Source organism: Panthera tigris, chromosome F3 (genome assembly GCF_018350195.1).
Source record: "Panthera tigris isolate Pti1 chromosome F3, P.tigris_Pti1_mat1.1, whole genome shotgun sequence".
NCBI lineage: Eukaryota > Metazoa > Chordata > Mammalia > Carnivora > Felidae > Panthera > Panthera tigris.
Genome location: NC_056678.1, coordinates 1,642,202 through 1,765,243, shown reverse-complemented (window position 1 = coordinate 1,765,243; position 123,042 = coordinate 1,642,202). Strand labels below are relative to the sequence as shown.

The window sequence follows — 123,042 nt, the reverse complement described above, 5'->3', positions numbered from 1 at the left end:
TTTCTAATCACACAGAGAATTTCAATGAAAGGAGATCACTGCAACGCCGGCTGTCAGCTCCAGCGTGGCCCCATAATTATCACCTTGTCAGACCTTGAAACCTTCCCACACGCTATGTCGTGGTTCCGAGTTCATCCGAATTTATGAATTATTTGTGAAGATAATGGAACCTATCAGATTACCTTTTAACTCCATTTGAAAGAAATGAACTGGCAAGACCGTAACGACTTAGGAGAGGACTTTCATGTCCTTAAAACAGCCGACTGACGTCCTCTCCCCTCCGCCCTCAGCCCTCCCTCCCCTCCTGGTCTCCTGCCTCTTCCTTTTCCTTCTCACCAGGGGCTTAGAAGGACAGGGGACCCGAGGGACTGATCTTGAGAAAAAGCGTGTGTGAGTGTGTGCGTGCACATATGTGAGTGTGTATGTGTGAGTGCACATGTGAGAGTATGGGGGTGTGTGTGTATATGTGTATGGTGTGTGAGTGTGAGTGAAGGTGTGTATATGAGGTGTGTGTGTGGTGTGTGTAAGAGTGTGGTATGTGCTGTGAGAGTCTGTGAGCATATGTGTGAGTGTGTAAAGGTGTGGGTGAATACGTCAGAATGTGTATGTGACATAAGAGCACGTCTGTGTGTACATGTGTGAGAGTGTAAACGTGTGTGTGTGGTGTGGGTGTCCGTGTGTGTGAGCGTGTGTACACATGCGTGAGTGTGTAGGGCTGTGTGAGTGTGATATATGCTATGAGAGTTTGTGTGGATGTGTGTGGGTGTGCGACGTGAGAGCGTGTGAATGTGTGTGTGTGTGTGTGAGTGGGGGTGTGTGTGAGTGTGGTGTGTGATGTAAGAGCATTTGCATGTGTGTGCATGTATATGTGTGTGAGCATATGTGTGAATGTGACTGCATATGTGTGTGGTATGTGTAAGTGCGGGTGAATGTAGAAGACTGTGAGGGGGTGTATGAGGGTGTGTGTGCATGTGAGTGTGTGTGGGTAGGCGGTGTGTGATGTGAGTGTATGCCTGTGTGTAAGTGTGGTACCTGATGTGAGAGTGTATGGATGTGAGTGCGTGTAGGTGTGTGGGGTGAATGTGTGAGAGTGTGCATGAGTGTGCGTGTGGGCATGCACATGTGTGTGTGAGCGTGCACACACGAGTGTGTGGGTGTGTGCACGTGGGTGCGAGCACATGTGGGTGTGTGGGGTGAATGTGTGAGAGTGTGCATGAGTGTGCGTGTGGGCATGCACATGTGGGTGTGAGCGTGCACACACGAGTGTGTGGGTGTGTGCACGTGAGTGCGAGCACATGTGGGTGTGTGGGGTGAATGTGTGAGAGTGTGCATGAGTGTGCGTGTGGGCATGCACACGTGTGTGTGAGCGTGCACACACGAGTGTGTGGGTGTGTGCACGTGAGTGCGAGCACATGTGGGTGTGTGGGGTGAATGTGTGAGAGTGTGCATGAGTGAGTGTGAGCACGTGTGCACGTGTATGAGTGAGCGCAAGCACATGCGGGCACACGCATGAGTGTGTGTGAGCACATGTGGGTATGTGGGTGAGTGTGTGAGAGTGTGAGCACGTGTGCACGTGTATGAGTGACTGTAAGCACATGTATGCACATGTATGTGTGTGAGCACATGTGGGTGTGGGGGGTTAATGTGTGAGAGCGTGCACGAGTATGTGTGAGCACGTGTGAGTGTGTATATGAGTGTGTGTGAGCACATGTAGGTATGTGGGTGAGTGTGTGTGTGTGCACGTGTATGTGAGTAAGCACATGTATGCACGTGTATGTGTGTGAGCACATGTGAGTGTGGGGGGGTGAATGTGTGAGAGCATGTGTGAGTGTGAGCACATGTGTGTACATGTACGAGTGTGTGAGCACATGTGAGTGTGTGGAGAGTGTGTGTGTGTGTGAGTGAGCACACGTGAGTGTGCGTGGGTGTGGGTGAGTGGACAAACTGCGGGGTCCAATTCAAAGGGGACGGGACCCCATATCTTCCTGCCCCCCGACAACACCCCGCTGCCACCAGCGAGGCTCTGGAAGGCAGTCCTCAAGGATGAAAATCAGCCAGAAAGGATATTACGGAGAAAAGTACCGCCTTCTCCCTCTTTGTCCAGAAGGTCAATTACAAACGTGCGGCACTAGCCCGGAGCTTTCTCTCCTCTAACCCCTCCCTCCATGACCCACTGATGGTGTCGCTCACCGAACCACGGGCTGCACGGCGCCTTCCGTGCGGCCGGTGAGCCCCGGGCCACGGACAGTGAGGACAGTGTGCACGGCTCGCACCTGCCCCCTCACAGGCCTGTGGTGCGACTGTCCCTGCCCCCGCCGGTCTGTGCACAGCACCGTCAAGCCCAAGGGCCTTGGACGGGTGGGGCCTGGGGATGGAAGGGCCCAGCCTCCAAGGGGCTCACGGAAGGCCCCCTGCCAGCAGCGTCTCCCGGGGACCGTGACGCGGGCCGCTGACCAGCCTCCGTTGCATCCAGGGTCTACCTGTCACCACGGGTCTTGCTCGCCCTGGAATGGGGACTGCACCAACCCCCACTCAAAACGCGACTCGGATGTTGGGCCTGATGGTGCATGCGCTCCAAGAGGAAGGCGGAGTCTAATCACTGACAGGATGGGTCTCTCGGGGGAGCGGAGCAGGCCCCCAACAGGAGGGTGTGAGAGTGACGAGGGGGCGGCCCCGGCTTCTATTGTGATCAGCGGTGGGGCTCGGCAAGGGGTCCGTCGCACAGGCCGGCTTGTGTGTGGCTGGATCTCCCCACCGGCATCGAGGCGGGGAGCACACAGGCCGTCTCATCCGCGGGCCCAGATGTGGGCAAATGCATGGAAGATGGAGTCAGGCTCATGGTGACCCCACGCCCGGAGCCACAAGACCCCCAGGGCCCGGCTGCACCCTGCCCACTGCCCCGGTCTCCCTGGGACCAGGCCCACCGGCCCCAAAGCTGGGCCCGCACCGTGGGTGATGTTGCGGAAGTAGTCGGGGTTAAAGTCATTCCCCCACCTTCCTCCCAGGACGCCGGCTCCTAACACCCCGAGCAGCTCTCTCTGCTTCCCGCTGATTCCACAAGTGATCCTCGTTCCATTCGACATCTACTTGCTGCGTCCTAATACGAACTAACCCCAGGTCTGGAGCTTCCTAAGGCAAACCTGTCCTCCAAGAGCTTACGGGGCGCCCGGGGGCTCCGTCGGGTAAGCATCTGACTCTTGGTTTCCGCTCAGGTCACGATCTCACGGTTCGTGGGACTGAGCCCGCGTCGGGCTCCGTGCTGCCAGTGCGGAGTCCGCCTGGGATTCTCTCTCCCTCTCTCTCTCTCTGCTGCTCCCGCACTCTTTCTCAAAATAAATAGGTAAACTTAAAAAAAAGAGAGAGTTTATAATCCATGGGATCCTGAATCGAGCCCTTCCTGCCTTTATCTGCATTTGAATTCTGTGGATTAATTATTATGCTGTTGTCCAATTTGGGGCAAGCCCACTTTCTCACACTAATTCCGATCCTTAGTTCCCCTCGTGGACCCATCCCACCCCCTCCGACGTGCTCGTCTGTCAGGCCACCCTCGACCCCACGGCTCTGCCCCACTCCTCCCCACGGCTGCAGTTCACAGCCAGTGCCCTGCAAGCCTTCCCCCTGTGACGCCGTGACCAGAGTTCCCTGCACAGGTAGGTTGGGGACAGTCTGCAGGGCGCGTGGCCCTGCCCTTCCTACAGGTGTGCGAGCACAGAGCTCCAATTCCACCTGCGGCATCTCCAGAACCGCCCTGGAAGGAGGGGCAGGGTATTTCCACCCCGGCCCTGCCCTCCGCCCTCGTGGCACCTTGGATTCTTTGTAGACAGTCTTCTTGAAGCTTCTCTGCCCGGCCTACAAAAGGGACTCTGGACGCCCTGCTCCGGGCACATGCGATTTCCCGGCATCCCTCGTAAAGCACGCGGCCGCAAGCTGAACAGTGCCCCTCGGGATTGCTGGTGGCGGCCGAGGACGCTGGGGACCCACCCTCGCTTTCCACAAAGGGGCCTCACAAGCTGACCCTGCCTCAGCTCAGCGCCAGGACCCACTGCCCACCAGACGCCCTGGGCTCCTCGCCCCGCCTGGATTTTCCTGCTTTTTCGGAGCCTCATCTCCTATTCTGAGCCTGTCCTGATGGAATCCTGTTCAGCTTTGTGTCCTCCTGGGATGGATCGGTGGCCTTCACGTGAGAGTCACGGATGCTACTAACCATTGAACGGGACAGGGCTCAGTGCCAGGCCCTCGCGCCCCATCCGGACGACCTTCCAGTGTCCAGGATGCCGCTGCCCGAGGAACCAGCGCTCATGGGGCCCCTGTGTCTCCCTAGGAAGTCCCATCATCCCACTGCCCTGACCACCTGGGTCTGGCATGGGTTGGCTCCCCAACTGCGAGCTTCCCCAGACCTCGGACGGGCGTCTCCCAGTAATGCAGCCCTAAGTGACACGTGTCTCATTTTCTCGTTTCGGACGTGGCCGCTGCTGGACATGCGGCTGTGTCCTTACTGCTTCCCTGGGAGGCAAGCGCTAAGTTGTCTTCATCCAATCGTGAAATGTTCCTTCGGCACAAAGAGTTGCTGGTTTTGGAGACCAGTTGCCCAGGGTGCAGGGTGCAGGCCGTCCCTGGGGTCTGGGCATGACGCGGGGCCCCTGGTCCCCTCTGTGGAGAGGGCTCTCGGCAGCCCGCGGAGCCCAGAAGTCCACCCCAAAGCAAACTTACTCTCCATGGAAGTGCGGGAAAATCAGAACAGCATCACAGGACCTGTGCTCTGATGCCATTAACCGGCCACCCTTCCCTGGAAGCTTCCAGCTCCGCCCCTGCTGTCCCCATTGCTGCGGAGAACAGACTGTGCCCAGCCCTGGGGCCTGATGGAGGTGTCTCATCATAACTTCACACGGGGACTGGTGTTTATCCAGCTCTCATTTTCCCTACCTCCCCTGCCCTCGAATGAGGAATATATTCCTACGGGGAAGGTGGTGCTGTTTCTCTGAGGTACCAGGTGTCTCTGAAAGAGACAGGGTTGGCCGCTCAGAGCCCCATCACGGCGTTTGGGACGGAAACGCCGTGGTGGTATGTAAGTCACCCTCTAGGAGCCAAACAGCCTCCTGGTGCTGGTGCATCTCTAAACCAAAAGCTGTGTGCCCCTGGGGTGCCTGGTCCACGGAGGAGCCTGGCTTTCCTGGGGGACAGGTGCATGCTGGAACGGCAGGACGCCCGCACTCAACAGGCTGCAATGCCCGGCAAGGAAGGAGCTGTGCTCACCGAGCCGATTCTGTGTGCAAAGCTCAGCCAAGCCCCGAGACACCTGGGGCCCCTGGTGAGACCGCCCGTGGGGTGGATAATGTGGCCGAGTACGGTCGGTCCTCACCCCAGCATCCACCTAAGATGCGTGGGTCCAGCTGTGGGAGGACGTGGGAGCCCCTGGGAAGGGACGCCCCCCTCACAGGACAGTGGTCCCCAAGGGAACTCAAGGGCGTGGGGTCAGGGTCCAAGCACAAAACCATGTTCGCGCTCAGCGGAGGATTTCACTTATGTCACGCCCAAGCCCAGGCCCTCATGACGCGCCAGTGAAAAGTCTCCTTTCCTGTCATCTCTCGGGGACACAAAGCACATGGAGTGACAGCCACTGGTGCCAATGCTGGGGAGGGTGCAGGTCCGGCCCTGAGGGTCTTGGACACTGGGTTCCGGTGCTCAGGGCCCCCACGTCCCCGTCGGTGTCCTGGAGCCGGGCTTACCGTCTGTGGGTAAACGTGGGCCCCGTGCTAGTAAACGTCTGACGGCGAGCGCGAGGGGTGTAGCGGGGAGCAGGGGACGTGATCCGCAGCTTTGCCCATGTCTGTGTCGCAAACACTCCTGCCACGGCCCATCGCGAGGCACCAGCGGCCCCGAATAGGGTGAGGCGTCCTGTCCCTGCCGAGTAACATTTCCGCGTGGGCACCACAGTCGCGCCCTCAGGAGCACAGATAACAGGAAAACGTACTGAAATAATCAGGAGGTGGGGAGTTGTGACTACGCGTCACCTTTGTTTTGAATATAATTTATTTAATCGTAAGCTTACATAAGCGGTTTTAGTAAGGGCCGTGCACGGACGGCAGATTAGCAAACTCCCGACAAAATGTATCGACCGGCTCGCACAAGCCTAGCACTCGGCCAGCTGGGAAGGAGGAACGTGCGGGCATCACGTGGCGTCCAAGGGGTCAAGTTCAGCACACGAAGACACTCCTGGGCACCCAGGAGCTTAACGGGAGCAGATAGGACTTGGCCACGTGGGGGAGACCTGGGAGGCTCTGCTTCGTGGCCTGTCACCCTGCACGGCTCCCGGGCACAGGGACAGCGGGAACGCAACCCAGGGAACGCCATGGGGGCCTCGTCCAGCACCCAGGGTGACCGCAGCCCTCCGCCCAAGCCTGGGGGCAGGGGTGGCCCGGCACGTCCAGTTTGCACAGCCCGCCCTGACATCCGGACTGCTCTCCCCAGCGCCCAGTTTGGAAAGGAGCAAGCCCACGTCCCAGGAAGGGAAAGGTGGAGACGAGGGTGTGTGCAGGGACACAGCGTGAGCACGAGTGATCGTCCTCGAAGCATGTGCTGGCTGTACTCATCTCTTTCGCGGGAGAACAAAACTGTCTTAACAGCGACAACTTTATTGCGATTCCCACACCTGAAAACAGGAAGCAAGGGGAAGATCCTGTTGAGAGGGTTGAGCGGTTACCCGGGTCGCGTGCCTGGGACAGCAGGCCCAGGATGGGCGGGAAGAAGGCAGCTAAGGTTCACTAGCCGTGCCGTGGGCGTGACCCACGAGGGGAAGTGCTCTGTTGTTCTAGTAAAGGCTCCTTTCAAGTCTGCGGGGGCGCAAAGGGGAGCTGAGTGCGGAGGACCACGGTTTGTGGAGTGCTCGTTACAAGAACGGGCCCCTGGTTGTCACAAGCACACCAGCCAGGGAGGTATTACTGCCCCACTTTACAGATGAGAAGGCTGAGCCGCAGGGAGGCCGGGAAGCTTGCCCAAGACCGATCACGAAGTCATTTACGCTGAGCAGACAGGAGGTATGCCAGGAGCCACCCTCCTGGGACAGCCACTCCCGTTCTCCCTCCTCCAGCCGTGGCCCTCCCCGAGGTGGTGCCTCCGGAACGAGGCACCGGGAGGACAGCTGGTCCAGGTGACCTCCCTCCCTCCGGGGCCCCCGCCCTGCCTGGGCGCAGGGCACAGGGCACAGGGCACAGTGAGGACACCGCCTCCTGTGGAGTGGGGGCCTCTTACCGAACTTACCGCACGCAGGGCCCTGACCACTTCGGATCTTTATAACGAGTGAGTGCGGCGGGTGCCGTTACAAACTTCCCTCACCACCGTGAAAATGAAGCTGAAGTGACCCCCCCCCCCTTGGGGGCTGCGCTCCCCCTTCGGGCGCGGCCATCAGGCCTGCAGCACTGCCTCTCTGAGGAGGCAGGAGCCAGTCACAACAGCGCCCTCCCAATGTCTGTGTCCCCAAGAAGCTCTCTCTTGGGTGCCCAGGCCCGGGCCGGGGAGGGAGAGCCGTCCATCAGCCACTTTGGGATTCACCCAGAGCACTGCCCCTGCCCCACTCTCCTCCCTCCTTAGGTCACTTCTGCGGGATGAACAGTGATGGCAAAGGTACCCAGTGGGCAGCTGTGCCCGCCCAGCAAGTGTGGTTCTTAGCTGGCCACCGGGCACAGCACCGAGACCTGTCTGCTGGCTCCTTCACTGGGGGGGCAGCCGCACTGGCCAGAGCCTCCCTGGCTTCCTGGTGGGTAACGTGGGGTCGCCGTGTGTCAGGGGTCGTAGCCCAGAGCCCGGCACCCAGCACGGCTCCAGCAGGGTGCCCACTGCTCTCAGCCCTGTGGTCACCGTCCGCTTCTCCCAGGAACTGAAAATCGGCTCGAGCTCCGGACAGACCGGTGGACTTGGGTCCCAGCCACAGCTCAGGGGAGGGAAGTACTCGGATGTCCCTCTTTCAGAAGCGTAAGACCCTCCCAGGGCGTGCTGGCAGCTTTTAAAGCTTTCAAGGGACCCCCTTCGGGAAGAACCTGACACAGTAAAGCAAGCCTGAGGCTGGGGCCCAAGGAAAAGAAAACCAGCCACTTTTTCTCCCGCTCTGTCTTTAAATCTCCTTTTCTCAGAAAGTTTATGCTAACTGAACCTTGTCAGGAGCCCAAGCTACTTTGCTGGCTTTCAGGTGATGGAAAAGACATGGGGTTTTCGAAGTCAGACAATCTGGGTTTAAAGACAGGTCTGTGGCTGCTGCGTGACTACAGGTCAGTCACTTACCCTCTCTGAGCCTTTCCTTCCTCACTTGGGAAATGGGGGAAATGGGGGACACCTGGGTGTCTCAGTCAGTTAAGTGCCCGACTTCGGCTCAGGTCGTGATCTCAGTTCGTGGGTTCGAGCCCCACGTCGGGCTCTGTGCTGACAGCTCAGAGCCTGGAGCCGGCTTCCGAGTCTGTGTTTCCCTCTTTCTGTGCCCCTCCCCGACTTGTGTTCTGTTTCTCAAAAAATAAAAACATTTTAAAAATAAAAAAAGAAAGAAAACGGGGAAAAGAATCGTGTCAACCCCACAGGATGGCGAGGAGATCAAAGGAACGAAACCCATCTGTGGACGATGAAGCCCCAGGCAAACGTGAGCCGCCACGATTTGCTGCGAAGAAATGCTCACCTGCAGGAAGCAGAACCTCGGGGAAGGCGTGTGTGTGAATCCCCTCCCTCCATTCTAGCGGTCTCTGTGTCCCTGTGTCTGCCATCACGAGCCACTTGTCACCTTTTGGGAAGGAGGCAAAGTACAAAAACGAAGGAGACCGCTCCAGGGAGAGACATGTGGGGGCGAGGGTCACGTGCAGGTGGCCTTCTCAGGCTCGGGCTCAGAGGCGAGGCCCAGCAGCCCCGAAGGCCGCTCTCCCCCGGCCTCCGTTATGCAGCCGGCACGGTGCGCCCTGGACAGAGGGGAGTCTGCTCCCCAAAATGCCCCCTGGAATCCCCCGGTTTTATACCTTCAGCCTCAGAGCGGAAGCCTGAGTTTTGTTCCCTACAGAATTTTTAGAAACAGAACAGCTTTTTGAAACTTTTCCTCCCTACCTACCAGTTCACCGCCCGTACGGAGAGGCAGCCAGCCTGTGAGGGGTTTAAATGAGGTGGCCGGGTAGGTGTGGCGCACAAGCTGTCGCTGCGTTTTAAACATAGCTCACGACGCGCGGCACAGACACCATTCACAAACCTGAGTCACCGGTTCCAACGGGAGCTGCGCACGTGTATAAATAGCCTGTGTGTGTGTCACACAGAAGAGAGGGAAGTGTGGGGAATAAGGTAGAAATCATCGTGCCCAATTTAAACATAAAAACCTCAGCCTTGTCATTATTTACAACCCCAAGGACACCTCCTACCCAAACAGGAGAGGACGTCAGAGGGAAAATTCTAAATAAGCCAAAGTCCTCGAGTGGCACTAACAGAACGAATGACGTAGCATCACAAAAGGAGGCTGTAATTGCGCCGTCTCGCCTCCTGGCCGCCCGATGCACACAGCACAGAGCAGGTGCAGGGCGTTTCCCGGGCGCCGCTGTTTGGGGTCCTTAAGAGAAGACAGGCGTTGACGACGTCGACCGGTCGATTTGCCTTCGTTGATTCTGCGACGGTTTTGGACCGACAGCGGGAGAACACAGTTTGTGGTGGCAAAGAACACTTTGAACGTGAAAATGCTTTAAAAAATCATTCTTCCCTCCGATTCCCGCCTCCCCTGTGACTTTGGACATAATTCATGGCCAGCAGCCCGAGCCCCAGCTCCCAGTGTCGCCGGGCCGACTCCCACAAAGCAGAGCGCGAAAACAGGCCTCCCGCGGGCTCGGGGCCGGTGGGAGCCAATGGCGAATCCGCGCCCCCGCCGACCCTCCCGCGGAAGCGCAGGGCGCGGCGGGGCTCCGAGGACACACAGAGGGCTCCGGTAGCCCGCGACACCCTGGAGGCCTCGGCAGGTCCTGGGTCATTCTGTTCCTGGGCAGGCAGTTTGTGGCCTGCCAGCCGCGCACCCCCCGCCCGCGGTCCCGGGCTCACTGCGGACCGCACGGGGTGCTCAGAGGGGGGGGGGTGGTCACTCAGGCAGCAACAGTCCTTGCTCAGGAGAGGTCCCGTGGCCCAGACGGGATCGCCACCTGGGTGCGGGCTGGGCAGCGACCCCCACGCTCCGTGACCTCGGTCCCCGCTGCCGCAGGAATCCGCCGTCCGCAGGTGTCTCTCACGCACCCCAGTCCGGGCCCTTCTCCAACCGCCAGCCAGTCGCGAGGACTCCGCCTCGAGCCTCTCCCGTCCCAGTCTCTGATGACCTGTGCGGCCCGGGTTAAGAGCTCACTAGAGTGTAGATCATGCTGAATGCAGAAAGAAGAGGAAGAGAAGGAGTGAGTGGGAGCCCAGGAAGGACTCAGACCCTCACAACAGGGTCCTTCCTGAAGCCGGAGCCCTTGGCTCCCTTCCCGTCCTGGCACCGGAGCCAGGTCCCCCCGCGGTCCACATCATTTCCCACCACGTCAGACCAAACACCTGCTGTGAGCGCGCATTGTGTCCCCTGGTGAGAGACGGGATCGCTGCGTGCCTGTTATTCTCACCCGCACGGCTATGATGGCGGCCGTCCCCTTTCCTGAGACTGTAAGGCGGTCCCCGGGGTAGGGGTGCAGCGGATTCTTTCCCAGCAGCTGCCTCGTGCTGACGTGATGGCTGCGTCCGGGGCTCCCAGATTATGCCGCACCACATCTCACCATCGCCACCACAATGACCATCATCGCTCTTCCGAGGTCCGAGGGGCACACAAACTACGTGATCTCTTACGGGGCATCTCCCTGGCCCTCCTGTTTCTAACAGAATCCAGACATTAAATGTGCATTAAGAGCACGTGTGCCAAGGTGGTGCCCAACCCTGCCAGCGAGGGGTAAGGAACCCTGTGCTTTTAGAAAGGGCTGCAGGCTAATTCTGCAAGACCGAGGAACGTTCCACACCAAAATACACCACATACACGTATCTACACGTATACCAAAATAGACGGCACCAAGAAAAGCGACCATTTTTTCACATTATAGAGAGAAAAATGGATAATCTAAGGAAGAAAACCACATGAAAGAAACCGCAGGGTTTTACTTCAATCCCTATCCGGGATCGAAGCTCAGGAACGCCTCGGGACGGCTGGTACACCTCGTGGGCACAGAGCATCCCTGGCCGGGCCCCAGCTGGAGGGCCCACCGCACCCCTGCCTTTGGGAAACCTCACAGGCTTAACGGCTCGACAACGGGGGCTTCAGGGGTGAGGCCGCCCTCTGGCGGGTGCTCAGCCTCTTCCGTCACCGGGCTCCGGGCGCCCCGGCCGCAGTCGCGGGCCTGTGCCCAGAGGCCGCCCTGCCCCTCCTGGAAGCCAGCAGGGCGAGAGCACGCCTCCCCTCAGTGCCTGCAAATGGTGGTGTTTCAGACACTGCCTGTCTGTCCTTCAGTTTGTCTCTGCCTCCACGCTGCATTCGCTAATTTCTTTGTTTCTAGAACAAAATTGGAACCACCGCTCTGCCTGGCCGGCACCCTGGGCGTCCCTTCCTCGTCGAACCTGGTGCCTCACTGCTCTGCGGAGCTCCTCAGAGACCCCGTCTCTCCGGCCCCAGAACCCCCAGCCCCTTCGATGCAGGCCTTGAGGGGCGCACAGGACCGTCAGCCCCGGCCGCTCTCAGGGGGGAAGGGGGTCCACGTGCACACGGAGAGTTGTGTCCAAGCTGAGCGCGGTGACAGACTGAAGTGACAGCTGCTGGGACCCCAGTAAAGCCGGGGCTGGCACCTCGTTCCCGAGGACCTCACAGACGTTAAGAAATGTGTCCGAGGCCCTAGCTGGCAGCCGAGTGTCTGGCCCGGAGCCTGGGATCCTCTCAGCAGTGTGTGCTGACCACCCCAGCACCCCCCCTCGGGTGGCCTTGGGGCCAGGAGACATTTGCAGGTTCCTGGGACGCGTCCGAGTGGATGCCACATGGCCATCTTCTCAAGCCAAGAGAGCTGAGGCGGTACAGCGTCCTGCCCGGTTACCCTGGGTCATGCGGCCTCCCTCGTGCTCACCCCTCCCTTTACTGCTGGCCCGATGGCAGACACCCCCCTCCCCCTGACGGCTGGCCCGATGGCAGACATCCCTCCCCCCACGGCTGACCCGACGGCAGACACCCTGTCTGACTCACTGGCCTGTGTGTCTACAGTGCGCACAGTAGGACTCACGTGCTCCTTGCTCTGACCCTGTGCCCGCCTAGGGCAGGCGTCAAGCCGCACGCTCAGCACGGTCTCCCAAGAAGGGCGCCTGGCATGTAGGAGGTGCTCAATAAATGCTGCGTGAGTGAGTGACCGAGAGCGAGGAGGGCAGGTGAAGGGTGTCTGTGACGTCACTTGCTGTCATCACGGAGAGGGCGCGGGCTTTGGCAGAGGGATGTGCCTCCTCGCCTTGACCTCCGTGGCTCCGGGGCCCTGAGCGATCCGCTCCTCACGGGACCCCCGACTCTGTGGCAGGGGCACCCGGAGCCCCACAACAGGAGAGGCTGGGCACACGCCAGTGAGCAGCCTCACTCATGCTAGCCCCCCGCTGTCGAGCCGTTAAGCCTGTGAAGCTTCCCAAGGCAGGAACTAGTCTGAACAAACTTTAGTTGCTAGAAAGTTCTGATTTGGAGTCAGACCCGGGCAAATCTGCCGGGCACCCTGGGACTCTCCAGGGACACTTCAGAGACCCTCGGGCTCCTTGTACGTTGAAGCAGGCAATGACCCAGGACCCTCCGTACGGAAGGAGGGGAGAGGGGTCACCCTGAGCCTGGACTGACCCTCCACCCCAAGAAGAATGTGGTAGAATAACTCTGAATCCCCCGCCCCTCCGGGGCTGATTTACCCCAGAGGAAGTTATACCCCAAGGACCTCTGGGTCTTCTGGACTCTGGGATGTACTGGGGAGACAGGCAGGTCTTACCCCTGGGGGGACGCCCAGCCCCGAAATCCTGAGTCAGCAGATCCAAACCCAGGAATCTGCATCTTTAAGAAACTCACCTTCCTCACCCTGATTCTGATGCGAAAGAAAGACCAGACTTTGTTAAGACTTTTCTAGAGCTTTCCCATGACAGCCAGCAGTTGGGAGCTTCGTGTTTGGGACCGAACTTGAGATGTACCTGCAGCTGTGACCACGGGAAAACATGTGACGTCTAGGGACGTGGTCTCACTGCTAACGTGTGGGCAGTGACGGCATGTGGCCCCCAGACTGAGCGACGTATACCAAGCTCTTGGCCCCAAGCAGGGCTCGTGTGTAAATGTGGATAAGTGTGGCCGCCCCGTGGCCGGCCCAGCCTGCCCCCTGCCTGAGGCGGCCTTGTTAACACCCCCTCCCTCCTCTTCCTCACCCAGCTACCGTCCACAGACCAGTTTGGAGGCAGCACTGGGATGCTGGCAGGTTTCGTGGCTGCAGGTAACCACAAGGTGGCAAGGTGGCAAGGTGACAGGTGAGGTCCCCAGAGACGAGCCCAAAGAGGAACCAGAGAGGGACGCTTTAAGAAAGGGCACCCCCCCACCAAAGGCATCCTGTTTACGCCATCTGTTGGGTAAGACACTCTACCCAAGGCGGGGGGAGGCTCCTGAACAATCGCAAAGTCAGCAAAGTCAGTTTTACCTGATTAGCACGAGGTTACAGACCATCAGGAGAATTGTGAGCACGCGCATGTAATGACCCAGCGTGCCCCTTCCGGGAGCGTGACTGCCACGCAGAGTCTCTGTTCTGGTTCCCTGGATGCTTACATGTGGACTGGGGGCCACAAGGCTAGGCCCGAATGGCCGAGCTGTGGAGGGAGCCCTGTGGGGAAGGAGTGGCGGCCACACGTCCCCAACCGCCTCCTCAGAGGTGCACGGTGTGGCCCTAAGGACGCGCTCGCCTGCAGGCGAGGACCTCTGCCTTTGGGCACGAGCCCTCGCCCCCGACCCAGAGTGAGGTGGCTGGCGTCATACCCGCCAGGCTGTGACCCCCACGCTCACGGCCCCCCCCCAAAAAAAAAACCTGCCTCCTTTGCTGCAGGAGTGAAAGCGTCAGGAGGGGCAGAAACTCACCAGTAGAGGTAATAGAAAAAGGACAGCAGGTAGAAGGCCAGCTTGCACCAGGCCTCCTTCTGACAGTAACTCAGGGTGTCTGCGTTCATGACCGCGGGCGGGTCGTAGGCCAGCTCGGAACTGTCTGCCGGACAGTGAAAGTACCTGCGGAGAAGAGGACACGGCACCCTTGGCCCCGAGGCTGGGCAGGGACGTGAGGGCGTCCGGGGAAGCCCCCCTGACGCAGGACTGTGTCCGGGGGCCTCCGCCGAGCAGGCGTCTGCCTTCGCCGACTGGAGTCACCGCCCGGCCCGGCCCGTGGCTGCTCCCGGACGCCGAGGTCCCCCGGCATCACAAGGATTCCACCCACGTACACAACAGAAGGAGGACGTGTCACCTGGTGCCTGGAGACAGCGAGAAGAGTCTCCTTCCTCCAGGTGAGGGGGGTCCACAGCACACGTGTGGGGGGGGGCGGTCCACAGCACAGGGGTGTGGGGGGGTCCACAGTGCACACCCACATGGGCATCCACACAGGTACGGGGTGCTACGCACAGAGAGAGCCGCAATGCCACCGACCACACTCGCTTAACTACCACTGGCTGTTTTCACACCGTCCTCCCCCCAGACCCTCTTTCAAAATCCTGAATTCCGGGGGCGCCTGGGTGGGTCCGTCGGTTAAGCACCCGACTCTGGCTCAGGTCACGATCTCACGGTTCGTGGGTTCGAGCCCCGCGTCGGGCCCTGTGCTGACAGCACAGAGCCTGCCTGGGATTCTCGCTCTCCACCCCCCCTCGAAATAAATAAAAACTTTAAGAAAACAATAAAATAGACCTGAACACTACAGGAGGGACGTCATGTCCTCACTGGAGTGGGAATGGTTCACATCACTTGTCTTCTTGCTGGAAGGACCCAGAGCAGCCAGAGAACACTGGCCATGGTGGGGGGAGAGCAGTGAGGGAGCCGGGAACCAGGGAAGGGAAAGCACAGGGAATAGATGGGGCGGGGGTGGGGGGGAGCGTTAAAGCTAACTTTGTCTACCTGGAAACACCACAGGCCTCGTTCACGGGAGGTGGGGACTCCGGTGTGGGAGGCTGGGTGGGGGGTGGGGGCCACCGGGGGGGCCGACCTCTGGCCTCTCAGGCAGATGCTGTGTGTCCAGGCGGGGAGAGGGGCTCAGAAGAACACCTTCTAACCAGCACTGTGGGGGCTGGGGTTCCAGCCCCCCCTCACCCCCGTCAGAGGACAGTGACGGTGTCAGTCACCACCGTGTGCCGGGAGGACGCCGCAGGCTACGCTCCTTGCCTCCCTGGGGGCAGATCCAAAACCTACGGACCTTGGTGGAGAATGTTCTAGGCGACCTCGCCCAGTGGACGCAGGACGGCTCAGTGGGGAGAGCCAGGCTCTGGGGCTCACAGGCCACCAGACCGACCTTCCTCCAGTCGGCCACTGACCTCTCCGAGCCTCAGCTTTGTCATGTGTAAAATGGGGGTGAAAGTGCCCACTCCACGGGCTCCTGGGACCACCGTGGGGGACGCTGGACACAACAGCCTGCAAGCAGGTGGCAGATGCAGGTGCTGAGGCCGCTTTCTGTAAAGCGCTCTGAGAGCGAGCACAGGAGGGGCTGAGCTCAGGAGAACGTCCTGGCCCCGGGCCTGGGGGCCGTCGAGGACCCCTTCTCTGGCTCGGCCTCCCACTTTGGGAGGAGCGATAGCCCTGAGGATACGACTTTGGGAGTCCACAATAATGACTTTGGCGCCTGGAGAGACACCTCATTACTGCAAGGGTCCCAGGGTGATTCCTCTCACAGGCAGAGGACTTCACAAGGAGCAGGACAGGTGACAAGGACATAGACTGTGACCCGCACAGAGGCGGGGCTGAACAGGCCCTGGGCAACTCTGGGCGGGGTCCCAGAAAATCCAGCCCATCTGACACATGCTTGTCTTTTATTAGCATGATTCCCAGGGGCGCCCGGGGGTCTGTCAGTTAAGCGGCCAACTTTGACTCAGGTCATGATCTCATGGCTCGTGGGTTCGAGCTCTGCGTCCGGCTCCGTGCTGACAGCTCGGAGCCTGGAGCCTGCATCAGTATCTGTGTCTCCCTCTCTCTCTGCCCCCGCCCTACTAATGCTCTGTCTCTTGCTCTCAAAAACGAGGATACATATTTTTTACAAATTTGAAAAAAAAAAAGACATAATTCACATACCAAAAACTTCACCTTTTTAAAATACACGGTTCAGGGATGTTTAGCATGTTCAGCGAGTGGCCCGGCTGTCACCAGGATCGAATTTCAGGACACTCTCACGCCCGAAGAAGAAAGCCCTGTACCTATCGATGGTCCCCCGCCCTCTGTCCCAGCCCCCAACCTTCCTCCCTTCTCTTCAGAGCTGCCCGTTCTGGACGTGTCACAGAAATGGCCTTTTATGACTCGCTTCTTTGACTTGCATTTTCGAGGTCCGGCCATGTTACAGCGCGTATCAACGCATCGCTGCCTTTTACCACCAAGGAACACGCCATTGCAAGGACGTGCCGAGTTTTGTGTGTCCGTTAATCCACGCAAAGCGGATCTCTCCACTTTGGGACTTCTGTGGAAACGCTACAGCTGCTTGTAACGGGGATGTGTGAGGTTCGAGGCCGCGGCGAGCCGACCAGGGAAGAAGAAGGGCCTTCCCTTACGAGGCTGCCGTGCGGGAGGAACTCCAAAAGAAGGCTGCGGAGAACGGGTCCCCAAACGGAAGAGAGGAAGGCATGAGGTGGCTGGGGCCTCCGGGGCCACGGTCTCTGGAGGGCAGGCCGTCCAGGCAGAGAAGAGGAAGCACACACCCGTCCCCGGCAGACTTACCTCCAGAAGTGATAGAAAAGCAGGGGGACGTTCAGCCCCAGGGTGAGCCACTCCTGCGCACACAGGAACATGATACAGAAGAGGCTGTGGATGGAGTATTCCGGCAGCACCAGCTGAAGGGGGAGCAGAGGCAGAGGCCCGCGTTAGACGGAGGGAAGTCACTGCTGCCCGACGGGTCGCCAGCGTGCTCACGACCCAGTCACCGCCCCAAGACTACGCTCCGTTTCTGCTACGCTTTCCTCTTAGCGGTCCCAGAGCCACGCTTCCCACCCAAGTCCGGTGGACCCGGGCTCTCAGCGCCCTACGTACCAGGCGAGAGCGCTTGCTGCCGGGGGTCACGGAAGGCGGGAGGACGGCCCGGGAAGAGACGCGCCGATACAGGTTCCAGTGAATCTGCAACCGCCCGGCTCCTGCTCTCCGAGCCCTGTGCGCCCTCCCGTGCGAACCCGTACGCCACGTAAACACGCGTATTTATGTCCAACCTGGGAGGGCTGGGAAAGCCCTGAGAAACAGCATTTTTCCTGGTGGCGGCTGGACCAGGGGGAGCCCGAGAGAAAGAACGCGTAGTGACGATGAAGGCAGGGAGGCCAGCCTCCGCAAGATGGAGGCCAGCCCGGACCAAGAAGGGTCAGATGCTGGGACCAGCAGAAGGCCAAGCTCCCCGGCCCCAGCGTGCCCACGCGGGTGTAAATGCCACAAGGTTTATCAACTCCCCAGCGTGCGTACATCTTAGCGTTAGTCAAAGTTGGGACGGTGACCAAAGTGACGGCACGGGAGAAAGTGGGTCTCCAGGCCGGAGACGGAGCTGGAAACGCACCACCATCCCCGTCACGTAGGAGCGCGTGCTGTGCCTCGGTGCCTCAGTGGGGCACGAGCGCCTCGGGGCCCTGGGACACTCCTCCCCACCACCCCGGCCGGAAGGCTCACCACAAATGCCGCTTCCTAACAGAAGCCTCGCCCAGCCCACCCCTCCTCACCCCGCGCCACCCTGCAGCCCCAGGCCCACAGCGTCGGCACCCCCTCCGGCCCCCAACACACATGCACCTGCCCCCCCCCACCAGCGCTGTCTTTGCTCATCTGTTCGCAGGTGCTATTGGGACTCAGTAGGGACCGAACAAGCACACGTGTCTGCAGCATGGCCGCCTGGCGCTGGGGACGCAGCCCGCGGTCACCCACCAGGCTTCCTCCGGGCAGGAAACAAACCGCCTCCGGCCGCCCCATCCGGGTACGGGACTCGCCTGCGGGCCCCTCCCCTCGGGCCACGGTGTTAACCGCCCCACGTGACAATGCAGAGGAGACACGTGCCAGGCACGCGTGTAAGAAATGCACTTTGTACCCACGTGGCGTGTCCCCGACTCACGCGTCCACCGGCCCACACCCGGGAGCCCTGGAGTCGAGCTCAAAGGGCCACTTTCCAGAGTAGGGGACTCGGTGGGTGAACCTCACCTGCCCGGGTCCCTCACCGTCCTCCCCCTCGGGCCCCTCACCGCCTGGACCCCTCCCCCCCCCCCCCCCCCCCCAGGGCCCTCGCCCGCTCAGGCTCAGCCAGCTTCCAAATCCTGCCATTTCTCTTCCACGGCCGCTTGTGGCCACTCTTCCCTTCTTTCTCCTGCCTCTACGGGTCCGGCCCCCGCACCTGCCCCAGGCCAGGCAAGAACTTTCCTTCCTTCCACACATGCCACCCCCCCACCCCCGCCACTAGGGTGGTTTGACTGCATTTCTGCACCGCCCCTCTCCTTGGTGTATCCACACACCCCCGGCCGTAGCCCACCCGTGGTCTGCCGACTGGTAACCTGACTTGTTACAGGAGCGGGTAGTGAGGCAGCACCTAGGTCACCGCCGAGGGATGGGACGCTCTCCCAGGCCCCACGGAGGGGGTGTGAAGGAGAGGAAGGACGGGATCCCCTGGGACTGGGGGAGGGGAAGGTGGTGAGAAGGCGCCCCCACCTGCAGACCCGCCCCGTCTCCCACCACATGTCCCGGGACCGAACATACTGAGAGCCACACCACGCCACCAGGAAGGTCCCAGGGCCGGGTGCAGCTTGCAGGGCGCGTGGGTGAGACCCAGTCTCCGTGGACTCACATCAGGTTTTCAGCCGTGACCGCATCGGGCTAAAAATATTAGCCCGCTGTCTCACAGTGTTACGTAAGTCCCGACACTTACATAATGATCCCGTGTGGCACCGAGAACGCGGCTAACCAGGCAGTGTCTATTTCCCTCACCTGTAAACGCCAGCATTTACGACCTACCGATGGGGCCGCTGTGAGGACACAGCCTGTCCCGCGGATGAGGCCGCTCTCGGGTGAAGGAGCATCGTAAAGGAAGAGGCGCTGTCCCTATTATTATCGCTAACAATCGCGTACCAGCCAGTCCCCAAGTAGGGAACTCGTCACTCTTGCCCAGAACCTCTGCCAAATGGCCCAGAGCCAACTGGGGTTTCCTGAGTCTCCTCTGACCTGCACCCGCCCTGTCTACACAGAGCCCCCAGCTCCCCCAAGCGGGGAGAGAAACCCAAGTATGTAAGACAAGGGCGTGAGACAAGCCTGCCTCTCCAACCGTGAAAACCCAGGCCTTGACTGTTCTTGGCGCAGACGGACATCCAGCCCCCCTCGTCTATATGCCCGCGGGCCCCTGGGTGTGAAAGAAAAGGATGATGTCCTTGCATCCGATTCCCCAGCCGGAGCTAAACAGGTCCTAAAACAGGGGCCCTCGTGGGCTGGGCGGGGTGGAGGCAATTTCCTCATAAGCATCCAGAGTGGAGGTACCACCGTCTCTGCCTGTCTCCGGGTAAACAGGTGCACGAGGGGCAGCGGGAAGGAGGCAGGCAGGTTCGGAGGCGGGGAACCTGGGACCGCTGGGCTGGAAGGCTGCGGGGAAAACCCAGCACGGGCGGGAAACCTTCTGAGTCCCTCTGCCCAAAAGAGGCCATTTTCTCTGGGGTCGCTCTGAACAGAGCAATCCCGGAGGGCAGCCTGGCAGGAGCCCACAGCAGCTGGGGCGGGGGCAGGGCCTGGGCTCCCAGGCCTGTGATCCCCTCGTGCTGGAGACGGGCGCCCCAGCCTCAGGTCCGTGATCAGCAGGGAGACCCCGACAGCTAGGCTTGGGGCCAGGCTGAGCTGAGTGCCGGCCAGTTAACGTTCCGCCCTAGCGGAATTCGCACGGATGTTCGCCAGATACTCCCAGGGGTGAGCGGGAGACTCTGGGTCGTACTGGGTCGTAATCACTGGGTGTGGAACCGTAACGTGACAATCCACCACAAATCGGTCTGACGTGTGTGGATTCGTGTCCCTGGAACCGTGGGCCTGGCTCTGAAGCCTGTGCGGCCAGCAGCTGTGCGGGGCACTTGGGCCAAGTGTGGCCACCTTGGGTCAGGGTCAGGGTCACACCCACACAGCTGATCCCAGGGACCAGGCCAGGCCTCGAGAAAAGCCAGTCCCCTATCGCTTTCCCTGTGGGCCGGTTCCCATCATACACCAGGAGTCCGGGGGGGCATCGGAGGGAGACAGTGAGAGGAGTTCCCTGCTTGGGTCCCAGCAGCACGTGAGGACACCTGGGGGGTCGGGGGGGGGCAGAGCACAGAGGTGGGGCCTGGAGCTGAGGAGTGTGGTCTCCAGCCCCCACTTCCCAGCCCCGTGGGGTCCTCTGGTTTCCACCCACCCTCTCCTTCACCCTCCCTCCCTGAGCACGTTTAATCCAAACCTGGGGACTTTCTGCTGCTTTCCAGCCGTGTGGACTCACTTCTCTGCAGCAGAGGCCCAGGGAGAAGGTGGGGAGCGAACCCACACCCCTCTACCCACCGCTCCTGGGCACCCAGCATGTGAACGGCCCAGTCGCAGCTCAGCCCAGAGGCCCCAGCCGGGACCTGGCTGTGCACTGACAAATCCGTGCCACCTGTCACACGTGCCCCGGACACTGGCACTCTGGCTCCCCCACGCCCTGTCCCGAGCCCCCAGAGCCGCCTGCTCCTCCCTGACCTGACCGCTCCTCGGGACCAGCTCCCAGCCTGACGCCCTCCGGCCCCACCGCCACTGCCCAGGGACCCTCACCACTGGCTGCACCGTGTGCTGGGGACACCAGCCGACTGGGGACCCCCCCCCCGCCTTGATCCAGGAGGAAATGCCTTCATGCCCAACACCCACGGGGAGGAAGGTTTCTTCCATCCGAAGTCCGAGGATCCTCAGCTCTGTCTCTGGGGGAGGGGAAACTGGGGACAGAGGGAACAGAATGGGCTTTGCCGTGAGCTCTACTTCCCCGACACTCCTACCCACCTCCTCCCCCAGCCGGCTTCCTTCAGCCTCACGGTAATCTAGCGGTACGTCTTGAGCCTCATGGCGCTCCCGAATCCGATGGGGGTGCTGCTAACACACAGACGGCCGGGCCCACCCCCAGATTGTGTAGGTGTGCGTGGGCCTTTCCCAACCAGTTACCAGGAACCCACCGAGAACCGCACTCCTCAAACCGTGGTCCCGGGACCGGCGTCACCAGCATCACCTGGGAGCTTGAGAGAAATGGGAACCTTGGCTGCACTCCAGACCTGCTGAGTCAGAACCTGCAGGTTAACAAGATCCCCGGGGGACTTACAAGCAAGTCTGTGAAATGACTGCTCAGCACTGATTCCCAAAATAGGGTCCACCAGCCAGCTGCAACAGGGTCGCCTGGGGCACGTATGCTAAAGTGCAGATTTCTGGAGGCGCCGGGGGGCTCAGGCGGTTGAGCTTCTGACTTCGGCTCAGATCATGATCTCACGGTCTGTGAGTTTGAGCCCCCCGTCGGGCTCTGCGCTGACAGCTCAGAGCCTAGAGCCTGCTTCGGATTCTGTGTCTCCCTCTCTGCCTCTCCCCTGCGATCGCTCTCTCTCTCTCTCTCAAAAATAAACACAAAAAAAATTTTTTTTGCAGATATCTGTGTTCTACACCTGTCTACCAAGATAGACTCCACGGGCTGGGAATCTGTATCTTTCAGAAGCATCCCAAATGATTTTATGAAGTATCTTAGCTAAGATTCGTAGGCCAAGGGCTTGAAGAGAACACAGAGCAGAGGCTTCCTTTCTGAAGACCCTGGGTCTCAGTCCTCAACCCCAACCCCCAGCGGGGCCATGACCGTCCTGCGCGCAGGTAGCCTCCACGGGTTAAGAGCAGCGTGGCCTGCTCCCCCGCCACCACCACGCGGGAGAACCCCTGCAGAAGAACCCAGAGGCTTGGCCATGAACTCTTCTGGGGCGGAGCCATGTCCCCCAGCATCCTTCACCCCCTGAGCCCCGAGCCTCCCGTCCCACCCACTCTGCCTGCTCTCGGCAGGCTAACTCTCCCCCCGTCACCGGCTCCCTCCTTCTGTCCCAGGGGGCTTTCTAGATCTGGGTGGTGGGCGGTTCCTTTTAGGACCAAACTTTTGGGTTCCGGCTCTGCCCGGCCCACACCTCCCAACCTGCCTTTGTCCCTGTTCTCCCGCAGCTTGAATTCCTCACACTATCACCAACAACCTAGGGGACCCGTTGGGGAGGAGGTGACAATAATGCCATATTTTCAAAGGAACAGAATTCTCTTACGACTCGCGGGAACCCAGAGAGATCTTAAGTTACACTTGTAGCTACCCACTCTCTTCCTCCTTCCCTTTAAGGTGGGGGTGCCGAGGGTAGGAACCGCGGTCAGGATGCAGGGGAGTGATTGGCCAACTGCTCAGACGGTCTAGGGGGAGAGGCATGAACAGGAGGGAACGTTCTAGAAGGAGAAGGGCAGAGGGGTGCGGGGTTCACAAGCCTGCCTGCTGGGGCCGAAGAGCCCACGTTCGCACTCGGCAGGTGGGTGCCGGGAGCGCCCAGCGGTCTGGCGAGCGGAGGCCGCGGTGCAAGTGCACACGCAATGCGTGGAGTCTGTCTCGCCAGGAAACGGGCGCCGAAGTACGGAGGGCAGCGCGCAAGACCCTCGCTGCGGGAAGAGCGAAGACAGAAGCACTCGTCTGAATGAGGGAATGACGGCACGTTCCTCAGAGGGAACCCGGCTGAGGTCCAGTGCGCGGAGTGTCCGGGCGCAGGGCATCCCCGAGGGGCATCGGGCGTGGTTTGACACAGTCACGTTTTCCTCCCTGGCCCGGAATGACACGACTTAACACAACTCCCACAGAAGTGACCCGGAGCCCCCAAATCCTTGGTACCGGCTTCTTAAGGCGTCGAGACTCCAGGGAGCATCCGTGGAGACTTCTCCGGACCACAGAAGCCACAGGACAGCAAGGAAGCTTCCGCCTTCACTCTGCCCACGGCCGGCGTGGAAATCCGTGCGCACGGCGGGGACGGTGAGTCTCGGGGCCTCTGCGCTCGGTCCTCCCCGCCGCCCTCCAGGTCCGGCGTGAAGGCTGGGAGGCCCAGCTCCCGTTGGGACCATCGAGGGCGCACCTTCTGGGGTCCCGTCCTCTCCACGAGGCTCTGTTGCTACACCTTTTATGGAGCGGGGACCCCCCACGCACACACACCATCTCACATAGCCCCACAGGCAGTCTGTTAATAGAGCGAGGCTCGGAGCAGCCTGGGTCTTGAGTATGAGCTCCCAAAGGAGAGCCTTTCCCAGGTTAAAAACAGGATCACCCTACTTCACAGCCATTAAGTGGTGTTAATTACCCATTACCTGCAGCTCTTGGAGACGTTTTGCTCCAAACGAGCTTAAGAGAGTGAATGGAAGGAGAGAGGAGTCTCAGCACCTGGGGGAGGAGAGCAAATCGTCGGCACCACCTTCAGTTAGCATTTGTTCAGAGCCCACAGGCAGGTACACGGACAGACGGCCGGACGGCGGGCAGACGGTGGGCTAACCGCCCCGGCCCCGAGCCTACAGCAAAGCCAAGAGCAGCGGACCCCCTCTAGAGCACCCTGGCACACGCGACCCCTGCAAACCGGGGACGGAACTGCACAGGCACCCTTACACGCACACATTCGACGGCACAGGCTGGAGGTTTTCTCCACTCACTTTACCGCAAGAACACAGGATATGAAATCTGACGGATTTCAACCGCGGGGAGGGTTGGCGCCCCAACCCCCTGCGTTGTTCAAGGGTCGACTATGCACACGAGTGTGCTTTCCAGAGTCGGGCAAAGGCGACTATTAGAGGGACTGTGCCACGCTTTACCAGGAATTTGTACAAGCTAACATTCTGGGGGAAAAGCAATATAATATTGCAACTTTTGCTTTCAGGAAGGGCTGGAGGGGCAGTGTCCCGGTGAAAACAGTTTTAGATTAGGGAGCAAGAGACCCGGGCTCCAGACCTGCCTGTCGAGCGCCAGATGCGCTGCGTAATCCCAATGGGCTCAGTTTCTTCATCTCTAAGATGGGGATATAATGACATCCACTTCACGGGACTGTAATGAGTGTTGAGTTAATACGTGAGAAGCTCTTAAAATCATGTCTGGCTCATAGTGAGACCGCACAGATGACATCTGAGCCGCGTGCTCCGATGGTCCCTGCCCTTGTCAGCTCACGTACTGTGGGAAAAGCAGCACTTAAGCTCTCTTGAGAGTTAAACCGATGTATCTTCCCTTTCCCTTCTCCAGTCTATTTCTAGCGCTTGCAAATTTTCAAAGTCCCCTCCCACCGTTCACTTCTGTCCCCAGAAATGCCATGTGCTCTGGGGTGTCCGAGCACTTTGTGTCAACGCTAACCGTGGGAGCTCCCACGTTCCTCCTGAGCCATGCACGCGTCTGCACCGTCCGTTTGTCCGTGTGTCTTTGTGGGTCTGTCTCCATACAGCGCCTACAAGTGTGAGCGAAACCGCCGTTTATTCACGCGCAGAGCCTCCCGTGAGGCGCCAGATGCCGTGACGGGCCCTGGAGGTGCCGATCCGTGGGCACCGTGCCGCTGCTGCCCCCCAGGCTGGCGGGAGGGACCCTGGCTGAACAGGCAGTGGGGAAACCGAGGCAGGCGCACCCCCCAGCAGGCAGCCACGGGAAACACCGTGACCGGCGCTGGCCTCCGTCACCCGTCACGGGAATGATGGCAGCCTCCTGACCACGGGCCCTCTCCCGCCCCAGCCCTGCTCCTGGCCTGCCTTCACCAGCAGCCACAGAGAACATGCCACGTCTCTGCTCTACCCTGCACCGCCTCCCTGTGGCTTCTAGAACAAGACCCGACTCCTTACAATGACCTCCAGGCCCTCCTGACCCTGCACCCCAGGTCGCTCCCACTCAGCCACTGCTGTTCCTCAACCCCAGCCTGTCTGTCGCCACCTCGGGGCCTTGGCACGTGCCGTCACCCCTGACCAGGGAGCCCCTCCCCAGACCCCCTCATGTTCCATTCTATCTGCTCGAAGTGGACACTTATCATCATGACCTGAAAACATCACACATCTGTTTGCTCATTTATAGCCTGTGTCCCACACCCACAATGAATGCTCACAGCTGCACCCGCGGGGCCCGGAACAGTGGCCGGAACGCGGTGCCACGTCGTGTCGTGTGTGCCTGTAAATGTCACAATCACCATCCCAGAGCGAATTCCTCGGTATGAGAAACGCAAACGGCCGTCGCGGGCTAAAGCAGGGTGCGGGCTCAGCAATAAGCTGGTGAGCCCGGGGTCGCTGGTCTGACCCCCACCCACGGATGGGAGCCCCAGCCCCGGCCGGTCCCTCACAACGTCCGCCACTGCTCCCCAAGGGCTTGAGTGAAGAAGGCTCAACGGCCTGAGCTCGGAGCGTCCAGGGCGGCGGGTCAGCAAGGAGGCACAGCGAGAGACCAGGAGAGGTGAGCGGGGCGCACTGGGGACCGTTAACCCCACACAGGGAGAACAGGAGCGCGAGGCCAGCGGGCAGGAAGGAGGAAGGAGGCCGCTCAGCCATCACTGCCCCTCGCTAACACGTGCGGTGCTATGGACGGGACGTCTGTGTCCCCCAGAGTCACACACTGAAGCGAGGTCGCCAGCCCGGTGGTGTTGGAGGTGCGGCCCCTGGGTGGTCGGGTCACGAGGCTGGAGCCCCATGATGGGATGAGCGCCCTCAGAAGGACACGGGACAATGGCCTCTCTGCCCGGCTGCCAAGGTCACTCAGCACCTTCACGGCTGGCGAGGGTCCAGGGAGAGGAGAGTGCTGGAAGAGGGGGCCTTCTGGGGAGACAGCAGTGTCTGTAGGATGGCTGGGGGCAGGGTCAGTCCTCACAAGAGGGACCGGGGCGGGGGGGGGGGGGCGGCGAGGAAACACGAATGGTGAACGAAATTCAGACAGACCGCCTGGCGGGAAGGTGCGAGCAGACAAGATGTACAAAGTCGAGTACCGGGTCCTGGGTCCCCAACACGCCGGGATGAGGAGAGAAGGAAGGGCCCAGGACGCTGAGAAAGGGCACGCGAGGCAGGAGGCGGCGGAGGCTGGTGTCGGGACAGGCACGTTAAAGACGGGAGAGACGGCAGCGGCACGCAGAGGAGGGAGGCGACGTGGGGAGGAACCGCCACTGGCCTGGGGCACTGACATCCCTGCCACGTCCCACCACGTCCCGCCACGTCCCCGGCTGCTGAGACAGTGTGTCTGTGATGAGCAGACCTTGGAAGGCGCAGGGACAAGGGGCTCTTCTCCGGGTTTTGTGAGGCGCAGGCCGACGCGGTGACAGACTGGTTCTGCGGCCACGGTGACCCTGCCACCCCCCACACCAGGTGACGTGACTCTGGACTGGTGGGACACTGGGCGCCAGCCGTGGCCTTCCGGCTGGATCTTCAGAATGCAGACCGACCCGTGCTCTCGGGGGGGCGGGGTGTCAGGTGACCCTGAGTCGGCACGGATGGTAACTAGTCCCCCCAGTGTGGGCGAGATGCCCTGAGGTCGGGTCATCACCTCCCCACGGCCAGCGCCCCTCTCTATCCACATGTCCAGGGGACACGGTTCGCGGCCCTCCCCCGGTAGCACAGTGCAGCTACTCCCCCGGGACTGTGGGGGCCCAAGTGGCCCAGGGGTGCGGCCCCCGCGCTCCATCACGCCACCATCACCCTCCCGCGAGGCGAGGGTGCTTGGAGAATGGGACGCCAGCAGCACAAGCCTCCTGCCCCAGAACCTTCCTGTTATCCCCGGGGGCCCATGGGAGTCTGCCACACAAGGCGACTCGGGAGTGGGGGTCAGAGGTACACGCTCTCGTGGAGCGCTTGTGATGGAACATCCCGGAAGAGCGCGACAGGACGGCAAGGCTCCCGGCGCCGTCCCGCCTGCCCCCCCCCGCCCCCCAAGCTGGTTTCCGGACACGGCCGTGACTTCGAGGGGCCCAGCCTCGCAGACGCTGCTCGGAAGCTACACGACGTGAACGCTGTGTGCCGCAGACCAACGAAAAGTCGCGCTGGAAGGGGAGGCGCAAGCTCGGGTCAGACCCCACACAGCAGATTTCCTCGTGGGAGCAAACCTCACCCCTTCCTTCCGGAAGGCCCGGCCGCACACGTCCACGTGGGATGACGGGAATTTCTGCCGAGGAGGAGGTGAAGGTCAGAGAGGCACCAGCGACCGGCCCCCCGCTCCAAACAGCCCCTCGGAGAGTCAGGGGGCTGCGACCCTGCCCCCCCCAGAACCGCGCCCGGCGCCAGCAGGACGAGGCGGGAGCCGGGACGTCAGTGGCACCGCGGACCCGGCCCAAGACTGGCCTGCGATCAGCAGCGGCACACGTGCCTCCCGCAGCGACGCGGTCCGTCCTGTGTTTGGCTTTTCGGTAAAAGCAGAGACACGTTCTGGAAGCCAGCGCGCAGTGACTAGGTTCCTCGTAAGCTCCCGGCTGCAGAGGAAGGCGTGTGTCTCGCTGGCCCACAGGCTGCTGGAGACGCGGCTCGGGCTGGAGCGTGGCGCCAGGGATGGTGAAGGAAGGTGCTGGATGGTCCCTGCAGGCAAGCAGGAGAGCTCGGCGCTCACTGAGGACCCGTCGGCGGTCGCCTCTCCGCCAAGGTCCGGCCACGAAGCGGGGCGGCAGCTGGAAATCGCAAGGGGTCTGGAGACGGGACGAACTTTTCCGGAGTTTTCAAGGTTGTTGCCAGAGCAACCACATTCTGGAAGAGCTGAAACGTTCTCTTTTAAAAATACCCAGTTGATCATCAGAACGCCAGAAGGGAAACAACCAAATAATAAGGTACACGTTGGAAAGCCTGATAAAGGGGAGCTTTTCTCGCGCCTGGAAATAATTCACTCTAGGAGGAATATTTTGACCCTGGAAGAAAACAGATTTCAAAGTGACTCCCCAGAGGCCTGATCACCGCCTGCGTTTTGCACAGAATAGTGATATCTCTCTCACCCGGGTCTTCTCTCAAGTCCTGGGTACGTCACACGTTCCCCCCGCCCCTCACCTCCTTGAAGAACCCCCCCACCACCACCCGCGTGCATGCAACACGCTCTTGTGCAGTGACTGTCACATAAACGTGAGCCGTGTCCTGTCCGGTGCTCTGAAGGCTGGACGACTTGAGGACGCTGTTCTGCCTTCGGGAGGAGAATGATCCAGAAGGAAGACAGATACACACTCGCAACCCAAGGCAGTGGGAGATCCCATCCTGACCCGAGGGTCCCAAAAGTCGCTTGTTCCCAAAACTGCTGTGCATCAGAATCCTTCGGTAGATCTTTAGTAACATGCAGATTTTGGGGCGCCTGGGTGGCTCAGTCGGTTAACCTCCGACTCTTGGTTTTGGCTCAGGTCATGATCTCATGGTTCATGAGATCGAGCCCAACGCCGGACTCTGTGCTGACAGTACAGAGCCTGCTTGGGATTCTCTCTCTCTCCTTCTCTCTCTGCTCCCCCCATCACTCTCAAAATAAATAAACTTTAAAATAAGTAAATAAATAAAATGTCAATTTCCAAGCACCACGTCAGAATTTCCAGACGGCGGGGGCCCATGATCTCTAGTTCAAATGCTGTGCTCATGATTCTGATGAGGAACCGGGTGAGGAAGAGCTGGCCCGGGTGACGGGACAGGTACAAGTGTCAGAGGCGGCTGCATGAAGCCCGTGGAGTTTGGGGGAATCGTGGCTCCAAAATGTGGGAGCGCTACCTGGCTGTCCTGGGAGAAGCAGGACTCACACACCTGGGACAGGCCCCTGGGGGGGGGGGGGGGTGGCCGGGAAGGCGGGCAGAGGACGCGAGACCTGGCTCCCCAGGCGACAGGACACGGGTCCCGGGATGCACAGCGGCGTCGGCAGAAATGGCTCAGTGGGGTCACGATGCTGGGTCAGCACCTGTCGGCATCTAGTTTCAGAGCGATCGCTAAGCACGCCTCTGGTCCTCAAGAGGAAAGACATAAAACCCTAAGTCACAGCGGGAAGGAAAAGCAAGAGATGAAGAGACGCTATTTAACATTTTTATACGCGGCTTTATTTCAGAATGGATTGTGGGCGGCTCACAAATGTGTTAATTAATCGTGACATGTTTGTCTCTGCACGGCTATATTTAGCAATACCTAGGATCATGTGTAACTCACTCATGGTTTTAAACACCTTCCTCTGGCTTTGTTCCATTTCCTACTTTGGAGAAAAAGCCATTTTCTAACCACTCATCAGCAGAGTGCCCCGTGTACGAGGACGGTGCAACGGGACACGCGGGTCCCAAGACCAGCCGGGTCCGGAAGTCAAGTGCGTGCACCAGGCTTCACCATCGGGCCACCTGAGAACCCAGCAGGACAGGGAAGGCACAGGGTATTTCTCGTCTTGTGGACAAGAGAGAGAAATCTTCGCGGAAGGCACAACATCCGAGCTGGGACTACAGGATAATAGTTTAGCCGAAAGAGAACATTCCAGGCAAATAAAATAGCGTACGAAAAGGCACAAAGAAAGGAAATCACAGAGCAGCCTCACACACCTCTGTTGACAGTATTTGGCACAGTCCTGGCACACAGTAGGCACTCAATAAGTGCTGGGAGAGCAAATAAGTGTTTGGAAGGAAGCAGATTCTAATAGGGTGGTGAGAAATCAGAGAGAGCCTTAGAAGCAGCATGGAATAGTCATTTGTGCTGCAAATCTGGGACCCAGATTCGCTCTGGGGTAAGGCAGTTTTATAAGATCAAGGTCTGCTTCAGTCACTCCAACAGTGTCACGCAGGGTGAACCTGGGAGGACTGGAAAACAGACCAAAGGCCAGGAGGAGCCCGGCTAGTAAGCTACTGCAATAGTCCAGGCAAAAGAAGAGAGTCTGAGCTCTGACAGAAGTGACGTGGGGGAGGAGGGCTGCAATTCACGAGGCCCGTGGGAAACGGAACCCACAGACCAAGGACGGACGTGGTGTTAAACCTGAGTGAGGTGGGGGGGTGCCTGGGTGGCTCAGTCGGTTGGGCGTCCGACTTCGACTCAGGTCGCGATCTCACTGTTCCCGAGTTCGAGCCCCGCGTCAGGCTCTGGGCTGACAGCTCAGAGCCTGGAGCCTGCTTCGGATTCTGTGTCTCCCTCTCTCTCTGCCCCTCCCCCGCTCGTGCTGTTTCTCTCTCCAAAATAAATAAACATGAAAAAAAAATTAAATAAAACCTGAGTGACGCGGAAGACGGTGACCCAAGTAACCGAGACAGAAAGAGGAAACAGCACCTGAAAGAACAGGTGTGAGTAAGCGGCTGAAGGGAGACCTCCGAGCCCAAGGTCGCGCTCTGTGCTCCTGCTTCAGCCGATAAAATGGGAATCCCCACCAGCCACTTCCACACCGTGGGGAAGCGTTAGGGAGGAGGCCTGCGGCCTGGCTTCTCGTGCTCTGGGACCTGCCTGTCCCTGAACTGCATGCAGTCTCTCCCCACTCCTGCAAGCTCGCGGCAGGTGCCCAGGTCAGGGTCTAAAGCCTGCCTCCGCGGCAGCACAAGCCCGCAGCCCTCCCCTCTCTGGCACCTGCTGTGTGTCTGTCTGTCCCTGTGTCTCTGTCTCTGTATGTCTCTGTCTCTCTCCCTCTCTTTGTGCCTGTGTCTGTCCATCTGTGTGTGTGTGTGTCTGTCTCTCCATTTCTGTGTCTCTCTGAGTGTCTCTGTCTCTCTCTCTGTCTCTGTGTGTATCTATCTCTGTGTGTGTCTGTCTCACTGACTCTGTGTGTCTGTCTCTATCTCTGCGTGTGTGTCTGTCTCTGTGTGCGTCTGTATGTCTCTGTCTCCAATTCTCTGTCTCTGTCCCTCTCTGTCTCTGTGTGTATCTATCTCTGTGTGTGTCTGTCTCACTGACTCTGTGTGTCTGTCTCTATCTCTGCGTGTGTGTCTGTCTCTGTGTGCGTCTGTATGTCTCTGTCTCCAATTCTCTGTCTCTGTCCCTCTCTGTCTATGTGTCTCTCTGTCTCTGTGTGTCTGTGTCTGTTTGTCTCTCTCTCTCAGACTCGGAGGTCCCGGAGTCCCACCACGACTGTCCACGCAGCTGGCCGGACCAGACGCTGTATTTTAATCCTCATCTAGACTCTTGCGTCTGTTCTCCACGGGCTGAGACCCAGAGAAGGGGCCGAGTACGGGTGTTCGGCACGTCTGACCCCAATTCTGAGCTTGAGGTACAACAAGGACAGGTGAAGGTGCGACCGCTTGCCTGGAATTCGAGAGAGCGAGCAGGAGACCAGGGACGGTTCGGGGGCCGCTGTGAGGGCAGTGAAGACAGCAGCCCCTGTACTAGGGGAGGTGAGCCGAGTGGGGCGAGAGGAGGTCTCGGGCTGGGAGGGGCCTGAGACAGGACAGAGACAGGAGGGCGCCGGGCAGCGCAGGACAAAGACAGGGAGCCCAGTGCCCCACTTACTCACGAGCACACGGGGTCACTGCTGGCAAACTGCGCAGGAAGTAGGGGCGGCGAGCAATGGGGCCGCGGGGGCTGCAGGGCCGTCAGAGGCCAGTGTTAGATGTACGCAGGACGGGGCAGCCCAGGCCGCTTCCCCTCTGCACAGAAACATTCACACGGGAAACAGGACGTGAGGTCCTCAGGCCTGCTCTTCACACGCCGTGGGGACGCTGAAAAACCACCCAAATCAGGGATTCCGCAGAAAGGCCAGCGTCCTGAGCAAAGCGCTAACGAAGACTGTTCTAGACTGAAAGAGATTGTGCGAAACATGACGACTGAATAGAATGTGTCAAACTTGGCTGGATCCCGAATTCTTTTCCCAAAGAACAAAACAAAACCAACCCATAAAGCACTTTAACAGGGAGAAGGGAGATGACCGTAAAGATGTCGTTGTCATGACAGCGTCCTTGGTGCGGCCACGCGTTGCGGTCATGCCAGCGAATGCATTTGGGGTGAAGAACCGTAACGTGTGCGACCAAATGGTCCCACAAAACAAGCGTGTGCTCCCGGCGCCGGGGAGGGAGGGGCAGACGAGGCCCATGCGGCCACGAGGAGTCATTCAGCACGCTGACCTCTGACGTCCTTCCCTGCCAAGAAACTCAAGAAACGTCCTTCCCTGGGGCTAGAGCCGCAGCGTTTCAGGAACCCGCCGCCGGGGCCCCACCGTGCAGGTAGGAGAGAAGACCACTTCCTGTTCCTCGACCTCTGGCTCTGAAACGCTACCTGTCCTGGGGGGCCGGCAAAAGCTTCTTCTGCCTGCTGGAGGTGCCAGCAGATTCAGAGAGCTAACGATGGGGTCCCTCGCGCCCCACGCAGTCCTGCCCTGGGCAGGAAGGGCAGGGCCATGGTGGACCGGCCACCAGACCAGCCGAGCCCCAGCAGCCGGGCCACCAAGGCGGCTGAAATGCGTCAGAGAACCTGAATGACGGAACCTGCTTAGCAAAGGGTCTCCAACCAGGCTGCACGTCAGAGTTACCCCGGGGAAGTTTTAAAAGTCCTGATGCCCAGGATTTATTCCAAACCAATTAAGTCAGAACCTCTGGGGATCGAACGATATTTCCTAAAACCTCCCAAGGGATTCCGACGTGCAGCTGAGTGTGAAAAACAGTGCCCCGAGGAGCACTCTGCACATGTTAGTTATCACAGTCAGTAACTATGTGGGCCGGGCGAGGACCATGGCCAGCTACTGATTTCTGCTGTCGTTGGGGTCTTCACCTGCCCAGATACCTCTTTCAAGTATCCCTAAGCCAGTTCTTGAGCTAAAAATAAAGGTTCTTTTTTTTTTCATGTTTATTTTTGAGAAACAGACAGAGCATGAGTAGGGGGGCGGGGGGCAGAGACAGAGGGAGACATGGAATCCGAAGCAGGCTCCAGGCTCCGAGCTATCAGCGCAGAGCCCGACATGGGGCTCGAACCCACACACCGTGAGATCATGACCTGAGCGGAAGTCGGACGCTTAACCGACTGAGTCCCCGAGGCAGCCCGAGAATAGAGGTTCTGATGCGATATGTTTCTTGAGAGACAGGAGCTCATCTACTCCCACGAAGCATAAACGTTCCTGTATTTTTCTGCACCTGCAACACCTCCTGATTCTGCAGGACTCTGCGAGGTCTCCCCCCAGCCACCGGCTGGGGCAGCGTGGCACACGGCAGTATCCAGGCGGAATGAGGGAGCACCTGCATATCTCCTCCACCCCAACACACGCACACGCACACACGTGCACACGCAGGCACACTCACAGGCGCACACACTCACACACACCTGCTGCAAAGAACAACACCAGCATTGCCGCTGGTCCGTAGGCTTCCTGCCGCTCTGACGGGTGTGGCTGGATGGCAATGAACCGCAGGGCACCCACGGTGTCACGAAGGAGACCAGGACTTGACCCTCTGGCGCCCTGGACTCCCCGTACAGTTGAGAGGGCTGCCATTCGAGGCAGCTGTGTGCATCACACGAGCGCACGCTGCACGGAGGGGGCGGGGTGCGGCTGGGGGACACCAACCGGAAGATCTAAGCGGCATCGCCCGTGCAGCAGCAGGAACCCGCTGGAACTTCCACGCGTTCCTGGTCGTGAAATAGGACCTGCGTGCACACCCTCTTCTCCCCTGGAAAGCGTGCTGCAAACGGGCTGGGAGAGAAGGTTCTCTCAAGGGCAGTGGGGTCCTGCAGGGGCCTCAAGGCTCTGAGAGCCAGCCAGGGGCCTTGTGCAAAGGCTGACGTGGGGTCTGACCAGCCAAGTGCTTCTGCAGAACCTGGCCAGGGAGCTGAGGCTGCCGGCTGAGGGAAAACACCTGGAGCTGCCAGCACAGTCCCCGCTGCCCGCCCAGGAGCGGCTCTCCTGCAGGCCAAGCCGTCCCCAACAGCGTCTTGACGCTGAGAAGATGCCTTTGGTCCAAAGCGCCCAGACTGCACTTGACGTGGAGGCCGAGAACAAGCTGAGAAGGGCCATCAGACCAGAGGAGCCCCGAGCGCAGGGGTGAATGTCACGCAAAGGGCCCCCGAGAGCAGGGGTGAATGTCACGGCTGGCCTCCGGGCATCTCTGCTAACCACAAAGGCATGGGGCTGTCCTGGGAAACGTGGATGCGGAAACACGAGGACTTCTGGAGGGCAGGAGGCTGGGAGTCAGAGATGGGTGTGACCCCACACCGGCCGCCCCAGGGACAGGGACAGAGGAGGGGCCCCGAGGCCGCCAGCAAAGCGCTCCGGGTCGCGCACCACGCCAGGGAGAACTGGGCACCCAGACCCGCCCGCACCCCCCCAGCAGCTCAGGGAAGAAAGCCCACGCTTCGGGAAGCACCTCACCTCTGACTGTCCCTGTCCCCCCCACGCAGCCTTCCTCTTAAAGTCCCAACTGTCTGAGCTTGAAATACTTGATCGATAATGTCAGACAAACCAATGTCCACGTGGCAGCGGGCATCACCGCTATCACAAACCATGATGGCGCGGTGTGGCATGTGTGACAGTCTAGCTCACCCAGGGAGGGTGACACGGCCCCTCTGTCATCGTGGGTCCCACTGAGGTAATCTGAGCACATCCCCCGAGAGCAGGAACCTTGCTAAGCGGCTCCTTTATCTGCTTCCTACCAGGACACCGGGACCCGGCCGGCGCCTTGAGCCACGAGGGGCGGTGATCTCAGCGCTCAAAGGCCACGGTGCCAGAGCCGTTGCCACCGTGAGTCCCTGCCCACCTCCTGGGCTGTAATCCGTGGTCGCTGTCCTCCAGGATTTCATCATAGCCGCGACCCTTTGGCAGAGACAAAAAGGGAACTGGACGTCTCTCTGTCCCTTTACAACAAAGGCACTTTGCATTTGTATAGGGCACTTGATGCATTCGCTGCGTCCTTGTCGACTGCCTCGTCTTACCCCGATGACACAAAACTCCATGTGTTTCTAACCGTGCCATGGAGACCGCTCAGGCATCAGAGCCAGTGAGACTGTGCTGGACGAGGACCGGCGCCCCAAACCGCCTCAAGAGTAACAAATCCCACATAAGCAGCAAATGGATCCGGCATGACAACGTGGCAGCTGACCGCGGGGAGAAGATGCATCCGGAGCGTGTGCGCGGGTCCAGCAGGGAACCCCGGGGAGGCCCAGCCGAGCCACGGGGGTCGGTACAGGCCGGTGCCGGAGGTGGACTTCAAGGAGGCAGAGACTAGGGGGCCCTACAGCCCTAACGAGAGGCCGTTAGAATTCGGCACATCTTGTGGCCTAGAAACACGACCCAGAAATGTTTCTTACTCTTCGGGCAATGAGGAAAAGGGCAGGAATGGATACCCGGAAGGGTGGGCCCTGGAAGTGGGGGGGAGGGGCGGGGGGGGTGGGGAGTGAAAAACACAAGTCTTTACTCTTCATCACGTTGTGGAAAAGGGAGCTTCTGGAAGCAAAGCTGGACCAGGAAAAACAAGGTTTCTGCAGATTACGGGCAGAGTCCTCCCCCTGAGTCCACCCTGTCCTCAGAAATGGGAAGTCGGGGGGCGCCTGGGTGGCTCAGTCGGTTAAGCGGCCGACTTCAGCTCAGGTCACGATCTCGCGGTCCGTGAGTTCGAGCCCCGCGTCGGGCTCTGGGCTGATGGCTCGGAGCCTGGAGCCTGCTTCCGATTCTGTGTCTCCCTCTCTCTCTGCCCCTCCCCCGTTCATGCTCTATCTCTCTCTGTCCCAAAAATAAATAAAAAACGTTGAAAAAAAAAAAAGAAAAAAGAAATGGGAAGTCGGGCACTCACTCCTTCGGTCCGCTTGGGCGCCCACTGGCAAATTGCTGCTTTTACCCTGGTGCCATCTAGGAAATGATGGCTCTCTAAATCATCCCCCGGGGCTGAGACTGAGCCACCTCCCGCCTGCTCTGCCACAGGCTGGCTCGTCCTGCAGCTCCGGGATCTGCACCCCACCCGGGGGGAGGGGCGCTCCCCAAACCCCGACGCCCAGGCCACATCCCGCGGGGACTCTGGGGCGGGACCCCCGGAGCAGCATGCTTTAGGCCCCCCAGGCAACGCCAACGTGCCGTGAGGTTGAGAACCAGCGCTCTGAGCCCGTCCGTGACCTCGCTCACCCGCCGGGCAGGGAGGGACGCTCTGATGAGACAAAGCACGTCACACCTGCCACTGGCCTCTCCTTGGTCACCTCACTTGCCGTAATTACTCGGCAGGAGAACTCTGCCACGCACAGCATGGAAATAACGGTGGCTGCCAGGCTCACGTTCCCTAGTCCATTTAGCTAATTAACGCGAAGCAGACACCTCGTCGGGCAGTGCGGTGGGTACCAAAATCAGGAGGGCAAGATCCCTTCAAAAATACCAACGTGTAAGGTATGTGTACGAGCGACTATAACATAAGGTGTCGTGTAGGGGGGGCTCTGAGAGACTGTGAGGCAGGAATTCAGGGGGAAAAAAAACGAGATCCCTTTTAGCTGGACTGAGCCCGTCTTCACAGCGCGCGCACACACACACACACACACACACACACACACACACACATCCCCGTCAGCACCCGACACAGCACCACGTGCACAGCAAAACGAATTCCACTCAAATGACCGAATCAAGTCAGGCCGGTGCCCACCCGAACCCACCGAGGCCAGTGTCCAAGATGTCCTGGCTCCCCTGCCCAGCCCCACGATGCCCAGGCTTCTCCGGGTACCGCCGAGCCCCACCGCGACCTCTGACGCCTGGTCTGCCCCCCACCACGCGGCCCGTGGAGTCCCAGGTGCACAGCCGTGGCCGTGTGCCCCGTGGGGCGGCTCTGCAGACCGATTCCTCCCTGAGGCCACGATCTGCCCCATCCCCCAGTGTTCACTGCCCTCTTCTCTCCGGAATAAAATCCCTCATCTTTGGCTGAGCATACAGCCCCCAAAATAAGACCAGCTGTGCCCATCTGCCTAAGATCCGGCCAATGAGTTAAGGGGAAGAGGTCTGTGCACCTTCGGGGACACGTCCCCGCAGAAACCACCCTCTCCCTCTTCCCCCTCCCCCCTGGGCTCAAAGGGACATCGTGGTATGACACCTGTAGACTGTGGACGGGGCAGGAGTGTGTGCGGGTCCCCAGGTGGCCCCTGGGGGCACCGTCCTCCTGACCACACCCCATTGCGGATGGGCTCCCTGCGTCCGTCCCCGGCAGCGGAACCCATGCTCATCACCCTTTCCTGCCTCCCAAACCCACAGCACCCGGAGTCTCTTTTCACACTCACGAGAGAAGAAAGGGTTACAGAAAAGATCATTTCTATGACAATGGCCAGTGGTCTGGGGACTTCCCACCGAGTCCACAAACCCACCTAGAAGGTCAGCTGTGAGAACGCGCTTTGCTGACGAACGCAGTGAGTCAACTGGCCTCCTTTTCTGGTCCACGCGCTCTGTGGAGACCACAGGGGAAACCAAGTGTCGTCACTCTCGGTTGGGGGCCTGCAGACACAGGCCCCTGGTGAACGGCATGGAAAGTCAGCATCTCGCACGGACGGAAGCACATGGAAACAGTAAGAAAGAGAGTGAGCGTGGGCTCCGGGGCCCCAGACCCGGGAGCAGGTGACCTCGAGCAAGGGGTCTACCGTCTGCCGGAGGCCATCGCTTCGCCACCTCACTGGACGCTCGGCCACACCCCCGCCCCAGGGCCCCTCCACAAACCCCCCGGAGCCTGAACTTCCCAGGATGGGGGTGTCGGTGAGAGTTCTCCAGAGAAGCAGAGCCGACAGGGTGTGTGCATGTACGTGAGTGTGCGTGGCGTGTGTGAGGTGTGGTGTATGTGCACACATGTGTATGTAAGAGCACATGTGTGCACGTGTGAGTGTGCATGGTGTGCGGGCATGTGTGTGAGCCTAATCAGCTGCCCACTCCCTCATCGCAACATGGCTTGGTCGCATGCAAGTATATGGTACACACAGAGAGAGAGAGAGAGATTTTGAGGGGCTGGCTCATGTACTTGCAGTGGTTTGGGAAGTCCCAATTCTGCAGCGTGGGCCACCAGACTGGAGATCCGGGAAGGCCCGATGCTGCAGCTGAAGTCTGAAGGCGTCTGCTGCAGAACCGCCTCTTACTTGGGGAGGTCAGTTTTTGTTCTCTGAGACCTTCAACTGATTGGATGAGGCCCACCCACATCAGGGAGGGCAATCTGCTTTATTCAAAGTCCACCAATCTCAATATTAATCTCACCCCAAAATACCCTCCCAGAGACATCGAGAGTAATAAATTAACCACCACAGGGGGTGGCCATTCAGGAATCCGTATCTTCAATAACCTCTCCAAGTGTGATGTGAGGCACAGCCAGCTTTGGGGACCACTCTCGGGCATCCACCCCAAGGTCACTGGTGGCTCCAGGGTTTCTCTCTCCATCTCCACGAGGGTTCCTGGACTTCCTTTGTGAGGGGGAACCGGTCTTCCTCATGATATGGAGCAGGAAGGCGTTCCCTCGGCACGCAGCAGGGACACAGCAGACGACGGACGCTCCTCAAGCCTGTGCTGCCCGCCTCCTGCCCCTCCCCCACCTCCCGCAGCCGATACAACTCTCCAGACCCCGGGCAGCCACCGGGGAGCTGCCTGCGAATCACCAGGACACCCGCCAAATCACCGTATACCTCTCACTGGGTTCCTCCGTCGTGGCCGCCCGTGAGACGCACACAGGGCGTCTTCAAATACGGGTAACCGGACCTTCCCGAGCAGTGCGCCCGGAGGCCCCACAGACCTGTCTCCTGCTTCAACAATGTTGGGACAGAACGGACCCAGGGACACCCTTCCACCAGCCTCCGACCACTTTTAACCGTTTTTCCAGCCATGACCTTTGGAGCCATCTTCTCGGCCACCCTCTGCCTCCGGGACCGGACGACACCCTCTTCTGAACTCAGCTCCTCATTACCGATCAACCATGAGCTCCCAGGTTCGTCAGAATTATCCCACTGAGGTGGAGGCCGCCGTCAACGTCCTGGTCCACGCGCACCCGAGGGCCTCCTACCCCTCCCTCTCTCTGGGCTCCTATTTCCACCGGGAGGATGTGGCTCTGGAGGGTGTGGACCGCTTCTCCCACGAGTTGGCTAAGGAGAAGCGGGAGGGTGCTGAGCGTCTCTTGAAGGTGCAAAACCAGCACAGCAGCCGCGCCCTCTTCCGAGACGTGCGGAAGAGGTGCCAGGATGGGGGGGTGAGAGCCTGGATGCCACGGAAGCCGCCCTGGTCTGGACCAGGCCCGTTTGGATCTACACGCCCTGGGTCTGGCCCGCGCAGACCCCCAGCGCCGTGACTTCCAGGAGAAGCACTTCCTAGACCGAGGTGAAACTCATCAGGAAGATGGGCGACCCCCTGACTCACCTCCGCAGGCCGGCTGCCCCCCTCCCCAGGCTGGGCGAGGCCGGCATCTCTTGGAAAGGCTCACCCCCCAGCATGACTCGGGGTCTCTGGAGCCCAGCGGCCCGTGAAGGGCCCCTCTGGCAGCCCCCGGATGCCAGGGCTGGTGCCCGAGCCTCTCTCTGTGGCCACCAGGCAGCTTTGCAACACCCTGGAGCCTGCTCCCGAGCCAGGACCAAATGGAAACAGGAAAGCTTTTTGCATCAGGAAAAGCAACAACAACAACAAAAGCCGGCCCCTCCCAAGATGCACGTTAGATCTCCAGGGGGGATTCTGATCCGCAAAACGGTCAGGACCCACCAGCTCCACTAATGACAAACACAACAAAACAGTGGACTCTACCATTTATCACTTCCCCATACGGCACTCGCACCCGATTTTGCACAACACGGGCAGCGAGGTTTCACGGCGAGTGCTAAGTGCCTCCTGCAGGCAATTCTGAAATTCCCGGCTGTTGGATACCGAGCGGAGAAGAGCAAAGCTGTGATGCAGCGTTGTGACGGTGCTGGGCACTGGCTGGGCTCACTCACTAGCTAAGTGACACGTTTGCGCCCCTGGCCTAGAAGGTGTAGGACTCAGATTTGTGCTTCGGATCTATTGCCCCACCATCTATTGCCGATTCTGCACGTGGCTGACCTTCAGAGCTGCTCCCAAACAGAACAGGGAAGGAGAAGTCCTTGAACCCCCGTGGTCCTAACGAGGCCACCCCTTTGATGGAAGCGGGCTGAGATCTCCACACAGTCGTCACGACGGGAAGAATACGTAGACGCTTCTGTGCCGCTGTCCTCGCACCTGTGGGTCCCTGGATCTACACGGAAAGACCACTTTTCACCGGAGAAGAGCTTATTTTGAAATAACCAAGGGTCTTTTCCACGCCTTTTGCCAAGGATATAACAGCATGACGCCTCCTTCTTAGGTCTATCCGTGCCATGTTGGTGAGTGGTTGACCCCCCCAATTCATATGTAGTAAACGCTACACACGGTGAAATGGCCACTGACACGGCGTAGGGATGCCAGAAATTTCATCACTTACTGATTCCTGCGCTCTGAGCTCGGCTCTGGGGATGCCCCTGCGAGCAGGCCAGGTGTGGTCCCTGCCCCAGAGAGCTCACAGATCAGTCCGGTTCTGTCCAGCTTCAGTGACCTCAGACACTCCACGTAGCCGAGCGGCCCAGACACACTGGCTGTGATGTCATCCCACCACTGAGCCCTCAGGTCTCAGTTTCCCCATCTGAAAATGAGGGGTCCGATCAGATGACCCAGAAGGTCCAGATTTAGCATCTCATCTCCTGGTCACGTGCTGACCGCCAGGATTGGGTCCCACATCGTGCTAAAGTCTGGGGACTCAAGGAAGACCAAGACACCGGTGTCCACACCACATCTTTGTCCACTCATCCACCGACGGACGCTTGGGTTGTCTCCCCGTCTCGGTTACTATAACTAAGGCCACTGGGTACGCGGGGGTGGCACGTCTCTTCGGCTGGGTGTTTTCATTTCCTCTGGATCGATAACCAGAGGTAGAACTGCTGGGTCACAGAGAAGCTCTACTTTTAACTTTCGAGGCTCCGCCATACTGTTTTCAGTAGCGGCTGCACCAACTTGCGTTCTCACCGACAGGGCACGAGGGTCGCTTTTCTCCACATCCTCACCGAACTTTGCTATCTCTTGTCTTCCTGATGCCTGTTCTAACAGGAGTAAGGTGGTGTCTCATTGTCCCGATCCCTGAATCTTAACCCCCTTCCTACTGAGGTGGTAGACGGCCAGCACTTATGGTACCCACAAATGGCCTCGCCACAGCCACACCTTTGCCTGTGACTCCGTAGTCCCTCCCAGTCCTACTCCGTGTTGGCGGAGGTCACCAAGAAGACACGACCAATGGGTGCCCGGTGACGTGGACCCTGGTGCCCAGAGCTCCTCACCCACTCTCCTACCTTTGGGATGCGGGTTCCACCTGCCCTCCCCGCTCCCGGGACCTGCCCCCAGGACAGCCCTGAGATGGTGACGTGGTGTTGGGACCACGTGACAGATGTGACTGAACCCCATGAAGGCCTCTTTATAAGCTTCTAAAACGGGTGGGGAGGGGTGCAGAAATCTACCCGCCCTGTGGCTGCCCGAGACAAGCCTCCTGCGTAGGTTCCCTGACTCACCCACCTGCCACCTGGCACGGCCTGCCCCCTGCACAAACCTGGGGAGCTTCTGAACCCACACCGTGGGCTCGGCCATGTCACTCGCGCCAGCCCACAGGGCACTAGTAGGTCTGATGCAAACCAAAGCTTGAAAAAGCGCCCGCGCGTTTCCACTTGTTCTCCGGCTTCTCTGTGACGCAGTGAGCAGAGCCTGGGCGAGTCGCTGGAGGACGAGATGCGGAGCGGGTCCAACTGCCCCCGTGGAGGCCATCCTAGGCCAGCTAATGGCCTGTGTCCAGAGACATGCATGAGCCTCAGGCAAGAGCAAGTGACACCCCTTCTCCCTGTAAGCCCAGCCAGGATCAGGGGACCAACCAGTGACCCACGGACCCACGAGAAATAGATGCCGTAGCTGTTGTTGACTGGCCTGACCCTCTATGATGGTGGTGACGAAGAAGCAGGGAGGATCCGGCCAAGCAGCCACAGGCAACGGGGAGCCAGAGCTGTTGTAGGGTCCGCTGCCTGTCCTGCCGCGGCCTTGGGGGCGAGCGAGGTGAGGACAGAGCCCCCGCTGCCCCCACCACCCGGCTTCCGGTTCAGCAACCCTGGGACAGCACCGCTGCTCACGCGGCGAGCAAAATGTTCCATCCTTCCCTGTAACGAGGACTTTGCCGCAGAAAGCGATGGAAAATACATTATACATGAGACACAGTTTCTGAACTAGTTGCAAGCGTTGTTCTAGGATATTTTTACTTTTCTTCAAACATTCCCTCGAGGGGTGAACTATCCTACCAAGGAGTTAAACGGAAATAGAAAAGAGCCTTAAAGGAATCCACTCGGCCCCATCATGGTGAGCCAAGCATATTACAGGGTCCCTGTGGCTTTGGGGATTCCTGCCTTCCCTTTAAATAGCTGAGCGATATTACCATCGTGGTGGTCCATAAACAGCAGGTGTCAGAGAAGCAACAACTTCCCCTATTTTGTGATTAAAAATGTTGACTTCAGATCCACCGACTTGAGAAACATGAGACCCCAGAACAGTAAATCTCTCTACACCCCCGACTTCCTCGTCTATTAATCATTAGTGCTTCATAGTGTCGTAATGAGGATTAAGAGTTAATTCTTTTAGGGGCGCCTGGGTGGCTCGGTCGATAAAGTGTCCAACTTGGGCTCAGGTCATGATCTCACGGTTCGTGGGTTTGAGCCCCGCGTCGGGCTCTGTGCTGACAGCTTGGAGCCCGGAGCCTGCTTCGGATTCTGTGTCTCCTTCTCTCTCTGCCCCTCCCCCGCTTGTGCTCTGTCTCTCAAAAATGAATAAACATTAAAATATATATATATATAAAAGAGCTAATTCTTTAAAAAAAATTTTAATGTTTATTTATTTTTGAGAGAGAGAGAGAGAGAGACAGAGCACGAGTGGGGGAGGAGCAGACAGAGAGGGAGACGCAAAATCCGAAACAGGCTCCAGGCTCCAAGCTGTCAGCACAGAGCCCAACATGGGGCTAGAACTCACAAACCGCGAGATCATGACCTGAGCCGAAGCCGGACGCTCAACCGACTGAGCCACCCAGGCACCCCAAAAGAGCTAATTCTTTTAAAGGCGGGCAGTGGTCACTCTAAAAACAGAAACAGCTCCTGTCCCCAGCACATTTTAGAAATCTGCCAGCCAACACAGACTTCCATTCTGGAAAATTCCTGAGCCAAGGATGGTCTCTCTAAGGCATTCCATGCAACTGCCTCTGAGTTTATGTGTCCCTTTTCAACTGTATCGTGTCCCTCAATTAAACACACCGTTCTCTCCAGAGCCCAAAGGAAGAACAGTGCCAGCGGCTAAAAAGACTGGCAATCAAGTCAGTTCATTGTGGCAGGAGTGCTGGGAATTATGGAAAAGGCACCGTCTTCGCTATTCTTCCAGGTAGCTAATGCCGGACAAATGACGTGATCCAAAGTGATGTGGGTCTTTCTCTAGGCTCGGGTACATGAATGCATTTAGCAGCCTCCTCTGAGGTCAAAGAAATTGGGACAGAGTTTGAAACGGTCTATTTATAAATGTACAGAGTCAGCAAACAGCTGATGTGTGGCACAGGATACAATCAGGTTTTTAAAAAAAAGACTCCCCCTTATGTAAGCAGCACAAGCTTGCAGTATCGGTCAGTCATCGCTGTAACAATGCCGCATAACAAATCATTCCAGCATTCAGCGCCTCGCAACAATAATCATTTTTACTTGCTCGCACAGCTGAAGGTTGACTGGGGGGGAGGGGTCACTGGATCTAGCGGGCTTGGTTCTGAGCTACAGCTGGGCTGGGGTCTGCACCCCAGGCCCCCGGGCTCCTTGCAGTGGGTTGGCCCCAGTGACGTCAGAAGCTCAGGAGAGCAGGCACTCCCAGAACTCGGAAGACCTGGCAGAGCCCAGCGTGCGTGCAGAGGAGAGGGTCCCCACCATCCCTGGCTTCGGGGAGGTCATGGCTTCAGGGACGTGACCCCACGGATACAGAGGGTGAAGAGTCGGGAACAGCAGTGTGGTCTTCCTGCTCGACCACTGCCCACCTCCGCCAGCTCCGCCTGTGGGACCACATCGTGGAGTGTCTGCGGCGGGTGCCGGTTTCACACCGTTCAGCTGTACTTCCCGCCTCGACCCCTCCCCCGAAGCAGGTGTGGCTCGGGTAAGCACGAAGGGGGAGGGGCACAGGCGGTCAGGGTGGTAACTCCTGTGGCCTTATCACCACCCCGTTCTTTCCAGAATAAAACCTGGTGCACCTGCCGCCTCCCACCTGGTTACGCGGCCCCAAAGGACGCAACACCCTCCGCCCGTCCTCCTCTTCCACAGCCCTGGAGGGAGGGAAAATCATCCATCCCCCGGGGCTCTCTGCAGCCACAGAGGTCAGAAAACCGACAGTGAGACTGGACACAAGCTTGCGGAAGTTGGGGAAAAAGGAGAACCGCAGCTCCGTCAAGCCACACGGCGCGCTGGGTCCTGCCACGCACGCAGGCTCCGGCGAACGCGAGACCATCAGTGACGCACGACCAACTTGGCCCAAGGGAAGTGACACTTGACACGTCCCAGGACAACCAAATCCAGGGTGTGACGACCACAGCTCGCAAGGAACGCTTCTCCCCGAGCTCATGCCGACCCTGGGCTCTCACTGAACTTCCTTTCCTGAACTTGGAGAGGCAGCAGGGGCCCCTCGTCAGACGCTTCCTGCTCCCACCCCGCCCTTCTCCGTGACCCACGGAGCCGACATCCTGCTCCGGTGGGAGAGCGGCTCACAGAGTGGTCCTGCCCTAGAACGTGAATCATACGCACACGTCAACACAAGAACCCTGCAGTTCAGACAATTACCCGAAGAACACATTTCCTGATAATTACAGAGCTTGAAATGGATCCACTTGAAAATCCCTTCCTTCCTCCCGAGAAAGCTGAGGAGGTGGTTTAACAACAATCAGCTGCTGAAATGCATCACATTCTGGGTGTTAGGAGACAAGTTCCAAGGAATTTCTTGGAAGGTACAGTTCCCAGAAGGTGGTGGTGCTAACCAGACCCACTCAGCCTCCCCCTGTGCCCGGCACGGGCTCAGACTCTGGCAGGAGGACCAGAGCTGGAGCCTGGGGGAGGCCGCCGGCCATGGGCCACCGCACCTGCACCCGCCTCGGCACGGAAGGCATGCCCCGGGGGCGTTCACAGAGGTTTTGGCAGCCACCGAGAGGCAGGACGACAGCGGTAACATGTGACGGTGTCAGCCGTTCTGAGCTGCGCACACCTGTGTCCTCCCCGCTAATTCCCCAGCAGCCTCCCAGGGGAGGCGTTGTGCTCACTGAGCCCAGGGTTAGAGTCGCACTGAGGGCCTCGTGGATCACCGGGGCAGGGGGCAGGACGGGGAAGCAGCAGAAGCCTGTATACATTACCCCCGGTTCCCCAAGGGGCCTTCTGTGTAGACGGCGAGCACGACAGAGTTACATGTGATATGAAAATACACATCTGATGTAAGTAGTAAGTGTAGTAAGAGAGACACGTTCCCGGCTAGGTTCTCGCCCAGCCGGTGGCGGGGCCGAGGCCGTGAGGCTGCAGGATGAGTGATCAGTGATCGAGCACGGCTCTCACACCTGCAGACTTGAAGTCAGTGTGCCCTGTCCTCTGCTGTCTACTGGAACTCTCCTCCCTGTCCTCTGCTGTCCACTGGAACTTTCCTTGCTGTCCTCTGCTGTCTACCGGAACTCTCCTCCCTGTCCTCTGCTGTCCACTGGAACTCTCCTCGATGTCCCCTGTGTCTACTGGAACTTTCCCCCCTGGTGTCGCCTGCTAACATTGAACGAAACATGCCTTCACGGGAGCAGTGGAGGCTGCAGCAAGGTGGGGTTAGGTGGGGGGGGATGAGGGGACGGAGCCCATGAAAAGGAAAAAAACAGAAAAAGGCCCTTGGAATATGTTTCCTAGAGCAAAACGCCTCATCTACTGCATACAGTTCTAGAAAGTGTATGCAAACTCTATGTAAATTTGCAAATGGTAATGCTGATTCTTGCTCAGCCCCTTTTCTTTCACACCCTTGGCTTTGACCTTCAGGCTGTAAGGCAGGACTCTGGCAGACACGGCCAGGCCACTGGTCCCTGTCCCACCAGAGTCAGTGGTCAAGCAGTCAGAAGGGTGAGCAAGCCTGATGTGAAGGATGTGGATTACTGCCTTGCCAGAGAGTCCGGGGTGGGGGGCTGGGGTACATTCAGGATGGGGGAAAGGGATGTGACAGACACTGTCAGTCGGAAAGCACCAGCCAAAGACCGGAAGTCACAGCCGAAGGCATCACTGGTGCCCAAGATATTACCTGGGAAAGTAATTCACAGATTCATGAACTGCCCTTAATACCAAATGACACGTGCTGTTCTCTTAAATCCTTCTTTACTCTTGGATCACTCGTGTTTTCATATGCTTCTCATCATCTGACCATACTTCCCTGCTGCCTCATCCAAGACGTGAAACTCTAACACACTGAGTGTCTAAGAAAACGTCAACGGGCAAGTAACTGGCAGGAAAAATAATTAACTTTTGATTAAGCTTGCTCTTCCAATGGGAAGGCATCATTATTGAAATCTAGAAAAGTTTCAAAAGCTCGCACGATGATTTTCCTTCTGTCGATGCTGGCAAGGTATCTGTTTCTCTCCTACTCACAGGAGGCTCAAAAACTCCTTTCGGGTTGACGGGTGGCTTTACGGTGTCCCGTAGCCCACCCGCTCGGAACAGAGATGGGGGTGTCCTCTGGCTCTCGGCTGCGGGTACCGCTTCCTCCTACCTGCAAGTTGCTGGTCTCTATACTTCGCTGCTCTCTGCACACACTTTCCTGCTGGACGGTGACGTCCCTCTGCCATCGGGCTTCCCCAGCTATGTCTCGGAGAGCACACGCACCCATGAATGTGCATGCACACGTGTGTTCCGGAGGCGCCCGGCGGCCGTGACCTCTGCCCACCCATTCAGAACAACTCTCCGAACGCAGGCTCCCCTTCATCACGCGTCCTGTCCCAGCCCTGACACGCTCCCCGTGACGCTGTCAATCAATCTGCGAGGCTAAGTGGCAGCTGAAACCTCAAAGGAAAGCCAGCAGCTAGTTAAAAGCTTCCTGGAGCCGGGCAGGTGCATCCCCAGCGCCAGCCAGGAACAAAGGCCGCAGGGGCGGCATCAGGTGCAAATGCCACCCATCATCACGCAAAGATAGAGGGCCTCCCGATCCAACCAGAGGCACCTGCAAGGGTCCAGCGCCACCACTCTGGTGATGGCCACCACTCTAATCAGCTCCTTTCATCTCTGGAGGTTTCCACACGCTCCCACCTCCCCCGCCCCTGCCATTTGCCTTCGGGGGAGACGGGGCTGGAGCAGGCATGAGCCTCGCTGGCCCCTTTTACCGTGTGACCGGCCACGACCCCGTGGCCGTCCACCCTCGGTGTGGCGTTCCTGCACTGACCTTTCTCAGGAGGAAGCAGATGCGTTCAATGTTCCTCAGCCGTTCCCTCTTCAGGACGCAAAAGAGAGGAAAAGAGGGGAGGTTGGAGGTTAGATGTTCTGCTGCGAGAACCTGAGAAGCCCCCACATTCAGCCCCCAGCACAGGAGGCGGAACCCACCAGAGACCCCTCCCGGCCACGTGGCCTGCATGCTCCCACCCAGCGCCTCCTAACGAGAGTTTCTGCTCATAGAACTCACTAGCAAAAAAACAAATCATCCAATTGTGAATGGGCAGAGGATCTGAATAGATATTTTCCCAAAGAAGACATACAGACGGCCCATGGGTATGTGAAAAGGTGCTCATCACCCATCATCAGGGAAATGCAAATCAAAGCCACGGTGGGGTACCGCCTCACACCTGTCAGGATGGCCCAAATCAACAACACAGGAAACTACAGTGTCAGCGAGGATGATGCGGAGAGAGGAGAACCCCTCGTGCACTGCTGGTGGGAATGCAAACTGGTGCAGACACTGTGGAGAACAGTATGGGGGGTCCTCAAAAAGTTAAAAATAGAACTACCCTACAATCCAATAATTCTACTTCTGAATATCTGCCTGGAAGAAATGAAATCACTGCCTGGAAAAGATATCTGCACCTCTGTGCTCACTGCAGCGTGAGTAGTATTTCCAATAGCCACGACACGGAGTCTACCTAAGTGTCCCTGGATAGATGAATGGAAGAAGAAAATGTCACACACACACACATACATACGTACACAGCATATATATACTATTATATAGTATGATATACACACATATACATACACAGCATATGTATAGTATATTATATAGTATGAGACACATGCACATATACACACACAGCATATATACAGTATACTATTACATAGCATGATACATGCACACACACGCACACCACACACACAAACACTGGAATATTACTCAGCCATAAAAAAGGAACCCCCTGCCGTTTGTAACAACGTGGACGGAGGAGAGGGCATTATGCCGAGTGAAATAAGCCAGACAGAGAAAGACAAATCCCGTGCGATCTCACTTATGTTTGTGGAATCTACAAATGTACAACAACAACAAAGCAAACTCCTAGAAAAGGAGATCAGAAGTGTGGTCATCAGAGACAGGGAGTGGGGGAGGGGTGAAAAGGCACAAACTTGTGGTTATAAGACAAGTACCAGGGACATCCTTCCGGGCGCCCACAATCAGCCCTCCTGGGAAGACCGCTTGGGCCCACTTGGGTCTCTGGAGCACGGGTGTCCTGATTTGTGTCCAAGGTAGGGTGGATCCCCACCATTGGTTTTATTTTCTAAAGTGAGTATATTTAGGGGAAGGTCATCATCCCACTATGCCCCCAGGCTAAGACTTCTGCAAATGTCGAGGTCCCTGTCTGGAGCCTGGCTCACTGCTGGGGACAGGTGCCTAATGGCTGGGCAGGTGATGACGGTCACGTCACACACCGTGTGTTGCCTCCCCTTTCCCGCAATGACTTTCTTGTTTTCTGGAGCCACTGTGAGCACGGCTGCGGCATCCGCCGGCGCTCTGTTACCGAGGCAATGTGGTGGCCGTGGATGTGACGGTAATGAAATTCCTCGCGGATCTGGAGGAGACAGGTGGCTGGGACACTTCTATTTCCCTAACTGACTCATACAGTGATTCCTGGGCGCCCTTTAAGAGCCCACATCAGGACAGATTAGCGCCCACGTGGCAAGGAAGGCGGACCACGCGTGTGCGCGCCCACACAAACCCCCATGCAGCTGGGCATCGTGGCTGCCTACGTGGAGAATAAGGAAAGGTGTGCAGAACCAGGCACAGAGAGGGTGCCGTGGGACACACGGGCTGGTCCTCAGGGGACAACAGCTCCCTCGCTCCGTGGCGACAGGGAAGGCCCCATTGGGAAGAGGAAGGGAAGGGCTAAATGAGATGCTAGAGTAACACGGGGGCCCCCTCCTCCTCCTGGAAGGGGGTCTGCCCCGAGGGCCCAGCAAGTCTGTGCTTTAGGGGATCTTCCTAGAGCAACTGCTTATAAGCTGAGTCCACCCGGAGCTGGCGTCACGGCCCAGGGAGGCAACTGTTCCGAGCCTCCTGAGGCTGAGCTGCCTCCACGGAGGCCGAGATCGCTCCAACACAGTTAATGAGGCATCTAAAGCGCTTAACTTCCTGCCAGGGAGTAAATCCTAAGAACCAAGAAAATGTGCCTAATATTCTTCCATGTAGGGTTTTAACAGATTTTTTTTTTAAATCCCAGATAAGAGGGACGCCTGGGGGGCTCAGTCGGTTGAGCATCCGAGTTCGGCTCAGGTCATGATCTCATAGTTCGTGAGTTTGAGCCCCGAGTCAGGCTCTGTGCTGACAGCTCAGAGCCTGATTCTGTGTCTCCCTCGCTCTCTGCCCCTCCCCCACTCATGCTCATTCACGCACTCGCTCTCTCTTTCTCTCTGCTCCTCCCCCATGTCCTTCCGATGCTCGCTCCCTCTTTCTCAAAATAAATAAACTTTCAAAATCCCAGACAAGACTCCTTTCCCTGGGCCTTCAGTCTGTCTACAAGTTTGGCCAGCAGGGTCCAGGCTCCTTAATTACATCACAACCTGTTGGAAGCGTGGCTCTAATGACAGGAGTAAAGAGCTGAGACCCAGCCTGCAGGCTCACCTCACCCTGCAGGATTCACTTTCATCAACAACAGTTGAGCTCCTACTGTATGCAGGCTCCGTTCTTGCTCGGACCCTCAGCAGAGGCCGCCTCGGCCCCCGTGTGGGTCCTGTTTCCTCCGTCCCATCTGAACTAAGAAAACTGCCTGCTCCGTGACGTTTGTCCGTGGGTCGGATTTGCAGGACGGAGCTGAGTGGAGGACACATTTCTGTACTCGCGTGACCCTGGGGTCATTTCAGAAAGCCCTGGGTGTTCTAAGTGAGCTGCGTCCTGATTTGAGCCCGGACAGCTAGGAGGACGCAACGCAGGCAGCTGACCCCCCGGGACGCGCCCTCTCGAGCTGAGCAGCTCTGTGCCCTTGGCGGGTGCAGACGAACCACTGCCAAACAAACGAAACATCCAGAAAGAAGTGAGGCCTTTCAGGCCCTGTGGAGCCAGGTTAGCCGGGGGCGGGGGGGACACCGGCCGATGGAAACAAGATAGATTTTAATGCAAGTTTCATAAAACTAAGGAGTTTCCAAGTGCCTCTGAGGGAGTCTTTCAACTTGTAACAAAATTCTGCTTCCCACAGTCGACTTTGAAAGGGTTTGGCTCTACGCCATGGAACCAAAGCATGGGTGCCAAAGGGATTCTGAAATCAGGCTTTAGAAAATCAGATCTCCGAAAGAGACAACACAGAGGAGGAGGTAAGAACACAGACGGCACACCTCGAATCCTGACCTCACCGCCTGCGAGCCGCGGGCCCCTGCGCAAGTCTGTACTCACGGTAAACGATGCCGGCGTGGGAGAGGCTCATACGCTACACACGAGGTTCCCGCAGGCGGAAAAGACTACCAAAACCTGGCGACCCCAGTGAAAACCCTGCACTTCACGGAGGCGACCCTGAAGCCTAGTCCCCTGGTCTTGTGGTTCCTCCAGGGAGCTTAACTTTCCCCAAGAACGGACCCCTGTGTCCCTGTCACTAGAGAGTGATGCCGCGAGCCTTCCAGGTTAAGACAGCATCACACTAGTAAATCCTGCTGTTCAGTCTACAGCCTCTAAATAAAAATATCATCAGGGCGCCTGAGTGGCTCAGTCAGTTGAGCGTCTGACTCCTGAGTTCGGCTCAGGTCATGATCTCGTGGTTTGCGTGATCGAGCCCCACGTCGGGCTCTGTCCTGACAGCCCGGAGCCAGGAGCCTGCTTCAGGTTCTGTGTCTCCCTCTCTCTCTGCCCCTCTCCTGCTTACATTCTCTGTCTCTCTGTCCCCCCCCCCTCAAAAATAAACATTAAAAAATTTTTTTAAAACAAGTATCAACAGAGCTACTCAAACCAACACTTGCTTCCATGCTGGAAGGGCCTGGGAGGACCTTCATCGGTGCTTGGGCCCCGTGAGTTCAGACGGAGAGATGCCCCCCGAGTGACCCGTGTGCACCCCATCCTCTGAGCCCAGCAGTGCTGGTCTGGAATGAGTGTGGACAAGGCCCTGTCCACGTGCGTGGCCGGTCCCCGGCTCCGGGAAGTAGGCTGCACTGACCAGAGAAGCAGAGACCCCACCCACCCCTTCCCCACGGGCGCCCCTGTCCGTCTCCTGCACCAAGGCCGCTCTCTACGCCCACCTCCGTATGGGAGCAGCTGACAACTGAGAGGGAGTGGTAAGACCCGGAGCGGCGACCTGGGGCAGAGGGGCTGTCACCGCACCGACGACCAGACTGAGTCGGGTTCCCCAGCGGGAAGTGAGTCGGCCTGGGCCCACGGAGCCTCTCGAGGTGGGCGTCTCCTGGGCGGTGGTGTGGGGTCAGGCGCCCCGAACACCCACTCTGCACGTGTCCCACTGAGACGCTGGCCAGTGCCGAGCACGAACGACCACTAAGGAGGCTCCCGTCCCCCACAACATGCTGGTTCAAGGACGAATAACCACAAGACAGCACGAGGCCTCAGCACGGCAGACCCCCCCCCCCACCTGGGTGACTGGGGTGCTCACACTTGTGAGTTAAGTGGAGACGTCCGACCTCGGGCTCGAGATGTGTCCTCAACAGCCCGGAGCCAGGCACTCAGGGCTGGTATGTCCTTCACCCGCCCCACCCGTATCAGAACCTCCCTCCTCCACAGGCCCGTCACCACCCTGCCCTCCGCCACCCTGCCCTCTGCCACCCTACCCACCACCCCCCTGCCCTCCACCACGCCCCTGCCCTCCACCACCCTGCCCCCTGCCACCCTGCCCTCCTGAACCCTGCCCGCCACCAGCTCCCACCACTTACCGCGTGAACAGGGTTGCACTGGTCTATGGGGCTCTTAAAATCTGTCCTTAACTCATCGAAGGCAATTATCTGAAACGAATACGCAGAGTCGAGATGTTAGTGCCAACGTGAGCCAATGCACCAGGCCACGAGCTCCCTGTAGGTCTGCTGCAAATGATAGCGGGGGCGGGGAGGTCAAGGACAGGAGGCTGGGTGGCTGTCGGAGCTGGCGACACGCGCCTGGGGCTGACTGGGCTCCTCTGCCATGTTCCGCGTCCGCTTAAAAGTCCCCCAAATAGGGAACAGGCCAGGTGCTGCATTAGGCCTCATCCTTGTGGCCGGCAGACAAACAAGGCCCACAGACCTCATACGCAGCCTGGTGAGGACAGACGACAGAACCGTCCTCTCAAAGCTAAACTCACTCACAAACTGGCCCTAGAGGAGGTCAGAGGCCAGGGCCTCAGGTGCACGGAGCTGGCGGGTCAGGAGAGGCAGGGCCAGGCCAGGGGGGTCTGCAGAGAAGTCAGGAAGGGAAGGAGAACTCAGTGGGAAGCTGTTTCTTTTTTCAAATTTATTTATATATTTTGAGAGAGAAACAAGAGAGAGTGAGCACACTAGCAGGGGAGGGGCAAAGAGATGTGGACAGAGGATCCAGAGAGGTCTCTGTGCTGACAGCACAGAGCCTGACGTGGGGCTTGATCTCACGAACCGCGAGGTCATGACCTGAGCCGAAGTCGGACGCTTAACCAGCTAAGCCATCCAGAAGCCCCACATCAAAGTACTTTTCAAGGTTCCCCCCTTTTATATGAGCCAGCAACACTTTTTTTTTAAAGTCTGTTTATTTTGAGAGAGAGAGGAGAGAGAGAGCGTGCACAAGCAGGAGAAGGGCAGAGAGAGAGAGGGAGAGAGAGAACCTCAAGCAGGCTCCACGCCGTCAGCACAGAGCCCTACACGGGGCTTCATTTCACGAACCACGAGATCATGACCTGAGCCAAGATCAAGACTCGGACGCTTGACCGACAGAGCCCCCCGGGAGCCCCCATGTGTGAAGCTGTGTCTGTGAGCTTGAGCCCTGTCTGTGCCACCATTAAGCCGAAGCTAACTCATCACAGAGGTCCTGCCCCAGACTCTCCAGCCTCTCCCCGGCCCCAACCGCCACAGGGTCACAGAGCAACGACTCACTGGCCAAATGGAGTCCCCGCGAGGGGCCCCACCAGGGCTAGCGATGCCCCCTCCCCACAGCAACATCAGCAGACTCTCAGGCGGGGAGCAGCCTGGACCCATCTCAAGAGGCGGGGAGTTGTATCTCAAGGAGCTCTCCTTCTTTAGGCCAACAGCATTTATAATCAGGGGATTAAAAATCACCTTGCTTGTCTACAAGTTATTTTGCTAAAAATAATAGCGCTGTACTGTGGCAAACCCTTCCTGGAAGAGTGAGAAGTGGCTGAAATCCCAACCCGCTATAGGTAATGAGTCCCCAGGGCTGCCCCACTGAGGGCTGAGCATTTAGGAGACGCCTCTTTTCTCTGGAATGTTCTCTCCCGGCAGTGCCCTCTGGCTTCCGCAAGCCCCTCGCTGGGTGAGCCCTCACGATCTCGAGTCTGCATCGCGTGATCTTACTGCTCGCGCACTGGGCGCACGGGGTGGGGCGCCGGCCCGGCGTCCGGTTCGGGGAGCCGAGCCCCAGGCACCGTGCTCGGATGACGGGGTCTCCGGGCTCGGACAGCGAGCACCGTGCCCCAGGTCCGGAATCCAGGATCAGCTGTGTGCCTTGCAACACAGCGTCGCTTCTCTGGGATCGAAAGGGCAGAAAGGAAGTGCGAGGTTACTAAAGACGCCGGAAGACTCTCCGCCCTGTTCGTAGCTTCGGGACACAACGGTGAGCGGGAAGACACGGCCCTGTCGTCACAGAGCTTACCACAGGGACTGGGTGGGGGTGATACGAAGAAACAGAATTGGGGGGAGGTCCGAGAGGTCTCTGGGGAGGTGCCCCCTCACCTGAGAGACCTGAATGACCAGGAGCCAGACATGGAAAGTTCCAGAAGGAAGTTAGGCTGCAGAGGCCCCGAAGGGGAAGCAAGGTCTGAAGGAGGGAGATGCAGAAGGGCCACAGAGGCCGAAGCCCCCCGATGGAGACACCACGGGAGACGAGGCCGGGAGCAGGGACCGGCCAGAACCCCACCCGTGCAGGGCTCCCGTGGCTCCACCAGCTAGGCCTCTGTGGTCCCCGGTGCTGTGGCCTCCGGGGGACTTGCAGAGCTGAGCACGTCTGCTGCTCGCAATCTGACAAAGGGAACCAACCGCCTGGACGTGACCGAGTGGCCATCGGCGACACACCGGTGCTGGTGAACCCAGCGCCGACCGCGCACGCCGGGGAGGTGCTGGCGAGCAGATCAGGTCTTTCGGCAAGGCCGCGAGTTCACCCAGCGGAAAATCAGTGCCCAGAGAGTGGGGGACAGAAGGAGGGGCATCCTGGCGCATCGGACCGGGGAAGCCAGGTGGCAGCTGGGCGTTGGGAAAAGCAGTCCGTCGTTTTCTAATGGGGGGGGCTCGTGGCCCGAGCCCGGAATTTCTGCCTCCGGGCCCACCTGGAGAGGGACGGCTCCCTCACCCGGGTCTGTGCTCAGACTCCCACACGGAGTCCAGCGGGGCCAACCCCTCTCCTCGTTTCTCCGTGTCGTGGGCCGAATAACGTCCCCGGGTTCTCATCCTCCCGGAACCTCAGAACGTGACCCTATTTGGAAGTAGGGTCTCTGCAGATATAATCACTCAAAATGACACGACGGACCCGAAATCCAGCGACAGCGTCCCCGTAGAGAAAAGGACACGGGAGACTGCAGTGCTGTGGCTACAAACCAGGAGAACCGCGGATCGTCAGCAGCCACCGCAAGCCAGGAGCCTCCCCAGAGCCTCCCGAGAGAGCAGTCTCGACTGCGGACTTCGGCCTACAGACGTGGGAGGGAAAAACACCTGTGATTTCAAGCCACCTAGTCAGTGGTGGCCGTGAAGGCAGTCATGGGAAAACCAATACACTCCATGCACAGAGTGTCTGAAATTGCCACTGCTGGGACCTGAGACATCTGCGGGAAGACATGGCTCTGGTGACAAACAGGAGCATTTCTGGCCCAAAATAAATACCACCCGCCCCCCATGGAAGCAGGCTTTTACCTGCACCCTGAGCCTTCCCGTAAGTCCTCCAAAGCCACACTCAGGATGCACTTGTAGGGGCACCTGGGTGGCTCAGTTCAGCGTCCGACTTCGGCTCAGGTCATGATCTCACAGTTCTTGAGTTCGAGTCCCACATCAGGCTCTGCGCTGACGGCCTGTCAGTGCAGAGTCCGCTTCAGATCCGCTGTCCCTCTCTCTCTGCCCCTCCCCCACTCACGGTCTCCCAACAATAAATATTAAAAAAATAGTAAGACACTTGTAATTTAGAAAGAAGGGGGTTTTTATGACCTCACCATGTCTTTTCCCTATTCCCTATCACACCATTTCCACAACACGCAGCCCAAGCCCACTCTGGGACGGGAGAGGGACGGCTGATGGGAACAAGTTTACTGCTGGGGACCCACGTGTGGCGTGACATTTGGTCCCGGTTCTATGTCTGACCCTGGTGCGGCCATGAGTCCTAGCATCTCTGTTCCCTGACCCTAACCCGCTCCAGGCCAGGGTCTGCTAAGCCACCTCTCAGCCCCTCGGAAGAAAGCTCCGCACTCACGGACACCAGCCGCTCCTTCGGGTCCTGGCTCAGCTCCTGTCGCCGCGCCGCATGCAGAGACCCAGGGTCTCTGACACGCAATTTACTGCCCACCTCCTTTCCTAAAACCGTGCAAGGCCCAGAGGTCACGGGTACTTTAAACTTCCCTAAGTATTTTCACGTGTTTTATTTTGTGTTCGTTTTCCATAACATCCCAAATTGGGGTGCCGTCCGCTTTCCCAGTGAACAATCGAGGAGAATGACGGGTCATCGGGAATGCCCGAGGTCACCCAGCAGAAGGGGGACTAAAACCGTCCCTCCCTCCGATGCTCCTCCTTGTGCTGTTTGCACGGGGCCGCACAGCCTCACCGCTCTTCCTGGGGGAGTGAGAAATGTTTACTAAGCCCCCACCGGTACAGGGTGCCATACTGGGCAGGACACAACGGGCTGAGCACCGATAGCCCTGTCTTCTAAGGACTCCCAGTCAAGGAAATTGCTTAACGCTACCCGGCCAAGAGCTTAGAAAAGAAAACTATTTCAGACCGGCACAGGGCGTCTGAGTCTCCCCCTAACCTCACCCCGATTTCACCTCCGTATCAGTCAGCGTTCTGGAGAGAACTGGCTCATGCAGTTCCAAAGGCTGGCAAGTCCCAAACCTGCGGGGCGGGCCGGCAGCCCGGAGACACAGGCGAAGTCGATGCTGCAGGAACAGTCTGAAAGCCACCTGCTGCAGAATTCCCTCTGGCTCGCGGGAGGCCAGTCTTCTCTTCTATTCGGGGCTTTGGCTGATTAGATGAGGCCCACCCACATTAGGGAGGACAATCTGCTTGTGCTCAAAGTCACTGATTCATTTCCATTTTATTTTTTAGTTATCTTTCTAAAATCCAGTACAGTTAACGTACAGTGTTACGTCGAACACTTCTGTGCACGACTCAGTGCTCATCATGAGAAGTGTAGTCTTAATCCCTTTCACCTAGTTCACCCATCGCTCCCCCACCCTCTGCTCTGGGGACCATCAGCTTGTTCTCCAGAGTTGAGAGTCTGTTTCTTGGTTAGTCTGTTTCTTTGTTTTGTTTCTTAAGTTCCTCATATGGGTGAGATCGTATGGTCTTTGTCTTTCTCGGACTTACTTCACTTAGCATTGTACCCTCTACGAGCAATCCACATTATCGCAAATGGCAAGACTTCATTCTTTTTTATGGCTAATATTCCGTTCTTTTTCATCATCAGTCCATGGACACTCGGGCTGCTTCCACAGCTTGGCGATTGTAAATAATGCTGCTGTAAACACAGGGGTGCATGTATGCTTTCGAGTTGGTGTTTTCATATTCTTTGGGTAAATACTCAGCAGAGGAATTACTGATCATATGGTAATTTTAATTTCCTGAGGAACCCCCCACACTGTTTCCCACAGTGGCTGTACCAGTTTGCATTCCCGCCAACAGTGCACGAGGGGTCCCTTTTCTCCACGTCCTCCCCAGCACCTGTTGTTTCCTGTGTTGTTGATTCTGGCCATTCTGACCGGTGTGAGGTGATATCTCGTTGTGGTTTTGATTTGTATTTCTCTGATCATCAGTGATGTTGAACATCTTTTCATGTGTCTGTTTACCATCTGGATGTCTTCTTTGGAGAAAGGTCTATGTCTTCTATTTTTTAATCGGATTATTTGGTTTTTTTGGATGTTGAGTTGTGTAAGTTCTTCATATATTTTGGATACTAGCCCTTTACATCATGTGCAAATATCTTCTCTCATTCCATAGGTTCCCTTTTAGTTTTGTTAATTGTTTCCTTCACTGTGCAGAAGCATTTTGATATAATGACATTTTTTTTTTTTTGCATTTATTTCCCTTAGGAGACATATCTAGAAAACTTGCTATGGCTGATGTCAGAGAGACTGTGCTCTCTTCTAGGATTTCTACGGTTTCAGGTCTCACATTTGTCTTCAATCCAATTTTTTTTTTATTTCTTTTTAAGTTTATTTATTTTCGACAGAGACAGAGTGCGAGCATGAGCTGGGGAGGGGCAGAGAGAGAGGGAGACACAGAATCTGAAGCAGGCTCCAGGCTCCAAGCTGTTAGCACAGAGCCCGACGCGGGGCTCAAACTCACAAACTGTGAGACCATGACTTGGGCCGAAGTCGGACGCTTAACCGACTGAGCCAGCCAGGCACCCCTGTCTTCAATCCAATTTGAGTTTAGTTTTGTATGTGGTGTGAGAAAGTGGTCAAGGTTCGTTCTTTTGCATGTAGGTGCCCAGTTTTACTAGCATCATTTCTTGAAGAGACTGTCTTTCCCCCCTTGTATATTCTTGCCTCATTCTTGAAGGTCAATTGACCATATCATCGTGTATTTATTTCTGGGCTCTGTATACTTTTATATTGACCTATGTGTCTATTTCCGTGCCAGTCCCATAGTATTTTAATTACTACAGCTTTGTACTATAACTTGAAATCTGTTATTGTGATGCCTCACAAAGAAGCTTTGCTCTTCTTTTTCAAGATCGCTTTGGGTACTCAGGGCCTTTTGTGGTTCCATACAAATTTTAGGATTGTGTTTTCTAGTTCTGTGAAAAATACTGTAGGTATTTTGATAGGGATTGCATTTAAAGTGTGGATTGCTTCGGGCAGTACAGAAATTTTAACAATACTTGTTCTTCCAACCCAGAAGCATGGAATGTTCCTCTATTTCTTTGTGTTATCTTCACTTTCTTTCCTCAGTGTTTTACAGTTTTCAGAGTACAGGTCTTTCATCTTTTTGGTTAGGTTTATTCCTAGGTATTTTGTTATTTTTGATGCAATTTTTGGTGACGTTACTGAATTAATTATCAGTTCTAGTAACTTTTTGGTGGAGTCTTTAGGGTTTTATATATATAGTATCATGTCATCTGCAAGTAGTGAAAGTTTTACTTCTTACTTACCAATTTGGATGCCTTTTATTCCTTTTTCTTATCTGATTGCTGTGGCTAGTTCTTCGAGTACTTTGTTGAATAAAAGTGATGAGGGTGGAGGGGTGTCTGACTTTGGCTAAGGTTATGATCTTGCAGTTCATGAGTTTGAGCCCCACATCAGGCTCTGTGCTGACAGCTCAGAGCCTGGAGCCTGCTTCAGATTTTGTGTCTCCCTCTCTCTCTCTCTGCCCCCCCCCCACTCATGCTCTCTCTCTCTCTCTCAAAAATAAAAATTGAAAAAATTAAAACTAAAAGTGGTGAGAGTGGACATCCTTGTCTTGTTCCTGACCTTAGGAGAAAAGTTCTGTTTTCCCCATTAGAAATGATGTTTACCGTGGGTTTTTCATATGTGGCCCTTATGTTGAGGTATGCTCCCTCTAAACCTACTTTGTTGACGGTTTTTATCATGAATGAATGTTATACTTTGTCAAATGCTTTTCCTGCATCTACTGAAAGGATCATTACGGTTTTTATCCTTTCTCTTGTTGATGTGATGTATCATGTTGACTGATTTGAAAGCATTGAACCTTCCTTGCATCCCAGGAATGAATCCCACTTGATCATGGTGAATGATTTTTTAAATATATTGCTGGATTCCATTTGCTAATATTTTCTTGAGAATTTTTGCACCTGTGTTCATCAGGGATATTGGCCTGTAGTTCTCTTTTCTCTCTCTCTTTTTTGTTTTGTGATGTCTTTATCTTTTTGGTATCAGGGTAATGCTAGCTTCATAGAATGAATTTGGAAGCTTTTCTTCCTCTTCTATTCTTTTGAATAGTTTGAGAAGAATAGGTATCAACTCTTAAGTGTTTGGTAGAATTTCCCTATGAAGGCATCTGGTCCTGGACTTTTGTTTGCTGGGAGGTTTTTTTTTTTTTTATTACTGATTCAATTTCATTGCTGGCATCCAGTCTGCTCAAATTTTCTATTTCTTCCTGGTTCAGTTTTGGGAGGTTGTATGTTTCTAGGAATGTATCCATTTCTTTTAGGTTGTCCGATTTGTTGGCACATTTTTTCATAATATTCTCTTATAATCCTTTGTATTTCTGTGGTGTTTCTGATTTTGAGTCACCCCGCCTTTTTTTGTGAGTCTGGCTAAAGGCTTACCAATTTTGTTGATCTTTTCAAAGAACCAGCTCCTGTTTTCATTGATCTGTTCTTTCTTTCTTTCTTTCTTTCTTTCTTTCTTTCTTTCTTTCTTTCTTTCTTTCACTTCTGTTTTGTTTATTTCTGTTCTTATCTTTATTATTTCCTTCACTCTACTGGTGTTGGGTTTTGTTTTACTTTAGCTCCTTTACATGTCAGATTAGATTGTTTGAGATTGTTCTTGCTCTTTGAGGTAGGCCTATATTGCTATAAACTTCCCTCCTAGAACCACTTTTGCTGCATCCCAAAGATCTGGGATCATTTGTGTTTTCACTTTTCATTTGTCTCCATGTATTTTTTAATTGCCTCTTCAATTTCCTGGTTGACCCATTCATTGTTTAATAGCATGTATTTAACCTCCATGTATTTGTGTTCTTTTCAGATTTTTCTTCTTGTGGTTGCATAGAGTTGTGGTCAGAAAAGATGCATGGAGGGGCGCCTGGGTGGCTCAGTCAGTTAAACATCTGATTTTGGCTCAGGTCATGATCTCACAGTTCATGAGTGTGAGCCCCGTGTTGGGCTCTGTGGTGCCTGCTTCCAAGCCTCTGTCTTCCTCTCTCTCTGCTCCTCCCCTACTCCTGTGCACTCTCTCAAAAATAAATAAATATTTAAAAAGAAAAAGAAAAAGAAAAGGTGCTTGGTATGACTTTGGTCTTTTTCAATTTGTTGGGACTTCTTTTGTGGCCTAATACATGATCTATTCTGGAGAATGTTCCATGTGCACTTGAAAGTGTGCTTTCTGCTGTTTTAGGATGGAATGTTCTGAATATATCTGTTAGATCCATCTGGTCCAATGAGTCATTCAAAGCCACTGTTTCCTTGTTGATTTTCAATCTATCTATTTAAGTAAGTGGGGTGTTAAAATCCCCCAGTATTGTTGTGTTATTATCAATTACTTCCTTTATTGTCATTAGCTGCTTTATGTGTTTGGGTGCTTCCATGTTGGGTGAATAAATATTTACAATTGTTAAATCTTTTTGTTTGTTACCTTTATGATTATATAGTGTCCTTCTTTGTCTCTCATTACAGTCTTTGTTTTAAAATCTATTTTGTCCAATACACATATTGCTACTCCAGCTTTCTTTTGACATCCATTTGCATGATAGATGGTTCTCCATCCCCTCACTTTCAATCTGCACGTGTCTTTAGATCTGAAATGAGTCTCCTGTAGGCAGCATATAGATGGGTCTGGGTTTTTTTTCATCCACTCCATCAACGTATGTCTTTTGATTGGAATGTTTTGTCCATTTACATTCAAAGTAATCACGGATAGGTATGTACCTATCACCATTTGCTTTATTGGTTGTTTTTGTAGTTCTCTGTTCCTTTCTTCTTTTGCTCTCTTCTCTCATGGCTTGCTGGCTTTCTTTAGTTATATTCTTGGATTCCTTTCTCCTTATTTTTTGCATATGCATTACCAGTTTGTGATTTGTGGCTTAGCTTTGTATATAACATGTTATGCATCTGGCAGTCTATATTATGCTGACAATAGTTTACGTTTGAACTCACTCTTTACTCCTTTTCCCCACCTGCCCCCCACCCACACTTTAGGTATATGGTGTCAGACTTCACATCCTTTTATTTTGTGAATCCCTTGACTGATTTTTATAGATATACTTATTTATACTGCTTTATGCTTCCTCCTGCTCTAACTCCTACCTAGAGTCTTTCCTTTCCACTCAAAGAGTCTCTTTAACATTTATTGCAGGGCTATTTCAGTGGTGATGAATTCCTTTACCTTTGGTTTGTCTGGAAACCTCTTTATCGCTTCCTCTGTTGTGAATGACAGCCTTGCTGGATAGAGTGTTCTTGGTTGCAGGAATTTCCCTTTCAGCACTTTGAATAGATCATGCCCCTCCTTCTGGCATACAAAGTTGCTGCTGAAAAATCAGATGATGGCCTTATGGGGTTTCCCTTGTATGTAACTGTTTTCTTTCCTCTGGCTGTTTTTAAAACTCTCTCGATCCATGCTTCTTGCCATTTAAATTCCTTGCGTGCCTTGGTGTGGACCTCCTTGGGTGATTTTGTTGGGGTCTCTCTGTGTCTCCTGGGTCTGGATTTCCATTTCCTTCCTCAGATTCAGGAAGTTTTCAGCTATTATTTCTTCAAATAAATGTTCTGTCCCCTTTTCTCTCTCTTCTCCTTCTCGGACCCCTATAATGCGATTGTTATACTTGATAGTTTTGCTGAGCTCCCTATATGTATTCTCATTTTGCATAATTCCTTTTCTCTCTCCTGTTCAGCTTGATTGCTTTCCATTGCTCTGTCCTCCAGGTCACTGATCCATTCTTCTGCTTCCTCCAGTCTACTATTTATTCCCTCCTGCATTTCTAATTTTGGTTATTGTGTTCTTCACCACTGATTGGTTCTTTTTTATGTTCTTTGTTGAGGGTCTCACTGAAGTCCTCCACTCCTTTCTCAAGTCCACTGGTCATCTTTATAACCATTACTTTAAATTCTCTAACAGGCATATTATTTATCTTCATTTCATTCAGGTCTCCTGCTGTGATCTTGTTCTGTTCTTTCATTTGGGACATATTCCTCCGTCTCCTTATTTTGTCTAACCCTCTGTGTCTGTTTCTCTGTGTTAGCAGCATCTCCTGCCCTTGAAAGTCATGGCCTTATGAAGAAGAGGTCCAGTAGTGCCCGTGGTGCAGTGTCCCCTGTTCACCAGAATGTGGATCTTCAGGGGTGTCTCCTGTGTATGATGCATGTACCCTGTTGTGGCTCAGTTCTGTTTGCCTTCTGTCCAGTCATCTGCAGTGGCCCTCTCTGCCTGTTGTGGGCAGGGTCTGGTCTCTGTGTTGTTAGTGGGTCAGTCTGGGATCTCCCTGGGCTTGAGTTGGATCAGACCAGGAGTTTGCCAGAGATGTGGTAGCTCCAAATTGCAGGGCATTTTCCCAGAATCTTTTATTGGTGGGCGGGCTACAGTCAGACCTGATGTCTGTCCCCAGCCCACTGCTGGGGCCACAGTCAGACTGGTGTGTATGGTTATCCTCCCCTCTCCCCAGGGCAGGGCTCACTTTGGAATTGTGCTGGCCCCTGTCTGGGCTGCTTGCACTCTGCCAGGCTTCGGGCACTGCTCTGGATGGACTCCACAGAGGTGTATCGGAGCAGGGAAGGTCCACAGGAGAATGCAGGGGCAGGGCACAAGGTGCCAGCAAGGCCTGTGCTGGTCCGCTGTGGGGGGGACAATGCAGCCACCCAGGAAAAGTCCTGCCGAGGCTGGAGCAAAAGGGGCAGGTTCCGCCGCAAGCAAGCTGGGTGGAGTGTTGGGGGGTGGCCTGGTTCCCACAGGTGTCCTGTGTCCAGGCTGCAGGCGGGAGAGAGAAACGGCACCTGCCAGCTCTTTTGTTCTTGGAGAAGCCTCCCGAAGACCCCTGCCCTCCCAGCACCCATTCCCAGATTGGTAAATCAACCTCCCTCCCCTGTTCCACAGGAGTTTTTCAAACTGCTGCTTCTACCCTGAAGCTCTGTGGGGCTGTTTGCTGTTCGGTCTCTTTAAGGACAGGGACTCAGTTTCCTCCCGCCCTCCTGGCTCTCCCGGAGCCGAACTGATGACTTTTAAGGCTCCAGGTGTTAAGCCTCGAAGTTAGGCCCCTCTGGTTTTCAAAGCCAAACACCACGGGGATTTGTCTTCCCCGTGAGGGTCCCCGTGCCTGGGGTGGGGTCTGCTCCCCTTCCCTCTCCACGCCTCGGGTCCCTCCCTCCTTGGCCAGTCTCGGTTGGTTTGGTTCCCAACTACATCCCTGCCCTTCCTACACCCTTCACTGTGGCCTCTTATCTCTCTTTAGCTGTGGAGAGTCTGTCCTGCCGGTCTTTGGGTCATTTTCTGGGTCATTTACGCTGATGTGAGTGTTGGCTCGTTGCATCCGTGGGACGAGATGAGCCCATCCTACTCGACCATCTTCCCTATGGAAGCCCCTCAAAGTCCCTGATTCAAATGTTAATCTCATCCACAAACACCCTCACAGGAACACTCAGAAAAATGCTGACCACACATCTGGGCACCACGGCCCCATCAAGCTGATGTGAAATTAACCACCCAAACCTCCAGTAGCCGGGGCTGTCGCAGGCTCTGGGCAGTGCTGGGCCTGGCCAGCGGGCTCGGCTAGACCAGCAGGACAGAGTCACGGCCCCCGTAGATCCTTCGTGAAATTTGGTATCTGTCAGCGAGCTCCTTTTAGGAAGGAGCCTGCCCTAATGTAACTTGGGAACCGTGTGTGATCCGTTTAGGGATGGGGACCCTAACGACCAGAAAAGAAAAAAGGACCTGCAGGTCACCCTGCCCCCACAGCACACGCAGGGGGCTCATCACATCCCAGGAGCGGCGGCAGGCCCTCATTATGAGCGGGGAGTCCCTGAGCCGTGGGGGCCCCACAGAAGGATGCCCAGGCCATGGGTTCCCGGAGCAGGGCCCAGGTGGATGGACGATCTCACGGCAAGTGCGCGTCACCAGCCCGCCTCACGCTCCTCACCACCTGTATGCTCACAAACGGTGCGGTGCCTGCACTCACGGAAAGGGCATCGTGTGCCGGTCAGGAACTTGAGTCTGGGTCCTGGCTTTGCTCTTGACCGTGCGCCGTTGCCCCCTGTGCCTCAGTTTCCTCGTGTGCAAAATTAGCCCACTGGCTTACATCAGCATTGCTGAACACCATTTCTGGACGGTAAGCACTTCAGATTTCTTGGGGAAGTTGTCAAACCACAAGGGGGCACGGGCCCCGCCCTGGATCTGCTAAATCAAAACTGGAGAGCATCGCCAGGGCCGGTGAGAACGACCCTCCATCCAGCTCTAGAAGCATCTCGGAGGATGTGATCACGCCAAGCCGCCTGCAGCAACCCTCACACAATAAAAGCCCACACACCAGCCTCTTGGGGAACTACAGACCCAAGTCACAGGTTTACGCTCAGTCTCTGACTCCTACCTACGGATGCCATTTCATGGAAATACTATTTTAAACCTTTGCAAATACAGGGGTGCTCGGGTGGCTTGGTCGGTTTCGGCTCAGGTCGTGATCTCATGGATTATGGGTTCGAGCCCTGCGTCGGGCTCTGTGCTCATGGTGCAGAGCCTGCTTGGGATTCTCTCCCCTCTTTTCTCTGCCCCTCCCCTACTTGCTCTGTCTCTTAAAAATAAATAAGTGAACTTAAAAAAAATAATAATAAATAAGTGAATAAATAAAACCTCTGCAAATACAAACGTCTTTAACCTAGTCGCCTACATCTATAAACCCTAATTCAAAAACATAGCTTTGATCTGAAAAGTGAGTCCCGGCACAGGCCACGTATGCGAAGAGTCCCGCTGGGGTACGAGTGCCTCAGGACTACGGGACCCGGTGCGCTGAGAGGGGACGCGGCTTCGTTCCTTGCTGCTGTGAGACAAGAGAAGATGCAGACACGGGCCTGTGCCCCCGTCGGCAGCACGGGGCTTCTAAAATCCTCGTTTCCTTAGTGGTAAGAGCTGTGAGCATCTTGGGTCTGACGGTGCATCTTTTTGTTCTGGGTGGTCTTCTGGATGGGGGCCGGTTGCCAGACAGACCCAGCCACGATTAGGAGCTTGGCATTGTCAACCCCACCGCACCCTCCAGAAAGGGATTAGGGTGGGAGTGAGTGAGTAGTTGGCCGTGTCTCTGTGGGGAGCCTCCGTAAAACCCCGGCAGCACAGGGTTCCGGAAGCTTCCAGGTTGGGGAGCACATCCACACCGAGAGGATGACGCACCCCAGCATCACGGGGACGGAAGCACCCGTGGCCGGGAGCCCCCCAGACCTCGCCCTGTGTGTCTCTGCACCTGGGTGCTCACCTGCACCCTTTATCGCCTCCTTTATTTTTTTTTTAATTTTTTTTAACGTTTTTTTATTTATTTTTGAGACAGAGAGAGACAGAGCATGAATGGGGGAGGGTCAGAGAGAGGGGGACACAGAATCTGAAACAGGCTCCAGGCTCTGAGCGGTCAGCACAGAGCCCGACGCGGGGCTCGAACTCACGGACCGCGAGATCGCGACCTGAGCCGAAGTCGGCCGCTTAACCGACTGAGCCACCCAGGCGCCCCTATCGCCTCCTTTAATGAACTGGGAAATGTAGCCGAGCATCTCCCTGAGCTCCGTGAGCTGTTCTAGCAGATCAGTCAGATTCAAGAGGTGCCCAACAAACCTCCGGCTTGTAGCCAAGTTGGGCAGAGGTCGTGGGTCACCTGGGGAGTTACTACCCGCCGTTGGCATCTGGCGTGGGGGGCAGTCTCGTGGGACTGAGCCCTTAACCAGCGGGGTCCGCGCTGTCTCCAGGTAAACAGGGTCAGGACCAAGTTAAGTTGTAGGACACGCAGCCCATGTCACAGAGAACTGCTCAGTGCAGGGAAACCCCCTCCCGTCAGGTGACCGGAGTGAAGTGTTCTGTATGAGCAGGAGGACACCCAACGGGGGGAAGAAATGAAGCTTTTCCTCATACGGCCGGATGCCCCACACCCAGATCGGGGCCAGGCGCACAGCAGGTGCTTGGTAAGCGCCCACGGAGAGAACGAACGAATGGGTTTACCCACCTTTGTATCCTTGGCCTCGTGTTTGCAATAACTGGCGAATCGGTGCAGGAACAAACGCGAGGGGTTTTTACACCTCCCAAAATACCTTCATAGATACTTCATTAGCACATTGCACCCACCCACCCCGTTCTTGCAGACAAACGAGGGGATGCCCCGCTACCCCGCACCATCTCCCCAGGTGGGTATGTGCATGCTGGAGGACAAGTTTCCTCTGCACCCAAACTGGAGCCCAGGGGAAATCCTATGTCCGGGAGGGCTGTCCGCTGGGGACCGTCCCCTGTCCGTCCCCCAGGAGACGGGGCCCGGGATTCAGAGCCTCTGTGCAGACCCACCGATGACCCAGTGATCCTCCCACAGTCAGAACTGTGTAAGGACACTCCACCTTATAAAATAATTATGTCAGGTGGCTCATCAGAACTATAAAAGAGAGTGAAAAATAATTGAGAATAAAGTTCAGGTCCAGAAACGACTTCAAACCTGAATAGAACGTAAAAGCTGAGAGGGGGAAACACATACAGACGCACGAAGACCCTGGGACCCCACAACGCCGGACACCTGTACCTCAGCTTCCCACACGTACTTTAACGACAGCGGAGGACACGCACGACAGCCACAGACCCCGGACTTTTTACCGCGGGCGTCAGTGACAATTGCGAACAGCACAGCCATGTGGCACAGCGGGAGCATTTATGGGGGAGGCAAGACAACGCGGCCCGGGTGTCCACGTGCCTCAAATAATCCTCCCCCCACCCCCACCTCCCAGGCGGGCGCTGGCACAGCCAGGGCCAAAGGGGAAGAGGTCGGGGTCCCCAGCAGAGATCTGCCTGCAGGTGACCTGTGTGGCCCCACACACTGACAGCGACTTGGGAGAACGGAGGGGTCAAACAGGCTTCTCTCTCCCGCCCGGACCCATTCTCCTTCCACCCAAAGCGGAGTCTCCAGATGCCTCTCTGCCCTCCTCCACCTGCTCTCCAGAGTGCGCCTCCCGGCCCTCCTCACCTGCTGGCTTCTCCCACCTTAGGCCAGTAGGAGGCGCCTGTGGGACATGGCAGGGTCCGGGAGGGGGGGTTCCTATTCCCTGTTCCCTTCTGGCAGGAGGCGCCCGTGGGAGGTGGCAGGGTCCTGGGGACGGGGGGGTTCCTACTCCCTGTGCCCTTCCTGCAGGACAGTGGCTTGGGGTCTCTGTTCCTCCTGTCGGGGACACCCCACAACTCTCATGAGTGAGGGCCCACTCCCCTCGCCCCTTCAGACCTGGGTGGCAGCCGTTCCCCACATCTGGGCCACACCTGCTGTGTGAACCCTGCCCCGCTCTGTAAATGAGCTCTCCTCAGTCACCCCACTCCGGGGTAATTTTCTGTCTTTTTCTGGGGCCCTAACTGAGGCAGGAGCCCAGAGCCCTGAAGGGCAGGCCAGCTTGCCTTTCCTAAAAACCGAGTAACTCTGGATACCTTCCAGCACGTGAGCACACGACTGGTCACAGCCTCCACGTCCTGTTCCGTGGAGGATGGGATTATTTTAGCCAAAAGCGTCCAAAGCGAGTACTGCTGGTGACTGGCCGCTCCAGTTCCTCAGCAGACGGTTCTGTTTGTTTGTTTAAATCTCCGGCGTGCTGCTGTGAACAAGTCAGCTGCCCAGTGAATTCTCCAGGCTGAATTATTTATAAAGCGTGTCCCTAAATAGCTGGAATTATTGGATATATACAATTAAATATTGTAGGACGTCGGCTGAGTCTGGGTTTAGAATGAGGCTCTAGACAATGGTTGAAATCAGTGTTTATTCAGGTCACTCCTCGCTTATGACCAAGGAGGAAAAGAAGAAACCTGTGCTCTTTATTTAAAACCACAAAAGGGGCGCCTGGGGGGGCTCAGTCGGTTCAGCATCCGACTGTGGCTCAGGTCACGATCTCATGGTTCGTGGGTTCGAGCCCCGTGTCGGGCTCTGTACTGTCAGCTCTGTGCTGACAGCCTGCTTCAGATTCTGTGTCTCCCTTGCTTTCTGCCCCTCCCCTGCTCATGCTCTCTCTCTCTCTCAAAAATAAACACACACATTAAAAAAAAGAAGAAGAAGGAGGAGGAGGAGGAGGAGAAAGGGTGTTTGGTAAGTTTCACTGCTCACATGGCAAATGGTTGATACTTACCCTCCTTACCGGAAGACTTTTACATTTAGATAATCTCTCTGAGGGGCACCTGGGTGTCTCAGTCGGTTATGCATCCGACTTCAGCTCACGATCTTGCGGTTCATGGATTCGAGCATCGGGCTCTGTGCTGACAGCTCAGAGCCTGGAGCCTGCTTCGGATTCTGTGTCTCCCTCTCTCTCCGCCCCCTCCCTCTTCAAACTCTGTCTCTCTCTGTCTCTCTCTCTCTCTCTCTCTCTCAAAAATAAAAACATTAAACAACAACAACAGGGACGCCTGGGTGGTTCAGCCGGTTGAATGTCTGACTTCCACTCAGGTCATGATCTCACGGTTCATGGGTTCGAGCCCCACACTCGGCTCTGTGCTGACAGCATAGAGCCCACTTCAGATCCTCTGTCTCCCTCTCTCTGTCCCTCCCCTACTCACTCTCTCTCTCAAAAATATACAAACATTAAAAAAAAAAACACACATAAAAACAACAACAAGGGCGCCTGGGTGGCTCAGTCGGTTAAGTGTCCGAGCCTTGGTCTTGGCTCAGGTCTTGATCTCAGAGTCATGAGTTCAAGCCCTGCATTGGGCTCCATGCCGGGCACAAAGCCTACTTAAAGAGTGAATGAAGAAATGATAACGAAAACTGAAAAAATAAAAATAAAAACAACAACAACAAACTCCAGAGCAAGGAGGCAGGCATCGAGATTATCCAAAAGGAGCTCAGCCTTTGAGCTTAGGTTAAAAACGGAAGAGGGGCTGGCACACAGCTGCCTTACTCTGTTCGAGCCGGACACAAGGCCCGCAGGAGGCCACCCTCACGCACAGCGAAAAGCCACAGAACCCGAGAGTTCACACGGGGCTCATGTGGCCTCCCGTCCAAAGGGGAGGATACAGAGGGATCGCGACAGGGGTCCCCAATGAGACGTGTGTACACGTGGCCTGTAAAGATGTAGGAATACCTACACTCCACCTGCTCCCCACATAAAATACTGACCTGAGAACGGCAGGCCCACCAACGTAAGGAAGAAAACCGCAGAATGCCCTGGAAACGTCAAATCAAGTACAATCTGTTTAATGGTGAGGCTCTCCCGTTTGAAACGCAACTGACCACACAGTGCTTTAGGCGTGAATTGTAACCTGATCGGTAATTCTTTTAGCGGCCAATGCGTGGCTGATGGCCCGGCTGCTGACACGGAAGGCTTCCCTTCCCGAGAGCCAGCCTTCCCCCTGCAAGAGTGAGGAAATCTCTGGCGAGTCCCCCTTCTGCCCCTTGCGCACCGCCTCTGCCCTGTCAGCCCCGCGGGGGTAGACCCGGGAGGCCCTGCCCAGTGGGCCTGGGAGGACGGGGGCCCAGGAGTCCTGCAGCCCCCAGCAGGGACAGGACATTAGTGTCCCGACCCCACCAGCAGGCGCAGGCTGGGCTCATCCTTCTTCCCTGGGTTTGGATTCTGGAAGTCCTGAGAGGATCCCCCGTGGGGAGCCCTCTGTCCTGCTCCCTCTGCATCGACGTGGTTTGTATGACCAGGATCCCTCCTCAGCTCCCCTGCCCCGTAGAAGACCTGCTCGCTGTGAGCAGAAGTAGCTGTGAGGCAACACTGCTCAGTGCCCCACACCCTTCTCCCGCACCAGACAACGGGCTGGAACCCCGCTGACCGAGAAGGGCCAACCTCCCTGCTAAGTCATCAAGCCTGCTGGGGCTTGTGCATAGCCGGCCAGCAGCCCTCGGGGCCTGCAGCCACACCACCTCCCGCCGCCCAACGTCCAGTCTGTACCAAAGCTGTCCCCAGATTTGCCGGTCTGCATCAGTACAGACCCCGTCTGCTCCAGCCTCTGGCCTTCGGCAGCAGACTGGGAAAGAAGGTCCGGAGAAGGTCACGGGCCAGGTATCTGCTACTCCCCAAACCCAGAAATTACAGGTCAGACCTCCAGGCCACAACACTCCTGCTTCGCAAGAACGGCCAAGGGATCAGCAATCTCACGAACGCTGCTCGACCTCACTGATAGGCTGAGAGCGCAAACCTAGGTAACAAAGAGATATTACTTTATACCTACGGATCGAAAGAGAAACTTAACTGCGCTAAGTAAACTGCTGCTGGGGAGGCAGGGACAAAGGAACGCCAGCCGATGCCGGTGAAAACATGAAACGATACGGCCTTTAGATGATACCTATCGTTGGTGAAAATACATACCTGCGTCCCACAACCCCCCTTCTGGGGATCCGGCTCATTGAAATAAAGGCACCGGTGTGTAAGAAGAGACGTCTGAGTGAAAAGTTGGCAAAACACGGGAGACACGGTAAATAAGTGCCCATCGTAGGAGGAGGGCAGAATGGGCAGCGGCTCGGCGGTTCCTTGGGTCGGAGTTACCGGCAATCCTGAGCTGGAGGGGCCTCCTGGCGCTGCTCCGTGAGAAAAGCAAAACGCAGGAAAACATAAAACCAGCATCAAGAAACACCCTAGAAAGTGTTCGCGTTTGTATATGAGCGTGAGGAAATCTATGAAGGACAGACACCAGACCGTTACCACTGGTGCCCTGGGTATGAGAGGGGACTGTGGCGGGCGTTGCGGGTGGAGGGGACGGTGAGGCGGGAACAGGAGCAAAAGCCACGGCTTAAGTCGTGGTGAAAAGAACAAAACCAAACCCCAGAGTGCATGACATAATTCCTACAACTTCGTTCACGTGTGATGCTGCACACGTGCATCCGCTGAAAGATACGTGACAGTGTGGTCACCAGAACGCTGATGGGGTGATCGCCCGGCGGTCCCCTCACCATTCTGTGACGTTTGCATTTTTACGATAAGCATAAATTATTCATGCAATTGGGAAAGTACCCGGTAAAGCTGTCTCACCGGGCTTTTTCGTTCCCCTGCTTTTCCAACCCTATTGCCACTTCGAACGCACTACTTCCAACCAAATAAACCAGCCAGCAGCTGCCAACTGCACTGGGCTCACCGTTCATTAGTTTTGAGTTGTGTGCAACCATGTGCACGTGGGTGTGTGTGTGCACATGTGTGTGCCTGCCTGTGTGCGCGTGTCTGACGTCTCCCCCTCCTCTCTCCCTCTCACTCCAGCCCACCACCATCTGCACAAGCACATGGAAAAGTGAGGACCAGAAGACCCCATCAAGCCGGCCTCTATACTGAACGCGTGGGCTCCGCACCCACTGCCTCGCTTTGCCCCAGGAGCCCAGCCCCTGAGCTGGCTCGCGGTGGGGAGGCCACGCTGAGTCCCGGCGGCAGCCGTGTGGCCCCACCCCACAGAGCCAAGGAGTCTCCTCAATCGTGACCTCGGGAGTCGGGTTCTGACCAATGTTTTCCTTGGATTCCTTGGATAGCTTACAGGAATAGAAAACCGTTTAGGAGCCGGCGCCGACTTGCTCTACGACGTTTGCCGTGTGGAAGCTTCCGTTGGGACGGTCCTCCCGCCCGCCGCCCCACACTGTGCCCACCCAACCGGGGGTCTCAGAGCCCACCACGTGCAGAGGCAGCGGGGTCCGAGGGAGCGGGGCGGGGCCGCCGGGCTCCGGGCTCACCTGCGGGTGGTTTTACACAAATTCACATTCGAGCCTCGGGAGGCCGAATTCGGAGTGCTTAGAACCAGACGGGTTGTTCTGTGGAACTTCTCAGCAGCACGTGGCCGGTCAGCACCCCCTGCACAGTCCCGGGTCCAGGGTCACTTCCGGCTGCGGAAAAGCACCGCTCGGGCGGGGGGAGCCCCGGCCGCCCCCGAGACACGGCGTCCCTGACAGAGGGTCCCGTACGGCCCGCCAGGGCTCCTCCGGCCTCAGGAGCTGCTGCAGGTGCGTCCGGTGCGGCCGCCGCCTGGGGCGGAGGATCCTTCTCGGTCCGGACACTCGCCTCGGCGGTCTCCCCGCACGCGGCTCCCTGCGCCGCCACAGAGCGTTTCTGCACGTGATGACCCATTCTGACCCGTTCTTCTCGGGACGACCGTTGTGTTCGTGCTGCCCGGTCACGCCTGCAGCCTGTGTGAACGACTCCAGCGCAGGGGCCACACCGCTTACTGGAAATTTCCACCAAGGCAAAGACCTCTAGGAGTCCGTCGAGCACGGCGTGCGCAGACCTGCCAGGAGCCCCCCCTACGTGAATTCGCAATGAGAGAGAACAAAGGCGGGGAGGAGGACGACTCGGCTGGCACCACTGCAGACCCTACCCAGCAGACCTGCACCCGCGCTCTGCACCCGGGAGTTGACGGAGGGGCCCTGGGGATTTCCTCGCCCGGACCAAGTTCCCCCCGAGCGTCTGTGTGTCCAAATGGAGCCAGGTAGATCTCAAACGGCGCCAGAGAGAACGCGGCTTCGAGTGGCGGCAAATGTGGGACTCGTTGTTCGGCCAGGAAGTGACACCGGGCGTCTTCTTGTGTACCAAGATTCCAGGTACACGCGGAAACAGGGAGAGGAGGGCGTATTCGTTTCCTACAGCTGCCGTATCAAATTGCCACAATCCTAACAGCTCACAACGGAGGTCAGAATTCTGAAACCGGTCCCCTAGGGGCTGAAATCAAGTACCGACGAGGCCGTGTCCCTTCTGGAGGCTCGGGCGAGAATCTGTCTCCTTACCACATCACTCCGGCCCTCCCGCCCCCTTTGCCAAAGGACCTTTGCGGTCACGTCGGGCCCAGCAGACAACCCCTTCCCCATCTGGGCATCCTTAATTTAACCACAAACGTAAAGCCCCTTTGGCTACATCAGGTATCGCAGCAGCGGGTCCCAGGGACTGGGGTGTGGGCATCGCTGGGGGCCCTCATCCTGCTTCCTACACCTGGGGAGCACAGTACCCCAGGAGGCCGCACCACTAAGGGCTGGCTGTGCAGGCCGGGGACTCAGGAAGGAAGAAACTCAAGGAACAAGGGACGGCGGACGGTTCACACGCGGGACAAACGACAGCCACCGGGCCGGGCCTGCCCTGCCCTGCCCCTCGCTCACACAGCAGCTGAGCACCTCCCGCTCCTCCCACCCCGGGACGTGGTCCTGCCAGCAGGCAGCAGGGCCGTGCACCGGACATTCAGGAAGCCCTGCACGCCGCCCCTCTGCCGAGCTGGGTGCTGCCACCTTCCTCGGCTCTGTGACACCCCTGCAGCGTGGGGGCAAGCCCGTCCCAAAGTCTGCGCCTGAGCTGAGAGGACGCAGAGACTCCCGTGCGGGCTGACCGCGAGCCCCGGGCTCCAGCGCAGCGGAGTGAGTCCTGACCGCGTGCCGCTCCGACCCTTCCGTCTGTGTCTCCCGCAGACCATCCCAGGGTGAGGGGACGGGAAACGCATCGCTAGCTCGAACGCCCGGACGACGAGCAAACCTCTCCCCGACCCCAAGAGCGCTCTTCGCCCCAAAACGGCTCCGGAGGATGAGGATCGCCGGTGACGGGGCCTGGTGCCAACAGACACGTGACGACCGCGTCGCGGAGGGGAAGACCGTCTCTACCACCTTTCGTTTGCTGAGGTCACCCCTCCCCCCGCTTCCACCAGCACCTCTAGACTCCCAACTCCTGCTGCACGGCCTCGCCCGCTCCCCTGCTCCAGGCACAAGGCGCCCCCCCATCTTCCTCCACACCTCAAGGTCAGCACGTCCACACGAGAGCTCATCCACATCGCTCCCCACACCCCCTGCCCGCGGGCACCTCCCAGAGGGGCTCAGGCTTCAGTGATTTTTACCTCTTTTCTTAGCCACCGGCCGCCGATGCCCTGAGCCAGCCCGAGCCGCCCAGACCCCGCACCTGCTGGTCGTGCCGATCCCGGAGCAGCGGCTGGCACTCCGACCATCTCCCCGCCGCTGGCTGGCTTCCCACCTGCTTTCTCTTGCGCCACTCTGCCACCCAGCCCAGGGGTCTCGGCCCCGCGCCAGCCTCGGTATTCTCCAGGATTGAGGTCAGACCACATTCCCCCAAGTTGTTTCTTAAACAGAACGTGTTTTTTAGCACAGTTGCAGGTTCACGGCAACGGAGTGGAGAACACAGGTTTTTCAGAGTCCCCGTGCCCACACACACACGGCTTCCCCGTCACCAGCATCCCACACCAGGCGGGACGTTTGTTCAACCGACACGCCGCGGCCACCTGAAGCCCAGCGCTGACATCAGGGTGACTCCTGGTGGCGTGCGTGCTGTGGGTCCGGACATGCGGACAGTGACAGGTGTCCGCCGGGACAGTAGCACTCAGAGTATTCTCTCTGCCCTCGAAATGCTCTGCACTCTGCCTGTTCACGCCTCCCTCCCCCAGCACCCGGCCACTCCTGATCTTCTACTGTCCCCGGAGCTTTGCCCTTTCCAGAACGTCCTGGAGTTGGGATCGCACGGGACGGAGCCTCTTCAGACCGGCGTCTTCCACCGAGCAACCAGCGATCCGAGGTGCTGTGTGTTTCGGGGGCTTCGTAGCCTGTTTGTTCCACGTTCTGCCCAGTGTCTGAGCACCGCCTTCTCCTGGGGGCTCCGGGCCAGCTCACTGGGTCCTGTCCTGACCCTCAACCTGGGTGGGAACTTCCTGCCACAGCCCTGGCCACACAGAACCAGGTCCCCACCAGCCACCACACGGCCACCTTCTGTGCACGCCAGTCCCCGGCCCAGGCAAGGGGGCGTCACGCACTCCCGTTCGCCTCAGCAGTCCCAACTCAGAGATCACGCTCCACGGACAAGCCAAGCCAGACTCCTCTCGAGTTCTTCCAGATGCATCTGGACCCTCGGGACCGACCCCTCCATCCTTCTGTGCACCTGTCACGACGCTCAGGCCCATATAAATGCCACCTCTCTGCGACGTCCCCAGACGGGACTTGACGTGAGCCTCCGTCCCAGACCCGTTAGGTTATACTCACTACCTGGAGGCAGGACCCCTGTGCCCTGTAAGTCCAAACACAGCGACTGACAAACAGGGACTCACTGAAGAAGAATAACCTTAAACACATGGGTTTGCCTAAGGACTCCCTGCTCAGGGCTGAAAACACCCTGTGCGTTGCCAAGGGCGGGAGATTATCTGATTCATGAATTAAACACGGCCCTCTGCTTCCGGCCACTCGGCCATTTCGGTCCTTATTAACTCCTGCAGGGACAGGTGGCCGGGAAAAGAGAGCTCACTGCAACGTGGATTCCTCCATTTGGGGTCGGGGGCGGCGGGAGGGGTGAACGTGAGCGGGTTTGGGTACGCCTGTCCTCCTCAGATGTCTGGGCGGTGACAGGCCACGAGGGGTCCAGTCCTCCTTCCAGGCTGGGCCGGCCCGGGTGTCGGGACCCTCCACGGGGCCTCACTGCCCCCCACACTTTGCAAAGAGGCGCGTCAGGAGCACAGAGACTGTGTCGCATGGCCCAGACTTGAAAGCAGGCTGGGAGTGCTCCACATCTCCACCCCCCATGGCAAGTTCTGGGACAGACGTGCAACGCAGCGCAGAGCTGAGGAAGGGGCAAGGGGACAGGGCCACACCAAGTGTCCTTGTCCCTTCTTCCTGGATTTCCGTCCTGGAGCCAGGCCGGCTGTCTGTGGGGGCCTGGCACCCACGGGAGCATCGAGCACCGGGCAGCCCAGGGAGCAGGGAAGCAAGAGGCAGAGGAGAGGCGGGCGGGCAGGGGGCCTCGAGCTTTCCCTGGTGTAGACCACACCCCTCTGAGCAAGCCTGCTCCTCCAAAGCAAGGAAGGCCAGCGCTGGAGAGCGGAGAGCACAGGTCTGCCCACGAGGTGCTGCACCACCGCCACCCTCCCCGCTGCCCTCCTCCCGGCCACCCTCCCTGCCCATACCCACACAGGCCTGCTGGCCACCCTCCCCACGCCCCCCTCCCTGCCCCCTCCCCAGGGCCCCGTCTCCCCTGTCCCCGAAGCCTCCACCCTCTAGCGGTGGCAGGTGACACTGCGGCCTGGCAGGAAAACACCAGGTCCCAAGCTGACCACGAGGCTGCTGGGGAGGAGGGTCAGGCGTCCACAGGACAGTGGCCTGCCCTCGTGCAGCCAGGCAAACTCACGGAGAGTGGACAGAGCAAAGACAGATGGACAGGGCGTCAGGATGCCTTCCCCCCGCAAGATCTGCAGCTTGCCTCAATTCAACAAATGCATCCAGGCGGGTGTCGGGGCTGCGAGGCCCCCGGACATCATGTGCCGCGTGCACCCTCTCCAAGGTCCTCGGGCCCAGCTCCACAGCCCCCATGTGGGACCGAGATCATCTGGGAGGCGGATTCAGTCTCCTCCACAGGGTTGGAGCCGCGTGCGGCTTGGGAGCTGGGGCAACGGGCAAATCAAGGCACACCCGGGTCCCGCCTCGCTGGGGCTTTCCGTCAAAGAGGTCCCCGGGGTCATGGGCTCTGCCACAACTCACACACCGCACTAGGTGCCCATGGCTGCACCTACACCGCCCGCCAGGCTTGACCGCGCTCCGTCCATGCTCTGACCAGCTCTTGACCACAGGCCCTGAGCCTCCAGCCCCAGTGGGGAGGCTGCCCTCCCCTCCCCCACTGCACCTGCCACCCCCCCACCCACCGCCCCGTCTTGCTTCCACGACCCACCGTCCTGCCTGGGTCACTCCAGTCCAGATGACCGGCCCACAGGGCTCAGGCAGGACCAGGTATACTTAACATCTTGCTGCATTTTCTCCGGTTTGCTCACTGCAAACGAGCCTCCACGCGGATGCGGCTAGAACCAAGGTCCAAAAGGCAGCGCGCCTAAGACGGTCTGCAGACGCAGCAAGCACGTGCACCGACCACATGCATTTTCTCCCGCACGCGGCTGCCTGCTCCAGGGCGGGCCCTGCTCTGTTCCTTGGAACGCGTGCGATAATTGTGTGCGATAATTGTGTTACGAGGAAATGCATCTGAGGACAGCAATGTAAGAGCCAAAACCAAAGCGCACGCTCGGCAAACGCGCTCTCCAGCTACCGGCAAGACCACAGACGGCCCGCAGACATGTCTGGGGACCCACACCCAGGACCGTGCGGGAGGCTGTGGAAGAGACCGTGTCCTGATTTTCACGTTTGGCGGCACTGACACGTGTCCCTTCGGGGCCCTCGGGGTTCACGGCCCAGAGCAGCACCCATTCCCAACGCCCCACCCTTCCCCCACCTGACCCGTAGCTTCTCCCGGAGGGTCAGGCCTTCCGTGCCGGGATGACGGGCTCGCCATCAGACCCGCTCACATCCGTGCAATTTTAAGATGCGTGGAATCAAGACCGATCGTTCTCTTTACAAACAAACAAACAAATCTCTACAGAGCACAGAGAGCTTGAAACGGTTCCCAAAAGGCGTCACACAGCAGACACGTGTGGTGGCGTGTTGGCCGGGAGCCGCGCGGGGGCCGGGCGGCCAGGGAGCGGTCCTGGCTCGGCCACACGCCACCTGTGCCACGGCCACACCTCTGTGCCTCCGCTGCTCACCTGAGACGGGCACTCGTAGGCTCTTCGCGACAGAATGCCGTCCCCATGGACACGCCAGCGCCCGGAGGAGCGGGCACACGGCACCAGCGACGATGCCCACCCCCCACGCCCCCGCACAAAACAGGAGGGCAGGTAAATATCGCTAACACACCCGTGTGTCCGAACACACGCCCAGCCCTCGCACATCCCCAAGAGCAGGAACTGCCAGAATTTCACGACAGTCCCGCTGCCTCGCAGGCACCCCGAAGCGTGAGGCCCGCCATGCTCTAGATGCCCTGAAAGGAACAGACGCCTCTGGCGGCCAAGTGTGTGGGAGCATCCGTGCCTGCAGCCTCACGGGCTCCACGAACAGGCCCGCGTCCTACCTCCCGTCAAGTGCGCCGTCAGGGAAGAGGGCAGAGCAGGGGGCAGAGCCGTGGCAGGCAGACGGCGGCCATGGGCCTCACTGGTGGTGGTGTAGACGGGACTCGCTTTAGCTTTCCTGACCAATCAGACAACCCTGCCCAGGGGTACCACAGCTGACAACCCATGAACTACTGACGGAAAAGGAAAGTGGGGACGGGCCCATGTCCCGTGAGTCCCTGGGGGTGGGTACAGGCCAGCGTCCCAGGAATCCTTGGGGGTGGGGACAGGGGTGTCCCAGGAGTCCCTGAGGGTGGGGACAGGCAGTGTCTCCAGAATCCCTGGGGGTGGGGAGAGGACAGCCAGTGTCCCAGGAGTCCCCGGGGGGATGGGCACAGGCCAGTGCCCCAGGAATCCCCGGGGATGGGGATGGACCAGTGTCCAGGGAGTCCCTGAGAGTGGGGACAGTGTCCCTGGGATCCCCCAGGTTGGGGGGAACAGCCAGTGTCCCAGGAGTCCCTGGGGGGGTGGGGACAGGCCAGTGTCCTGGGAGTCCCCGGGGATGGGGACAGGCTAGTGTCCCGGGAATCCCCGGGCGTGGGGACGGGCCAGTATCCCAGGAGTCCCCAGGGGTGGAGACAGGCCAGTGTCCCGTCCTGTGAGAGACGCTAGAACATGGCAGAGAAGAACAGAGGTGCACTGTGGGCAGAGGTCCGTAACCTCTGACAGTCAGCCTGCTTCCCGGGAGAAATGCGCCAGTGCCCAAAATAGGTCCGGGAGTCCAGCAGAGGCCCTGCCCAACAGGGTGGGCCCGGAAAGGATTTCCATTTCACCTGCCCCTCTGGCCACTGCCCGCCTGAGCAGGGACACCAGTGAGCAGGGAGTAGCTCGAGAGGCAGCAGTGATGGTGGGGGGGTAAATAAATTATTCAGAGCATCAGTGGATGGGCCCCGAGAGTCTGAACCACCGAGGGCACAGGTGGCTTCCCCAAAGTGGACACCAACACCCTTTGCAAAGACAGGGCCTTTTTTTTTTTTCATTATTATTGGGGCGGGGAGAGAGGGAGAGAGAGAGAGAGAGAGAGAGAGGAAGAGAGAGAACACATGGGGGAGGGGCAGAGAGAAAGAGGGGCAGAAGATCCAAAGCAGGCTCCGCGCAGACAGCACAGAACCCGATGCGGGGCTCGAACCCACAAATGCTGAGATCATGACCTGAGCCAAAATCAAGAGTCGGACACAGCCAACTGAAGCCCCCAGGAGCCCAAGAAAGAACCTTTCTTTTTTTTTTTTAATTTTTTAACATTATTATTTTTGAGAAAGGCCTTCCCGGCCTTCCCGGCTCCTGGCGGGAACACAGAGCGGGCACCTTCCTTGGGGCAGACGGGGCCTCCTGCCCTCGGCTGTGCGCGAAGCAGGGAACTGAGGCTCAGCACTGTCACACGTGCGCCGACAGGGAGAGGGGGCGTCTCCCAGGCAGAGGTGGGAATCTGGGCCAGGGGGTTGCTCTTCCAAGAGGAGAGGGAAGAGCCGGGGTTCAGTTTCCCATTTATCCTCCAGAATCTGGGGCCAAGCAGCGTGGGAGACTGCGAGCTCGCAAGACGCGTTTTTCTTATTCCTGATTCGCACGCCTGCTGCTCAGTCCTTCCTGGTGAGCAAGTGCTCCGCTAAATTCCTGCAAAGTTCTCCACCAAGCGGACTGGGTAAAAGCTGGGGGCTCAGAAGGCAAGACGTGTGCCGTGCCATGGAAGCGCGTCACGTGGCCCCCGTGGACCACTTTAAGGAAGAGAAGGTGGAGCCTCTACTCTGGGGCAGCGGACGGTCATCACTCGAACGGGCGAGTCCTGCACATCCAGCCTCCTGGCCAGGGCACGGCAGCCCTGCGCGAGGCTGCCTGAACTTCTAGCAGCTTCCCTGGGATAACCCGGCACACGGTCTGGGCACCAGGAAGCTCTCTCTGAACACCGGGGAGGTGATGGCTAAGCTGCAGAGCTCGGGTCCTGAACACCTGTTGTGTCTTGGTCCCCAGCATCTATGGCCCCTTCCACACTGGTCCGACTTTGTCCGGAGAACCACCTCCCCGCTCTGAGTGCAGTTCCCCATGGGACGGTGAATCCAGGTGCCTGGAGACCCCAGGACACTTCTACTCACCCCTCAGTGCCACACGTGCCAACAGGGGCACAAGCCTCGAAGATTCTCCATCCTCAGAAGCAGCGACTCAAGGACAGGAGGAGGAAGACCAGTGGCCTAACCCACGTTATTCCGTGAGTCAGGTCTGTGTCCCAGAGCTGCCACGCATCGTATGTGCACTCCACCCCCCTTCCCAAAAACCCCTTTGAGTAAGGTGGCCAGAACCGACCCCGAAGAACCTCAGCTGATACAGCCCTGCTCGGGAATCTGACCCCAAGTGCCCGGCAAGGCCGTGGGAAAGAAAGCCACACACGGAGAACAGGAAGAGAACGAGATGCGTGTAGGGAGCACGGAAGAACCACAGGATTCCAGAGCCGGACGGGGACCTCGGAGACCGCTTTGTCCAGAGCCCTCGCTTCACACACACGCACGCACACACATGCACGCACACGCACACATTCACACGCACCTGCACACATGCTCACACACCCACACAGTGCTCATACACACTCACAGGCGCCTGCAGTCACCTGCACACATGCTCACACACATGCACACACATGCACCTGAGCTCACTCACCTGCACACATGCTCACACATACACACACCCACACACATGCACGCTCACATGCACCTGCAAACATGCTCACACATGCACCTGCCCACATCTGCACACATGCTTACACATACACACACACCTGCACACATGCTCACACCCATGCACACGGGAACATGTGCACTTACACCTGCACACATGCCCACACATACACACACCTGCACACTCACCTCCACACATGCTCACATGCACGCTCACACACACCTGCACACATGCTCACACATACACACACCTGCACACATGCACGCTCACATGCACCTGCAAACATGCTCACACATGCACCTGCCCACATCTGCACACATGCTTACACATACACACACACCTGCACACATGCTCACACCCATGCACACGGGAACATGTGCACTTACACCTGCACACATGCCCACACATACACACACCTGCACACTCACCTCCACACATGCTCACATGCACGCTCACACACACCTGCACACATGCTCACACATACACACACCCGCACACATGCACGCTCACATGCACCTGCAAACATGCTCACACATGCACCTGCCCACATCTGCACACATGCTTACACATACACACACACCTGCACACATGCTCACACCCATGCACACGGGAACATGTGCACTTACACCTGCACACATGCCCACACATACACACACCTGCACACTCACCTCCACACATGCTCACATGCACGCTCACACACACCTGCACACATGCTCACACATACACACACCTGCACACATGCACGCTCACATGCACCTGCAAACATGCTCACACATGCACACGCACCTGCCCACATCTGCACACATGCTTACACATACACACACACCTGCACACATGCTCACACCCATGCACACGGGAACATGTGCGCTTACACCTGCACACATGCTCACACATATACATGCACCTGCACACATGCCCACACATACAAACACCTGCACACTCACCTTCACACATGCTCACACGCACCTGCACACATGCTCACACACATGCACACGGGCACATGTGCGCTCACATGCACGCACATGCACACGCACCAGGAGGTTCAGGGACTGCACATCCACACAGCGGGTGCGGGAGAACACCGTTCGGCATCAGCACCTGCCCAGGTAGCTGCCAGCCCCTTTCCAGGGCGTGACTTTTGGTTCTAAAACTGCCAACGCCGGCCAATGAGGGAAAAGGGTGTCGAGACGAAACACATTTCTCTCCACTCGTTTCTCTGCACTCAGCACATATGCTCTGTTGGCCTCGGCTCAGTTCCCTCATCGCCCTCAGAACCTCCAAGAAAAACCACCCTGGGATGAGTCACGCTCCAGTAACGAGGAAGGGGCTTGATGCTCTGCGCATCTGGCTCGATCCCCAGCTCCAGATGACGATCCCGCGTCCCTGCCCGCCGCCACTACCCTCTTCCGCCCCGGGCGGTCACCCACCCCTCCCTGCTCACAAAGCGGCCAGCGACAGCTCGACGCCCCCGATCGCCCGAGGATCCCCGTGCAACGGCCCGCCCAGGACGCGCGGCAACCAGGCCTGCGCCATTTCCAGCGAGAAGGGGAGGGGAACGGGATCGTCTGCCTCTCTGTTCAGTGTGGGATCTGGAAACGGTTGGCACAAACGTGTTCTCTTTGGCCCTGGTCTCCCCACAGCTGCTGTGAACCCACCCCGGCTGGCAGCCCCTCCACGTCCACGTGCACACGGGTCTGGCCCCCATGCCCCGTGCCCGCAGCCCGCCCCACGGTGGGTTACGTCCGGCCTGCGGGCCGGGGGGGAGGGTGGGGGGGCACCCTGGAGCCATCTCTCCCACAGGGCCCCCCTCGCAGCCGCCCTCTCTACCGCCAATTCCCACTTCCTAAGCTTCGCACTCTGGGGGCTGGAATCACTGGGCTTCTTCCGTGCCCACAAGCCCTGCACTTGCTGATTCCTTTTCTCAATCAGCTCACAGAACACATTTAAATATTTTTTTATCCAAGAGACAAATGTCTCTATTATATAGAGGACCATCTGGGCTGCTATGGCTAGCTGGCTGTGTTGCCATCAACTCTTTTTTTAGGGTTCATGAATCAGTTGCCAATAAGAAAAAAACAAGGAAGTCGGCTCCAAGATTCTGCGTTCCTCCCCTGCATTTTTCCCCAGCAGGAGAGCCGTATCCCAGCGCCAAAATGGACCGTGTGAAGGCGAAACCAGCAACGACGCCCAAGGCTGCTCTGGAAATGTCAGCCCAGAGCTCTCCTCGCTCTGGGGGAGGGGGCGCCGCCAGCCACCCACCTGGCCCTGGGGCCCCCCGGCTGGGCTCAGTAATACTGTGCAGCCTCTGGCAGGTCCAGGATCTACGCCAGCAAGAAGGAACAAAAGGAGGTCAAAGCAAGAGAGGACGGGGGAAGGAGACAGAGAGTGGTTGAGGCCCCGGCGCCCCTGACTCCAGGCCTCCCCACCCGCCGCAGACTCCCAGCAGCTGGTCGGCGGGAGGAGCCGCAGGGGGCGGTGGGGCACCGTGCCGCCACATCCTGAGAAATCTGGGCATGGGAAGCCAAGGGACGGAGAGGGGACATAACGTGGGTTCGCGGTGTCTTGGCCTGCGGTTCCTTATGTGGTAGACAGAAAAGAGATCAGGGTGTTATTCAGTCAGAAACGTGTCCTGAGCGCATCTAGGGTTTTTACAGACACTGCAAAGGACCACTTACAACTCCATTCTGGCCAGAGGGCGTCCAGCCAACCCCCAAAACGGGCAGTTCCAGGTTCTGACCACCCCCAGGCAGACCAGGGCTGGGTGAATGTTGTCTGGTCAACTGCCCCCATGGAGGGATTCAGCCCAAACCATGGGCACGCGGGCACTCCCTGCCTCCCCCACCGGCCCGCCAACACTCACCCAGGGGTGGGGGGACAGAGGAAAGCAAAGGCATCCTCCCAAAACGTGCGGCCAGGAAAGGGTGGGGTTTTCACTGTTACGGAGTATTTTGTTGTGCTGGTAACTGTGTGTGAGAGACAGGGACAGACAAACTGAGGGAAATTACATTTTTACAAACCTCCTTGGTTTTTTTAAGCCACTTTTGTGACTCAAGGCAACTTAAAGGGACTAGAAAATGAAGCCATCCTCCTAATGGGCCCCATGAGCTGACAAACGCCTTCTCCCAGCTCCTCCCTGCCCAGGTGAGCTGCCTGGTCCTCCCCCTGGCGGCCGCCTACGCCTCCTCCGCAGAGCTGGGCCTCCGGGCCTCCTCCTACACTGTGAGAGCGGAAATGCAAATAAGGCTTTAATGAACAACAACATTTTCACAAGATCCCTGAGTTCTCCGTTCCTCACTCAGGTGCATTCCTCAGTTCTCAGGCCTAAAATCGGGGAGAAAACGCTGTTTTCTGCCAGAGGAAATCCCTAGGAAGAAATGACTGCGCCAAGGGGCGTTTTCCCCCAGCAAAGCCAAGAGCTGCATCCCATAAAACCTGTACACCCAGGACCCAAAGCGGAAACTTGACAAAATATTCTGTAACTACTTTGTTCTCCCACAAGACCTGAGGACTCCCGAGGAACGCAGCAACACGGACCAGATACCCAAGCCCACGAGCGGACGCAGGGCGAGTGCTGCTGTGCTGTTGGTCAGCCCCGTCCAGGAGGAAGGCGGAGAGAGGCCAGCCCCAGGGGTCAGACGTCCAGACGGATCTGGCGCAGCACAGGCAGGACCAGAGTCTCTGCCTGGAAAGAACACAGAATTTCCACTCCATCCCGTGTTTCCACTTTGGGGCACCAGAGATATGTGCACGCCCGTGTCCCCAGCAGCACGGGCACATAACCGCCCCCCCTCCCGAGGCGGCCCCAGCAGAGGACGGATATTCACACCATGGAACACACACAACAGATGTAATCTGACATGCGCCTCAACACGGAGGAATCTCCAGGGCATCCTGCTCGGACACAGGCTTGCACACGCACACGGAACTTGTGCATGGACAGAGGCTTACACACGCACACGGATGTGCTCGGACAGACGCTTACACACGCACATAGAACAAGTTCTATGTGCTCAGGCGCAGGCTTACACACGCATACAGATATGCTCAAACACAGGCTTACACACACACACGAAGAACTTGTACCCAGACACAGGCTTACACACACACGTGGAACTTGTGCTCAGACACAGGCTTACACACGCATACAGATATGCTCAAACACAGGCTTACACACACACACAAAGAACTTGTACCCAGATGCAGGCTTACACACGCACATGGAACTTGCACCCGGACACAGGCTCGCGCATGCACATGGAACTCGCACCCGGATGCAGGCTTGCACACGCACACTGAACTTGTGCCCAGACACAGGCTTACACATGCACATGGAGTGGTAGCAGTCACAGAGATGGGAAGCAGGAGGTAGGAGGGCAGTGGTACCAGGGCTGGGTGGGCAGTGAGGGTCGGCGTTTGGTGGGGACAGAGTTTCAGTTCGGGAGGAGAAGGTTCTGGGGGGGGCGGGGGAGGGGGGGCTGCACGACAGTGGGGATGTGCTCGATGCCACTGAAACAAGCACTTAAAACTGGGTGAAAGCAGTAAGTTTTATGTTACGTGTATTTCACTACCATAAAAAAAATAAATAAAAGTTAAGAGAGCAGGGGAGCCAGACAGAGCCCAAGGTAGAAACCGCCAGGCCGCGTGAGGTCCCCGTCCCAGGCAGGTAGCCAGGCAGACTCAGAGAAAGGCCAGCCAAGGCCAGAAGCGGACAAACCCGGGGTCCTGACGAGGCTGCCCAAGTCTGGACCTGGACCAGACGGTGAAATGAGGGGCACCGGATAGGTGTGCCCGTCCGGCTCCACAGCCCTGATCGGCACCAGCTGGGCTAAGAAGGCGGCAAGAGCAGGCGAGCTCCTCTGCCTGCCCGTCACAGAGGCGCCCACAAACCCTTCAGCGAGAGGCCAGCGTGGGGGCCAGGTGGTGACGGGAGGTCCGTTCTCAGAGCCCCGTCACACAGGGGCGCCGAGGCCTGGGGGGGCGAGCCGGTCCTCTGACAGTCCCCTTGGGACTGCTGCGTCCACTCGGCTCGGAGAGACGGGCTCGGCCCGGGTGCAAGGCACCCACGCGCTCGCTGGACAGCCGGGCACTCCCCGGGGGTGGCCATCACTGTCCCCAAAGCCACTGGCTCCCTCTTCTTCAAGGAGGCTTCTGGATTCGCAACACAAACCAGGCTACAAAGAGGCGACTGCCATTCCCCTCACAACCAGTCAGAGCCACCGACCACAGCCACGCTCCGCACCTGTTCATCGTGGCCACGAATGCATAACAGGGACGGCAGAGCCTGCCCTCCATCAATTCTATCTCACGGACAGCAGACGTGCAGCCTGAGGCACGCGCTAACCCCAGGTCACGTGTGCGTGCTACCCCCGAGGTCACGTGTGCACGCTAACCCGAGGTCACGTGTGCATGCTAACCCCAGGTCACATGCGTGCACTAACCCCAGGTCACATGCGTGCGCTAACCCCGGGTCACCTACACGTTGACCCTGGGTCGCCTGTGGACAGGGGCCAACAATCTGCAGCTTTCCCAGGGGTCGCTGCTGAGCCCAAGCAGGCTTGACCACGGCAAGACACGTGGTCACACGTGGAAGAACGTGCAGAACTTAGGTCCAAGAGGGAGGAGTAAACACAAACCTAGGCGTGCTGTGGCGCCGGGGCGTGAGACGGACGTGGACCCGCGGAGGCGGACACACGACACTGTAACAGCCTCCAGCGGCCGAGCCACGCGGCCACCATGCCGGGAGCATGCCCGTGGCAGGGAGCCCCCCAACCAAGGCTGTGCCATCCTCACACCCCGGACGCTGAGCACACAGGCATGTCGGTGGCTCCGTGACAGCCTCGCAGCTTACTCTTGATTTCTGTACCTTTTTCAGTGTTTTGTGTTTGGGCTTTATTTCAGCGTGTGTGAGAATGTCTCGTGCCTGCCTCTCTTTCTATGTCAAATTAAAAATATCTGCCAGCCTCATCGCTGGGTTCTGGGTTGGTACTCAGAGACCAATTCAGGATTTAATTGTGCGCTTGGGATTTTCGGTAACCTTTACAGGAATTAATCACATTCCAAGAGGCATTAAAAGAAGCTCCTGCAAGTCTCAGTCACCTGTGTTGACACACAGAGGTCCCGGCTACAAAAGATCCCGCCTCCACCTCCAGCCCCACGGATCTGGGTGTGTACCTCGTGTGCCCAGCCACAGTGCCATGCCAGGACGTGGTGACTCTCTTCTCTAAGCTAACACAGTCCGCAGCCTTTTTCTAAGGGTCCTCCCTCTCCCAGAAGAAGAAGCAAGTCAGAAGAAATCCAAATGGCAAAGACATCAGGCTGGCACTTAGTATCTGCCTTATCTGAGCCACAAGGGGACTGTCCACACCCGGCCCTCAAGGGACAGAAGAATGGTGTATATCACCATCACCCATGGTCAAACACAGGTGCCGCGGGACGCCGTGCGCCCGCCATCGCGAAGCATTAATTGGCGCGGCCCCAACATCGTCCTGTCAGACCGTGTGACGGCTACTCGTCCCGACATCTGCCGTTCGGAACCACAGACCAGCGTGGCCCTCCTCCCCAGCACCCAGGCTGACACGCCGCATCGAGCGTCTCCCCCAACTCGGGGATTCTGGGCTCCCACCTCCCGGACGGGCCTCCAGTGAGGCCAAGGAACGTGCATTTTTCACAAGCACCTGGATTGCTGCTGTAACCAGGAGGGTCTGGGAGACCGTCCGCTGAGCGGGAGTTTGTCAGCCTGGGTTGGGGCAGTAAGTTACCCAGATCCGACCACAGGGACGTTTGCAGAGGACGCAGGTTACAAATGAGGGGGGCAGTTCCCGCCCCAGAAGAGCTTACAGTCCGGCGGCAGTGCTCAGACCAGGGGGCCGAGGACAGAGGCTGGGGCGGAGCGCAGGTGAACACAGGTGTGGGCAGAGTGCCCCGGGGGGACAGCCCGAGCAGGTACCTGCAGGAAGGTGAGAGCGTCCAGAACACGGAAGACCAGGAATGAGGTCGAACTGTTAACTGGGCCGCCACGAAAGTGGTAGGAAGGTAACACGGAGAGGTCCTATTAGCGGGAACGATGGTCACTCCCGGCGGCTGGGGCTGGGGGGTGGGGGTCATCCCGGTGACATTTAACCAAGGGTGCTGGTCTGGAAGGGCACGCTCTGAGAGCGAGGGCCTGGGCCGAGGTTGCGGGGCGGGGGGGCGGGGATACATGCTGACGGGGAGACCGGGCCACCGTGGGCGGTCACCGCGGGGACGGGGAGGGCACGGCCGAGGGTGTGGGGCAGGCCGCCCGGCACACAGTCTGCAGGGTCGGGGGCACTGGCACGCGGGCACTGGGCAGCCACAGGTCAGTAGAGGCAGGGGAGGAAGAGGAGACGAGGAGGAACACAGAGGCCATGAGAGCAGCCACGAGGAGGATGCGGGCCAGGGCGTCAAGGCCACAGATAGGCCACAGCCACCGGAGAAGAGGTAGGCGTGAGGCCATGGCCACCGGAGAAGAGGTGGGCGCAAGGCAGAGGCCAGAGGAAATAAATGCCTGAAATAGTGTGGACAAGAAATCAAAGCAACAAAGCGCTAACATCTGCTGATTCCAGATGACGCGACCAGGGGGCTTCTCGGACTCTGCTTTTCTGTGCACTTGCTACAAGAACAGAAAGAGGGAGCGGGGAGGCAGGACGAGGTGAGGCGACTCCGGCCCCCGAGTCAGGAGGGCCCGGACAAATGGCTCATCCGCAGGCTCAGAGATCTGGAGGACGGACCGGTGGTCGAGGATGCGGGAACTGGGGACAGGAGGCGGGCAACATCCCCGGGTGCCAGCAGGGGAAGACGGAGCCTCCGGCAGGAGAGGCTCCGAGTCTGGGAAGGAAGGAGAAATGTGGCAGCAGAGGCATTAGTTCAGGGACAGGCAGGCGTCCAGGTGTCCCTGTCAGTGACTGTGCCCTCTCCGTCAGCCCCAAGGGAGATCTTCTGCAAGGAGAGGGCTGGGCCTTCAGGGGCTCTGGGAAAACACCACAGATCTGGAACAGCATCGCAGGAGCCGAAAGAACCAGCCAGGATCACCTGACCAGGGGGTCAGGAGGTGAAGGTGAGCCACACACGACCCCACTCCAGCGGCCCTGGGCATGGGCAGACGGCAGACAGGGAGTCCCTGGCGGGTCCCTCGGAGACCATGAGCACAAGGGGCCGAGAGCAGTGGTGAGAGCTGGCTGGAGGTGGGTGAGGGCCGGTGGCACAGGGTGGGGCACAGGAAATGGTCCCAGTCACATGGGGCCACGACCAGGGCAGCAGAATGCATGCAAGAGAGCCCTGCCCAACCCCCCCCCCAAGAAAAGCAGGGGCCATGGAGAGGGCACGAGACTATGACAGATGCAGGGTCCTGCGGGGACCCCTGAGGGCATGGCCGACAGGACACAGGAGACCGGACATCCACCGGGCAGCGGGCGTGGGGTGGGGAGGGAGCCAGTCTGCAGACCTGCCCGGAGGGAGAACAGCAGCGGAGAACCCCACGCAGGCCGTGGGCAGGGGTGGGGGTGCCGGACGGGAGTCAAGCCAGGTGAATGGGCCTCGCAGTGCAGGAGGGGACTGGGCCCAGCACGGCTGCAGGGCCAGGACAGGAGGATGCTCCGATCACAACCGTATCTGCCTTTGCTGTTTGTTCAGCAACTCGAACGTCACAGTCAGACGTCACTGTGGGCCCACAACATCCCACCCCAGCCAGGCCGGGGACCTCATCGAGCAGTCAGGCTGGGGGCCCATGCCCCTCCTTCTGCTCCTCCCTCCCCTCTGCCACCTGACGGTGGGGGACCCACCACGATGATGCTGTAGGCTGTCCCCTGCAGGGGCAGCCAGCCCAGTTGTCACACCCGATGGAAGGCGCTCTCTCTGGGAACAGCCAGCACCTGTCCCCACCCCGTGCCCCCCACACAAGCCCCGCCCCGCGCCCTGCACCGCCCGCGATGGCCAGTCTTCTTCTGGAACACAACAGGTTCCCAAGTTTCCAGGTACTGGGACGGCAGAAAACACACGTGCCCAAACCACCCGGGGGCAGAAGCCACGTGAGAAACGAGCTCCATCGGCCAGAAGCGTGTGGAGCCCAAGGAGAAGGAGAAGCTATCCTGCGGGTGTTCGCTGAGCCCTCGTACTTGCCGAGCACCATCCCGGCTCTGGAGAAACCCGGTGACCCAGAACAGGTGCTCACGGAGCTTCCTTCCTCCAGGCGGGGGCTGGAGAGGCGTCCACACCGCTTGCTAGGGACCTCAGCTGCAAGAGGGGATGGGCTGTCCCAGACGGAACAGGCACCCTTACCCAAGCAGACCAAAGCAGGGTCTCAAAAAAACAGGCTGTGTAGCCCCCGGCACCCTACCATTTCACATAAGCCACTTCACGTTTGCAGATGGACGCCTGGAAACCCTGAGAGGCTTACTCGGTCCCCAGGGCTGGACCTGTGACAGGCTGGAACTGGCTGAAAGGCCCAGGTGCAAGGACGTTCTGCCCGCAACGCCGCCTCTTGGTGAACACGTGTTGTGATCCTTTGTCAGGGTGTGAAACCTCTCCCGAGGCACACACTGCCCGGAACCGGAGCAAGTATTATCGGGCGTTAATTTTATTCCTATGCTGTCAAAACTCAAGTGTTCTTAAAAGTGACTCTAGGTACCAAAAAATTTTAAGAGTGCCTGGGTGGCTTAGTCGGTTAAGTGTCCAACTTCGGCTCAGGTGGTGATCTCACAGCTTGTGGGTTCGAGCCCCGCGTTGGGCTCTGTGCTGACAGCTTGGAGCCCGGAACCTGCTTCGGGGTCTGTTTCCATCTGTCTCCGCCCCTCCCCCACTCACTTACTCACGCTCGCCCTCTCTCTCTCTCTCTCTCTCTCAAAAATAAATAAACATAAAAAAAAAAACCTTTAAAAGCCAAAACCCTGAAAATGAAACTTTGATCTTTTCAAAGACTGATTTCATCTGTATTTATACAAACGTGACAGTCGGCAAAAGGCCCAACCAAGCTGGTGCTGAGAGGCCTGGTGCCAGTAAACGCTGCTCATTTTATCCTGGCTGGAAACGGACATCAGTCCACATCCGAAACCCTTCACAACACCTCTTCTTCCTTCTAAACATCCAGAGGCAATTTTTTAAAACACGCAATGTTTGAAAGAAGAAACGCCCAAATCTTTTCTGGAGAATAAGGTTAACGGTGATCTTGTTCTATAGATGTCCCTGTATTTTTGAAATTTTCCACAAGGAGCCTGTATCGTTTTATAAGCAGAAACACTGACTTTTTTTTTTTTTTTTTTACAAAACGAAACAGAATCTCCTCCTCTTAAAAGGGACACGTTAGGTGTCTCTGTGATTATGATTCCAGCCAGAAGTTCCAGCTCCAGATATCGTATTTATGCAGAGAAACGTAATCCTCTGGGTAAAAGCGTGATCCACTATTATCAAAGTTAAACACGCCAAAGGTAATAACCACAGCTGGAAAAAAGACACGGGCACACCAGGCTCGGACTCAGCTGCAGTCCCAGTTCTGACACACAGCAGCTGTGCAAGTTTCATAACCTCTCTGATCCACAGTTCCCTGGTCCATAAGATGTCTGCTGTGAGGAGTAAAGGGCTTCCGGGGCAGAAAGAGCCCATGTGCCCACAGGCATGCAAAGCCACACACACACAAACACACCGGAAAACAAACCCTCACATTCTGTACATTCCAAATGTGGCAAATAGAGTCTGATGTAAAATTAACCGGTAATCCAAAATATTTTCATTTGAAAAAAAACGCAAATAAATTTTCAAAGTGAAACATGAGACTTGAAAGCAATATGCTTATGGCCACAGCCACCCTTTCTCCCAGGCCTCCGGTGGGAAGTAAACAGTCGGTGCCTAGAACCGGCCTGCTGTCCACACTCAATGCCAGTAGCCACCATCGTGACCCCTAAGCAGGTGTGGACCATTGACAAGAAGAAAGTGCTGTCTTCGTGACTTACGGCCTAGACCCGGCAACGGGGCATGTCCCCAGCTGCGGTGTATGTTAAGTGCCCAATTCATTCCTGGGGATGTTCACATAGGCTAAGCGATCGATACGCCTTATCAGATCAAAAAATATCTGAGGAAGAAGCCAGAAAGAAAGCAAACCACCGCCCAACCCAGAACTCGCTCTCCTAAATTTCCCTTGAAGTAATTACCACCATATAAGCAACACCCACACATACAACATGTGCATCGATTTCCCCTTTCAGTGTTCAGCAGCCCGATCAATGAGGGGAGGCTCTGGGCTGTTTGATCCGGAGGAAGGGAGAAGGAACAGACGAAAGAAACAAGAGGCTAGAGACTCGGGAACGCTTCCTCTAATGTGGATTCAAACAGCACAGATTCCTTTCATTATTAGAAACTGGAATCTCAGCACTCCCACTGGGAATCTGGTCGGGACCTGACAGCATTCAACTACCCCTGGCCAAGGGGGTGGGCGCTGGGGACCTGGCTGGCGGGCCGATGGATCACGGCACGCCTGGCTTTGATTCACACATCTGTTAGTCAACGAGCGGCACCCACCATCCATTTAATTAACCTGCTCTTGAATTATTTATTATCTTCCCCTGAGTGACAGCAAATTATTCTTGCTGGTTACCCGCTCTGCTTCAGAGGCTTGTTCAGACAACTCCAATCCTGGCAGTTGGATGGAGTCCCTGGTTCCTGCCACCCTCTAGCCAAGGCAAAGACACGAAGAAACAGCAAGTGTAGTGTCTGAAACAAGGGAATCATGAGCCTTCTGAAATGCAAGGAAGCTCCCCAAATCCAAGGAAGCAGAGAAAACTCCCTTGAAGACATGAGCACGTATGTGCTGCCCTGTTTGGGCATGATCTGCCCTGCACCCCTTTTCGTTCTAAATTAGGTAAAGTTTCATTCTCCCCTAATAACCGTCAACAACTTCTAGACTCAATGCTGTAGTGAGGATTAGACCTGGGATCCTGGGGCAGAGGAGAGGCCACAAAATGCCATCACTTCCCACCGCAGGATTTTTGATCCGCCCTGAAATTCCTGTGTCTGAATTCCTTCTCCCCCCACCCCACCTCACCCCCAATTCCCCCTAGATTCCTAAGCCGACTGATGCACAGACTTGCACCATCCAGACGCAAGGGGAAGCCTGGGGACCACCCAGGTCAACTCTCACTTTGGGGCTGTGGAAGGAAGCCCAGCAAGCATCTTCCCTGCCGCCCGGTCTCTGTCCTCGCTCTCAGAGAGCCTGTACCAGGGGCTGCGCGAGCCTAGTCTCACGCTCTAGAAACCTCTCCTACGAAACACCAGCATCCCACCCACCCCGCAACCCTTCTGGTCTGCTTCCCCGGCACCTGCCCCTGCAGGCGCGCTCCGCAGGGCTCGCCAGAGACGAGCGTCCGGGAATCCATCCCAGGGTCCCTCCCCGCCTCCGGGCTCGCTGGGCCGGGAGGCTGCGCGCCGCGGGCTCCATCCGGAACTGGCGACCTCACCATTCCCCTCCCCACCGGCCCCCCGCGGGCGAGGGCAGGGGGCCTTGAGGGCGGTGGGCTTGCCCGGCGCTGCTTGGTCTCCGCGCTGCGGCCTCCCCCGGCCCCCACGCAGAAGCGCTCCACGCCGGGGACCCACAGCGCGCCTGCAGACCCGCGGCCCACCTCCACGGCCCCCAGCCCGCGTAGCCCGGGGAGGGCGGCGGGACGCCGGCGCCGACAGTCTGCCACCTGCTGGGGTCTTGCAGGGGCTGGTGGCAGCGGAGGACGGGGAGACTCGCGGCGGGACAGGCGACCTCCACCTCCGGTCCCCTGCCCTCCGGTCCCGACTCGCCGCGCGCCCTCTCCCACTTTGTCTCCAAACGTGCCTTGGCCAGACGCTGACACGTTCCGGGTTAGTTGTTACAGTTACTCGACTAACCGCCGGGTCCGCAACTGCGGGCAGGGAGGAGCCGGCTGGGCGGGGGGTTGCAGCCGCGCGCCCCGGGCCCCGCACCGGGGCTGGTGGGGGGCTCGCCCGGGAACCTGCGCTCCTCCCGCCAGCAGCCGGGCTCCGAGGGAGCGCGGGGCCGCCGGCTCGGGATGCCGCCACCTGTCCCCTGCCTCAGGTGCACTTCAGAGAAGCCGGGAAGGGGCGCACGGCAAGAGTCAGAAGCCGCGGCCGGTTACTCACGTGCCAGATGGCGAAGAAGATGAGCGCGGCGCACAGCACCAGGGACAGCATGTAGCAGAAAGCGGCAAAAGTGAAGGCCATGGCCGGCGGCGGGGCCTCGGAGGACCGCACTCCTTCCGGGGGTGTTGGGGGGCGCAGACGGGACCAGGTCCGCACCCCCGCGTCGAGGCCGGAGGCTGGGGGGAGGCAGGCCGGCGGGAGAGCCTCTCGAGGGTCGGGGGCGGCGAGCAGGGCCGGGACCCCGCAGCTCCGGCGGCCGGACCCTCAGGGGGCGCTCGGGCGTCGCCGGCGGGAAGTGTCCCCAAATGGAGGAAAGCGGTCGGTGGAGAACTCCGGCGGACAAGGCTAGAGGGCCCCCGAGGCAAAGCCGGCGAGGGCCGCGCGAGGAGCGCCCGGAGTCCCGGGGAAGAGCCGCCGCTTCCCGCGCGCGAGCCGGAGGGGGAGGCGGGCGCGCCACCGGGGCCCCGCCCGCGCCGCCCGGCGAGCTCCCCCCCGCGGACCCCGGAGCAGCCGGCGGCTCCCTTCCGGGAGCACAGGTCTGGGGGGGTGGGGGGGGTGCGGAGGGGCCGGTGCCCCGCGCGGCGACCCGACCTCCCCGGAGCCCCGGCCCGGACCGGGAACCCGCTCCACCTGCTGCCGCCGCCGCCTCTGCCTCGGCGAGGACCGCGCGGCGCGGCGGGGACGCCCGGGCCCCGGTCCCGCGAGCGCGCCCTCCCGGCCCGCCTCTCCCCGGACACCTGCGGCGGGGGCGGGAGCGGGGGCGGGGCCTCGGAACACGTGCGCGGGGAGAGGTGGGCGCTGCGCGAGGGGGCGGTGTGTGCGCGCGCGGCTGCCGCCCGCAGGTGCCCGCGGCGGCGCGGGGGTGGGAGGTGGGCGGGCGTGCGGCCGCGGGGCGGGGCCGGGGCGGGGCCAGGGCTGCTAGGGTGGGTTTTCCCAAACTGTCGTGCCCTTCACGCCCCAGCCCCTGCAAAAGCCCCCAGTGGCGTTTTTCCCTCGCAGCTTCCACCTCCCCCCCCCCCGCCACCATCTGACTTTGGGGTCGGGGCAGCCAGACCCCGAGCGGGACTCTGTTGTTGGCGTTGGTCCAGTGCAGTTGTCAAGGGCACGTGCTTTTGGAGCCAGACCTCTTCGGGCGACTTTCTTAACCTTCTTAAACCTCGGTTTCCTGATCTGAAATAATTGCGGGGGTAAGGGTACCACCAATCCATTTCAAGGGGTTAAAGTAAGAGCCTAGCAGGGGCCGGGAAGTTGCTACACGTTCAGTAAACCGCAGGGTTGTCACGTGCCCACTTGACGCCTCTGGCCCGGCGCCTGGGAAACTCACCGTGCCTCCTGTGTGGGGCTGTCTGACAGGGCAGTGAAAGAAATTCCAGAGAAGTCAGCGCGTCCAGTAAGCAAGCGCACACGTCCTGGAACGTGACCGGCAAGTCCCGGTGGGGGGGCTGGAAGCGCATCACGGTTTGGAGCCGATCTCCGAGCACCGGGTACCTTGCAGAGTGCGCGCGAAAACAAACCCATCGGCGTTGATCCGCTCGGACCCTGGCGTGCTAACTGTGCCGCTCACGGTTGCGATTCCAACGGCTGGAGAGCTGGAAGGGATGGCTTACGGAGAGCTAGTCCCAGACTAGGACGGGCTCTGCACGCTCCTGGCCCTGGGGACTTTGCTCCGTACCTCGACATGTCCTGCGGCTGCCTGGCCACACCTGCAACTTGGAAACTAGACGCCTTTCAACGGCGAAGTGCACCTACTAGGGCGAGTCGTAGTGTTGACACGGGATCATCGGATCAGCATTTGATTGCCTCTGGGTCAGGACTGGCTACGCAGGACTGGGGAGGCCAAGGACAAAATGAAAACAGGACTCCTTGTTAAAAAGTCATTAAGAATTTCAAGACAGGGGCGCCTGGGTGACTCGGTCGGTTGAGCGTCCGACTTTGGCTTGGGTCATCATCTAGGGGTTCACGGGTTCGAGCCCTAGCGTGGGGCTCTGTGCTGGGAGTCTGGAGCCTGCTTCAGATTCTGTGTCTCCCTCTCTCTGTGTCCCTCCTCCACTCTCTCTCTCTCTCAAAATAAATAAACATTAAAAAAAAAAAACAAAACAAAACAAACGAAGAATTTCAAGACCGAAGCAGCAGAGCATTAAACCAAGCACAAGGTCCTTCTGAGCCCAGGACCCTGGACAGCTGTGGAGGTTGTGCACTGTGAATCCAGCCGTGCTCTGGGTTATACATTTGATCACTTTCTCTTTCACTCGTGTGTCTCCCAGTATCAATTCTCGTTAAAGAAAATTTGGAAAATATGGAAATGGAAAAGAGGAGACAAACACCAGAGTTGACTGATCTCAGAAACCAGCAACAGAATAGTGGTATGCTCCTTCCCAGCTCTGTTTTCTGCTTTCGATGTTATACCAATCATTTCTCCTTTTTAAGAAATGTTTTAATGTTTATTTATTTTCAAGAGAGAGAGAGAGAAAGAGGGAGAGAGAGTGTGTGATCAGGGGAGGGGCAGAGAGAGAGGGACACACAGAATCCGAAGCAGGCTCCAGGCTCCGAGCTGTCAGCACAGAGCCAGACGCGGGGCTCGAACCCACGAGCTGTGAGATCATGACCTGAGCCGAAGTCGGATGCTTAACTGACTGAGCCACCCAAGTGCCCCACCAATCATTTCTTTTAACGGTGGTAATTATGCTATATAAATTCTGTGGCCCCAAAACAATAAGAAAATATCAAAGGGAAATGCCATCGCTCAAATATTTTGAGTTCCTTCCAGGTCTGATCTAGTGTCTTTTATTTCTGCTGGTTCTTGCTTATGGTGTCCTAGCTCCTCATATGTCCAGTTTTCACTGTATGTCAAACTTTTTAGAAAAATTTGTTTGCAGATTGAATCACCCCACGTCCCAGCAATAGCACTGCTAGGAATTTACTGAAGGGATGCAGGAATGCTGATTCATAGGAGCACATGTACCCCAGTGTTTATAGCAGCACTATCAACAACAGCCAAAGTATGGAAAGAGCCCAAATGTCCATCGACTGATGAATGGATAAAGAAGATGTGGTTTATATATACAATGGAATACGACTCGGCGATGAAAAATGAAATCTTGCCACGTGCAACAACGTGGACAGAACTGGAGGGTAATTAGGCTAAGTGACATTAGAGAAAGACAGATATCATATGATTTCACTCATATGTGGAAGTTGAGAAACTTAACGGAAGCCCATGGGGGAAGGGAAAGAAAAAAATATACAGTTACAAACAGGGAGGCAAACCATAAAAGACTTTTAAATACAGAGAACTAACTGAGGGTGGATGGGGGGTGGGGGAGAGGGGGAAGTGGGTGATGGGCACTGGGTGTTGTAAGTGTTGAATCATGGGCATCTACCAAGAGCACACTGTGCACAGTTATGTTACTAACTCGACAATAAATTGTATTTTTTTAAAAAAAAAGTTATTTGCAGAAGTTCAAGGACTGAGATGATGTTATCTTTCTCCAAGGAGGATTTTCTACATCTTTTGCCGGGTGTCTGGGGGACACGAGCACTCTAGAATTGCCCTACTCCAAATTCGCGGTTTGAGATTTTCGGGGGTAACCAGATGACCGTGGTCTGCCCGAGGCGGGTTTTTTCCGCTTCACCCTCATTCACAAGGAGCTGTCCTTTCGGATCCCGGGGCCGAAGCAGGTTTTTATCACATCCTAAGCCCTGGTGGTCCTTGGACTCTGGCTTTTCCCCAAGCCCTACAAAGCACTAAAAGCCCAACCCAGCCTCACCCCCCCCTCCAGATCGGCAAATGCCCCAAAGGGCAAAACTGGCCCCCACTGCTGGGCTGACCTCTCCGGATCCTGACCCCTCTCCGAACTTGTCCCCAGAAGTCCTTGCTCTCAGGGCAAGTCTTTGATGCTTTTAAGAAGCTGTTTAGAGATTTTATTCAGCTCTTTAAACTGTGTATGGTGGGAGGATTGGTCTGAATTATCCGGCCCAGCATTATCAGAATCAGGAGTGTCTACGTCGAAATCTAATGTCAAACAAAAATTGAATCCCGCATCCCACCACTCTGACTTCCAAGGCTCCATACATATCTCAGCCTCTATTTTTCTTGACCTTTCCCCAGTCCTGCTGCAGAATTGTCTCCAGGACTAGAATTTCAGAAAGTGAGAGCTGCAGGCAGTTATAGTGTATTAATTCAACAAATGTTCTCTAGCGGTGGTGGGCACATGTCAGGGACCCACAGGATTCCCAGCCTAATTGGTGAGGTTATAAATAACCCCTTCACAAGGGAGTTAGAAGAAAGACAAGAAGGAAGAAGGAAGAATTGCCTGTAACACTTACTGCCTGAGGAAGGCAAGAGAGAAAGTAATGGGGAATGGATTTTGAGCGACCAACCTACACGGATTCATCTACCGTAGACATTGAAAGGGCAACCGTTTTATTTTTTTTCCGAGCCGCCATGCAGCCACAAGTGGCCATGTGACAGTCTTGGAGCTTATGAGATACGTACCCCTTTGCGCTGGAATGCAGATGTGATTCCTGGAGGTACAGCAGCCATCCGGCAATAATGAGGAAGCAATCAACACATTAAGAATGGGAAAGCTAAAAAGAGCAAGAACCGTTGACAACATAATAGAGCCACCAAACCAGGCCTGAACTCCCAATTCCCTGGCTTCTTATAGACTGAGACAATAAAACTTCTGACTTTGGGGGGTGGGGGGCACCTGGGTGGCTCCGTCGGTTGAACGTCCAACTCCTGGTTTCGGCTCAGGTCACAATCTCACAGTTCGTGGGATCGAGCCCCACGTCGGGCTGTGCACTGACAGCTCAGCCCCTTCTTGGGATTCTCTCTCTCTCTCTCTCTCTCTCTCTCTCTGCCCCTCCCTCCCTTGCACACGCACGCTCCTGGTTTTCCCAAATTGCATTTTACAGCCAGTTTGTTCAAACCAGAATCTAAAGATTCACACCTTCACACCTCTCGCCCCCAGGGCTTTTTAACCTTCTCCTCGTGGGTAATTTACCCAACGATAATTATTTTGGGGTTGAACGTCTGCTGCTGGCAGCAGCGTGCCGAGCTCAGTGACCGTGCCCGGTGGGAGCCCGCGTGCACGTGTATCTAAGCTGGCGCTGTCTGACTCAGGACTGTGTTCACATAACTCGCGTGGCACATACACGCGCGTGGAAAAGCCAGCCGCGGATTACTGACTCGCGCCTGCTCGACGTACCTGCTCTTCATTCTCCCGAAAACAACTGAAATCTAACTCTGAGTCCCCTTCCTGCCTGACCGGCAGGAAACTCGGTATCAGCCTCGGCTGGGGCTGCCCAGGGGGTCTGGGGGCCTCACACGCACCAAACACCGGGCAGCTCCTCTCACTGCCATCGGTTGGTCATCTGCCCACGCTGCTTCCTGCCGACGTCCCAGCTGGACCGGTCCCGGGTGCTTAAACACACTCAAGCATTTCCAAACATGAAATATTCAGGAGCTTTTTAAACAAGAATAATATCTATTTGAGCCCACATTGCATTCTAGATTTGTGGTCCCGCTTGTTAGAAAACATACATCCAATGAAATGAGAAAACAATTTAATTGAATTGTTATAAATTCAATTTTAATTGAATATAATATAAATTAATTATATAAATAAATATAAATAAATATAATATAAATATAAATATAAAAAAATAAATATAAATAAATATAAATAAAGTTATAAATCAAGACAGCAAAATACTCATTTTCTATGACACGTCCGTGTTTTGCATCAAAGCATATCAACAATTTATTTTAAAATGAGAAATTTAAATCTAATCTTGTTGGTCTCGTGACGTCGTAAGGAACAACATCTGAAATAAAGCCCAAACTTTGTTGTCAGTGCTTGAGAAAAATGGGATCAGTGGGAAATATTATTGTGGAAATCTTGTCCATACAGGGCCTAGTACCTATATGTTAGGGGAGAAATTCTGGCATTTCAGACAAAATTTTAGAAACATGTCTAAACGCCTTAAATTTGGCACTAAGTCACTGTATCCGGTTATCCCTGGACGATGCCATCAAAGATGTAAATTCGATCAATCACATTAGCCTGCTCTGGCCGCCATAACAGAATGTCACAGACTGGATGGCTCATACAAGAGAAGTTTACTTTCTCACAGTTCTGGAGGCTGGACGTCCAAGGTCACGGGGCCGGGAATATCGCTTCTGATGAGAGCCCCTCTTCCTGGCCTGCCACAGCTGTCTTCCCCGTGTCCTCACGAGCCTTTCTTCTGCGCACGCGTCGAGGTCGGGGGCAGGAGGGGGGGGGGGAAGAGGCATCTGTGGTCTCTTCCCCTTCTTACAAGGACACCAGTGCTATGGGATCAAGGCCCCCACTCTGACCCCACTTAACCTTTATCAGCTCTGTATGGTCCCCATCTCCAAATGCAGCCATACCGGGGCCTAGAGCTGCTACTTATGCATTTGGGGGGGACACAGTCGGGTCCACAACAAGAACCACACATCAAATAAACAGAAAGAATTAAATCATGTGATAATCTGGGGATTGAGATCAAGAATTAAAAGAATATTCGAGGGGCGCCTGGGTGGCTCAGTCGGTTAAGCGTCCGACTCCGGCTCAGATCATGATCTCGCGGTTTGTGGGTTCGAGCCCCACATTGGGTTTCTGTGCTGACAGCTCAGAGCCTGGAGCCTGTTTCAGATTCTGTGTCTCCCTCTCTCCCTGCCCCTCCCCTGCTTGCACTCTGTCTCTGCTCGCTCTCTCTCTCAAAAATAAATAAACATTAAAATGGAAAAATAATTTAAAAAATAAGCCTTAGAAAACAACCCTCTGTTGTTTTTGCTCCGTGTGACTTTACAAGAAGTAAGTGTTTCTGTTAAACCGACTTCATTCAACGCCACTCAGCAAAAGTAATTAAGCTAAGGATAAGTCAGAGAAACTACAGGGAGACGAAATACGATGCACCACTTGAACCAAAGCCAATTATGAATCCCAAGAAAGCTATTCGATTATCTAGTAAATTACATAAAGCGATGACACAGGTAAGAAGCAGAATGAATTTCCTTTCCTGTCTGTTAAACGCTGTGACTTCACCAAACGAGGTTTGCAAAGCTCCACGGAACGAGGGTGACCAAAAATTAACGAAAATCCATCCAACTCATGAAGTACGTTCTGCGAGGACAGAGAGGCCCCGCGGGTCCCCGCTCGCTCTCCGGTCGCGAGGCTGAGGTGACGCCCTGGGGGAGGCCTTCCTGGCTCTTCCTGCCCCAGGCCCTTTGTAAGTGCGGCCAGCAGCACGCGGAACCCAGCCCAGAGCTGAGTCACCAGCAGATAAAGAAAAGCTGCCGTTTCAAGCCTTGGTGGTGCGGCGACCGCGACCTGCAAACGTCCTTTATTCGCCAAGCGACCTTCCCGATGTGGAACCCACCGTGCACAGAGCTCGCGGCTTCCAGAAGGGGGAGCGTCCAGAAAGGAAGCTCTCCCGCAGCTCCGATGAGGCCTGCCTGCAGGTCCCTTCACTCCGTTTGCTCTGATCCCCGCAGCCCCCCAAGTCCCCTCCTGACAAGCAGGGCACAAATCCTCTGGGGTCTGGGGCAGGTGACACGTCCAGGGCACCCTGGCTAGGCGTGGGCTCCAGGGTCACGTGTCCCCCAGAGGCCGAGTCCTTATTTCCACCTGATGGCGGGGGGGGGGGGGGGGGGGGGGGGGGGGGGGGGGGGGGGGGCAGGGTGTGGTAACACATACATGAAACGTCGCTTTTTAACCGGTTTTTACACATTCCGTTCTGTGACATGAAGGACATTCCCCGAGTTGTGCAACCATCACCCTCACTCGAGGGTCTCCAGAAAACGTTCCCCTTCTCCCACCGAAACCGCAACTCTCCATTCTCCCCTCCCCCAGCCCCTGGCTCCCACCGTCTCACGTCCGACCTCTGCGCACCTGACCGTTCTGGGTACCTCATATCCGCGGAACGCCGCCCTGACACGTCACCCCTCTACGTGCTGAATCTCCGTCTCCCTCTGTAAACTGGGGGGCACCCGACCCCCCAGCGCGTGCCACGCCCGGTCTCCCCCGATCCTCGCGCACTGCCACGTGTGTCTCAGCATCTCCGAGACCCCCGTGTGACAACGGACATTCAGAGAGGGTCAGCGCTTGCGTCGGGCCACACGGGAAACTGCAAGCTCAGCCCGGATTCATGCGCGACGCGGAATCCTGACCGCAAAGACGGCGCGGCCCAGGGATGCTGGCTTCCGGGACAGAGAGCCAAGAAACGTAGCAGCTACGAGCGTGCGCGCACAGAATGGGCCGTCGTACAGCTCGCTATCCGGGACCCGCAGACCGAGGCCCGAGTACGTCCCGGTGTGCGGGGCAAGGGGCAGATGGCAAGACGGTTGGGCCCGATCGGCCCGTGGTCTCTCCTGATCCTTTGAAATGGGCCTCCAGGAAACCCGTCTCCGCAGTGAGACCAAGCCCCTCCCCCCCCAATGCCACTGGCGACGCCCAGCGGTACAGAGAAGTCAGGGAACTTTGCCGGGAACACACAGCCAGTAGGCGGAGGGGCCAGGATTCAAAGCCAGGCAATCTGCCCACACAGACCCGGAAACCCCGAGCCTCCCAGAGGGCCTGGGCTAACGGCCCCAGAGTCCTGTGTATTGTAAGTGACTTGGGATTCCAGGGGTACCTGTAGGGAGGACGTGACCGTTCAACCACACCCAGGAGCACAGGTAGGATCCAGGGAAGTAAAGGGGTGCAGGTGCCCTCGTCGACTACTAACAGGCCCGTCCGACTGAGTTAACAGGGAGAGACACAGCATCACCAGAAAAGTAGTTTGGCGGCCTCGAATGCCGACCCGGAGGAAATAAGAACAACTTCAAGTGAAGTCAAGGTCTGCCGCGTGCCAGGTACGGTGCTGCCATTAGAAGCAAATATGCTGGGTCACCTGGGGGGCTCAGTCGGTTAAATGTCCGACTCTTGGTTTCGGTTCAGGTCAAGATCTCAGGGTTCATGGGTTTGAGCCCTGAGTCGGGCTCTGCTGACAGCTCAGAGCCGGCTTGGGATTCTGTCTCTCCCTCTCCCTTCTCCTTCCCCACTTGCTCTCTCTCTCTCTTAAAATAAATTAACTTAAAAATAATTCTTCTCCTCCCCAAAACTCGAGTTTGGGGCAAAGTCTTACCCTATACGGAGCAGCCATCAGAGCTACGTGTCCAAGTGTCAATGAACACTTTGTGCAAACAGCAGACCCCACCGAACCCTCCAGGAGTCTGCTCTGAAAAAGGGCCACGGTCTGCCCTCACCCAGCACAGAACCGGTTTTGCCCGTGCACAGGAAGTAATGTTGCTTGTCACTTACCCCAGACGCTCCGTCTCACCAGAGAAGACCAAACCGTTATTCTGGTTCGAATGTGGACTCACAAGAGCGAGGGTGGGTGGGAGCACGGGGTGGCCGGGCCCCCACGGTGCAAGCAGGTGCGTGGAGCTCGTGCCCACGAATATTCAACTGCTCGCTTGCTCTGACGTCCAGCAAAGGCCGGGCGACTGCAGACCCAGACAGGTTTTCTGAGCAGCAACGATTTCAGTCCAGCCTTTCATCTCAGAGCCCAGGTTACACTGTGGGAGTTTTAAATACGTTTCTTGTTAAAGCAGCTGCAAAGGTCCCACCAGAAACTATGCTGTTTCTGAAAAATCCCCCTCCTCCATCTCTGATGGAGTCGCGGGCTCAGGGCCAGGACTCCTGTGCTAGCAGAGGTCCCAAGCAGGGACAGACATCCTACCTGGAGCCACCGCCACCTCCTGGCCCCTCCCGGACCCTGAGCCTGCACGCTGGTCCTCAGGCTCTTGCAGAGTGCAGGTCTAAGGCAAAGCCCCTGAGAAAGTTTGCACACTCTTTAAAACTTGAAAAGAGGGGCACCTGGGTCGCTCAGTCAGATGAGCATCCGACTTTGGCTCAGATCATAATCTCACAGCATGTGAGTTCGAGCCCCACGTCGGGCTCTGGGCTGACAGCTCAGAGCCTGGAGCCTGCTTGGGGTTCTGTGTCTCCCTCTCTCTCTGCCCCTCCCCCCCCCCCCCCTCTCTCTCTCTCTCTCAAAACTGAATAAACATTAAAAAATTTTTTTAAAAAACTAGCAAAGAATGAGTGACAGGGGACAAAAGGTACAAACCTCCAGGTATAAGATGAGTGAGTCCTGGGGACACAGCATAGTGACCACGGTGGGGAGCACGGTGCCCTACATTTGGAAGCTGCTAAGACATCTTGAAAGTTCTCATCCCAAGAAGAAAAATTGTAAAAGTGTGGCTCATTGTAAATATGACTGGTGTTCACTAACCTTCTCCTGGGGAGCATTTCACAATATGTACGCATATCGCACCTTATGCTGTACAGCTTGGGCTCGTATAGCTCTGTACGACAGATCCCAATAAGACTGGTAAAAAAATAAAAGTAAATACTAAATTAAAAAAAAAAACTTGAAAGAAAGCTATTGAGGAAAAATAAAAGAAAATGCTACTTACACATTTTGAATATTGTCATTCATTCAACGGACACTCAATGACACCATAGTATGTGTCTGGGTTGTCCCATTAAGTCTTGGGGACAGATATCCAAAGAGGCACAACATCATCTCTACCCACAGAGAGTTCACAGTTTAGTTTTGGAAGCAAACACAGGAGGGAAAAAACACAGCTTATGGTAAATATTTAGGGATGCCGGGGAATTTATATACTAAAACTCAAACATGCAAAAACTATAAATAGATTTTCTATAACTAGTCTTTCCTTGTGCTCAGTCCCCACTGACAACACACAGATTTTCCGATAAAAAAATAGCTCAGGCTCTTGTAGACTGGGAACATTTCTTTCCCGTATATGTGCACTGACTTTCCAAGTGCGATTTCCCTATCGGATCTGCTTCCTGTTTCCAAAGGGGCGCTGGCCACATACCTGCTTCCTTCTCCGATGGCACCAGGTGCAGGGGGAATCTTCCTACCTTACGGCATCCCGCACAGGCCTGCGGTCCACCTGCTGGGACCTGACCTCTCCTGGGTTGTGACCGGTGTCTCCCAGCATCCCAGGCTGAGGTCCTGGGTGTCTGGCCTCCTCTCCCTCAGCGGCTCCTCGGGCAGGTCCACACCCCCACCAGCCGAGCAGACTGCGGGGCCCATGGCAGCACGCTGGGCACGGGCAACAGGAACATGACCCAGAGCACCAGCACCACCCACCGGGGCACACGGTACCCTCTCCCGTGGCTTCCCGAACCAAGTCCCGCAACCTGGAGGGCTTACAGTACAGAAATTGATTTTCTCACGGTGCTGGGGGCCGGAAGTCTGAAGCCCAGATGTCAGCAGGGCCACGCCCCCCTATGGTCTCTCCAGGACCCTTGCACGCCTCTTCCAGCCTCTGGTGGCCCTTGGCGCTCCTGGACCCGTGGCTGCATCGCCCCGTCTCCGCCTGCGTCCTCCCCGTCTCTCCCCGGGTTCTGTCCTCACCCGCCTTATAAGGGCACCAGTCCAGTCGCTGGACGTAGGCCCCGCCCTAAATCGAGGAGGATTTCTTCTAGAGAGCCTTAACGGATCCCATCTGCAAACGATTTCCAAATCAGGTCTCATTCTGAGGCTCCAGGCGAACCCAGATTTGGGGGCTACCCATTCGACCGGCTCTACACACCATGCCGCGACAGTCGCATCAAAGCCAGACTTTCTCTAAGGGGCTGGCGGTGTCCCAGGGAAGCAGAGAATTTGCCCTCACGTCCCCAGAGTCCCCAGGTCACCACGCGTCACCCCTGAGCGGTTCCAGATGCTGATGCCGCTGGGAGAACCAGATCGTTCACGAGTCAGCTTCCGTCCCCTGATGGGAGGACTCCCCCACATCACGCGATTCCTGACAGCAGCTGCGTGACCTACCATTTCACCAATTCAGACCCTGCCCACCCGGAGAGGGCGTCGGACCCCCGAGACCATCCCCTGCTTCAGAGGCCAAACGCAAGTGCAGGTCTCTACCGGGCTTCCGACCCATTGTTACAAATCAAAATTGGACCGAGTAAATGTGAAGATCTGATCCGCTTCATTAATCGACTCAGGAATCAGGCGGCACCTCGTCCAGCAAGTAGAGGGGAGCTCTGGGGAGTTTACAACGAGGAAGGTTCTATAGGCTAGAGGGTGAGGCAAGCAAAGACAAGACTGCTTCAGGCCAGGTGGCCTTCCCTTGGGGGAAAAGGCAGGGATCTTATCAGGTGAATCACCTCACCTTCCTCGGACGGACAGGCCCTCTGGACAGAGTGCCTCACCGTGCTGACTAGAGCATTCCTGACCCGCTCAGACGACATTTCTGGGGGGACGTTGAAACTGCAGTCAGGTTAGGTGTTAAGCCCGTTCGGTGACGCGGCCTGGCATGAGTGATTCCATTTGGGGCCTGTGGTTTCCTTCTAACACTGTAAACGGGCAGTTCCCATGTGGGTTCCATTCATTTGCCGGACCAGCAGCTCACAGAACTCGGGGCAGCCAGTGTCCTTGCGGGATTACCAGCTTACGGTGAGGGCACAGCTGGACGAAGAAGCGTGTAGGGTGAGTCCGGAAAGATCCCGAACGCAGAAGTGTGGGGCGCACGTGGGTGTGCTCTGGGGCTTGAGCCTGTAAGCCCTCTGCAAGTCCTTTTCCCGTGCGGTGAGAACTTCCCCACATCAGATCTGCACTTCTGCCTACGCTCAGGGAAGAGCCCATGACCTACCTGCACAGGCCCAGTCGGTTCTCGCCATGAGAGGGGACGACTTGTATCTCTAGAAAGCCCTTTTCTCTTTCAACAAAAGTCTACCTTTCGAGACTGTTGCCCGACTACAGATTCAAAAACTACTTCAAACACGAAACTGGGACCTGAATGCTCCCGTCTCACTCTCCGCGGAGACGCGGATTCATCACGTGCAGAGCTCAGGACGACCAGGGGCAGGGACTTTCGCGAGTGAAAGAACCACACTTGATTCAATCGCACCAGTACCTTGCACATCCCCTCGTAGGCTAAGGAGGCACATACGTGACCCCCTGGAGGGACCATCCCCACCTTTATTCACATCAGCACCATGCCAGGCATAGGCAGGATGCTTGTTACATGCGTGTTGAATGACTGTGGGGGCTGGAAGGCTTCACGATGGAGGGGACGTTGAGTCAGGCCTTGAAAAATAAGTGAGTAGGATTTGGATCGAGGGAAACGGGCAGGAAAGGCATTATAAGCAAAGGGCAAAAGACCAAAGTCGTGGAAGCATGATAGAGAGGGCATCTCCTGGCCCGGAGGATCCCAGGGTGCCCCGAGAGGTGAGATGGGGTTGGAGGGCTAAACTGTAGCCCACACCGTGGGACTCAGGCTCCAGGGGTGTGCCCCAGGCTTGGGATTTTCAAGGGAAGGAAACGGAGAGAAGCCGTGTAGGCTGAGAACAGAAGGTGTTTCCGGGAAATGTGCGTGCGAGCCGTGTCGGGCTCTGTGCTGACAGCTCAGAGCCTGGAGCCTGCTTCGGATTCTGTGTCTCCCTCTCTCTCTGCCCCACCCCCACTTGCGTTCTGTTTCTCAAAAATGAATAAATGTTAAAAAAAAAATGTTTTCTAACTACAGAGCTGGAAGAAAATGCAGAGGACAGTCTTCATGACTACAGTGATTTCTTGGATATCACACCCAAGACACAGGCAACAAAAGTAAAAATAAACAGGACTTCATCGAAATTAAAGACTATTGCCCATCAACAGACACTACAGGAGAGTGAAACAAACCCATTAAGTGGGAGAACATATTTGCAAATCACATATCTGATAAGGGATTAAAAATAGAATATGTAAAGAACCCTTCCAACTCAACAACAACAAAACAAACAGCCCAATTCAAAACTGGGCGGAGGACATGAGGCTCGGGGGCTGTGCTGAGAGAAGTCTAGAAGAAAAAAAAAAAAAACAACACATCCCAATAGAAAATGGTTAGCAAAGGACTTGAACTAGCTCTCTGCATAAGAAGAAATACAGACAGCTATGTCCAAATGAAATACGTTCAACCCCAAGGATAATCGGCGAAAGCAAAATTAAGCCACAGCAAGACACCGTTTCACACCAACGGACTGGTAAGAGGTAAAAGGTCTGACAAAATCAAGCGTCGGCGATGATGGGGAAAAGCCACCAGACGTTTGCACGGTGCTGGCAGGAGTATAAATGGGACGAGCACCTGGAATCACCCGTGCGTGTGGAGACGCGAGTGCCTGTGGTCCGGTGTCCAAGGTAACGCCCTGGACCTCCTGTCCATGTGCACGAAAGCAGTGGGAGGCAGTCCAGACGTCCAGCCGACAGCGCGGATGGGTCTCACAATCGAACACTTCCGTGGAAAAGGAAAGTTGCAGAAAATACATACAGCACGGTTCCGTGTCTACGAAGTCCAGAAACACGCAAAAACGACAAAGGAGATTGGGGATTGAAAGAAAAGTGAGAAGGTAAAAGTAAAAGAAAGCAAAAAAAAAAAAAAAAAAGTCAATCAATCAATAAAAGGAAAGCGAATGATAAACGCGTTCAGGAGAAGGGCTGTGTCTGGAAGGAGGCTCCCGGAGAAGCGGTGGGGGGAGGAGGGTTTCAACAGGAAGCCGCACACAGGTGCGCACTCCCTCCATCCGTCATACATTGCACACGCCTCACGAGTGTCCTTTGGAGGCTACTAGTATTTAATGAAAAGGTTAAGTGACGTGATAAGTGTGTGACGCGGAGCGCAGGGCTGGCGTGTGCTGGGCGCCTCGTCCTCCCGTTCTTCTCTTGCTGTACGTACTTGAGAACAAACTTGAGTTCACACCAAACGGTGGCTTCCTTACAACCCCAACCGGCTGGTAGATGGGGGAACACACAGGGTCGGCTCAAAGTCACGGAGAGCAAGGCTTCCCCACTCGGCCCCGGCTCTTACCACCCCCCAGCCTGGCCATTGTGCCCATGTTACTACAAATAACCGTCCGCAGGTGTTTCAGCCCCCCTCCCCCCACCACGGTTCTGACTAGAAAGGTCTCCTTCGTGAGGCCAGGATGAGAGAAGCGGCGGTCCGATGGGGGGAGAAATGAAATCGTGGCGGCCTGGTTGCCTGCCAGCTGCACCTGTCTCGGCCAGCGGTCAGAGTCAGCTCGGGCTCCGTAACGGACAGGAAAGGACCGAAGAGAACCCCCTGCTCAGTGCCCGCTTTTCAATCACCTTCTAGCCCAAATGTTGTGACTCTCTGAGTCAGTCTGAAAACACCTGTCAAACCAAGGGGAGTTGCGGGCCGTGTTGACATTTTCATAAGTAAAGGCTCTGACATTGATCTTCTCCCCACAGTTTTCTTCCACGACCACGACGCAACTTGAAAAACGTCCAAGCAACTAACACATACAAAGTTCTATCCCTTCGCCGGGACGGACTTCAGGGAAGCGGCATCCAGGAGGGACACAGAAACAAACCACAGAGGAGTGGCCGGTGGCCCGACGCAGGGGGGGTGGGGCGGGCCCAGGAAGCCAGGGGAGAAAGCCCCCAACTGGCCAAGGGCAGGGAGCCTGCACAGGGCACAAGGAAGCCACGCAGACCAAAGGGCCTGGAGCAAACAGGGGTGCAGGTCTAAGCTCCCCAGGGCTGAAGGCCTGCCGGACAAGCCCAGGAAATGTGCAGTCTTCTCCCCTGAGAAGGGAGCGTCAGCGCTCACAAACCCTACCTCGATTTTCTACCGCGCTTCGCACTTTTGTGACGAGAACACGCCTGACTGCAGGCACGTGTGGGTGAGAGCTGTGGCTGGGCCAGGACGGCGACCCGAGGTGCGCCGCCGGACAAAAGAAACCTAAACCACCGTTACAAGCCTTGCCTGCAATGTTTGCAAGAAGAAAACATTTGCAGTGAGCCCCCCCCCCCAGGCACCTTTAGGTCCCCTACTTGTAGGGGCACCCCGCCCCCGCCCCCCGTACATACGAACGGGGGCCTCTGAGCCTCGCAAAGTTTATTTGGCCAAAGTACCTGTTCTGTAGCAGCCTGCTTGTTGTCACTGAGAAACTGATGAATCAGAGCAGCTGGGGGCATTTGCGACGTGGGACGGAGAGGGCGAGGTGCGGGAGGTGGGGGCCAGAGCCCCCAGACTCCCCAGAGCTGACCAAGTGGTGACACCTCCCTCCACTTCTGTTCCGCCCCTCGGGTCACGTGGGCTCATTTTGTGACTGACCCTCTTTCAACCAGCCCTCGACGTTCCTTTTGACCCTGACCTCACCGGGGTGAAAATGCCGGTTGCCAGAGGTAGGGGTTGAGGGTTCGAGGGGGAGAAAGCTCAGCGTGCGGTCTGTCTTGAGGTCTCCACAAACCCGGGTAACGGTCTTCGGTGCACAGACAGTCCTGGCGGACATAATACCGGATTCTTTTCTTTAAAATAATGGTTAAGAGGCGCCTGGGTGGCTCGGTCGGTTAAGGGTCTGACTTCACGATCTTGGTTTGTGGGTTTGAGCCCCGAGTCGGGCTCTGTGCTGACATCTCCCTCTCGCTCTCTGCCCCTCCCCCACTCACGCTCTCTCTGTCCTTCAAAAAATAAAACGTTAAAAAAACATTTTTTAAATGATAATGGTTAGACCTAACTAGTTGTGTTGTCTTAGAAAACCAGACACGTTCCAAACCAGTAGTGACTGTTCCTTCCACCAGTTTGGACCACCTGTACGTAGCAGGTGTTTATACATATCCACTGAGGCTAGATGATGGAGGGGCAGCACCGGAGCCTGCTTGTTCAGAAAAAGAAGCTTCCAGAAACCAGAGATCCAGAAACTCGCGCAGGGACTATCCCATCCAGGGCCCACCCAACGTGGCTCTCCCCAGGAGCCCACTCCATCAGATCAAACATAAACACGACCCACACCCCACAGACCCCTTTAGTGTGGGGACCTATGCCTCTCCAGAATCCCACCGGGGGATCCCCGGTTGGAAAAACGTCATTCACCATATAGATTTCGTCTGAAATTCTGTCCTCTCCATGGGAAGATATCGGGAGACGCCACCCGGCAGGAGAGACCAGGAGGGACCAGATGGCTGGGACATGAGAGGCTATTCTCAGTCCAGGGCCAACAGAAAAGCTGTTGGCCAAATTTAGTTTGAAACCTGGTACCCAACAGTATAAAGTTAGAAACTCCCTTGAACCATCTGTCCAACCCTCGCTTGGAGAGGAACCTCAGAGTCTAGCTCCCTCCCGGACATGAGTCCACACCATCACCATCTGGGGCCTCGCGGCCGCAGGACCGACCAACCAAGAGGGTGGCGGCCAATCCTAGAGGGTGGCGGCCAATCGAATTCTCTGGGACCCCTGTGATTCCAACACGCCTTCCGCCCTCTCTTCCCTCCACCAAATTCTCTTCTGACTACCCTGCCTGAGTTCACGAAACACACTCGTGCACACGCACCCCCGTGTGAAATGTCTGGTATTCTCGTCCTTCCGTCAACCCGGCCACAATGCTCTCTCCTTCTCACGGACGTGGGCCTCCCCGCTTCACGCCGTGCCTGCGTCCCCTTCTGTGATGCTGATACAATTTATCTGTCACCCCTGAGCACAAGGACAGGGAGGGACGGAGGAAAGACGCAGACACTGTGTAGGGGCGGTGGCAGGGTCACGCGAGGTACAGCGAGATCGCCTGGATCCCCGCGCACCTGCTTGCCACTTCTTAAAGGTTTGTGCAGTGGCCTTAACTGGGTTCAGCCACGTAAACCCTCCAGGTGCTTCCAGCACCACCTTGGTCTCCCGTGCCTCCACTGCGGGAACGGTGAGCGGAAGGGGCACCTGAGGACAGGCGAGGGACCAGGAGCCCCCCACTGTCCAGGCCAGCTCTTGGCTTGACTAGCGGCCGCGTCCTTTCGGGGACCTCCTCCAGCGAGTCGAAATCCCGGCGTGCCACCAGGGTCAGTGCACGTCCCGGGCCCACCCCGCCCCCGCCTTGTGTCAGCCAGCACCTGGCCTCCAGCCTCCACGCCAGGCCTGCCGTGCAGACACACCTGACCCCTGCCTCTGAACTTGCACACATTGTCTGACGGGTAGGAGGTGAAGATTCTGCCAGAAGGTGGGCGTTAGGACCAACCGCAAGTTAATGTCCTGATATGATGAAGCGTCGCCAACCCTCTCTTTCTTAAACAAAAGGAGGAAATAGGAAATATCATCAGTAGAAACGTCCTTGGAAGCAGAGCTGGCCGCCCAGCAGCACAGAGTCTGGGGGACACGCCTCTGGTCCCGGCCCCGGGGCCACCTCCTCCCGGTGGATGCCTGGCAGCCGGCCGCACCCAGGTGTCAGTCCTCTGGCAATCACAGGGTACCTTCGAGCCCCTTTGTCCTTCGATGACATTTATTTCTTAATGAAAACAACATGCAAATGTTAACATTTATTAGGATTTTGCTAGCTCACGGCAATAGAACTAACTGACTTGAACAGCTGGAAATGACTGAGTCGTCGTGCAGAAGTCACAGCACAGGGTGTGCGTGGACCGTGAGGCAGGACTGGCCGTCCTTGGCCCACAGCCTCATTTCTCCATCTGTCTCGTCCCCCCCCCTGCCCCCGGCTGCTGGCCCACGTGGGCCACTGTAATCCCGCCCAGCCCTGGGCAGGTACCCCCCTCCTGTGACTTCGTCACCACTCCCACCAGGGGCTGTTTGGGACAGCGGTCTGTTCCAGCGGGAGCAGCACCTTGTGCAGCCTTGCCAGCCAGCACGAGGTCAGTAAAAAGCAGGCCAGCTCGTAATCCGCGTGGGCCTTGTGACGTGTTTTGGCCAATAAATGTGGCAATTGTGACACCGGAGCTTCGGAGCCCGGACCTCAAGGGCTCTGCAGATTTTGTGTCCTGGGACCCCAGGCCACTGTGTCAGGAAGCCCTGCCCGGCCTCCCGGAAGAAGGGACTGTCCTCACGAGCAGAGAGAGGCCAGCAGGCACCAGACAGCCAGCAGGTATGTGAGGCCTCCTCCCGGCGCCCAGCCGTCAGACGGCTGTGGCCCAGCCTGCGGGGACCTCACACCTGGGAGCCATGGGGCTGTCCACGGGGTGTGCCCGTCCTCACCCCTTCGCGGTGTGACCGTGAATTCCAAGTCTCCTTCCTTCTCTGCAGACTAGAGATAGTGATACACCTTCCACGGGTGGTCGGGGAAGCACTAGGCTGGTGGGGGACAGAGATGTCACAGTGCTGGGACACCAAAGTGGGTATGAACACGCCCCGTGGACAGCTCCCGAGGCACACAGTCAGGAGCTGGAGAGGACTCCTGACCCTCGACTGCCCCTCACTGGAGTACAGACTGTCCTGTGACGAGGTCTCTTGGGGGGAAGCAGGGGTGAGTGTCCTTGAAAGCTGGGAAGCTGACAGTACATCCTCTCTCTCTAAGCCTGTGAGGGGGGCTGCCTGGGACATAAGGCCCATCCCCTCTGAAAGCAGCGGGAAGGGTGCAGGACCCACGAGAGGGAGAAGGGCCACCGCCAGGAGGCATTTTAAACCCTGCCCAGGAGGGTCACTCTGGAGAGCGGCCGTGTGGCACAGACACCGGGAAGCAAGAACGGAGAGGCAGCGAGTGGCAAATCCACGTGGGGGACCCGTTGCCCGGAGGTCCGGCAGGGTGAACTGGCTGTCAGGTCCAGTGCAGAGCGAGCCAGTGTGGACAGTGTCGACCAGGTGAGCACGGTCACATCCACACGGATGCCTGGAGAGGGTGAGCGCTAGCCCAGGGTCGCCCAGGAGGGTTCAGTGCTGGCATGACGTCCTCTGTGGGTCCGAGTCCCAGAGCCAGGCCTCTTCCCCACCACCTGGGAGAGCGCGTGCTGAGGCAGGCAGGCACCATCCCAAAGTCAAGGGCAGGTGATGCAGGACAGGAAACCAGGCCGCCGGGCATGCCCGCCTCTCCCTTCAGGGCCCCGGACAGAGAGCCGATGCCCCGCGCCTGCAGGCAGAAAATGACAAGAGAGAGAAGGGGTATGTGGTAAAGACGTCATGCGCTGTGCCCACCATGGGCACCGTTGCTCATCAGCCCTGGCAGAGTCCCTGTGACACCCCCGGCAGCTGGAGGAGGGGCCCTGCAGCCAGCCCACCGTGGGGTCAGCCTCGAGGCCTCCCGGCTCAGGGTCGGCGGCAGGGAACGAGCAGACGAGGAGCGGGGCCCAGAGTCCATCCAAGGGCAAGGGAAGGTTCAACACTGAGGAAGGGAAAATATTGGCTCAAAACTCTGAAAAGAACATTGCAAACCACAATCGCTAAACGTCTCATTATATGTCTGCGAGATGCAATAATATTATGTCAACCTCATTTGCTAAATTAATATTCATAACAATGTCATTACATTTGGAAACAACCACAAGAATTCCAAGTGCGAATCAGACATCGCAGCCAATCATGAATTAAGCAAATTGTTCACAGCCAGATTACTTCAAAGGCAAATTACTTTTAGGACATCTTCCAAGTATTTATAGCAAAAATGTATATTTAATGTAGCATTTGATTTTTTCTTAATGTTGTAGGATGAGGCCTCAGAAAGACTTCGTCAGGTCTTTAAACAGGCCTGGCCAGTGTCGTCCTGAATCCACAAAGAAGGGCCATCAAAGCCATCAATAAATCCAATTCTTTGCACCATGACGGAAATGTTGTTGGTCTCCATTAAATCGTAATTATAGCCGCGGCATATCGCCAAAGGCAAGGGAAACAAAAGCAAAAATGAACTATTGGGACCTCATCAAAATAAAAAGCTTCTGCACAGAGAAGGAAACAATCAGCAAAACTAAAAGGCAACCGACGGAATGGGAGAAGATATTTGCAAACGACATATCAGATAAAGGGTTAGCATCCAAAATCTATAAAGAACTTACCAAACTCAACACCCAAAAAACAAATAACCCAGTGAAGAAATGGGCAAAAGACACGAACAGCCATTTCTCCAAAGAAGACATCCAGATGGCCGACCGACACATGAAAAGATGCTCAACATCACCCATCATCAGGGAAATAAAGATCCAAACCACAATGAGATACCAGCTCACACCTGTTGGAATGACTAACATTAACAACTCAGCAAACAACAGGTATTGGTGAGGATGTGGAGAAAGGAGAACCATCTTCCCTCCTGTTGGTGGGAATGCAAACTGGTGCAGCCACTCTAGAAAATGGAGGTTCCTCAAGAAACTAAAAAATAGGGGCGCCTGGGTGGCTCAGCTGGTTAAGTGTCCAAATCTTGATTTCAGCTTGGGTCGTGATCTCATGATTTGTGAGATTGAGCCCCAAGTCAGGCTCTGAGTTGACAGCACATAAACTGCTTGGGATTCTCTCCCTCCCTCTCTGCCCCTTCCCCCACCTCAAAATAAATAAATAAACATTAAAAAAGAAGCTAAAGGTAGAACTACCCTAGAATCCAGCAATTGCACTATTGGGTATTTACCCAAAGGATGCAAAACTACAGATTCAAAGGGGCACATGCACCCCCACGTTTATAGCAGCACTATCGACAATAGCCAAAGTATGGAAAGAGGCCAAATGTCCATCGATGGATGAATGGATAAAGAAGATGTGGTATATATATACAATGGAGTATTACTCGGCAATCAAAAAGGATGGAATTCTGCCATTTGCAATGATGTGGATAGAAGTAGAGGGTATTATGCTAAGTCAAATAAGTCAGTCAGAGAAAGACAAATACCGTATGACTTCACTCACATGTGGAATTTAGGAAACAAAACAGAGGAACATATGGGAGGGGAAAGAGAGAGAGAGAGGGAAACAAACCACAAGAGACTCCTAATGACAAAGAACAAGCTGAGGGCAGCTGGAGGGAGGTGGGGGGGGGGGGCTAGATGGGGGATAGGTATTAAGGAGGGCACTTGTTGGGACAAGCACTGGGTGTCATATGTAGATGATGAGCCACCGGGTTCTACTTCTGAAACCAGTACTCCATTGTTTGTTAACTTACTGAAATTTAAATAAAAAAAAAAAGTAGACCTAAAAAAAAGATCTTTTGAAGGCTTTTCTATCCAAGGGTCTAGGGAACCCAGGGAACTAACTGATACCAAACAGTCCAGCTTTCTTAGTGAGGACTCTTCTGAACAGTCCTATCCATTATTTGAAATTTCGATAGCTCCCTATCAAAATAACACCAGCATTCTTCACAGAGCTAGAACAAACAATCCTAAAATTTGCATGGAACCAGAAAAGACCCCGAATAGCCAAAGCGATCTTGAAAAAGAAAACCAAAGCAGGAGGCATCCCAATCCCAGACTTCAAGATGTATCCCAAAGCTGTAATCATCAAGACAGTATGGTACTGGCACAAGAACAAACACTCAGATCAATGGAACAGAATAGAGAACCCAGAAATGGACCCACAGACATATGGCCAACTAATCTTTGACAAAGTAGTAAAGAATATCCAGTGGAAAAAAGACAGTCTCTTCAGCAAATGGTGCTGAGAAAACTGGACAGCGACATGCAGAAAAATGAACCTGGACACTTTCTTACACCATACACAAAAATAAACCCCAAATGGATGAAAGACCTAAACCAAGACAGGACGCCATCAAAATCCTAGAGGAGAAAGCAGGCAAAAATCTCTTTGATCTTGGCCACAGCAACTTCTTACTCAACACGTCTCCAGAAGCAAGGGAAACAAAAGCAAAAATGAACTACTGGGACCTCATCAAAATTAAAAGCTTCTTCACAGAGAAGGAAACAACCAGCAAAACTAAAACGCAACTGACAGAATGGGAGAAGATATTTGCAAACGACATATCAGATAAAGGGTTAGTATCCAAAATTTATAAAGAACTTATCAAACTCAACACCCCAAAAACAAATAGCCCAGTGAAGAAATGGGCAAAAGCCATGAATAGACACTTCTCCAAAGAAGACATCCTGATGGCCAACCGACACATGAAAAAATGCTCAACATTACTCACCATCAGGGAAATACAGATCAAAACCACAATGAGATACCACCTCACACCTGTCAGAATGGCTAACATGAACAACTCAGGCAACAACAGATGTTGGCGAGGATGCGGAAAGAGAAGATCTCTTTTGCACTGCTGGTGGGAATGCAAACTGGTGCAGCCATTCTGGAAAACAGTGTGGAGGTTCCTCAAAAAACTAAAAATAGAACTACCCTATGACCTAGCAATTGCACTACTAAGGTATTTATCCAAGGGATACAGGTGTGCTGTTTCGAAGGGATACATGCACCCCCATGTATATAGCAGCACAATGGACAATAGCCAAAGTATGGAAAGAGCCCAAATGGCCATCGATGGATGAATGGATAAAGAAGATGTGGTATGTATATATACAATGGAGTATTACTTGGCAATCAAAAAGAATGAAATCTCGCCATTTGCAACTATGTGGATGGAACTGGAGGGTATTATGCTAAGTGAAATTAGTCAGACAGAGAAAGACAAAAATCATATGACTTCACTCGTATGAGGACTTTAAGAGACAAAACAGATGAACATAAGGGAAGGGAAACAAAACAATATAAAAACAGGGAGCGGGACAAAACAGAAGAGACTCTTAAATATAGAGAACAAACAGAGGGTTGCTGGAGGGGTTGTGGGAAGGGGATGGGCTAAATGGGCAAGGGGCTTAAGGAATCTACTCCTGAAATCATTGTTGCACGACATGCTAACTAATTTGGATGTGAATTAAAATAGATAGGTAGATGATAGACAGATAGATAGATGATAGATAAAAAGAAAGGTATGGGCTACCAAAAGAAAAAGGCAATGCAATGTTGTTTGAGAATATTTTATTTATCATGTTATTGTGTGACATCATCCTAACCTCCAAGGCATTCCTCTTCTCTTATCTCTTTTCCTTCTCTAAGCACTATTTCTTCCCTTGACCCTTGACTTTTCCCTCTCCTGTGCATCCCATATTCCTACCCCCTTTCAAAGCTCAGCTCAGGAATCCTCCCTTCTGGGAAATCTTTTGTCATTCACCAGGTTAGACAAAGGGATTATCCTACATTGTCCCACAACTTTTTCTACGTAGCTCATCATAAAAAGGGAACTGTGATATTTATTTATCTCCAAGCCCTGGAATAGCATATAATAGTCACAAATTCATGGTTGTTGAATGCATAATTAAATGCATTCCAGACTATCTATTGGGATCCTGAATAACAAAAGAAAAATAAAATGGGTGACTACTTTCAAAGAGCTAACAGTTTATTATATTTGGTTGTGGATTTCTCTGATAGTTTAATGATGTAAGTTCCTTGAATAAAGATGCTTTTGAACTATGAAAAAAAAGAAATTTCGATAGCATGATTTTATATAAAAACCAACCTCAGGATTCTTCAAGATAAGTAAATAAATAAATCCTAACTGCATTTGGAGTTCACGCCTCTGTGATCGTGAGTGTAGGGCCCACAGTCAGACTGCCCCAGTGCAAACCATTGCTCCCGTACCTCACTGTGCATCCTGAGGCAAGTGGATCAACCTCTCTGAGTCTCATTTTCCTCACGTGTAACATCGGGAGCCCAATAAGGACCCACTTCAAAAGGTTGGGAGAATTAACAGAGCTAATACATGTAAAATGCTCATAACCATGCCCGGCACATAGCAAGTGTTGACTGAGTGTGTTGTTCGTGGAAATGTGGCTCCGCTGTGGGAACGCGAACCCACAATCATTATCACATCTTTCCAAAGTGAGTGAGTGCCAGAGCAGACAGAGACGCTTCTTCGACCAGGGTTCTCGGGACAAGGCGAGGGCACGTCACTCAGGCAGACCCCAGGTGGGAGTTGAGCAAAGAGCTAGAAATCTGGGGCACAGACATGATTCTCCCAATGGAGCCCCTCACGCTGTTGGCTCTCAAATAGTTTCCAGCCTCCCCGTGGCGGATTATTTATGCCTGTAGAGATAAAAAGGAGAATTTTTGCAAAACTACATGATTAATTAATCAACAACCGAGTGGTTGATCTGCAGGAAATGGATATTTCCTACAGAGGAATCAATTACTTGAATGCCAACTTGGTGTTTTATAGGCCCTTAAAAGGTCAAGGTAATTCTTTATAAGCGTCCATTTTGTTTGTTAGGAGGGAAAGGAAGGGAGGAAGAGAGAGAAAAGGATGGCGGGAGGAAGGGAGGGAGGGAAGAGAGGGGAAGGGAAGAAGGGAAGGGAAGCGAAGGGAAAGGAAGGAAAGGGAAGGGAAGGGAGGAGGGAAGGTGAAGGGAAGGGAAGGGAAGGGAAGGGAAGGGAAGGGAAGGGAAGGGAGGAGGGAAGGCGAAGGGAAGGGAAGGGAAGGGAAAGGAAGGGAAAGGAAGGGAAGAGGGAAGAGAGGGAAGGGAGGGGAAGGCAGAAAGGAAGGGAGGGAAGGGAGGAGAAGGGAAGGGAAGGGAAGGGAGGGGCAGGAGGAAAGAAGGGAGGGAAGGGAAGGGAAGAGAGGAGGGAAGAGGAGGGAAGGGAGGAGGGAAGAGGAGGGAAGGGAAGGGAGGAGGGAAGAAGAGGGAAGGGAAGGGAGGAGGGAAGAGAAGGGAAGGGAAGGGAAGGGAGGAGGAAAGGGAGGGAAGGGAAGGGAAGGGAGGAGGAAAGGGAGGGAAGGGAAGGGAAAGGAGGAGGAAAGGGAGGGAAGGGAAGGGAGGAGGAAAGGGAGGAAAGGGAGGGAAGGGGAGGGAAGGGGAGGGAAGGGAGGAGGAAAGGGAGGGAAGGGGAGGGAAGGGGAGGGAGGAGGGAAGGCGAAGGGAAGGGAAGGGAGAAAGGGTGGAGAAAAGAAGGAAGGAAAGAAGGAAGGGAAGAAAACGTACTACCAAAAAATTTGTAGTGTGAACTCCTATGTGAAAGAAACCCAGACTCCGCTTTGGCACACGTTTGGGTGTAAATCTGTAGGAAACAGGCTGAGGGGTACACAGGTGTTTTCGGAGCCCCACCTCCGACAGGGGAGATGTTCTGTGGGGGCTGTGGTAGGGGGCCAATGGGGAGTGGGGGGCACCAGTACCCCGTGGAGATGCCCCCGGTGTAAAAAGAGCAAAATGCGTCGCCTGAACCTCAAGCTGAACTCACATGTCCACGCCCCCCTGGAGGTGCCACAACCCAGATGTGCTTGTGGAGGTGAACAGAAAGGGATTCTTGCCAGAGGAGAAGACACCCGATGTGCCTCCTACAGGCTGAGCGCCAACACCAGGCGACGAAGGCAGGAAACCCGCCAACCGGCTAGACGCCCAGCTGGCCAGATGGGCCACGCGAGCCCACGAGAGTCCCCGTGGAGCAAGCGTACCTTCGCACGTGTGTCCGACTGAGCGCGTGAGATGACGACGCGCTCAGGCGGTCTGCACTCCAGGTCCCCGGCAGTCCAGGTGCGTGTGTGACACCTGGGTGGCAGGTCGGCCAGGATCGCAACCCCACCCACCCCTCTGCTAGCCCCACCGCCCCTCCTGCGGACGCGCCTCGAACGTTCACTCACCACCACGGCGCACCGAACACCGTACTCGAAGCTGCGGAGGACACGGTACGGCCCCCCGGGAGAGACAAACGAGCGGCCAGGCGGTCACGGTTCAGTGGGCTTAGGGCTACAAGCCCAGGAAGCAGCCGTCAGGAGGGGATCGCCCCTGGACAGAGCCCTGGAGAAGGGCCAGCACTGATGTGGACGATGGAGATGACTGTCCACACCCCAACGTCCCCTGCTGCTAACACTATCCTGACGCCAAACCTCACTGCCAACTGCCGGACCACGGTCTCTGTGCCACACGTGGTCCTGGCCTTCCCCCGGCTGAATTGTTTGAGTTTCTCTAAGCACATACAGGACTGTGAGCGACAATGATTAGATCCCTAATAGAAGCTGTTACCCCCTGCCCCCCAAGAAGCTGGAGCTGAGATACACCGGTCCTGTGGTCGGAGACGCTTCGTTTCGAATGCTCAATAACCCAGTAAAGCTGCTTGGGCACGCTGTGAGCAGTGATCATACCTAGTCCACTCGGGACGCTGCAACTTTATGCTCAATACACTTGCCATGGCGTTTTAATACGTATTTTCCTTCTTGAACAGCTCCCTTCCCCCACCACTCATGAGTCCCCGCCCTTGGGTCAACCATGCTTCGTAATATTGAGCAGATTCAAACCAGTTTCCAAATCTCCTTTTTTTATATTTAAGGTTTTTTATTTTTAAAAAAAATTTAATGTTTATTTTTGAGAGAGAGAGAGAGAGGCAGAGAGCGAGCAGGGGAGAGGCAGAGAGAGAGGGAGACACAGAATCTGAAGCAGGCTCCAGGCTCAGAGCTGTCAGCACAGAGCCCGACGTGGGGCTCGAACTCAGCAACAATGAGATCATGATCTGAGCCGAAGTTGGACACTTAACCGACTGAGCCACCCAGGTGCCCCTATTTTTAAGTTTAAAAAAATTTTTTTAAATGTTTATTTCTTGAAAGAGAGAGAGAGACAGAGACAGAGACAGAGCATGAGTGGGGGAGGGGCAGAGAAAGAGGGAGACACAGAATCTGAAGCAGGCTCTGGGCTCTGAGCTCCAAGCTGTCAGCACAGAGCCTAATGTGGGGCTTGAACTCATGAAGTGCAAGATCATGACCTGAGGCAAAGTTGGATGCTTAACTGACTGAGCCACCTAGGTGCCCCTGTTTCTAAGTTTTTAAAAGCAGGCTCCATGCCTAATGTGGGGCTCGAACTCACAACCCCAAGATCAAAAGTTGCATGCTCCACCAACTGAGCCAGCCAGTCACCCCCCAAATCTCTCTCTTTTTTTAAGTTTTTTACTTTTATTATTTATTTTGAGAGAGAGAGAAAGAAAGCATGCATGAGCGGGAGAGGGGCAGAGAGAGAAGGGGGGAGAGGATCCAAGCAGGCTCCAGGATCTGAGCTGTCAGCACAGAGCCAGATGCAGGGCTTGATCTCACGAACCGTGAGATCATGACCTAAGCCGAGATCAAGAGTCAGATGCTTAACCGACCAAGCCACCCAGGTGTCCCCAAATCTCCTTTTTAAAAAATGTTTCTTTCTTTATTTTGAGAGAGACAGAGACAGCACAAGGTGGGGGGGGGGGAACACAGAGAGAGAGAGAAAAAACCTCAAGCAGGCTCCACATCACCAACACAGAGCCCTACATGGGGCTCGAACTCATGAAACTGTGGGATCATGACCTGAGCCGAAACCGAAAGCCAGACACTCAACCCACTGAGCCACCAAGGCTCCCCTAAATCTCCTTTTTTAAAAAGACACATGGGACATGAGTCTAGATCTGGGCATTCAGGTGCCAAAGAAAAGAAGGAGGCCAGGGAATCTTTTTATTCCACCTGACGAGTATCTATTGAACATCTTCTCTGTATAAGACGTTGAGCTAAATACTAACGTATGCAAATACACAAAGGACCCCCCTCAAGATACTGACAGTCAGATGTGATAGGACCAATGTTAGAAAAGGGGACAAGCAGAATGAGGCAGGAACGAATAATGAGTGACAGGTAGGCATTCAGAGAAGGAAAAGATCACCATCAGAGAGGCACCTGCAAAGTTCCCCCCTCAAAGATCCTACATGTACAAAAATTACCTTAAAGATAAAACATTTCCAGGGCCAAACACTGGATAATCGAGCAAATTCCTGCTGCATTGTTAGAGACCCAAAGATGAGGCAGATAAGATGATACAGTGCAGTAGGGATCCCGTGAGCACATAGACAGAATCAACGGCAGTTGGGGGCGGCTGCTGCCAAACACCCACTCAAGATACCTGCAAACAGAGACGACTCTGTCCACAGCTCCTGAGTGCGCACCACCTTGC

At 56.4% G+C, this 123,042-nt stretch overlaps 1 protein-coding gene across 6 annotated transcripts; it reads right to left on the bottom strand.

The window, feature by feature from the left end:
* Window positions 1–6,044: 6,044 nt before the first annotated feature.
* On the bottom strand, window positions 6,045–94,737 carry CNIH3 (cornichon family AMPA receptor auxiliary protein 3). Of its 6 annotated transcripts, XR_006214034.1 has the most exons (8): window positions 94,348–94,737; window positions 52,373–52,441; window positions 47,475–47,522; window positions 16,892–17,004; window positions 14,075–14,218; window positions 13,644–13,823; window positions 10,593–10,838; window positions 8,975–10,355 (listed from the first exon to the last, which is right to left on the bottom strand). XR_006214034.1 is itself a non-coding variant. In XM_042976495.1 (6 exons), exons 1-6 carry the CDS (start codon window positions 94,426–94,428, stop codon window positions 6,088–6,090), a joined length of 1,017 nt encoding a protein of 338 aa, XP_042832429.1. In that variant the 5' UTR covers window positions 94,429–94,737; the 3' UTR covers window positions 6,045–6,087. The 6 variants fall into 6 exon arrangements, 5 of the variants coding, with proteins under 5 accessions (XP_042832429.1, XP_042832430.1, XP_042832431.1 ...); XM_042976495.1 differs by lacking the exons at window positions 8,975–10,355; window positions 10,593–10,838; window positions 13,644–13,823 and adding an exon at window positions 6,045–6,649; XM_042976498.1 differs by lacking the exons at window positions 10,593–10,838; window positions 13,644–13,823.
* Window positions 94,738–123,042: the final 28,305 nt, after the last annotated feature.

Excerpts from the sequence above, each read along its gene's own strand:
- CNIH3 (XM_042976495.1), bottom strand. The coding sequence starts at position 94,428 with ATGGCCTTCACTTTTGCCGCTTTCTGCTACATGCTGTCCCTGGTGCTG. Across the intron at positions 17,005-47,474 it reads TCTGCTTCCTCCTGAGAAAG|CTGGTGCTGCCGGAATACTC; the intron begins GTCAGTGCAGGA and ends CTCCCCCTTCAG. Across the intron at positions 14,219-16,891 it reads CTTTTCTATCACTTCTGGAG|GTACTTTCACTGTCCGGCAG; the intron begins GTAAGTCTGCCG and ends TCTTCTCCGCAG.